Here is a 126,650-nt window from a genome sequence, read left to right as displayed (position 1 = left end):
ACCCCCCCACACCCAAGAGGACTGTGGAGCAGCAGCTTGCAAAGCTGAGGGCATTCACAGTGACAAAATCCTTATTAGCTGGAAATGCCTGGGGAAAGAGTAGTCATCAAATCCCAACTGGTTTATCTTAAACCAGTGCTGTCACTGCTACAAATTCAATTTTGAGTCTTCCCTGAGGACAGAGAGCAAAGCTGTTAGTGAGCCACCGTGTTAGCACTGAGGTACATCTGTAACATAAGCGAGCATAGGGGATGGAGCAGGAGCTGCAGACACAGGGTGGGAGGGAGGTGGTGTGAGCAGGGAGGTTGCTCAGAGGTACCCAAGACTCTTTTGGTCATGAATCACACCTGTGCCCAGGGCATTTTTTGAGTTATTTCATTTCTAGAAGTGAGAGCTTGGCAGTCACTCCCTGTGAGACCTAAAGGCAGCGACTTGACTTTCCTTGGGATCTGCTCCAAAGACCCCAAACAGATTAGGGGGTGGCTTCCTACCAGTTTACACAGATGCTCCACCAGTTTCCCTAAAGCTTCAGTGCTGCAATGGGAACAAGCTGCAACATCCAGACTTGGATCCCACCTGCACTACTTGCTCATATGAGCGTGCATCAAGGTCTAGGATTTTTGGACTCAGTAGTTCGTTTGGAGGCCAGTGTTTAAACAGATCTGAATTGTAGATTCATATTTAAACTGGGCAGTCACCACATGGCATCTTGTAGATATATTTCAGCTGGGGCATGTTCAAACCCCTCTTTGTTAGGAAAAAGAAAAAAAAAGGAAACAGGCCTGCTACTACATCTGCTGGCTCAACTAGGGAATGATGCAGAAGATAAAATATCCCCTTGAGGACTTTGTCCCCTTTACAGTCATCAAAGAGCACAGCAGGACTCTTGCCATCAAAGATCTACTCCAAAGAGAGACAGTGCATCATCCATGAAGACACTGGACAGCAGAGTGAGAGGGCTTTTGGGACATGAGAAGGAGAAGGGCACAGGAAAGCCAAAAACTTGCATGTTTGGATGGGCAGAGGCACCAGAGATTTACGAGCAATTTGTTCTGTTTAACCAGAGTAGGAGCTTTCAGGTACACTCTCCAGAGCTGCGTGGATGTACAGACACACACGAGCACACCATCTCCTGGGGATCTTCCTTCAGCTAAAAGGCTCTGTCGTGGATTTCAGAGCTCAGAGAAGTAGCAGGAAGGTTGTGTGGCCTGCCTTGACTCCTGGTTCCTCCAGATCTTTTGTCATGCAGAATTACATGTTGCTAGATCAAAATGTAACTCAAGGTCCATGCTAGTTTTCACCCTTCATTCACACTTGCCCACACAAACCCAATATTTTAACTGTCCTGAGCTGCAATTTCACTTTTGTCCCTTTCCTTATGAAAAGAGAAGCCCCATGTGAAGTCCTGTATTAGCAGACTTTTAAGGGCAAGAAGAATCACTGTAATCACCTCCTCTGGCTTCTTGCATGACAGATGCCACTGCACTTGATCCAGCAATTCCTGCCCCTAGTTTCTGGCTTCCACTTAAGATGTACCTTCTCATAAAATAGCATTGGAAAATCTACTACAAGCCCTGGGCAAGCTCCTCCCACAGTTAATTAACTTCACTGTGCTAATTTCTAGCCTGAAGTCACTTAGTTTCACTTTCAAGCCACTGGATGCTATAGCGCTTTTTTAAAATTTATTTTTTATTTTTAGTAGATGAAAGGGCTCTTTCCTACCAAACACACTTATCTGTAGATCTGATATATTCCTGGTGCGGTACAAAGAGAGCAGATGGCTCCAGTAAGAGCAAAGCCTCAGATTTTTATTTTGAATCATTCACACATGTGAAAAACACAGGCCAGCCACACTGAAGGTGTGATACAGCCCCCTGCCCCCAACACATTTACTTAGTGTCATCACCTTTCTCAGTGCTTCAAGTCATTTGGCCTTCTGGCATTTGTAACAACAGCTTAGAAAAAATAAGGATTTTTGCATCTCATTGTTTTAATTAAAAGCCCCACAAAAAAAAAAAAAAAAATCAGATGGAATTCAGAAATCACCCTCAACCAACAAGAAGAGGAAACATTCCCCTTGGGCTTGCATTTTTTAATACAATGGAAATAAATCTCATGTAATGTACCATAACATGACAAGGGAATGGCTTCTTCTTAACAAATACTCATTTGAAACTGTGCCCAGGCCCTATGCATGCTAAGATCTATTTCTTGCAACAGTGTTCTAGCAAAACTGATTACTAATTCTCAAACTCGAATTAAAACTAACAGAGCTTGAAGGCTGGGTCTGACATGCGTTCCCTCTCTTCTGACAGAGAACAAGAGTTTTTAGCATGTGTGTGTGTGTGTGTGTGTTTAATTGTGTTGTTTAACATATCCGGAATAAATTAGCAACCAGACTGAAGAAAATAATACACTTAACTACTTTTCCCTTGTAGGAATAACTTCATCAGCATTGTGTCTGGGGGCATACATGCACAGATACCTGCGCTCTGTGCCTCTGCGCAGGCAGGCCATGGGATCATGCACACCTCGCTAGCAGTGTGCTCTCTGCACCAGCATGCCCTGCCAGTCACCTCTTTTGAAGCCACATCCTGAACCCTGGCCACAGCTCTTTCCTGCTTGGCTCTCATGGATGCATCAGCAACAGCAAAGAACACAACAGCTTTTAAAGCATAATACTGCCTGCCTGGTTGGAGAGCTTCTTACTGTTACTGAACTCCGAGGCAGAAAGACTTTAAAGAGGACAAAGTTATAAGGCAGTGGGTCTCCGAGGTGTTGCCCTTGGACTGCTCCCTGCCAAGTGACATGGGGAGAGAGAGAGGGATTTCAAACACTCAGAAGAGCTGGTTCAGACATACTGTGAAACACTGGAGAAAAACAAGAGTCTGACTCTCAACTAAGGAAGGAAATTATTATTCAGAAGGGGTTAAACATACATTTACTTAGTCCTGGGATCTCTTCCAACACATTTACTTACCTGAAATGGAGAAAGAAATCACACTCAACTTTGCATCTACTACTCCTCTTTAGTCCCTCTTCCTTCTCAGCAGAGAGCAATCCTTCTTCTTGCTGTCAGTCTCAGAGGGAGGGTCAGATGACAAAGGGTGAGAGAGGGAAGGGGAACACTGGAAAAGCTACAGAGAAGGAGAAAAGTGTATCAGGTGCGACAGCTGGAAGATGTGGGGTGGAAAGGGGAGCCTCTGAGGATATCAGAGGAAAAGGGTTAGTGATCTCCACAGAAATAAACCAGGAAACCCCAAGCATCCACCATATTCTGCATTAAAAAGCTTAAAAGCCAGTGGCAAAGGGTGTGTCTCGTCTCCCTCCAGCACTCATTCATGAAAGATGCCAAGCAACTGTTATAATCAGGTGCTCAATGGTGGCAAATGATACTGACAGCTAATTACACTTTGCATAAAGATTTATGTCAGAGTACAAGCATAATTTCCTTCAGTGGCTCCTGATATTTTTCACTGAGTAGAAAGTGGAAACAGGCAATTAGAAACATGCGTCTACTTCATAGATGAACTATCCACCTTCTCCTCTCCACCAATTTTCTCAACACATTTCCACTACATGTTGGCTCAGCTGGGTTTCTGTACTTCAGGAAGAGCAGGTGAATTTTCTCAAACACTATAAAGAATACCAGAGAAGCCAAAAAGCCAGCAGCCTTTCTTCCCCCGTTTCCTCTCAAACACTCCAAACTATCAATGTACACTTTATCTTACCCATAATATTCAGCATATGCTGCAGTAATGTAAGCACTCTTTCCCTCTAAGACCCTGTCATTCATGTATTTGGAGCACTGTAAAAACTTCAGGGAGCCAGTTCCAGAATTGTCTTATAATGAAGGAAAGTGTGAGTTTATTAGCTCTCCTTGCATTCAGAGAAAAAAACAAATGAGAGAGTGCTGCTTTTCACCAGCTAGCCTGCAAACTTCTGAGACAGAGCAGAGACGTGAACTTGGGCATCGTAAACCCCAGGTGTTCAACAGCTCCTTGTACATACAATGTGTGAAAGCCTTGAGTACTTCAGAAAATCAAAACCAAAGCCAGACACTTCAGCGACCCTCCAGGAGATTACTTTCCCAGTGGCATCTTACATGACCTTCTGCTCCAAACAGTCTGTGAAATACTCCCTTCCAGCTATTTATTAAGTCAATTTTCTCCTTGCTTTGCATCCATAGCATAGGACAGCTCTAGATACCTTTTTTTCTACCTCATTTAACAGCAGCCTACAGTAACTACAGAGTCCTCCTCATCTTAGGATCTCCACTCCCACTTGATCCAATTACTTCTGACAACTTACCGTTTTACTATGAGGCTCTTTCTAGGACAGCAAATTCATCTTTTCGTTCCCTCCAGGTAACATTAAGGACAGGGACTCTAATTTATTCTGTCTCTCCAAGACAAGTCGCTCTCAATGTGTCTGTGCTGCTTTTCTAGCACTATTACTTGTATTTTACCTGCTTCATCCTGTACTAAGTAAAACAGCAAAGTGATGTTTTACCTGCAGTGCCTCCGGTGTAACTCTCCAGCCAACACCAACAGACTGTCAGATAGGCTGGCACTGTCCCCGTTCTCCTTTAGTGAGCAGATTTTGCCACGCCTTAAGTAAACATAACCAAGTTGAAGTGAAGTTCAAGGCCAAAAGCAAGCCGTCTGGCTTGGGCGTAATAGTTTCATACAGATACCACACTATGGAGATAAATATATAAATATATAAATATATATACACACACTTCCATCAGCCATCCGTAATGAATTGTCTATCAACCTATGTCAGTTGATAGTATCCCGTGACTAAACTGTGGCTTAAGTCACAGTTATTCATATAAGAAAGCAGGAACTGTCTGCATGTCCCGCACTTTCACACTATCTGTTTTCCTCCTCGCATCAACAGGAAATGCAGCAATAATCCTGGATCCAGGCACAGACTGGCAGGACTCACCACAAAACAGGTTATCAGCTCTGTGTGTCATTCTTTCTGCAGCAGTAAAAGCAAGCAGATTCTTTTAAGCCAACGCCTATTAGCATTTACGCTGGGCTCTTACTAAAATTCCACATCAGTTCACTCACTTGGGTATTTCATTTCCTCCAGGAGTAAGAGTTATCCATATATTTAGGAGACATAGGGGATGGCCTCTGTTATCCTAAAGCCCAAAGCCAAAGAATGAAAGAGCATCTAGCAGAAATACGGGAAGGAGGTTATTTCTTTTTTGGAAGGCCAAACTGAGATAACTTTAGGCCCAAAACTCAAGGAATGGGAACAGCACATTCTCAGGGTCACACTCTCTGGCAGCAATCCTAAGTGTATTCCTATAGCCTGTAAATGTGATTTTGAAAATAAAAGGCCCTTGGTGTCCTGGTGGACAGCAAGCTGAACAAGAGCCAACAACGCACCCTTTTAATATAGCAAACCATCCAGATCCTTCCCCTTTGCACAGCGCTTTCGAGACTGTATCTGTAGTACTATGTCCAGTCCTGGGCTGCCCAGTGTAAACTGGGCACTGAAAATGCAGCAAGTCTAGCAGAAACTCACCAGGATGGTCAGGGGGCTGGAGTACATGGCATGAGAGAAGAGGCAGAGAGAGCTTGTCTGCTCAGCCAGAAGAAGAAGAGAGACCTCATTGGAGTCTCCCACTATCCAAAAGGCAGTTACAGAGAAAGTGGAGCCAGACTCTTCCTGAAGGTGCACAGCATACAGGCAGAGGCAATAGGCACAAGCAGCAGCAAGAGAAATTACACATGGTTGTAGAGAAAAAAAAAAAAAAAAAAAAAGTCTTCAGGGTGTTTCAGCCCAGGAACAGGTGCCCAGGTAGACTGGAGCATCTCCACCCTTGGAGACATTCAGCTGGACAAGGCCATAAGCAACACCACCTAACTTGGAAGTCAACCTGCTGTGAGCTGGAGTGGAACTCAAAGACCTCCTGGGGTACTTTCTCCGGGAACTATCCCTCTGCTTCACTGTTTCTGGAGCTGCAGCTCATGCGGCAGCATCCAGGCTAGCTTCAGGCTGGCTGGGCCGCATGCCAGTGGGACACGGCAGTGGCAGCGCAGGAGTCCACAGTGATTGCAAAGGTCACCTGAAGACCTGCATGGTTAGTGCACTTAAAGCACCGTGTTAAGGCCCCAGTGCTGTCAATACCCAAGCTAGCACATGGGAAACCAGCTCAGGTTATGGCTGCATGCACACAGCAGGTTAGGTACTTAGCCCAAGGAAGTACCCCCTCTTTTTCAAGCTACCACAGTTTATTCATCAAAAGAAAAGTTACTCTGCAGTGAATGTTCATGCAGTTTAGCTTGGGGATTAATAGAAGAATTTACTAATGCACAATTCTTTCCTTAGCTGAAGTAACAAAATCACCTGGGCTCAGAAATTTCTTCAGAACAAGACTGTCTACTTGGACTGCAGTCTCTTTGAGGTGGGATGCTAGCAGTTCCCATAGTGGCTAGTCCCTAGGAGCTGGGGAGATGAGAACATAAAAGTGCTCGTGAAAAAGACAGTTCAGCTTCTTCATCAGTGTTTAGTTTAGTTCTGTGGGTATAAAAGCTGTGTACTGCATCCCGTCTACTCACATTTCAGGGCTTTCATTTCCTTGTGAGAGCTCAACATTTAGCAAACTCTAATAGGAAATGCGTCCATGTAAATTAGAGCAAAACCTGCCCCAGAGAGTAAAACAGGTGCAGTTTTCCTTTAAGAGTCGTTTTCCACAACCACTACATAAATAAAAGCTGATTGCACCAGAAGCAGGGAGCGAAGATTTCCTTCATTGCAGGAAAGGAGCTCTGGGGTGATAAATGCCAGTGCTGCTAGCTCATCTGACAGCACGCGTGCTGTTAATCGCCTCCTCTCTGGGGAAACGGCAGGTATATTCCCCTCCAGGTATGGTGATTCATTGTCTGGAACTGATATCTCTGCTTAAATGGTGGATTAACATGATTTAAGAAATATTCATTGCAAAGTTGATTAGAAAGCACCATCACCAACCTGGCAGGAGATTTCAGTTATTGCAGCATGACACCATTTTGAGATTGTCAGCTTTTCTGCAGAAGGCTGTATTGATGTGTCCATTTTCACAGTGGCTCTAGAGAAGGAAACCCAGAAGGCTGAAGGATTTATGTGTGGTAATGAGCCTTTAGTTTATTTGCTCTCCTAAGTATTTGTGGAATCCTGCAAGAAAAAAAAAAAAAAAAAAAAAAAAGCAGCATCTGACTGAAAAGCACAGGGCTGTGCACTGGGAAAGCAGGAGTGTTTTCTCCTAGTGGCACCCTGTGAGATTGTGGCAGATGCAGCATGGCCAGACTTGAGGTTTGCTTTTGCAGAGCAGGGACATTAATCCACCTCAAGGTAGCTGTGCAGTTTAATGCACTCGTGAGTAAAAGATGCTGAGGGATGACTGAAAACTCAAAACTCCTTCTCCGCTGTCAGCTACCACCTCAGGGTTCTTTAAAAGTACAAATAAAGGAGTGGCACTACGCTTAGGACCAACAGCTGTGGTGTGTTCCTTCCTCTGGTCCAGTGGGCACCGGCAGCAAAGGACAAATATCAGGAAGCGCTGTTGAACCCGTGTTTTCTGTGAAGTTAGCATGGCTTGCGAGGTCTCAACTGGCACCACAGAATTTCACATATTTTGGGATTTAATGAACCTTTATTCCTCTCTGCCCTGAAATAAAAATAGCCAAAAAGCGCGCATAAAACCACACCTTCTTTTAAAAGAGATTTTAATCTAAATATATTCACCTCCTCCCCACTTTGCACAGCTTTCCTGAGGGCAGACTGCTGTTCTGTGTAGCCAGCCACCTCTCTGAAGCAGCAAATTTTGTATTATCTTTTGGGGTTGGGGGGGAGTTGGGAAGAACAACATAGTTTTGCCCAAGTACTGGTAGAAGCTTTGGCATTAAGAAAGGCAACTCTCTTCACTCCACCCACAGAGCTTATGTGCTGAAGTATTAAGACTGCTATCTTTTGCAACATTTCAGACATATGTCTTCATTTCTTACTTCTGCTGCTTTTACCCCTGTGAAGCTCACACTCTTTTTAGCAGAAATACTCCCAATTTACACCATTGTAAATAAAAGAAACAGGCTGGGAATTTTTCCAGGGTAGAGAACACAACTATGTTTTGTGTAAAGGAAGAATCAACCTTCAATCACCTTCACATTTGCTGCAGTGATTGGGTGCCCCACTGCTTTTGCATTACAAGACTAATGGAAGAACTCTATCAAGCCGTTTCATTTCCTCTTTCATAATGTTGTATGTAGGTCAAGTGTTACCATTTATTTGCTTCTCTTAGACAAGATGCAGGGAGGCTATGAATAATATTATTCATAGACAATCTCCTTTGCTCTGTGTTCGTGCACTCATATTTCTGGCAGGACCTGCCCTTCTAAAGCACAAACTTTTATGACTGTATAAACTATCAGGCAAATAGCAAAGTCCTACTTCAACATCTGTTTTTACCCAGTCCTCACCCACGAGCTGCCCCTCAGTGAGAATTCACCATGAGCTGCAGCACTTTGCCATATTCACATATGAATCATTTTGCTCGTAAATGAAGTACAACTGCTGCTGGAGTGAAATGTGGCAGCTGCTTAACAGTACATAATGAATCTGCACAGCTAGATGCTACTGCCACTTGAGGGAGGGGGGATTTGGTGTGAAAAATATATCTCTCTGGAGCCTTATTTTCAGAAGAAATATCCACCGACTTCAGAACTACAGCAGGAATTCTTCAAGAATAAAAATAAATGAATAAAAAAAAAAAAACCCAACAGGCAGCCTGCTACCAACACCCATATTAGCACTAGAATTTCCCAGTGGAATATTTTCCTTCAGTAAAATGCCAATCTGTCAAACATGAAAGCCACTAGCAATGAATTTTTACCATGAGAAAGACACAATACTTTTGAATAATGCCACTAGGCTCCATTTTGATTTTGGAATAGTCTCATTTTTTGCTTATGAAAAAACATATCACTTCAGGATCCTCTCTGTGTTATCCAAAAGGTTTAGCATTGCAATGTAAAAAAGATTCCAAGTGTTATTGCAATAGCTCACTACATTCAGTCTGATGTTATTTTTCAGAATGTGGTTTCCCAGGAAATTTCAGACTTTGTTTTTCATTTGAATAAGGAATAGAATATGAAAGCTATTTGAATGTACTGAACCTCTACAAAACTGAAAGACCAGTTTGTCCCCACAGCAGCTATCACTGAAACTCTCAATTAGAATGAGTTTATCCCATCATCGTGAGTAACATCAAAGCATTTTTTAAACCTAGCTCTCATGACATTATCCTTTCCAGTGACACGGGTACCCTGTCATCTGGCTATAGTGCTGCTGTTTTGCTTTACCAAACTTTGCTAGTAACGGCTCAGGAATTTAAGTAAGTGTACTAAGTAAGTTAAGGAGCACTTCTGCCCTTCTCACCACAGTGTCTCTTATCTACCTCTTCATAACTGGGGTACTGGGTTCCATGAAATAGCAGGGGCTCCATTAGAGCCAGACTTTTGTGGAGGGTGCATCAAAATGGAGTTCTTGTTTTCATCGGCATATGAGCCCTTGTTTGGCATTTCTGCGTCCAGCCCTTGTTGAAGCCCTGTAGGCATGAGATAATTTATTTCACGCTTTTTGTTTTGTTTTTGTCTTGGTGTGAACAGATTGCAACAGTCTCACATTTGTTTGTTTTTCAGAAACGTTCCTGCCATCCTCTAATGAAGAATCCTTGGCCTGCAGATCATTCACAGACAGTTTACTAGAAACATTAGCAGTTCAGAGTCCTCGCCTCAGTCTTTGCAGATTAGTGGCATATATTGCACAGCTCAGCTTCTTCCTTACATCTTGTCATTTGTAAGGTGCCAACAAGGATGCACTGCTGATATTCCAGTCAGATAGGCAACTTGCTGTCCATTTTTCCACCTTGCTCCCACAAGACATCCAACACCTAGAGATACTAAAGGCTGCAATTTAAGACAAGCCAGGTAGCTGCTCTGGGTTCCATGTTCTTCAGTATATACTCAAAACCTGAAAATGGGTTTACTATCCAAATCAGGGCAGGGTGAGAAGAGGGATCTGAAGCTAATTATGGCAAACCCTAATACTCTCACAGTGGAATTAGGACCATGAGGTAGCTGGAAGTCATGGACATAACATCCTAGCCTTGGCCTGTAAGAAACCCTTGTGGAGCCTCTCCACCACAGAGTGTGTTTTATGCTGACAGTATTGGTCATTGTTTGACTATACTGGATCCATGAAATACAAATAATGAGAGAGAAGGAGAAACTGAATTAATTTCTCAGACTAACACTTCCATCAGCAAACTCCTAGAAATTTAAAAGATAAAAAACAATAAGCAGATAGTTTTGATGACTCTGGCTTCATCTTCTCTTCATCCAACAGAAGTGACCTCAACTGAAGCAATAATACCCAATAATGCATACTTGCAAGGTACCTAGCAGTTTAAAAAGCAAGTCTGTCTTGAAAATGGATGGAGAGCATGCCAAAACACAGAAACTTGCTTGCAATGTCTGAAAAAAGCATGTTCATCTCAGTTACCAGGTTAAGTATAATAGGCACGGGTCTTTCTGCCTCCAGGACAGGGCAGCAGGCAGTTCTCCTTGCTGCCCCAGTGAGCACGGGCATGAGGCTCCCAGGATCATGTTGTCTTTCCCTAGAATACACAGGGTGCCTAAACCGGGTGTTTTTAGTGTTTAAATAAATTCTGCATGTGCCCCACTGCAACCAGGAGTTACCATCCATTGCTCTCAATAACTGACACTCCACAGTTCCTCTCACATACACTGAGCCCAAAATCACTCCTATCCCAGAGCATCTCCTGCTCAGCAGAAGATGAATCTCAGCACAAGGTGGAGTGTGGCTTCTGTCATTGCCCTGCATTCAGCTGCTCCTAGAGCTTTCTGTGAAAAAAGCAGTCCACACAAGTGAAAAACAAAACACCACCCATAAAGAAGGCAGCTCAGTTTATAGGTCTTGAGACTATACCTGTGCAACACTGTTCAGTGGTGTTGCTTCAGCTCAAACCAAATGAGAATATGACCCCTTATTTGAAAGGCATAGGAAGGGTGGCAAAGCCATGGAGAAAAGCTCCAGTCAGGAGTGGGCTTCTCCAATAATCAAGACAGGTTTGCTACAGAGGGCTGCAGTCAAGAGAGGAGGAAAAAAGCAACAAGGTTTTATATAGAAAGAGCTTAGTGATTTATGTGGATGAACTTTTAATACCAGCACAGAGTTGGAAGGAAAGAGTATTTGTTCTTTTGCAGTATGCTCTGGTGGGTGCTCTAGTGCCTAGGACTCATGAGACTCAAGCCCATCTGAGCTCAAAGAGAAGCAAAGACCATCTGGTGGTGAAGGTCTAGACAACAAGTGGGGAATTTAAGGCACAGACCCAGTGGTGCCCTCCCAGGGGCAGTCACCTTGAGCAGCACGGCATCAGGGCTCAGCCTGGATTCAAATATAGAAGTGGCTAAATGCCTGATGGAGAAAACCATCCTCCTCAAATTCATCTTTCCAAGAACTGCGAGGGGCCAGCTGTGACCTGCATGAAGAAAATACATCAGCGCATGCCACTGCAGCACCCTTGAAAAGAATCCATTTGTTTGTTCTCATTTTCCAGCCTGTTGCCACATGCCTGTGGTACACTGGGCATGCTGGCTGGCACGCCGTTTCCCACGCTGGCCCTTTACTATAACCTCTTTCCCCACGCTGTGCTGGCAGCAGGCTCCCATTATGTGGATGAGCAGCTTCAGAGCAGCTCCAGCCCTGAGCTCTTTTGTCAGGATAACAGTCTCCTCTCAGAGCTGCACAACATGCATTGATAATGCAGGTCTGCTCTCTTGGCTCTGCTCTATCAGTATGCAGAACAATGAGGATTGGTACTGTATCTGAGGTATTAATTACATATCTTAAATAGATAGATTTAGCTAGGGCTCAGTGCAAGTAGGGAGAGCAAGATACCAGTACAGAGAACAGCATAGTGAACATTTTGACACTTTTTCTTGACATTTCAACTAATATTCTTCCCTGTATTGAGGAATGTATGTATTACGGAAGTGCATTATAGATTGCATGTAACTATTCCAGCCAAACTGCACTTTATTTCTGAACACCCTCTTCTTCCTGGGGGAGGAGGAAGGGGAAGACTAAACCCTAGAAAACTTCTGTGGTCAAGCACAGGAGGCTATGGGTAGCAATCACAAACAGGGATAGAAACAGGGCCAAAATATAGAATGTCAATAGAAGAGCGAAGTCTCAGGTATTTTACAGAGGATCACTTTTGTGAAAATGATTCCATACAGTAAAAAAATGTAAAATGCAAGGCAACACCTGAAAGAGAAGAGGGACACTGTAGGAGTGGACAAGGCTCAGCAAGTCTGGCCCCAGGGTGAGACAGACTTGGAAATGGTTGCTCCCCATTGAGGTGAGCAAAACTGGTACAATACCATGCTGGGAAGCACCCAAAAGAATCTGAAAATAGACTGGAAAACAACATGCTAGTGCGTCAATTCCTGGTGCATTTTTAGTTTCAATATTTTCTGGAACAGAATGCGTTAAATTTTACATTTGGTGAGCTTATTAGAAACTCCCAGACCAAATCAGTAATCTCATGATACTAGCACTAATACAAAAGAGAGTTTAAGACAGAACAAGAGCTGGATGAAAAGCTGTCACATCCCCCCAGCCCACCTGTTGAGAAGGGTCTCGTCCTTCTCCTAATCATCTAATTTTCTCCAGCTACTGATGAGCCATGAAGATGCAAAATTTGAGTGAGCATGGAGCAGAGCTCAGCAAAGCGGTTCTCCTGACTCACTAATGGAAAAGAAAATGCAACACCATTCTAGCAGCTCTCAAGAACAAATCAGGGACCTTGACTCTGCACAGTGAACCATCAAAAGTTCGTTCTCCAGAGCAAGATGATTTTGAACTTAAAAACAATCAGTGCTGGGACCTCTCTGTACTGCCACATTTTGCACACTGATGTGGGATAAGACTATGAGGCAATACTGAATCAAGTCCCTCATTTACTGCATCCAAGAGAAAACTCCGTATAAGCACACGTGTGTGTGCTGAAATGAAGACTAAGCTATTTCTCTCCTGCAGTCTGAATTTCAATTACTGTGCTTGTTGCAGTGTACTGAGACCAGACCTCGGTAGCCATTAGCTGGAGAATCAAACTATAATGTGTTTGACCCAATATATGTCCTAGTGAGTGACAGAGAATGGTATTGAGGAGGAAATACCGTGGGCTGTGATGGATCGGATTCCTGGAACAAAGAATTACTTTCCTCTTCTCCATTCCCTTTATATCCTCCTGCCAAATCACCAGGGATGGTGCTATTAACTATGGGCTACAGAGAGGACTGCAGCATCTTGCAAGGAAGTCACAAAGACAGGTTTCATACTAAATAACTGGACTGTCAGAGAGAGAGGAGAGGACACTGCATTGCTGTGAGAAAAAAATCTGAAAAACATGAAGTATAGATACCCCATCTTGCAGCTTTTTTGGGGCCACAGGCTGCTATTTATTATGTGTGTACAGTGCCTCATACAATAAAGACTTTGATCCCTGACTGGAGCTTGTAGGAGCTCTGTAATACAAACAGTAATAACAAACAATTACTCCATATCAGAATGATGAATGATTAAAACATTTTATTGTGTTTTAACAATTGGGTATATAAAAAACACAGGGAAGTTTCAGAACAGTTAATCTTTGTTTAGGTTTGGGGTTTTTTTTATTAACCAAACTGTCTTAATAAATCTCTGGGCATTTCGTTAATGAGCACAGTTACATGCTGTGGAAAAGCCAAGTGATTATCATAAAAATTATATTTTATGAAGATTTCTATGCCTTTGTTTTACTTGCTGTGTTGCCAGGCCTGCAACACAGGCCACAGAACCACAGTGCGGACATACAGTCACATTTTCACCTCTTACCTCCTTTCAAACACACACCCTCTGCCTTTTTTGCCACTACCACCAGTGGCAGTTTGGAGACAGGTTAGACCCTGTTACCTCCTTCAACACTGAGCAGTAAGTGGAGAGGAGAGTTCAACAGCTCCTCATTACTACTCATAGTGGACAACACTGAAGTCGGTGGCTGGGACTGCCAGGGCTGTGTCCCACCCTTTGTTACACAGTGCTGTAAGGAGTTTGAGGTGCGTGCTCTATACCCCTTTGTGTTTGCCAGAACTCCAGAGAGAAAATTTTACTGTCAGACATTCACAGAGAGACAATCTAACGTGAAATCAGAAAGCATTTAGTTGGAAAATGAATTCCCATTCAAGAGTGAACCTCAGAAACACACCTGAAATTCTTGTTTCTCTAACAGGCTCAAGGCCTGGATTTCCAAATAAAATGATGCACGGATGACTGCTGGCTTCAGGATCCAACCCAAAGGCCACCGACTTTGACAGAATGATTCAACAACTTCAGTGTACCTTGGAGAACATATTTTAGGACAAAGCAGCAGCACTCTAGCCCGGCTTGGAGTCAATGGCCACATCATGGACACTGAGCCTTTATCCCTACTGTTAAAGACAATGGGAGACACCAATGGCCTAAGTCTGTCCTTAAGGCCAAGTGGTGTGTGCCCATACCACAAAACTTGCTTTTTCCCCAAAAGAAGGAGCCTGATCCAGACTGGCAGGGGATTGGCATCTGCAAACTACCATCTTGTAAATAATAGTTGCCACTTTGCTAACCAGCAAAACCAAACTTTTTGGGTTCATTTCAAACCTGAAAAAAAGCCCACATGCCTGAACACTTCCCCGTTTCCTTTCATCTGCATCTATATCAATAGGTCTAACACAAGATGCTACATCTCCCTGCCAGCCTGCCCTTGCTCTTCATTTTCACCATTCCTGTGCAGTACTTCCCTAATGCTTACCCTCACACCTGCATTTGTGCAAAGTCATTTGTTAAAGCTTGTGTCAAAAATGCGTAAAAAGTAAATATTTGCAAAGACCAGCTCCATTGACTCTACTTGGGGTTGTGTTCCTCATGGACAGTGAGTCAGATGTCACCAAAGCACAAGAAAGTTGACTTGTGTTGCTGTCATCATCTGCAGTAGGTATTACAGCCTGAACTGTGGTGCCCAAAGAAGAATTATAGCTAATGCAACACCCAGAAGGCCATCAGCACCAAACCAAACACCGGGCTTCAGCCTGAGCTTGGATTTGACTCACACATGGATCTGTTTACCCTTGATTGAGTAAACCACTTACAAACACCTCCAACCAGCCCCATGGCCCAGAGAGCAGAGCAGAGCAGAGCAGAGCAGGGCTTGGCCACAGGGTGTCCTGCCCAAAAGTCACACCAGCACCTTCGATTTCACAGAAAGTTAACACCAGGTCTAAACTCCACCCTTGCACATAACCAGACATTTCCCACTGATTTCTCTATCTCTTCCTCCAGTGACCAAGAGGAGGCATTGCCAGATGAGAGGGCCTTTCATAATGGCAACAGCAGGGTAGTTTAGCAAGCTGTGGACATCCTAATCTGAAAGATAGATCAATGGGCTGGTATTCTGTGAAAGTGGTTTATAATCCCCCTGTTGTTTTTCTGAGGAATTATCTTTCCTCTTTTTCAAAGGTGGTGTTTTTTTCCAGGTTCCTGCTACTTTCATGTAGTGTTTCTACAAATGTGTTTCTAAATGATTTTACTAGCAAGAATATATTAAAAAAAGTGTTCTCAGCAAACCTTTCAGTAATGGAAAATAGATTGAGTGTTGTGTAGACTGAGTCACTGAAAATAGACAGAGTTTCTATCATTTGGATGAAAACACACAGAATTTCCCTATCAACTGACCAGTGTGGTGTGCAGTCTGTAACTAACACGATGCAGAAAGCTTTGCTAGGAACAGTCCTTATTAAAGGCAGCATTCATACCAGAACAAATCATCCCCTTCCACTTGGTTCTTTTTCTGGTAAAAGGGCAGAAAGAATATGTGACAGATGCTGATAACTTTGCTCAGAGTGCTTCTGCAAGACACTGAGATATGGCACGGCAATGCACAGATCAAAAAGTTATCCCTGTCAAAAGAAGCTGTAGGAAAGTCCACTACTATCATTTGTCAATAAGCAGCCCACAGCTGTCGCTTCCTAACTCTGGATCAAATTCTTAAGGCATAGGCCAACTACTAAGGATTTTAATGACTTACTATTTTTAATAGTACAAAACAATTTAAGGTCACACTCATTTTAGTCAGAAAATAGAAACATATCGAGTACCTTAATGCATTCAGACCAGCTAATCAACACATCAGCACAGCCAGGATTTTGAATCTCAAATACCTTACTTTGAGCTGCTCACGGACTGAAAAATTCATAAATCAGAAATGACTAATGGCCGTATTCAGCAAATAATTTCAGACATCAAATGCATTTGAGAAGCCCTCAATCTGTCCATAGGAAGACCAGAAATTATAAGAAGAGCTGACTTTGGCTGTCCTTCTCTGGGAAATGATTTACTCATAGGAAACCCCAGTTGTTTGGCTCCCAAGATGCTGGCCCAGGGGAGCTGGACAAGCCGGGATCCAGCTCAGGGCATGCTATTGACAGTAATAGCAGCTGCCCTATAGAAACCCTCAGGAAAATGTTTGCAGAAGCTATTTTTAAATAAAAATCTCTATCACTGTGTCTCCTGTGTTGGCTCAATCCATCAGGACAAGATACACCTGATCTTGCAGTGGCTGGCTGATTCTCTCCACTGAACCACATGCGTGGCAATAATAAAGCACGTGAGGTTTTAAAATGAAATTTGCTATGGGATTGAAATCGGGCAGATGTGCAGCAGTTGCTGTAAAGCCACATACGCCCAATTAACAGCCAGCCATCGATCGCGCAGTCGCAGCACAGGCACCTCAAGGTGACTCCAAACCCTCAGGCCCATTCCCTGACCACAGAAGCGCTCCCGTTTGGGTGTCTCCCAAGTCCTTCCCTAGACCCGGCTGGGGGCCAAGATTCAGGGCAGAAGCCATTCCAAGGCACTCAGGCTCAGGGGATCAGCTAGAGGATTTCACCTTTGGGATGACAGCACAGCTCCGAGGGACACTAGCCATGCGCAGGCTGAACAACACTGCTCCAAACACTCCTGCTCATCTTCCCGCTTCCCCAGGAGACCCGTGGGCAGCAGAGAGAGGAGTCAGAGCTCTCATCTCCCTCTAACCTGGGGGAGATCACTTTCTTCCGAAGTGTAGTCCGTGTAGCCTGTGCCTGGGGCAAGGTGCGGCTGGCAGGTGGCCACCACCCATGAGGAGAGGCCCCAGCCTAGCCCAGCCCCTCAGCCACCATGGTGGCACCTCAGGGAAAAACATGCTTAAGGAATGGAGAAATGCCATAAAGACAGAGGGAGGAAAAACGTGAGAGAAACGGTCCTTCAGAAAACAATCAGGGAAGGCAGTTCAGCACCTGGGAATCCTCCTCATAGCTTCACCCTCCGCTCAGGGCAGGGCTCCCTCGCAACAGCCCCAGCAAACTGCCACACACCATAGCCCTTTCTAGTGCAAGCAAGCAGCTTTTTGTTTGCCCACCCGTGTCTATCTCGCGTGTGAGAGACCACACAGGAGCTACAGCACAGGCGACTGCACACATTTAAATCCTATAGATACATGGAGCAAAGATGTGTCCCAGGAAACCCACCTCTTCGCATGAAGGACGCTGTGTGTGCAAGAACATAGGAGAGCCAAAAACATGTGTGCACACAGGGACCACAGCACAGTCACCAGTGCTGTATCTGAACACCTTATTCCGTGTCAAAAGCACATGCCAGATCTGCTCACTCTTTCCCCTCCTGCACAGATCTAATAAAAATGAAAAAAAGCTGCCACTTACAGCCGGTGGTGGATCAGCCCCAGCCAGCCATGCGGTTCCATGCCAGATATAGACTTTACTGTCAGATACTTTCTAATCAACTGAGCTGTTTTGCAGGGTGGGTTTTTGGTTTTTTTTTTTTATTTAACTTTTTGTGGTTGTTTTGTTCATGGCTTTGCTGTGCTGGCAAAGTTCTGCTGGGCTCCTGGGCATATCACTCACACCACAGTCCGTGCATGCCACAGAGGATTTCACTGGAGTTCAATGTAATTGCTACCATTTATCACTTTAATAGTCTAATGAAGGTGAGATGTAATTAGAAAGGTGTCAACTGGAATATGGAGTTTGTTTTACAATTATCTATACAGCGGGTAACTGCTGGCACAGAACAGCGCCTTTTAAAAAGCTGGTAATATGTGGCATAAATGTTCATCACTGAGTGACTTGAAGTGACCCAAAGCCACGTTCTGTAATTGCTGCCTTTCTTTATAAGTGCTTGAAAGCAAACACAAAAAGATTGAGCCCCTCCCAAGGTGGCTTTTCCAACCAATGAAGATGGTTTATGTCCATGCAACTGAGCCCATATAACTGTCACCTCAACTCCATTCCCACTTGCAGAGTGATCAGCAGTGATTTTGCTTGAGTGATTTTTGTCTGTGTAAGCAAACTCAAATGAATGTAACAATAATAAGAACTCCCAGCAGAGCCATTGCTATTGAAAAAAAAGTCTCCAGAAGCATGCACGTAGCCTTCTAATTGCACCCACCAAAAAAAAAAAAAAAAAGCCAAAACAAAAAACCTTAAAAAAAATCACTGAGAATTAAAAGCAGTTCAGGAAGTTGCATTTCTTTCTGTTTTACTCAAAAATAAATGTTTATAGGGTGAGTTTTATGCAGTTGGCAGGATGGCTGACCCTTATTTAAGGCAGAATGTCTAAAGGCACAAATAATGCTTCTCCTGGATAACGATCTCCTGCTGCTAAATAAATATCAGGGTTTGTTGCTTGATGGATATTGTGCAGTAAAGTAATGATGGCTGATGGTGCTGTTAGCAGATAGCTTAAAGCTGAGTGGGAGACCAGAGATTCAGACAGTCAGAAATCTCCTGAGCCCATCAACCACAGAACAAAGTATGACTCTCCTTAAAGAGCTAATTTTGTTTCTGAATAAAAGTGTAGTTTTAATTTGTATATTCTCTTGAGGGCTGGTCAAATTACTGGAAGAGCAATTATTTCAGAGAAACAAGCCCTTCCCTCTACAGAATGTAAGCATGGACTTTGGTACTTGGCTAGTATCAGGAGTGTACTCTAGTCCTGGTAGCTTTCTCCAGAATTTGTAGCTATAATATGATTGATGACCTGTTGTACTGACATCTTTCTGACATTATCTAAAATGGATTTTAATTTAGTGCATACAACTGACTAGAAGTAATGTTTAAGATTTTAGCTCAAAAAGTCAGAAATAGTGAAGATGTAGCCTGCAGCTCTAAGAACTTAGACTTTGCCTAGCCCTGCTCTGAGATGAAGGCAGGACTCATACCTGCCTCTGAGACACTTCCATTCAGTTCACCATGACAGGGTTCACCTGCGTCTTACAAACCCATAACTGGCTCTGTATAGAGCCTTCCCACTGCAGATGAGGCAGTGGGTTAGATGAGGGTAGATTCCTAAAGCACTTGCACATAACGCCACAAGTGTTGCTAGCTATTTATCAGATGATACTCCTGTCACTAGTCCACCATTTAACATTTTCACCGGGCAGTAGGAAGCACTCAAGTCTTCCTTAAGCATCATCCTAATAGCTATGAATTGAGCCCTTTTCTGCATTTTGTGACCAGCTCTAGTGCAGGTAGTATAGTATTTTGAAGACTGTGGTCACACTCTTAACCAAGTATCAGTCTGCCTTCTGGTACACTCCCAGCCTGGTCTTCATTTCCTAGCCTAAGTGACATGCACATCATTTCCAGGTGGCACTTACTGTCATGGTGACATAAAAATTGAGTTTATGAAGTTCCTTAAAATTAAGGCTGAGACCTGATTACAGCTTCCCTGTACTTTGTGTAGCCATCTGAAGATACACAAAGAGGACATGAAAAATGACCGTTTCAGAGAGGCACCATTTTGCACTCACCTTGCGGGGTTTTAGGTGCCTTCACAAAGAAGAGGTAGCAGCTCAGGTACTCTCTTCCTTTTGGTCAGTTGAACACACTTCTTTGATATTCTCAGAAGAAAGTCTTCCTGCTTACAGTTACATTGCAGCAGACAATCCGACTTGTCATTTGGGGATTGAGTATTTATTTTCTATATGGACATCCCATACATGAGAATCAGCACAGGTTGCTCCAACAGGTGGAAGCCTGCAGAAGTGAGAGCTTGCTACAATGTGGAGGCCATATGATGACAGTGATGGGTTAGAGAAAGTGATGCTGCTAATTGCAGCAATTAAACAGTAATGATATAATTAATGCAAAAATTATGCATGGCTCAAATCCAAGCTATTGGAGTGCAAGAGGTATTCATCACGCCTAGATGAAAATCATTCCTGTTGAGATGTTATCAAATCTGCTTTTATGACTTGATCGTGGATAATAGTTACAAGGAATTCAGGGAACAGTGATAGACTGTGTTCAGCAGTACAAGTAGCTGATGGGAATGGCAATGAAACACAAAAAGCCTTTAAATTTGATTGGACAAATTGAGCACTAAAGGTGAAGAGAACTGAAAAAGGCTTGCTATAGCAAGACCCTTCAGATCCATGTCCTAGACCAACAGCAGATATTATGCCCCACAGAGCCACATGCAAAGACTGGTTCAGTTGCCAATACACTCAAACGTACATCTGGTACGGCCCCTTCCAAATGCATGACAAGAAACAGGACCAGAAAAGTCAAATGATTCATTTTACTTACATACCTAATTTGAGAAATGAAGGAAATTAATTGCAAGTGACATTATGGAATTTTAAGGTGTGAATAATATTCCTTAAACTTCAGAAATTTGGTATTTTCAGATAGCTAGTAAAAAACAGTGAAAATTAAAAGTCATTTGTCGTGTTTGTTCCATGCCTGTCCCAGCTCTCAGCTCATTCTGCGGTTTGGCTTCTAAATTTTGAAGATCTACCCTGTCATATTTCAAGGTATCTATCTCCCATCAGGGCCGTTAGGAGGACATGTTAAAAATATGGCTGAGAGGGCCTCATAAATTGAAAGGAAAAGATTTTTTTATGATCAAAGCCAATTGTGGCAGCCTGTGAATGTAGACAGTCACATCAGTCAGATGGCTGTAACCAGTAACTCTCCCACATTTAGACCAAAAGACTACCACTGTGATTGCCATTTGATTGCGCAGCAGTAGCAGAACTGCGAAATGCTTAGAGTTGCTTGGCTGTGCTATGGGTTGAAAGTGTTGTATCTCTGTTGCTCTTACAGAAATGCTTTGGATTTGCAAAGCTGTACTGAAAACATGGCCACCCCAAAGCCTTTCCCACAAATTCAGCTTGAAATATTACCGCATTAAGTGATAGTTTACTGGAACTATACTATTTAGGCTTACATAGTGGGAATCTTAACGTAGCAATAAATAAAACTGTTTGCTGAATATTACCATACATTTTACTGATTGGTCTTCCTATGGACAAGGACAGAGGTCTCAAGGAAAAGGGAAGGACTCTGAGCAACCTCTAGGTTGAAAATGCACAGTGCATATCAGAGAGCAGTCTAGTTGCTAGCGCTGAGTTTTATTGTGTGGTTTTTTTGTACCATGGCCCACATGCAATCACTTTTAACCAGTCCCTCTGTGCTGAACCCAGATCCTCTGTCTGGTTTCTTAGCAAGTCACCAGGGAGTTCTGAGAGTCAAACTTAGCATACAGTGTACAGCTTTGTCCTCCAGTAGCTTAGAAGATTTTGGTTTATTTGTCTCTAGCTAAACATAGAAAGCCCTGAGGTCCAGTAAAGTGGACCTAGTTATTTGTGTTCATGCAAGCAATATATTGTCCATTTGGCTTTATGAACATACCTTGTTTGGCGTCTAAGGAGGAGTAATGGTTTTCCATTTAGACTGTGGAGTCTACTGCTTAATAATAAATACACTCCTGACATTGTTAAATGATAGCCTGCTTCTAATAAACCCCATGCTGATCCGTGTGTTGGTTAGAGTGGGTAATTCATCTTCCTGGGCTGTTAAAACTTTAGCTGGGATTATAGAGACAACATGAATCAGACACGATCAGTATGTTCCCTGCTGGTTTGCTCATTTTCTCCCCATAACAAAATACTGGCTAGTTTTCTCTTCATGTTGCAGATCGTGTTATTAGTTGATTTCATTATTAATCACTCCTAAGGCTTGGGAGGCCTTCTCAAGGCGTATACATAAGGGATCCACACGGACCACTATACTTTCATGCTCAGACTTCTCCCAGGCTACTTGGTATCAAGTTGTAATCCCTTTGTGTTACGGCATAAAGAGCCTGCAGCCACACTCTGACTCCACAAGAATGAACTGAGTGCTCCAATTTTTTCCTTGATTTGCTGCAGAAAGAAAGAAGGAGGGAAAAAAAGAGGAGGAAAAAAAAGGGAAAAGAATCATATTATCCTCAAATCTAATTATGGCCTCAATAGCTCCTGAGGATTTGGCTTTATCAAGTGGCTCATAAAAGCCTTCCTTGCCATCATGCCGGCTAATACCCTTTGGTCTCAGGCGCTGATAAGGGCTTGTTTGAGTCATTTTAAATTACCTGATAACATGCTGACAAGTAGGCTGCAGGACGCACCAGACAGCCAAGTGCCCCTGAAAGAGCAGCCTGCAAGGAACAACTTACAACTGCCTGAACAGACCCAGCTTCTCGCTCCATTGGGGTCTCACCAAAAGTAAATGGGCTCCCACTAGCTCTGCTGAGGTTAGCCTCAGTCCTGCCAGGACCAGGCATGTCATACCAGAAGGTATGCACAGCTCACCGCCAGTCAACCTCCACAAGCCATCACTGTAAGACTGCAGCGACAGGGCTCCTCAGGCCCCAGCACAGCCCTGCACACTTGAGCACACAGGACACGGGATTTACAAAGCAGAGCTTCTAACTCCCCACTGCCTTCACACACATCCACAGCCGCTACTATTATTATTTACCACAAAAAGTTGAAGTCAGGTTAAGGACATATTCTTTTTCTGACCCCAGTCCAGTTACTTCTTTCAAAATCCAGTTGAGGCACCATGAATTTTTCCTTTCCCTTCTGCATGCTTAGGGTCTCAGGCACCTTTTGATAACTACCATTAATTATTGTGATACATGAATATGGGACCTTACATTTCAACAACTGCATACAGGCAAGCCAACAGATCTGCTTTCTGCCACCAAAGGCAACCAGCTCAGCTATAACCCTGTCCCCTACAGAATGACCAATGCCTGCCCCAGGCCTGGTCAGCCAGGGTCTTTCTCCTGTTGTCTCAGGGATAACCCGAGTCGGCATCTATTGCAGGGAGTCCATCTGCTCCTGTCTGGGGATAACTCCTCAGTGTTCATGAGCCAACCTGACACTCCTGCCAAGGCAAGACGGCAATGCAGGACCCACAAAACATACCCAGTCTTGGCACAACTAGAGCCAGCAGCTTTGCACTGTGAGGGAAGAGAGAGGACAACTCCAGAAAGGAGTTGCTCTGCAAATGCACCTGTATCTCCAAAGCAGTGTCTCAAGCTCTGACACCTCTTAGATATCCTAAGATGATAGCATACATCAAGAAAACCTATTACAAAACACCAAGAGAGACAGAAAGGGAAAGGTGGTGGTTTTGTTGTCGGGTTTTGGGGTCTTTTTTTTCCTCATTGCTTTTCCTTTTAAGGCATGCTCTTTGCTTTGCTCTTTACTGGAGGCTGGCTGCCAGAGTACCTAAAGTCAGTCACCAGCTGAGAACCAGACTGGAAGGACAGAATCATCCAGAAGAGGGAGGAAGAAAGATATAAGACACTAAATCTATCCAGAGAGAAAAGCAAGCTGCATGTGTGACCTTCTAGACCACCACTTAGCAACTAGCAGCCCAGGTGGAACCTCACAGACCAGCTTGCTGCCTCCTGAGGGCAGTTGGAGCAGCCTGGCATCTTATTTGCAAGGCAAGACCCTCAAAGCCGACAGAGTTGCCACATATGCCCTGGTAATACACTCTGGGTTACACCACCAGGCCTCATGAGTCTCTGTAATATGACTGGGAAATATGGTACACCTGTCCTGAATTAGAGTAGATAGGTTTATCTCATTTCAGAGCCAACTCACGGATGGGTAGAGATCAGATCAGCTGTAAGAAATTCCTTTTATTGTGCAACTTGTTATTCACGGTAGGGTGAAAATGGCTTCAAAGGTGAGCCAGTGCACTCTGAGGGATATCTTCTTATATCTAATGTAGTTTATACAAACCAAATTGGTTTTTGCTTCAAACATCTCTCCGCAGAAGAAAATCAATTTCCAGATGCAATGGCTGTGATCTCTCAAGCTAAGGATCCATTGCAAACATACTAAGTGTTTGGCAACGCAAAGCTGCAAAGACACGACAAGTAATGCACATTATCAATGTATGCGCCGTGTTCAAGTCGAGGTTTCACTTCCAAGGCACTGAATAATCTGTTGCCATTCTAACAACAGTTCCACTAACAGAAGTGAAAACATGGTGTGACCAGATAAGCAAATTTCTTTCAACCCCTATAGCATTCTGGGGCAGTCATTTCAAGCCACTGGATCAGTTACCAGTCAAAATAAACCACCCTGAATGTGCAGGGTGCTGACCCGAGATCCACCCAGGCTTTCTCCACTCCTGGGAGCAGGCGTTTTCATGCTCAGTTGATTTGAAACATCCTCGGTTACTCCCCAGTCTCACCTGACCTGCCGCAGCAGCAGCAGCCTCACCTCCACAACTTATTTTGCATCCTGTGAACCTGCCTTGCCCTCTGTCAGCTCTTGTGTCAGGCAGACTACCTGTCCATGCTTTCCACCACTGCCAAACCTCCAGGAAAACCCTTCGCTTGTGCGCAACCCTCCTCAGATCAGCTCCCCAAGGATTAGTAAGGAGGTGAAAGCAGCCTCAGGATAAGGATTAGGAGCACGGTCTACCAACACTGCATGCTCTTTTGCTTCTTGTGAAATGATCAGTGCTGCAAGTGTCCTTGTCAGCGGCCCTGGGCAGCTAAAGTCCAGTAAAACTTGTAATAGCTATCTAAATTGTGTTGGCTTAGCCCAAGAGGGTCACAGCTAATGTTAGTAATACCCTTGGATCACGTTGTGACTGCATGTAGACTTTGGGTCTAACTCTGCATTTAGAGAAAATAAGCTGGGTGCCCATGGGGGTGATCCAGGAACTGTCAGCAGGATCAGAACTCATGAAAACTTGACAAAGTGCTTCTAACACCAATTCATCTAAAAATATTTCAAATGCAAGAACAGAGTTACAGTTCCAAGATGCTGACCTCCATTAAAATAGGCTCAGGCAACCTCCCCAAAGCTGAGAGGAGGCATGGCATTGTATCTGTCTGCTGCAGAGACACACAGACATGTGGATCATTCTGTGTCCCCATGGTCAGTTAGTTGGGACCATGTCACGCATGTTTAATACCTGATAAGAGCACAGGAGCTCAGAAGGACCACGGGAACACTGCAGAGTCACATGCTCTTTTCAGCAAGAAAACCGAGGATTGGGGAGATGTTGCTCTGGTGCTGTGTTACAAAGGGGACCCCATGGTGTAGCTCTGAGTCACTGGGGCTGAACTTGCGCTCACAAGCACAGCCACTCCAGCCCACAGCCAGGAGATCATGCTGACAGTTCGCAGAGGGTCCTGCTGCAGCATCAAGGTGCCTCATGCGCATCCTGGCAAAGGACTCCCTGCTGCAGTCCCTGCAGGACTCGCCTACAGGGAAAGCAACCCTCTCCGTGACATAGGGAAATTTTAAGACTAGGAAGACTTGATTCAATTTGACCTTTAGATGGGAGTTTGCTTCTTCCGACTTCTCTCAGTTTAAATGGTGGGAACAGGCTAGCCAGAACACTTCTGTCTGTAGTCAGCTCACAGGCCGAGGTACGAAAGCTTGGATTGCAGAGACTACAGGAAAAGTATGTTTACAACTGGTAAATTTATTTACACTTAAGATCTCTTTTCTCCACCCTTCTCTTAAAAATAACCCTAAACACATTCCTACTGACTTGCAGAGTCCAAAACCTTTCAGCCTTGGGAACAGGCAGTATCTTTCTTTTATTACATTCAAGCGTTCAATGATACTTTTCGGTTTTTTCCTCCTGTTTGGTTGGTTGGTTGGTTTTACAACTGAATTTAACCCTGTACAATAGCAATGTCTTGCCTGGACACTTCTTTCACATAAATTACAGGAAAATGGGAGACATCACTCATTGTGATAGACAATCAATAGATAATTCCTAGATGAGCACTTATGCAAAACCCAACCTTGAAACTAAGTCATATTTTCTTTTCTACATCACACACAACCAGCTTGGATTTTCTCTGTGCCTAACTAATACCAGAGAAAGAAAAACAGCCCTCTATACCACAAAAGCAGCATCTTACCTGCAAATTTATGTGTTGCTTTTTGTCAGCTCTAAGCTAAAACGCAACTCAATTTGAAACTTAATTAGACTCAGTTGGAGAGGCAGTAGCTTGTAACAGGTTTTTATTCTTACAGGGTTCTGAAGGCACTTCCAGTGAGTAACAGAACAGTGGACATACGTAAAACATCCATAAATCTGGAATAATTCCACTGGATTTCAGCCCTTAAATCTCAGTGTAAGCTGGACATCCATACCAGTCTTCCTTAAACTCTTACGCCATCTAAAGCAGCTGCATAATATTAAAACTGACCTGGACTGATCATTAAAAATTAATTTAGCCAGAACATTAATGAACTCCAGTTTCTCATGCTGCTTGCATGTAATCTGCTTGATTTTTCTTCTTTTACCATTCTACAAACAATTCTATCCCACAGCTTTTCACCAAAGCTTCTAAGATCTGAAATTTGAGCAGTGCAGATCCTATTGCACATTTGTGATCAGAGTCCAAGCCATGAAGAGTACCTACCTGCTATACCCTGGTTTGCTTAGGGCAGTGTGGCGGTTTCACTCTGGCTGGCAGCTAAACCCCTACCCAATCATTCACTCACTCCCTCCCTCCCTCCCTGCCAAGTGGGATGGGAGAAAGCATCAGCAGGGTAAAAGTGAGAAATACTTGAGTCAAGGTGAAGACAGTTTAATAACTGAAGGAAATGAAGAACAACCCAACCAAGTGATGCAAAGGCATTCACTCACCACCTACAGACTGATGACCAGCCAGTCTCTGAGCAACACCTGCTCTGGAAAAACTCCCCCCTTCCCAGTTTTATTATTTAATGTGACATTGTATGAGATACCTCTTGGGTCACTTTGGGTCAGCCGTCCCGGCTGTGTTCCCCCCCAACCTCTCACCCAACCCTAGCCTACTCGCTGGGGCAGCAGAGATGGAGGAAGCCTTGAGACAGTGCAAGTACGGCAATAACTAAAATAGTGTTTTGTGTTATCAACACTGCTTTGGTCACCAGTCTAAAACATAGCACCATACAGACTGCTATGAGGAAAATTAACTCCATCTGAACCAGACCCTGTATAGGCAGATAATAAGGGTCCACGCAGGTAACTCCAAAGACTGCCAGTCCATTGCCAGTCCAGTACTGTGGTATTGCATGCAACAAAAATTCATACTTGGCTTCCTCTCTGTTCAAAACATTCAGTCTTCACTAAAAGTTTACAAAACTGAGGCTGGGAAATGACGTAAGCTATCACAAGTCACTCCTAGCAGCAGCAGAAGGGATTTGCACGCAGGGCTGGCGCTTGTTTTGAACCACACTCCTCCAGTCTCCATCCACCAGCCCCATTTTCCTATTGCATCACTGGATAATCAAAAAATATTTTAATTCAGTTTTCATCTCTTTACTACTAAATTACTACATTGGTATGTTTTAAGCTGCATGCATTGATGCTTTATGTTGTTATCTTCTGGCACTGCACTGGTACAGAGAAAGGATGAGCACAAAATACCTGGAAATCACATAAGCCACAAGGCAGGGACTGTAAGACTTCCCAAGCCCAACTAAAACCAGATAGATTTGTTCTCACAGGAACACAGATCTCCTTCAGGAGGGAAGGGGAAAGCTAAGGTGCTTTTTGTTTTGGGGTTTAGTTTTTTTGGTTTTTGTTTGTTTTTTTTTTTTTTTTTTTTTTTTTTTGCATAGCCTTGGTTGGCTCTTTAAAAGGCAGTAGTAGTTCTAGACCTGAGTTTCCTGCTCTGAATCAAATTTTTTCCCAAGGCACAAGAAGTGACTTACCTGGAGATCATAAAGGCTGTCACAAAGCTCAACAGCCAGGATTAGAGCCGTATTTTCTATTTGATTGTCTGTTTCTTTAAGTCAGTGCAAAATGTTACCAAAAAGCATTACTACCAAATGCCATTATGGTTTAAGAAGTACAAGCATAGGAGCCCACCTAGATACACCTATCAGTGTCATGTATATCTGTTCCCAGCATGATAATAAATGTCTAGGCAAGTTACAAATGCAAAGCAAAAATGGTTCATCTGTCTCCAGTGTATTTTAATAAGTGAAATAAAACTAAAGGTACGAGTTGGATTTCAGCACCAGTTGACCTTTCCTCCTACACAATGCAAGGTCTCTGCAGGATGCTAAGCAGAAGATTTGCTAAATGCCACACTGGGGCTAACTCAGGAGACTGACAGCCCATTGCCTGCTTATATAAAGCTTCCCAGGAGTCAGGCTGATATCCTCACCCTTCTCTGAAAACACTGCTGATCCATAGGGATAACCTAATTTCCTGGACCGTGAAATAAGCTGTAGTCTAAGGTTTACAACTGATAGATGCATGAGACACAATCACCAGTTTGCCGCACGGGTGCTGCTCCCCAGGTCTGTTAGGTACTTGGTGGCTTCTGGGTTTGCAAGAGATTTAGCTGAATGATGCTACTCTCTGGTAGGGGACACCACACCTGTCATCTTCCCCACTGCCTGCCTTCCACTGCCTCCAAACAAGTTCACAGGGATCACCTTGGTGCGTGTTTTGGAATAGGAGGAGTTTGGTGTAGCATTTGGGTTTCACAAAAAAGTAGAGAGCTGAAAAGCTGGTCGAACAACTACTCCCTGGAATGCATTCCTACAGGTCCCATGGGTCTGCGTGCTCAAGCACACACATGTGTAGTGAGGTAGCTGTTTCTGCTAAGGCAAAGAGCATTACCTGTTTAGAGAGCTTTGGCTGTCAGCAGAATGGGTATTTTTGGCTTTGGTGGAAAATAATAAAGCTAGGTAGGTCTGAGGTCCTGCTCCGAGTGTACCCACCAGGTGTTGGACTTCAAAACTGATGCTAAGTTGTTCATCTCTGAATTTTCAGAATCGAAGTGCCAGCAGCTGGGCAGTCCTGGGCTGCAGGCACAGTACAGGTGTGAACATTTAAGCTTCAAGCTCTTGGGAGCTGCTTTCCCTTGTAAGCACTAGACAGGGAATTACTACCACTTGCCTGTCATCACCAGTGTGAAAATTAGGTGTGATATTTCCTGGTTCAATTAAATAGAAGGAGCCAAAGGTCACTAGCTTGCTTTGTGAAATGAGTCTATTCCATTTTAAGTGCTTCCCTTTGTTTCCTGCAAAGTGGTGACATGGAAACAATACCATCTCCCACGATCAAATGACAGCTTGCTCCAGCCCTTTCATAACAGAAGCCCTTGAGGTTTGCACCAAGGGAGCTTGATGAGGTTAGTAATCACTGCAGCACACAGAAAGCATTTATACACTTTGACCCTTTGTAAATAAAGAGTTATACTGGTTTTGTCACTAAAGCTGGGGAGATTTATACATACAGCTTTCTCCCAGCACTGAGGAAGGAGAAACTGAGGCAATAAAATCCCAAAAGCCATCAAATTATTCAAGAAGGGATGCTGAGAGCCCTCGGAAGGCTCAAAGCTTATGCTATTTTACCTATAGTTTGCAGCACAGGAAACAAAGGATAGGATTTTCATCAAACCCTAGCATTTTGAGAGACACAAACTGTATTTTTCTTTCAAGTCACATTCACAGTCCTGTGAAAGTTCTCTTCAAGAGCTGTCACTACACAGGAGTAGCAATGATCTTAGCGATTCATTGCCTGTCACCTGTTGCTGTAGTGGGAGTTTCTCTGAAAGAGGCTGGAAAGGACCTTCCGGTCTTCTAAGACCTGTTCTGAGGTCTCCTTTGGCAGTCACCTCACTCCCACATAGTTACAGCACCTGACATGACCTCTGGTTAATGCCTTATCTCCAAAAGCTGAAGAAATAATTTCTGCCAGGTCTGCCTATGCTAAATGACTTTGAGAGAGAGGTACTATGTGACCCAGGGTTCCCTGTTCACAGGTGGGACTGGGAGAATCCCAAGACTTTTCTTCAGTACTTCATATCTTGCGCTACAAGATACCTGAGAAGCAAAACCAGGTAATATCCCTTTTCCTTTCTCAGAGCAGTATCTACTTTTAATTACCTCTTCAGTTCCTTTGGTAGCAGCATTTCATGGCAGTCCCCTCTCCTGTACTTGGAAAATTGGAAAACAGAAATATGACACAATTACTTTCAATTACCAAAAATATTACTTTTATGGAAGAAAAGTGAAAATTTGACTTATTTCAGATCTGAAGCAGCGAGAGACACGTTATAGGGGAGATTATAGGGGAATTTTCAGTGTCCGAGGCTCACCCATGGCCTTCAGAGAGGAAAAATAATCATGTTACTGCCTTTCCTCCCAGTTTAACAGCAGTTTATATCCTTTAATCTCACACACTGAAACCTGTGTTTGCTTGGGCTTTGGAGATTCAACAACCCCCATGTGTAGCACAGAGCAGGATTCCCCCTTTACTGGCTGGTTTGATCCTGGCCACAGCCATAAATGACTGCCCTGCCTCTGTATACACAACACATACGTGGATCAGGTACAAATTTGAACATGCAACATGGCTCCACCTGTGCCATCTGCAGAAGACATACTCATCCACAGCAAATGACAAGTGCAAAGATAATTCAGTGTTTTCCACTTGATCGCAGGCAATGTTTCTTAGCATCCCTTGGCATATTCCTCTTACATACCTGTCTCACCCCCCAAAAGCTATTGAGATTCTTGTTTTGCTGAGTCCAAGTCTCCTTTTGGTCTCCAAGGCTGTTCTACCTGTGTTTCCAGAGAGATTAATCAATGCTGTGCACACTGAACTTCTGTAGGCCCCACTGAAGGAGCCCGGTATCCCTCTAAAACATTTCAAGTTTGTTTCTTTGCCACCCCTTCTCTTTGAATGTATGACTGCCAACAGGCCAATACCACCTGCATGTCTTGCAGACAACATCCGTTGTTTAACCCGGAGCGCCACATCCTTATTTTTATTTGAATTATTCTTCTCCTGTTCCCTAGTACACAAGGACCCCCAGTGGTTTTGCATTTGAGCTCCGTCTGGTGCATCTTGGCAGTACGTAGCAATGTCTCAGTGCACATCCCCATTGTGTAAGTCCTCCAGCAGGTCAAGACATCACCATGTCCCAGCGCTGACTCATGGCTGTGCTCTCACACGGGTTGATGACAAGCTCCTTGGTACTCTCATTTGTGTCCCCAATCGTCTCAGTGTCCAAACAGAAGCGTGAAGCTATGTGTTCAATGTGTGATCCAACTTTACTCCATCGCTGAGAAGAAATACACATGAGAGGAGAAATAGGGGTCAACAAGCTTCCTCCTCATTATGCTTTTACTACACTGTGCCAGCATCAAGACGACAGTCGTCACTAAGCCTCTGTGCCTGATGCTGGGAAGTACAGGGTCCCCAAACCCATACCAAGCAGAGCACACACTGAGCATTTCTCCCATTAAAAGCACACTTATTTAAACTCAGCCTCTGCCTGGCTTCAGGGAGATAATATATTACTAACAGCTTTTTCCCCAGGTCACTGGTTCAAATGCCAGCTCGATGATTAACTGCAGAGAAATGTTAGCATCTGCTGGCTGACTGGCAGCCTGTGTAAACTAAATTGCCAGTTCTGGTTTGACTTTTGCAGATAAGTATCCAGATCACCACCCGCACTAATAGACATCCTTATCAACACGCTCATTTAAGAGGCAAAGGGCTGAACGGGCCAGTCTGTAGACTCCCAGACAGACTGTGCTTCCCAGATGAAGTCACAGCACACGGGCAATTTGATGTGCAGTAATACTATGCTGAAAGAAAGGGAACTTCAAAGAAAATAGGGGATCAACAACAGGGCTCACCTGCTTGTTGTCACCTTCTTTGCAAGGTGACAGCAGCACCTGGGAACCAGGGAAGAGGGTGTACACAGACAAGCAGAGCTGCTGCTGGTGGACTTGGTGGTTGTATGTGTATGTCCATTCCTGCAAAGAGGAGAAAAAGAATGGAGATGAGAGATCAGGGTTGATTATTAGTATTCTTCTACCTGGAAAGCAACCACTTTGACTTGGATCCTGCCCCCTCTGAAACCAAACACAAAATTCACTGACTTCAAAAGGCACTAGGACAGGTCACTAGGATGTCCGAAGCCTCCCCAAAACAGCAGCTGTCACTGGGGGACTGAATGTGCCAAAGAAAATGTGTACAAAATCTGCTGGAAGAAAATGGTTCACAAGGCAAAGGATTTCATAGCCAGAACTGAGCTGTGGTTGGGGAACAGGGGGATGGAAAAATGACAAGAGAGAGGCAGAAATACTATGCACAATGTGCAATCCTCTTTGCAAGTGGCAGTAGGAAAGTGATATATAGCAAATGGTTGCAATTCCCAGGATTCTTCCCAAATATGCAAAAATCAGGGATAAAGCTCCCTGTTTTATCAAACGAGTGGGACCAAACTCCAAATGTTTGCTGTACTGGTTTGCTATGACCACTGCTATTCTAGCTCCCCTGGGCTGTCTTGGAGTTTTTTTCCTCACGCTGCTTTTCAAGTTCACTGGGTCTTTATCAGCTCCTCAGCCCAAGAAATAATATTTGGGGGAGCAGAGACTCTTTGTCCTGTATAAAGCTTACCATACAGCAGGGGCTCTCTGGGATCATCCCCTTTTTCACCCATGGAAATTTTCCTTGGGAGAAAAAGAAAAGCAGCTGATAGCTTGACAAAGATTTCAAGATGTGCTAGCCAAAGCATCATGCAGGTACAGATACACTGCTTAGCACAGGAGCGTTTCACGGAAGTTTACTCGCAACGTTTATTCCAGTTGAACATTTTCCATTATTTACCTGCACTCATATTACCCAAGAGCAGCTCCTGTGGGTCTGAGACTGTCCAGGCAGGGATGTCTCCCTGCTCTTTGTGTGCGTACACAAGCAGACAAGAGCTGCTTTGGCTTATGAGAAACCACAAACCATGCTTTTATATAACCCTGGAGAGTGACTTCAGGAACAAGTTTTTTGCTTAGAACTTTGTGTATTAACTTTAAAATTAGGGCTGGAAGGGGTTTCTGAGGGTGCCCAGCCAGAGTGCAAAGCAGGATCCACTCCTGCAGTCAGTGTAAATGGCTCTGCGATAGCAGTCAGGTAAGCAGCAGTGGGAGCAAACGGAAAGCAGGTTCCAAGCTGTGACCAGGCAGGTGAGCAGGACTGGAGGACAAACAGCAGACTGGCTTCACTAGCAGAGGGCAATAATTGCACTGGAGAGAGCAAGGCCAGGGAGCAAGAGGGTTTCCACAATAGGCCCCAAGAGCCAAGGCAAACGATTTGACAGGGTACAGGCTATGAGAACTAGGAAAGCTGCTGTGAAAGAAAAGGTGAAGAGAGAAAGAAAAACAGTAGGGAGCTCAGATATGGAAGAGTCAGAGCTCCAGGAGGAGTGAGGCAAGCAGGGGCGTTGGTAGTGGAGGGGAAGGCAGCGCTCAGATGTATGGCAGTTAGGCTGGGTCTGGAAAAATGAAGGGCAAAAGGTGTTCCTGGGAGACTGCAACCCTTTCTGAGTGCTGGCAGGTGAAGTGAAGAATCGCTGCCCTGATCTCAGAGCTGAGAACGCCTGCAGCTCCCCCTGACTTTGAATGGTGGAGGCTTTGGGTTGCATTAGCATGACTTATTAGAGCAGGGAAATGCTTCCACCCCTTTGGTATTTGTCACCGTCAGCAGCTCTAACTCCTCTCCCTGACTTCAAAACAGACAGCTACAGGCATTTAATTCCTGGGAATATAAATCTCACTTCATTCAGGTTCTTAGCCACCTGGAAGGGAAAACATGCTTTTGCACAACAGACCCAGATCCACAAGGACTTCACACTGTGATCCTCACACCCCACGATTCTTAGTCTGCTGCTCCCCACCAGCTAATGGAAATCAAACCTGGCTTTCTGAACAGTCTGTTCACAGGCTTCTCAGCGAGAGCTGCCCAGGATTTCAGCACATAACAAGCATTCATTTTCAAAGCTGTAGTCTGCACCCAAAGGGCCTTCTGGCAACTACTCCTTTGTCAGATGGATCAGAGTTTACCTGATCCTACCGCGAACACGTTCCAGACATCCCAACCATGCATGCTGTCAGCTGCTGTGTAAACCACCAGCCTGGGAAATCAGGTGCCAAATTAGTCCTGCATCTGTGAAGAATGAAGCCCTACGGGGCAAGCTCCAACACCTGTTCTTGGCTACGGCATTACTACAAGCTGCTCTGAAAACCTGCTTTACGTTTTTAACCAATTGTTCACCATTTTAGCTCAGGGCGGGGCTGGAGCTGCACCCATGAGGATCCTCAACAGCACCAGTTAATTCTGCAACTCATGTTGAATCCCTCAACTAACTCGAACTAACTCAGGCCCTGGGACTTCTTTTTTTTTTGCTTTGACCTCTTAACCTTCTTGCCTCACTGAGGCACCTCATGGAGGACTGCTCCTCCCAGAGATTCTCCATGCTTTTTTTCAAGGCCAGGTTCTGTTCAAGCCTTCCCAATATTCACATTCTCTCAAGGCAGGACCATCCTCTCATTCAGCAAAGCACCAAGGGATAGACAGGGCGGTGGTAACCTTCTCTTCTAAGCTATTGTTCATCATAAGAAGTGAGTCCTTCAGGGCTAGATATATGCGTCAGATGGACAGCTGACATTGGATCCTCCCCTCTTGCCCTCAGGCTGTCCTGCTACTGTATCTAAACTGACAGATTTTCACACAGCTCTTCCATTTTGGCAGAATGGCTTTTTATGGAAGCCAGTCCTGCTGAAAATGTTTTATCCAGTTCTAATCATGTCTTGTCTCTTTTCAGCCCTAGATGAAAGCCAGAGAAAATGATGCAGAAAATGTAGAAATTTGGGAGGAGCAGAGAAAGTCACTTGAACACCACAGAATCCATTAAAAGCTTTAAGTTAAAATACAGGCAAATGGCCATGCAAATTTTTATCTTACCCCATCTCTTCTCTGATTTATATAAGCTGGGATGAAAATTCCTGCTTTTTTTCACCATAAGAAACTACTTTATCTTCTAAACCCGGGCACACTGAGCACTCCCATGGCCAGCACAACCGTAACACCAGCACAGCAGTAACAACAGCAGAGCATCGCACCCTGGAGGCTGTGGTGGATGGGGCAGCCCAGGGTACTCCTAAGAAGAGAGACCTCCAAGGTTCAAGCTAACATGGCTTCAGGACTGCAGACTGGCCTGAAGAGATGCCAGTGGGGTTTACAGCTGACCCTGACACCAAGGAAAAACAGACATACAATGTGAAACTGAGATCAGGATTTCCAGCCATTTCAAAGATGAAGATGAAGTGGTGGTGGAGCAAAGAGGAAGAGCGTGGACTGGGAAAGCAGAACTACCAGCAGCACACCACAAACAACAATCCCCTTCCTCCAAAGCCTCAGATAACACTAACCCCCATCTAAGGCTTCTGACCATTTTTCAAAGCTTTAGCATCATTTGAGCAGGCACCTGTCACTGTTATTCAGGAGCACTGTGAATTGAGGAAATTATTTTAAAATGTGACCTTTGGCTTGGAGTAGCCTGGCTGGCAGAAGGAGAAAGGAGCCCCTCAGCCTAGCAAGGAGTAGCCCCATAGGAGCCTGGTGTTACATGACAAAGCTGTATAGGCTCTGCCGCTGAGCAAGAGGTCAGCCATACCCTAAAGCTGGGGTAGCAGCTAGAGAAAAATGTTTCTGAAGAAGCCAGGAACAACCTCAGCCCTCAATTATCTTTTTTAAATCACAGGGAAAGATTTCCCAAGGCACGCGACTGAATGGGACACCAAAGGATACGAAAGTGCTTCCCTCATCAAAAGGTCCTGGGATGCAATTAGCACTTACTTACACACATCTGGGGAAAGGGAAAGCAAAGTACAAAAGGTGCCCATGGCAGCCTGGGTGCAGAGGTGATACTGCTGCCAGCCCTGCTCTGCTGGCTCAGCTTGGCTCCTGCAGCTCCAACCAGCCTATAGCTGGGGCAGGATGTGCCCACGGAGGAGAACAACAAAGACTTTTGAGGGGAGGAAGGTCAGAAGAGAATTTTTAGGGTTGAGATGTCTCAGGATGGACACTGTCACGTTAGTTTGGATAGATGCTAAATGTTCACCAAAGAAAGTTCAGATCTAGTCAGCCCATAGAGGTCCTCAAGCCAACTGGGGTAATCTTCAGTACCACATCAGGCTGATTATCACATTGCATATCCTTCACAATGAAGGTCAAGGACATGCCACCCTAATGCAATGGCAGCCAGTCAGCTCCAAGGCACAGATATTTTGGGGTACAGGACAGGGAAATGAATGCTGCAGCCTTCCACTCTTTCCTCACTTATCTACGAGATGACTAACTTTACACTCATCTTGCGGCTACCATTTACATGTGTTGTGAGTATCCTGGCTGAAGTGTCTTCTGCTTTTTTACTTGAAGGATGTCAGGTTTCATGCAACTGCTAATGATTAATGGTTTATTAAATAAATCCCAGAGTCAGGTGTCTATTTCAAAGATGTATGTACTAATATCAACTGACACTTAGTTTTAAAAGAAAAGCAATCGTTTGCATCTTCATCAGATAGATCAGGGCAAAATTATGATCAATTATTTTCCCTCAGATGCATTTCTCTTGTGAAAAACTAAACCAATCAGCTCATTTAGCAAATGAGGCACAACAAGACATGAAGTACCAAGGCTCCAGTGGGCAGGAGCACAAGGCAGAGCCTGCTGTCTCCTGGGAATGGGCAGCATTGTATAAAGATCTCTGCCAGTCACTATCTTTAGTGCGGGTCCCTCTGAGAGCCACCTCAAGGGACAGAGCCTGCCCTGACTGCTACCAGACCTTTTGGAGAGGGAAGGACCAAGTGGATCCCAGGGATAAGAAGGTAGAGGTATCCTACACACAGATGAGGGGTCTTCTTGTGCCTCAGTACCCCTTTTAGTAATTCAGGACTAACACCAGACACCACCAGGGAGGGTTTGTGAGAACTGCTAGGAGTGTAAATCTTATTTCACTGCAGTCAGAATATTAGTCTCAATTTACCCATGCTATGGATGTGGCCAGAGGGCTCACAACATCCTTCCCCTGCCCTACAGATAGAAAAAAATAAAATAAAGAGCAATTGATTGTCATCTGACAGCTCCTGTAACTCTCTCCTCAAACCATGATGATCTATGACAGCTCAGATCTTCTCATACCTGGTCCCATGACTTAATGCATATAATGCTGGTAAAGGGCTTGAGGAGCCTTGTAGGGAGACAGCTACAGAAGGGCAATCAAGCAACCAAATTAATGCTGCTAACACTGATAATAAATGATGTGGATGGCCAGGATATTTTCATAGTACTTATTGAATGCCAGAAAAGCACAGCTTTGATTTAGCTAAGCCCGTTTTTCAAATAATGAAGCTTAGGGTAAACAAGATGTGACTTCAGTATGTTAAAAGTCAGGATTATTACTCTATTCTGGTATACCAAATATGAAACTAAGTAGCATTCAGGACTGCAGCATCATCTATCGTACACAGCCTGGTGATCATAACCCCCCATGTCATCCACAAGTTCAGGTGGTCTTGTAACAGTATGTAATTAAAATTCAAATTTCTATTCACAATGAAAATTTAAATATCCTGTTTTAATCTGAAATATTCTCCATGGGTACAAGTAGCAGAGAACTAACCTAGAAAGACAGAGAAAGATAAAAGGAAAAGGTTTCTCTCTATTCTTGCCTGTGTATTGAGTATGTATTCAGCAATCTGTTTGTAGTGCATTTTTCTGTTCCCCTGCAGAGTTAGTCCTGGATGTGCACAACAAATGGACTTGCCATCCAGTGGGAAGTGTTGACCTATCACATACTTCTGCAAAATCAAAATGGAAAGATGAAAAGTTTGTGGCATGGAAAATTAAAAATATTTACTCCACAGAAATGTCAAAACAAGATGTGCTTGATGGGAATGAAACAATCCAACTTGTTGGCATGACATTTCTTATTTTAAAATATCACATCAAATTGATATTTCAGAAAGACCAATGTTATTTCATTTTGAAACGCTAGCTTGCAGCAGCATTCTCCATTCTGATTTTCCCAAATTTTTTTAAAGACATCCAATCCACTGAAAATTGCAATTGTCAGTAAAACTATTTTTTTTCCTTCAGCAGAGTTGACCCTGCAAAACACAATGTTCTAATCTCAGATCACTTGTCTTGCTGTTTGTGTAAAAAGTCCATGTAGCAGTGGAAGAAAGAAAAAGAATCCTAAATCCGGGAAACCAGTTAAACCATAAAAACTTCAACTATTCAGTACTTGCCGTTATATTCACTATATCTTCTGAACTGCCTAAAATTCAAGCGGTCATTGTTGGTTTTACCAGACTGTGAAGCAGATATAATTTTTCTGACTAAAGGCAGGCACACAACTGCCTGCAAAGGAGATGCACATAATGACATGCTTCATTTACACATACAAAGTAGGGACATTGTCAGCAGTGTCTCCAGGCTGGGCCTTTTATATGTATAGCTACCTGGTTTGAACGTGCAACCATGAGGGTTAAGGATGTACACTGAAGTGTAAGCAAGCACGCCATTGCCTATTAAATTATTTCAGGGCACCCCAAAGAAGCAAGTGATTGTTATCCTCCTTGTTTTATAGATGAGAACAGTGAGAGAACTGACATGCCCAAAATCATAAAGGGAGCCTGAAGCAAAGGCAGGTTTCGAAGCTGTGTCTTCAGGGTCTTGCTCCAGTGACTCTGCTGCAAGGCACATGTGCCTGTTCTTGGCTCTAACATTTCAAAGAATATGCTTTTGAGAACACTGATTCATATGTTTTTTTTCTTGTCTCAGTGAGACTGAAAAAAACAAGATCATCTTCATTAAACTCTCACTAGTTTAATAGGCAATCTAATATTGAGAGAATGCACACTATGAAGTTATAAATACCATCGCGATTCAGTGCGTTTTGAAAGAAATAAGGCTGAAAGATGAGAGGAAATTATAGTTCTCCGTCTTTCTCTGATCTCTGCAGATGAACAGTGCGTGGCGTTCCTGAGGAGCAGTAAGCACTCAGCGCAGGCTAGCACAGAGGTAAGTGGTTCACCCTGTACTGTGGCTCCTGCACTAGTCCTTGCTGCTGCCCAGGGCCTCCATCAAGGTAAGGAGGACTTACCAGGGTTTAACTACGTGCTACCTTAAGAAAGGGGCTGGCAGAACGGGTAATTCTCCAACAGAGCTTTAGCAAACTTGGGAAATCACCTTAAACCTGCATGGGAGCCTTCTCTCCAGCAGGCATCATGGGATAAGGCAACACATCTTACCTGTGCCGTTGCTGCCGTGCCTTTGCTGCTAATGCAAGGATTTAAGCTTAGGACAGGGAACTCTTGGGCTTCAGACTTGTGCGACTCCAGACAGCTCTGCCTTTGCCTGATCATCCCAGTCTGATAAAGAGATTCCTCTGGAATCCTGTGGGAAAAGTGTGAAAACAACATCCCTATTCCCCCAGGCACACAGAGTACTCAAAGGGAGGCTCACTAGGGTAAGGAGGGTGCAGCCACACCATTTCACCTTCAGAAAATGAGAGTGGCAAGATCTATTACAATACTGAACCACTGAGAGCAGTACATGGACAGGGATGCTGCAGAAGCAGCACCAGAGATGGATGGATGGCATTTATAAGAGGAAAAAAATAAATAACACTGCACAAGGCAAACATAAGAGCAAGGAATAGACTGTGAGCAGGCTGAAGGTCAGCCTTCAGCTTACAGGAGTGGGTAACTTTATAACAAACCAACACAGAGCTCTGGCATTCCCTGTGAATGCTACTGTGCAATGCCACACATGGCAAAAAAGCAAGAAAACAGGTATAAATAATTTTCACACTGTGATTCTGCATTTGGCCATTGCACCAGCAGGTCTCTGGAGATATCTCCAAAACTTTTGCATCCTTCTTGAGGATGGCTCCTAATGGTGACTGGGGGAATGGATGCAATGCTTTCTGGAGTAATTTTGGTGACTAAAAGGCATCTGTGCAAAAGCAACTCTGGCAGTGCATATTAAGTACAAAGCATTAGGCTAGGAGTGAGGCAGAGCCACCTTAATACAGGTCATAAACTACTAGAGTGGATGGTTACACAACAGAGGAGTCTTGAGTATCACAGAACAGTGTGAAAGGACTGGAAATTACATGCTTGTTTTGTAAGCAAGAGTCATTAAGTACTGAAACAACCCACCAGAGGCTATGGTGGATTTTCCACCTCGGGATACTTTTGTAAGGAAAACTGACTATTTCTGTATACCACCTGTCTCACAGCAAGGGAAGGAGGATACCCGTGGAAGCCCCAAGAGCTAAATAACTGGTGCTTTGCCCCTCACCACCCCTGTAGCAAAGAGCCATGGAGTGCAGGATCACAGAAGAACCATGTCACACTGTGAGCAAGCTGTTTAAAGCCAGAACAAAATTCTCTGTGCCCTTCTGTGAAGCTCAAGGGAGGGGCTGCCTGTGTCCCTGGGGCAGTGTGGGCACTGGAGGTGCAGAGGAAGGCTCTGTGGGGCAGGAGGGATGGAGCATTCCTCTGGCCTGTTAGAGACAGGGGGGGATCGTACATCCATACCGAAGTTCGGGATAAACGTTTTCCAGGTACCACTTGAAGCTGTGGCATTTCAACCTCTTCCGCAGCTCCACTCTGCTCTGGACACTGTGGGAAGAAAATATCATAGAGATACAATGGAAATCATGAAGGTGAGACCCAATGCACCAGAAAGGGAGGCTGAGAGAAACCCAACAGATATGCACAGACAGCAAACACAAGAGCATCATCAGCTCTATTCAGGTCTCTTCTGCTCTGATCTCTCTCTGATCAAAAAGTCATTTTTAATCTTTGTATCTTTGGAGGTCTCACTCGGTAAAATGGCATGATGATATGTTGCCATTTTATCAAGGGGCCTGGGGTTTGGTGGATGAAAGGTTCCTGGAAAAGTACAGTCATTTAAAAATGATTAGTAAAAAAAGGTATGCTATCTACTATATGCAATAAAGAAATTAATATACGCTATATTAAGTTACTCTTAGTTTACAGGACTACAGAAGGCCTCGATATCCAAGAGTACCTAAGCACACCTTTAAGTCAGCAGAAGTTAATCACACGGTGAAACAGTCCTTTCTTTTCTGGTTAAGGTTAAGCAAAATTTCTGCTGAAGGATCATGCTGTAGTGACATATTCTGAACTCCAGCTCCTCCCTGGGCCAGCCTCCACTCATGGAGCTGTTATAAGCTGGCATTTACAGAGCAGTAGGAAGCCTCCAGTACCTTCTCTTCACATAGGCTATCTTCTCCACACCCTCATATATTTAGCAGGACAGAGATGTTACTTCATTTGGATGGGAAGAGGATATGAATTCAGTGGAAACAGGTTAGTTAGCAGGACTTCAATTTATTTATCCTGGAAATTGAAGAGTAGCCACAAGGAATTTGGGTTTGGATTTGGAAACCCCTGCAGTTCAAAGAAAACTTTCTAAGGAAAGGAAGAGCATATGAAAATGGGAAATTAACCAATACCGACAGTCTTCCTGACAGGGATGCGTTTCTGATTGTTCACAGAATGAATGGCAAACTGCCTGCATACAAAACACTTGCTCCTTTCCAATAAAGCCTTAGTGGGCCCAAAATCTGATTATTTTCCTGCCCCCCAGCTGCCAGCGAAAACTCTGGACTCTCCATGCCAAACTGTGCTCTGGGACCAGAAGTACTTGTACTTAATACCAAGGGCAGAAGATAGACGGAAGGGGTTTTCCCCCCACCTTGATTTGGTTCACTCACTGGCATAAAACTAGCACAGCATATAAACTAGCTGCTTATATGTTTCATTGCTGTGCTTATAGCATCTGCCTACCATTAGCATTTAATTGAGCGTTACTACAGAAACAACGCAGGCGGGTTTCCACAGCAGGGCGATGTCACTGTGAACACCCACTGCAGCAGGCAGGGCACAGGCAGGGCACAGGCAGCAGAGAATGACACTTACTTTCCATAAGGCCTCCCCTGGGCTGCAGGACGAGCTGCATAGTAGTACTGCTTGAATTCGTCCATCCACACCTCTGCGGTGCGCTTGGTGTTTCTGAAGGAGGAAATGACAGATGAAACCAAGAAAGCCTTCAAGGTGATACTTTCTAAAATGCATTGACTAATCCATCCTGCTCTCCTCCCATCCTCAGCTTGGTCTTTGGCTCCCCTCAAACCACCTTTGAGCCAGCCCACCCTTCACTACTAGAGAAGGTACTCCTCCCCATAACTCCAGGGACCAAACATAACAGGCCAAAGCATGGGTGAAGATTCACCATTTCGAACTCGTCTGGGTGCTCTGCATCTACCAGACTCAGAACTGAAGCTTCTCTTAAGCATCATCTCCCAGGAAGGCATGGCTGGGGTTTTATTTAGTGGCTGCAATGGTGCTCTGAAAAGTGATATAAAATTTACCAAAGATTGAAGGCAAGTATTTCCTTTGCATCCATTCTCTATGGACTCTCCTGCTTTGCACTCCTGATTTCACCGAAGGAAATCTCAGCATTCAAAATTTAAGAGAAACCACCCTAGCCACAGTGCTGTAGCATAAATGTCAGTCTTCCACATCAGCCAGGTGTCTGCAGAAGGAATGAATCTCAGGAAATCTTCTGTTGACTTCAGACGGCTCTAACTCTCCTTGTAAGTGGCTCTGTGGCTCCATGCCTACTTGCCTATCCCTGCCCAGGTCAGGGGAGTCCTCCAAGCTCCAGCTCCAAGGCAGGCCAGTGCCTCTGAGCTACTGCTACCACACCACTAATTACACGTGCCACAGGGCAGGCTGTGGATCCTGCCAAGTCCCACACAAAGAAGCACAACACTGGAGCTGAGCTGTCTCTTGCACTGAAGTAGACACTGTGTGTAAAAAAAAAATCAATACCTGGCAGAAAGGTGGAGATATTTTTTGCTAACATCTCTGTTTAAACAGAGGTACCACATAGCATCAAGTTGCCAGAAAGCTGCTTCTCCTCTCAGTCTATATACTGTAACATTAAGTTTAAGGCTGATAGATATCATAAGGTTAATAAAATCTCAGCTCTAATGCCTATGTTTGGAGATATGTTTCTCCAGACCACTTCAGTCCCTTGCTGATTCATGGTGCTTCTTCCTCTCTCTAAGGCCACTGCAATTGCCTAAGTGATCTTGGTCAGGAGATGCCTAAGTAAGTCACAGTGTCTAGACCTCTACCTAACATCCTCAAAGTGCAGGTTTTTTTGTCTGGCTTCCTGATCTCATTCAGGTTTATAAGAAACACGGGAATAAATGCTGAGGCTCACACCTCAGCACTGATTCAGACCTCTCCAAAGTCCCCAGATGCCTGTGCCTGAGGTGCAGCCAGAAGGGTACAGCAAGCTCCCCTTGCTCCTCCTGCAGATGATGCAACACAGATGCTACCTTTTCACTTGGGTTTGCAGTGACAGTGGAGGCTTTGCCACATCACAGCCACTTCTGTAGGAGTCTTGTTTCACTACTAAAAGCAAGAGCCCTCCTCATGACTCTCAAATTTGTGTCCTCATCCTTGATACCCTGTGCCCCTCACCACCATCTTTTTGAAGCCAGGTGACACTGTCCCCTTCCTGCCCCACCCGCTGCGTGGCTGGAAATCACATAATAGATAAACCCAAGAGATGTAATTTGCACCCCCCCAGTTTGTGGTCTCATGCAAAGCATGGGGAAGCTGCAGAAAGCCCGGGTCAGCGGTAACACCGCTGCAGGCGGCTGGGTCTTCACAAATACTGCCAGCTCTTTATAACACTGGGAAAGCCACACTAAAAGGAATGCCTGGTGTGTAAACACACACAAATGCAGTTTAACTGAGAAACAACCCTGCATTAAGTGTAAGTGCCTCTGGTGTTTTTCTTTGTTATTTACTTAATGCACAACCTTCAACCTCATGCTCTAAAAGAGGAGGAAATTCTTCACTAGCTGCTCCCATCATTTTTCCAATGCTGATTCCCACTTCTGGACTACCTCCTTCCTTGCCTGCTGTTTCCAGGATCTTGGCCCATTTCAGCCAGACGTTTCAGTAACTGATTTAGTCTCCGTTCCTGCATGTGAGGACAGATTCCCTTCAGCTGGGATGCCCTGGCAGCTCACTCAGTGCACCCACCAGTGAGGTGCAGCCCATTGCTGCCCCTGCTTGAGAGGCAGCACCAGCCTGGATGCAAAGCTGCCCACTTCAGCATGCTCCTTGGCTCCTCTCTCTGCGAGGCATTGGGAACCAAATTTTCTGGCTCAGCTGAGCCACGCTCAGCCCTCAGCTAAGGTCACTGGGAGCTGACAGACATTTCTGGCAGCCTGATTTCAGGCCATTGTAAATGTGTTCTGACGATGTTAGGGTCTAAATCATTTGCTGTTATGGTAGCTAGTGCTCAGGGAGATGCTGGGGTCATTCCACCCTTTTCGTGCTGATGAAAGGTACCATGAAGTGTCCTATTTCTGTCATATTCTTGACACTGTAGAAATCCTAAGGGAGAGTTGTACTGACTTGCATTTTCTTCGGCTCAGGAGATTCTCACCCAGGGATATTTCAGTGTTTTCCAAACAAAATCTACTCCCCATCTTCTCTGCTTCCCGCCCCCAAAAGGCAGCACCTTATTCCACTTCACAAGAACTAAGCAAACACAAAGCACCTACTTAATGTATGTATTGGCGTTTCCCTCTGGAAAGACGTACGGATGTTTCTTCCGGAAGACATGTCCAACGCGGCTGCAGGGGATGATTTCCAGGCTCCCTCCACACATCCACACACGGAAAGAGATTTCTACAAGAAAAGCAGCTTCAGCGTTTTGTCTTTCTGTCCAACAGCAGGCTGGATTCTGGTGTTACCTCTTACTTTATCCTCTGCTACATTAAACTGGGGTAAATCAAGTACCAGAGGGGCTTTCCTAGGCACAACTCCCTTAAAAGCACATTTCAAAGCTTCTTGTGATCTGTTTGAAGTCAGTGCACTTGAAACCTGCCTATAGCACAGCAGGTGCTATCACAATGGCAAGAGCGAGATGGTAAGTAGGTCCCTTTTCATGCAGACCCGCTTACATTGCAGAATCATCTTGCCAGTTTTGTGCTCCTGTAATTACTTCTGCACTGCCTATTTCAGAGTCAATTCCCTCCATAGGGCTGTCAAGTTCACCAGGAAAGGCCATGAATTCTACTTATTAATGACTACAACCGTCATTATCTTTGTGAATCCACCATTGATTCTGCAAAGTGAACAGAGCTGTGCATCCATCACCTGTCCCAAAATGGACAGGAGCTTACCCTGCCCAGCACAATCTCTGGGCTGTGAGTGCCAACATTGCAGTCCAACAAGGCACCCACCTTCACACAAGCAAAGGTTAGTGGTGGATTATCCCAAAAAAACCCTGGAAAAGCTGTCAGTACAGAAAAATATCTCCTAGTTGCCCCCAGCTGCTCTCTGGCTGGTCCATGGGGCCTTTCTGGAGGAAAACGAGCCTGTGGTACAATTGACACCAGAAGTTACGGGGCTCTTGGCAGGGAGCTGGATGAAATCCTAGCTGGCAAGGTAGGAGGGGTTGAGCAGAATGGCTGATCTAATGGGTCCATCTGGTCCCAATGCCTGTGAAGCTATGAATCTGCAGCTATATTGTCAGAAAGACACGCTTAGACAGAACCAGCACAGAAAAGAAATTAAATTAAAAAGAAAAGGCTTCTGTAGTTCTTTGCATCCTATTTTATAATCTGTTGACAGTATAGAGCTGCATGTAGCATGTATGTACTCCAAAACTATAAATTCCTTTTCACTCCCCCTGCTACCTTTAACTACAGAAGTCAGACAGGAGGCCACCCATCGTCTTTGCCAGCTCATGCTCCCCGCAGTCCCCTCACACGTGCCAGTGCAAGGATGACTTGTCCCCAGGTTGGATGTTGGCAAGACAAGTGCCTGTCGCAGGCAGACTGTTTGGTCAGTATGGACAGGAGTCCTCCTCCTCCTCCTCCTCCTCCACTGCCAGCCCACAAAGCTGCCATCCCTCCAAAACCAACTCACAGCTTCAAAGAGCAAAGGAGAATTGGAGCCCAGACCTCCAAAGCCACCTACTCTCAACACACACAGCTCAGCCACAAGGTGCACGTTGCTGCAGAGGTGGGAGCCACCTTCACGTCGCTCCTATCCCTGCTCCCAGCACACCCACAAAGCCCTATTGCCTCGATGCCCGGGTCCGAAATTCAAGGCTTAAGCCCATCCCCAACAGCTGTCCCTGGTACCAGGGGCCAGCAAAGGCTGGGCTGGGAAAGCACAGCAGGGAGAAGTACTTTTTTCCAGAAATCCCCTTCCCTTCCCTGCTATGTTTACAGGCAAGAGCTGCAACAGCAGCTGGAGCCTCACCACTTTCTCCAGCACTGGGTATTAACAGGCCAATAAAACATGCCCTTGCGCCGTGTCCTGGTGCTATATTGGGAGCAACAGCTGCAGGGAAATGAGATTATGGCAGGATGCGGCCGCTCTAAACTGCTGTGCTCGGTTCCCCTCACACGTGGCTGTCGCTCTCATTTGCCTGTGTGTCACAGCGCCGGCTGCACCGCCAGCACTACTGTGTAAATCAGAAGGGCGTCTGATAACGGGGGACAATCAGCTGAGCAGCTGTGAACAACAGTGTGGCTGCTGTATCGTGCCTTGCCCTCCTCTGGTCCTTCTGCTCAGCCTGGGAGAAGAGCAGCTCCCTGAAGCGCTACAAGGGAAAGACTTGCACCGTTCAGTTCTTGACTGCTATTAATTTAAAGCCTAATGAAGAGGTGATCTCTGTGCACTGCGAACTGGAATGAGAACACAGTGCTGGGGAGGCAGGAGTCTGAGTTCTCTGCTTCAGATATGTTCCACCCTGTAAAGCCTGCTCCAGTCCCAGCAGAAGCAATTAAAGCACAGGTTTTGGCAGGTAGGGATGACCCACAGAGCCATCCCTGGCAGCTAACAAACAAGGTCTCCAGCCAGGCAGCCAAGAGCTAAATGCTTCAGGAGGAGGTAAACTGAGGCACTAGCAAAGGCATGGCATGAGGCCAGCTCAGAGAAGCCAGGGGAGCAGGAACCAACAGCGTGTTTCACTTGACCCTCGAGAGATGTCTCCAGTGTGGGTCACCCCTCAGAGTGACACCCAGGAGAGATGTGAGCAGTATGTGCTGGGGTGCTCTGGGCTTGGCCTTAGCTTGGCCTTTAGTGCTTCTTGCTGGTCTGCCAGTCCTTCTCCCACCAATTCATCTACAGGGGATTAAGAAAATTTAAGAAATAAAACATCTACAATGTCCTCCTCCTAACCCAAGCACACTTGCTTTTGTTTTGCCTGAAGTCTCCAGCCCCTTCTAGCTACCCAGTCAATAACATTAAAGGCAGCAGTGATGCTCCCCAGGACCAGTCTTGGATCCTCTCAGGACTAAGCTACCACAAAAAGCATGGTTCACTGCAAGTGCCCAAAATGAGGAGCCACTCAGTCAGCTCCTGCTCTCTGTCATCTGCCCAGAAATGACTGGGACCAGCAGGGCCACAGCTGCCCTTGCCTGCGTACAAAGGAGAGGTGAGACATGCTGCCCTCGACTTCTGCACCTGCAGGAGATGCAGCTTTGAGTTGGGTACACTTCTGTTGTCAGGGTGATGAGCAAGATGGAATCTGCCCTGCTGCTCTGCAGACCTGCACTTTTTTGTTGCAGTGTTAACCTGCCTGGCTTCCCGCTGTCACGCTGATGCTCTGAGGCAGCATTACACCCTGCAGCACAGCCAGCACGTGGTCGGTTGGGACCAGCCTCCCAGGGCATAGCACCAGTAAGGGAAACATCATGCTCCGTAGGATGGGCAAGGAGCACAACACCCATTGCAGGGCATTGGACAAGCTGCCAGGATGGAGCTTCCCCAGAGGGCAGGCTGCCCCGTCACTATTCTCCCAAGAGCAGCTCAGGCTGGCTGCCATCAAAGATGAGTGACAAGCAGAGATGGACAACGGGTCAGGCACAGTAGGGCAGTCCCTCTCCTCCTGTCTTAGCTCCCTTCTTGAATGCTTTGTTTGGGCCACTGATCAAGGTGGGGAGGTGGGAGGGCTGCCACTCCTGTCCTAGGTTTCCTCAGAGCCACCCCACTCAGAGGAGCAGATGATTTGGGTCAGTCTGGTGGCAAGACACCCACCCACAGAGAGAAAGCACAAAGGAAGCGAGATCCTACTGCATAACAAGATATAAATAAATAAAATATGCTAGAGGAAAAAGGCATGTGAAGGAAACAACAGTGCCAGGCAGCGGATGGGTTACTGCAAGGCAGCAGCATCTGTTCCCTTGGATGACTGACAGCATCACCGTATGTGTTCAGACATGAGATCCTTCCTTCCTTGCTAGCCATCCTCCCCAGAGGTGTGAGCTATTAAAGCCAGGTTCTGATCTGTCTCCCTGACATTGAGTGCCTCCCCCTTCTTTCATGGATACAGTCTATTGCTCTGATCTGCAGCACTGCTACGGCTTCAAAAAGAGAAAACAGCCCAGCCCAATCCAGCTCTGCTTGACAATGGGGGACAAGGGACAGGCTGTTACCTCTTTCATGTGCCCTCTCAAGTGTGCATGCAGGAGATTTCTTAATGCCCATCCTGCCTCATGATAACGGACAGAGGTGACTGAATTTAGGTCAGCTCTTAACCTCTTTTTTTCCATGCAAGAAAAATAATAGTGTCAAGGAGAGCCTGGCAGCGGTCAGCAATCTAGTGATACAGAAATGGATAAGCAGACATGTTACTTAGCCACCTGCTTGCAGCATGACAACAGAGCTACTATTTCAGGGAGGCACTGATGCCTGAGTTCATAGCTTTGAAAGGCCGTCATCAGACAATGGAGTAAGAAAGTTTTTTGCTTTATTAATGAGAATATAAGATCAGGAAAGGATAGAAGAGTGCATATGGTGTTCTTTCATCTATCGGTAACACCAAAGCTGAAAACTGTGGTTTAGGGTATTTACCTATAGAAAATCAAAGCAGCGTGGAAGGCAGGGAGTCCCGAGTACCAACAATTCTCATGTCTCATCATTCATGGATTGTTGTATCCCTTACTCACCTGAGACCATAACCTATGAATGTAAGTGATAGAAACTATGCAGAGCCCTCAAAGCAAAGTCCAAAATGACCTTGTATCCATGTGGCATGACTCAGGAAGAGAAGCCAACACAGCAAGGCATAGGAGGAAGAAGAGTGACTCACCGAAGTTCTCCCCGCCCCAGATGTCCATAGCACTGTCATACTTCCCCAAGTGGTTGAACCAGGATTTGTCGATCACAAACAGGCCCCCAGCAATGATGGGAGTCCTGCAGAATTGGCAAGAGAAAAAGGGACATGGTCTCAAACACTGCTGCAGCACCTGGATGCACAGAAGCAGCCCTTCCCTTTGCCTCCTCTTCCATGGTCAGGACACTACCTATGTATCTCTTTCTCACCGAATGAGGACAACCTCAAAAAGCATCTGAGCCTTTCTTTCAGTTGCCTTGGTATTTTGCTGTCAATCATAAATTGCCTGGCACTTAATGACTGGCTAATGCACCTGTCAGCACAACTCCTACAAGCCCGAAGTTCACAGCCCTGATTGTAGGCTTCAGCATCAAAAATGCACTTAGCGCTCAGGGGGGGTTATTCACTCAGACGGGCTTTTTGCCCAGAGCCAGCCTATTAAGAGCACCATTCCACTGGGGAGGGGAAGGCAGAGCCAATTCAGAAGGGCTTTTTAAAAGCCATCACTAGCTGTGTGATCTTTATTTCAAAACAGGGTTATTTTCCATTCTTTGGATTAGCTAAGAAAACTGCACAGAGAAGGTCTGTGGAGGAGGGGAGGACAGACCCAGAAGATAGCTTGAGGAGACTTACCATTTGCTGGCACAAGTCCTGTCTCCACTCAATTACAGACTGTGGATGCCTTAGTGTAGGCTTGGGAGGATCTGGGGTGACTGCTGTGCCCAGCCCTACATGGCAGGACAACGAGGAATGCAAGGCGACCCTTTGGGAAGCCAGCAAGAGCCCCTGTTAACAGCATCCTAGGCAGCAGCAGTGTTCTCCCCTACAAACTTTCTGAGGCCCTGAACTTCCCCCAAAACTTAGTCTCCTTCATGCCGCACATCCCAGCACTTCATTGCTAGGGATGCAAATACTAGGCTTGCTGCCAGGAGATTTTCAGCAGAAAGAAGGATTCCCTTCATCCCACAGCATGAGGACAGATGGCATCTCTACCATTTAGTTTCGCTCTCTCTCCTGAGAGAGCACATCCTGCATTTCTAAGGAGCCTCCAGCGAGGTCCAGAAGAGCAGTGCTGACCTGGAAAGGCTGAACTAGACATTTTTATCAAGTATGCTGAGGACACTGCCTTATTTTTAAGCGATAGCTGAGCTGAGAAAAGCAGGAGTCTAGAGCACTGGGCTTTTCCTCTAACCATATTCAGCCTCCTTAGCACTACCAAAACACAAATAACCATAAATATACCACTTCTACCCTTGTAGCACCCTCAGGCTTCAGTGTTGGGAGGTGAAGCTGTACTGCAAAATCCAAGCTAGCCAGGAGCTCGCTAAAGGTGTTAGAAGTTAGAGATGTCCTGGAAGGGATATCACACTGCTATGGTGTATGGTGACGCACATGAGGTCAGATGAGATGCCTGTCCTGCCCCATGTTCCTCAGGTGCCTCCTTCCTCCTCTTGACTTACTTAATGGGTTCAGTGGGATCAAGTCGTTTGGCTTTCTGCTCCGGGGAAAGCTGCTCCCATTTGAAATGCAGACTCCAGTCAAAACCTAAAACAAAATTAGAGAAGTACCATAAGGAAATTAGAAATGGGTATGGATTAGGAGGCAATTCAGGCTGCAGAAGCTGTGTTTCATGGAATATTTTCACAGAATTATAGAATGGCTTGGGCTGGAAAGGACCTTAAAGATTATCTAGTCCAACCCCCCTGCCATAGGCAGGGACACCTTCCACTAGACCAGGTTGCTCAAAGCACTGTCCAACCTGGCCTTGAACACTGCCAGGGAGGGAGCAGCCACAGCTTCTCTGGGAAACCTGTTCAGTTTCTCACCTCCCTCACTATGAATTTCTTCCTTATATCTAATCTACATCCACCCTCTTTCAGTTTAAAACCATTACCCCTCATCTTACCACTACACTCCCTGATAAAGTGTCCTCCCCAGCTTTCCTGTAGCCCCCTTTAAGTACTGGAAGGCTGATATAAGGTCTCTCTGGAGCCTTCTCTTCTCCAGGCTGAACAACTCCAACTCTCTCAGTCTGTCCTCATCAGGAAGGTGCTCCAGCCCCTGATCATCTTTGTGCCCTCCTCTGGACCCACTCCAACAGGTCCATGTCCTTCTTACGCTGGGGGCCCCCAAGCTGGACACAGCACTGCAGGTGGGGTCTCACCAGAGCAGAGGGGGAGAATCCCCTCCCTTGACCTGCTGCCACACTTCTCTTGATGCAGCCCAAGGGTACAAGTGGTTTTCTGGGCTGTGAGTGCACGTTGCTGGCTCATAGTAAGTTTTCCATCCACTAATACCCCCAAGTCCTTCCTCTCAGGGCTGCTCTCAATCCACTTCTCACCCAGCCTGTATTTGTGCTTGGGATTGCCCCGACCCATGTGCAGGACCTTGCACTTGGCCTTGTTGAACTTCATGAGGTTTGCACGGTCCCACCTCTCCAGCCTGTCCAGGTCCCTCTGGATGGCATATCCCCTCCCTCCAGCGTGTCAGCCGCACCACACAGCTTGGTGTCATCAGCAAACGTGCTGAGGGTGCACTCAATCCCACTGTCCATGTCACCAACAAAGATGTTAAACAGCACCAGTCCCAACACCGACCCCTGAGGAGCACCACTCGTCACTGCTCTCCACTTGGACATTGAGCTGTTGACCACAGCTCTTTGAGTGTGACCATCCAGACAATTCCTTATCCACCGAGTGGTCCATCCAATATAGAGAAGGAAGTTGTGAAGGACAGTGTCAAATGCTTTGCACAAGTCCAGGTAGATGACATCGGTTGCTCTTCCCTTATCCACCAATGCTGTAACCACACTGCAGAAGACCACCAGATTTGTCAGGGATGATCTACCCTCAGTGAAGCCATGCTGGCTGTCACCAATCACCTCCTTATTTTCCATGTGCTTTAGCATATTCTCCAGGAGGATTCACTCCATGATCTTGCTGGGCACAGAGGTGAGACTGGCTGGCCTGTAGTTCCCTGGGTCCTCTTCATTTCCTTTTATAAAAATGCAGATTAAGTTTCCCCTTTTCCAGTCAGCAGAAACTTCACCAGACTGCCACGGCTTCTCAAATACAATGGATAGTGGCTTAGCCACTTCATCCACCAGTTCCCTCAGGACTCACGGACGCATCTCATCAGGTCCCATGGACTTGTGCACCTTCAGATGCACAATGGTCTTGAACCTGATCTTCTTCTACAGGGTGGACAGTTCTTCTTTCTCCCAGTCCCCACCTTTACCTCCTGTATCTTGGATGGTGTGGCTGGAGCCCTTGCTGGTGAAGACTGAAGCAAAAAGGTCACTGAGTACCTCAGCTTTCTCCATATCCCAGGTGACTAAGTCTCCCTTTTCCTTCCAGAGAGGGCCCATATCTTCCCCACTTTCAAATAACTAAAGCCATGGAGATGCAACTCTTGGTAGAAGGGTCCAATGACTAACATATTTTACTAGTGCATATGAACAAGAAACAACATACTTCATTACAATTGCAAAGTCAAGCACTGCAAAGGCAGAAAAAGTCAGATTAAAGCTACTGCTGAAACCTCACTGTCCCCTTGTGCACACAGACACACGCTCTAATGGATATTGCGTGCTACAAATAGCACAGGCATACTAATAAGCACTACAGTCGCATCCTCCATTTGTTGCCTAGACATCCCCCATCTCCTCTTGTCGGCACCCCAGCTTTCAGTGCTGCCAAGGGTGGCTTCAACATGATCCTTATTTTCTGCTTGACCTCCTCATCCACGTTAGCAAACACCATTCCTCACACCATGCTTACCTGGCTCTAAAACAGCCAGCAGGGAGCACTGAACAGTGCTAATGTGCTTTTTGCAAGATAGCAGGAGCCAGAGGTGTGGTGCAGAGCCACCAGCTCCTCCAGCCAGTGCATGTTCTCACCATGGGATGGACATGCACAGGGCATGCACGTGGATTGGACTTACCTCCTCTGAGATCCGAGGAAGCTGCCACATAGGCAAAAGTGTCCAAGTTGATGATGTCAATAACAGGGCTGACCACTCTGGTGGAATCCTGGAAAGCAGAAGTGAAATGACTCATGACTTCAGATCACATTGCTCAAACTGGTCAAGGGCTGCTCTAAACTCCTGGAGACACCAGGCTGCTGAAAATCTTGGTGTCGTTCAGGTTTGTCAGGGACAAGTGCCCATCACTGCCTTCTCCTCCTCAGCCATCACATCAGTTCAACCAAGGAATTAATGGCAGCAGCACCAAGCAGCAGAGGTATTGCTGGGAACCACAGACACACCAGCAAGAGATGCTGAGAAGCCAGGCACTGTCTCTCCTGGGAAAGAGGACTGCGTGCTGCTGGGCCACTGAGCTGGCTTCTCTCACCAGCTTTGGCTTCACCTGCAGGTGTGCGTGTATTTGGTGCCTAACCTGGCTGGATGCAAAGCTCTGTCTGTCTTTGCAAATTCACCAATTTTACGTCCCCTAAATACTTTTTACTGGAGCTCAGAAGTCAGGCAAACAAACAAGCAGTTGAAATGCCAGAGGAAAACCACAGACAGTCAAGCAGCTTAAATACAGGTATTTTTTAAATGTACAAACTATGGGGTCAGAGTTTTGCTAAAGGTGTGAAAGGGTTAAAAAAGATCTGAATTATTTTAAATAATTGGTAGTGATTTAATTAACATTTTGTTATGGGCAAAGAGATTATACAAACAGTTATGAACAAAAATATCTACGGGAGGAAGAGGCTCTGACAGCTTTGACTTGTTTCTTATCTCCCTTTTTCTTTTCAAAAATCCCAAACTCCAATTATAGCTCAAACTTCAAGCTTTTACCCTCACCAGATCAAACAGTTTTTCACAGCCATGCAAAGGAAAGCATCTGAGTGCGCACAGGCTTGCTCTCTCCCAGAAAAGATTTTGGTTTAGAAATTAGTCCTAACAAAGAAGTATTCAAATGCAGCTGTAAGAAGCAGCAACCAAAGTCCATGAGCTGGGAGTTGGACTAGAGCTCAGGTTTTCCAAATGAGCATGACAAATACTTGGTATTTTCATAACTACATCAAGTCAGGAGTCTTAATATGACTTTCTGTGAGCCAAACATCCCACTGAAGGGGCAAAGTCTGCTGTACCTACATACCACATGGAGAAACTGAAGCCACGTTCTAGCGTGATGAGCCTTTCAGACCCATCATAGCTGCTGCACAGTTCCACCAACTGTCACAGCTCAATAGACCCAAGCATCCTTTAGTTGCCTGAGGGTAGGGGAAAGGTTTTAAGCAAAGCACCTGCTCTGTGTGCCAAACACTGAAGAGAAGCGATAGCATCTAGCCATTTAAAACTTGCCCGTCAAGCATCTTACTGGTGATGCTAATCAACTTCTGATCACCTGACACTCATCCCCGGTTTCAATTTCACTCCGACTTGTTACACGGCACAACTTCTTGCAAGAAAATCCCCTTTACATCTTGTTTGAGGGCATTACCGTAAAATGCTAGCCTTTCAGAAGTGCAACCTTCTCAATGCCTCACTTTCCCTCCCATGCCATGGGAACATTTATATTTACTCAGCTTTCATGAAGGTCCCTCTGGCCCTTGAAAGAAAAGAATGGTATGCTCAAGAGCACAGCACTATTGATATGATTTATTTTGGGCTGAGCACCAGATCTTATTACAGGCAGCTTCAGCATTCTGTTTTTTTGATACCCTCCCATGCTAGGGCATGTTAATAACACACAAATCTTCAATCTTCTTTTACATGAAATCCTCAAAAACCTGAGAATGCATTTCTCTGATACACTTCTCAAACATACCAAATTATGAAACATCAACAGAAAAAAACCTCAGAAAATGGTCCTGAAGACAACAGATAGATTTCAACCTTGGAAAAGGACCTTGATTCCAGCTTGTCTCCCAGCCTCTACATCATGACCTTGTAATGGACAACAAAAAGGGCCAGTTTCTCCTCTGGCCCCAGAGCAGCAGCAGGCAAGGCCAGAGGGCCAGGCTGCCCCTCACCTGCCTCCCTCTGCCCCAGAAGAACTTCAAACTGGGGGGGATGCTTGAGCTGAAAGTGGGGAGACACCATCTACTAGTTCATCCCAATGCCATCTGCAAATTGAGGTTTGGGGAGAGCTCGTTGAGTCATATTGTAAAAACGCCTTGGGCTGGATAATTACATTTTTAGAAAAGTTATTCAGTCGAGATGCACCGTTAATGGCTTTAGAGACATTTGTTCTGTAAGTAAAAACAAGAGCCTGTGCCCACGCGCTCACAGTCATAGGCTTGCAAACGCTCCGGTGCAAAACACCCACTGTCGCTGCCACTCCCTGGGATATGCACCCTCCTAGGCACAGGTCTGAGACCCCCCCGGACACCCTCTCTTCCCCCCACACCTCTTCACTCGCTCTTAGACTTGCTAGTGCTGCTTGTTTCCAAATCCACATGCTGGGCAGGCCCTGCCCACACCTGAAAGTGAGCGTGGGCCTGGGGAGAGGTGCCATCAGCTGCTGGGAAAGCTCGATGTGGGGCTTGAGGGGCACCTTCATGCAGATGCATGGTGGCACATGTGGGCTCTGGCATTTCCCACCTCAGAAAGCTGCAGGAATAGCTGCTCTGGCTGAGAAAATAAAAGAGAAGTGATGCACGGAGTGGCTGGTGGTGGCAAAAGTGCTCGGTGTGCTTTGAGGCACTCACTGCTCTTTTGGTTGAAACTTGTATCACATTAGCTCAAAGCAGACTGTTCCTAAGAATAACACGGTAAGAAAACGCTCTTTCTAGGTAGCTAATCCTCAAGGCAGCGGTCGCACAGGGAAGCCATCTCTTTAGCACAGCCTGAAGGTGGCAGCAGTAACATTTCATACACTTCATTGATCAATATTTTAACCCTGATGGAAAGGATTGGTATGGTGGGGAGAAGGAAACCGAGCAGACTCTGCCCTTATCCTGCAGCTTTTGCGAGCAGTTAAAAAGCAAGCAAGGAGGACTCCACTTGCTTTGCAAGTCCCTCAACACTCGACATAGTAAGTGTCCCTTGCCACCTGGGCTGCAAGACCTGGGCAGTGCAAGAGAAGCATGAGCAGCAGTGCAAGCTTATAGGCTGTCTTACTTCCAGCCAGAGAAAGATTTAACCCAGAAGAAAAAATAAAAATAAGGTCATGGAGACGACATGCGCATTTGATGCTATATTCCGACCATGATGCAGTGAAACTCCTACGGCGATGCTGCATGTGACATCCACATTCACCTACCCCACAGGCACCAAATGTGAGGCACAGTCATAGAGCTGTGCAAGAAAGCAGCTTTGCCTGCCCCCTTCCTGCTGCCACTGCTGCCCTACTCCTGCCAAAACACATCAAAAACTCTGCCTGAGAAAGAGGCAATTGCTCTGGATATTCCTTACCTAAATACAGCAGGGTTTCAGCAGAAAACGAGGAATGCCTGCCTTAAATCAGCTCAGAGGAACAACTGATGCAGTAAAGTTTAGTGGTGAATCCCACCCTGGGGCAGGGGCTCAAGGGAGCTATGAGGCTTGAGTGTGATATCATAGCACATGTTCTCGTAATTCCACCGGAGCTGCAATTGATAATATGAAAATGCCATTTTCATTATATTACCATTTATCAACAGCACTATGGCACGTGCAGCAAACTGAGGTTGGGACCTCTTCAGTGCTGGCTGCGCTATGAGCACCAGCAGCACTGGCTGCCCTTGCCCACCACAGAGAGACCTGACCTGGTGCTGTGCCCTGCTTCCCCATGTCATTGCTGCTGCACACAGGGGACATGCAGCCCAGCCAGCACAGCTATCAGGTATGGAGGTGTGAAAGGTTGGATTCTCAGGATGAGGGGCACCATGAACATCAGCTGAGCAGGTTTCTCCATAACCTGTCTCGGCTTCCCTTTGCTCCTCAGCTGCCTTTATTTCAACATAATTCAGTAGTTTTAAAATTACCAAGTAATAAATACTAGCAATCAGGAGCCAGAGGTGTAGCAAGGGTGGAGGAACAAGGCATAGCAAAGGGAAAGGACCATGCCTCCGTGCCAGAGCTAAGAGCTTCATCCCCTGCACCGTGTCAGGAGGTCACCAGCACCGAGCTCCCTCTGACTCAAGTGACAAGACGCCAGGAGCCTCTGTGCACACGTCTGGTGAGAGAGTCGCCGCTGGCGAAAGGCGAATGTCATTGTCTGCTCTGAAATCAGCAGAATTTAAATCCTATTAAATCAATTTATTAGCACTTAATTTGCATGAAATTAAATTCGGCCCCTATTCAAAGAGCCGTCACTCCCTTAAATCATCAGCACTGAGCATTTTACATGAGCCTAATTAAAAACTCTGCTGGAGCACTGCCCACATATTCCCCTTTCACCACTCAACCTGTGCTTACTGGTTAGAGCCCCACTGCCCCGGGACACACCTTGTCCCACCTATCTACATGCTCTCTCAGTGACGGAGACAACCCCACCTGGCTGTTGTGCAGATGAAGACCAGCAAAGGCCACTTTACACCCCAAAAGCCCACTGCTTTCTTACTCAGATGCCTGCATGCATTTGGTTACAGTTGGGTGGGTGGTCATGCCCACTGAGAGGGAAGAAGAGGTGGACATGGGCAACGCAACCCCTGAGGGTGGCCCTGGTCCCTCAGGAGCACTCACCTCTTTGATCCTCTGCAGCAGAGGGAGCAGCCAGTCCTTATTCACCTCACAGTGACTGTCGAGGAAGGTCAGGACTCCTGCTTGGGCCACATCTGCCCCTCGGATTCGGGACCGGATCAGACCTGTTCAGGGACACACCATGTCAGCTGCCACCCGGATGGCTAGGAAACATCCCCGGGCTCCTCCAGCATGGTCTTCTGCATTCAGGCATCTCCTGGGTTTTGACCCATCTAAATCCCATTCAGATAAAACATGGCTCGGGTTCATTGCCTCCTTCCCGGTGGCATTTATGCTGATCCTTAATCTGTGCAATTATTTCTACTGTCACCTTCTGGGGCAAAACATGACTCAAAATGCTTTCATAACCCCCTGGGTAATAAATCCAACATATATACAAGTCAGTGGGGAATGGGCTGGGGGAGTCGAAGATGGGATCACCTCATGCCAGGCTTTTCTTAGACTGCTGACTTTACCCTGCTGTGCCCCTTTCTGTGTCTCAGTGACACTCAGATCTCTCTCCCACCCTGGGGGTACTGCTGATGTGGAGATCAATGGAACACATTTTCCACCAAGGAAAGAGGTTCAGCTCTCAAGGTGCTAAGAGCCCACTTGGCTCATCAGGGCCCTGATGGTGAATTTAGAGCCCTTCAGAGTTGGAAATAGATGGCTGCATGTGTTTGTGACAGAGAAAAATGAACAAAGAGGGAGGTCATGGAAAACAGCTACACACATGAATTTCACACTGGACTCTTTGGCAAGATCACTGCTCTTAAAGATGCTCTGTTCTTATTTATACAGGAGTCAACTGGCTTTCCAACACTCCTCCTGCCTGCTGCTGATGCTCAAGTGAACCGCAGCGTAAGAAAGGAGATGGCCCACTGGCAAACAAGAGGACACACAGGTTGCTCAAGGGGAGCAGAGCTTCTTGATCAAGGAGAAGCAGTGGTGATATGAGGGGAGATAGGGGCAGATAAATAGAGACAGAAGGGTTTCAGGGAGCAGCCACACATCAGGTCCATGCAGAAGGTCACTGACTTTCATATTAAAATTCCCTGGAAGAAGGGGGTCAAGGAACAGCCTCTGAGCAGGAGGGAGAGGGACAGGATAACAAAACCTCGAGGATTCCAGCATTTGCCAAGGTCAGCTCCTGCAAAGCAAGTTGTCCCTATATATCCCTCTGCAACTTCTAAGATCTTGTGGGTAGGCACTGTGTGCTGTATCCACCCCAGTCCTCCCCAAATCCTGGCAGGTCCTGAGGGACACAGCTTCAGTGATGTCTTAAGTGAACTAAGCCCTCCAGGCTGGGTTCCCAAATCCTGACTGCTTTATAGAGCACCAATACTTGCAGGTCCATCCAGTGCTGGCAGCAAGCACATAGATACCGCATAACACAGGAGATAAAGGTGAGGAAGTGCAGGTCTATGGAGACCTTCCCTATCCTCCTGCCAAAGCAGGTACATCTCTTACACCCATGGTGGAGATCATGCCACCCTGCCACCAGATGTGCAGAGCTGAAACCTCCTGCAGAAAGAATCCACAGACAAACCCTCTCTGCTCCTCAGTCTTCCAACCCGACACACACCTGGACTCCTACCTTTGATTTTCAGCGTGATAAAACTTTCTCATTTTTTGTTTTGCTAATGCTGCAAAGCAAGACTTAAAAACACCCATTCAGACTATGGGGAACTGGAAAATGTCTCAAACGGTTGCCAGCACCAGTCCAGTAGGACATACATTCATCTTCCATATAGCCCCTCTTAATCTTTCAAATATAATTAATTATTAAAAAAAAAAAAATCCCACAGAAGCAGCAGGAGCAGATCTCTTCTCTTTCATTAGAGCAAACATCTTTAAAAATAAGACCTGGGGCTTTGTTTTGCCTGTTCTAATTTTCTGGCTAATAGGCTACAGCTGAGCCTCACTGGATATCTTAATAGTCCTATCTTTTTCAGAGAGGGGGGGGAATCTATTTCAAATTCCAGCCCTTTATCACATCTCCTTTTATCAGGGCTCCCTATCCCCAGAAGCCCCTGACCTCCCTTGCCACACACTTCATGGAGGTCATCCCCTCCTGTCTCCATCACTCTCACACCTCCCCAAATTTGGGTTTCCTACCTGGGCTGTGGGCAGGCAGCTCTTACCTTCTCGCCGTCCATTCCGCAAGCACTTCATCTTGGGGAGCTTGCCCAACAAGCGGCAGTCATCAGCTTGGGAAACACAAAGGGAGGACATGTCACCCTCAGCCCTCATGGTGGCTCTGGCAGCAGAAATGGTCCTAGGGAAGATTTGGAGCAGGGAGAGGACCCCATCCTGGACTGGTTGATAGCTTGTTAGTGTGATGGCACTGCTGGGGCACAACAGTCTTACCCCTCAGCTCACGCAGCCTAAATCATGACTGGCAGAGCAGCAGTTTTCATAAAACTAGTGTAATCCCATCAGATTTACACCAAGAACAGCTGAATTAAAGTCAGTGTAGAAGAGCCATGACTGGGGTCAGAGTTTTTGCACATTAATGGTAGTACTGGTTTTGGTAGTTGCAAAGCAACACAAGCCATTTGATATACGTTTGCATGGCTGGGCAGGAGCCTCCCAGCACAGGCTGGGCCTGTGACCCTTAAGCAAGGAGAAAGGATGGTCAAAGAGAGCCCTGTGGAGCATCCGAGGGCTCCTCATGCCTGGGGCAGCAGGTCCATGAGTCAGAGAGGCCCCACAGCTTCCCACACCCGAGCTGGGGAGGTCCTGCAATCCCAAGTGCAGTTGCTGCCACTGCTGTTGCCCCAGTGCTGCCTGCAGCCCCAGCATCCCTCCTCACCTGGATTTCTCCCAGCAAGAGCAAGTGCAGCCATCACAACTCCCTGTACCTCCACACACACACACGCCATGACCTCCGCAACCCCTCTGTGCCTCTTGCCACTTCTCTGCATCTTCTTTCTCAGCACTATAAACACATGCATGTGTCCCATTCCCGCCATCCACCCCGTGTGCCCACACGGACCTCTGAGTGTTTTCATCCCCTCCAGCAATCTCTGCTGACAAGAGACATCGCTGTATTGGCATCCCTAAAAATTCGGCTACAGAGCTGCGTTTGCTGCTCTGCTCACGCCAGGGGAGCTGAAGTGGCAGGGGTGGGCTATGGACCTACAATGGAAATTTCCTAGGAAGATCAGGAATCCATGTGCAGGACAACTTCCTCCCCACAAATGAAAGGTCAATGGACAGAGAGAAGTGAGAAATAAGACACAACTAGGCATGAGATTAAAGCACCAATTGCTTGGGGTCCATTGCAGGGAAAAAACCTGACCATGCGTGTATAGCGTATTATACAAATAGATGTATTTCATGTAAATGCATGCAGACTAGATGCCAGAAGGCTCAGACTATCACAGGAAAGGAGATGTAAGAGAGCTGAGAAGCGCTTATTTCTAGTAGTGAAAAGGCTGCTCTAAGTTAGTTGGGAGATAGGCTCCCCCCTGGTACCCCAGGAACAACAGGAGTTTAAACCCAGACCTGCTCCTTGTCCAAGGCTCACGCCATCAGGTGTGCTGTGACAGGGAAACTGCATTTCTACAAATCTTTCTCCTTTCAGGAAGGCAAGCACTTTGTCTCTTTAGTCAAATACCTGGCATTTACTTCCTCCACCCCTCAAAAAGCCTGCTCTGCTGTACACCAGGGCAGCTTGAGTCCTTGCAGCAACTCTTTTTCTCCATCACAGCCGCTCTGCCAGTCCCCAGGCTTGCCTAGCCTGGCCTCCCATACACTGGAGTTGCTCCAAAGCTCACTGTAATCACTGCAACCCTTCCCCTGGCTTTGGCAGCTCCCCAGGGAGGCACCAATGCTGAGAAGTGGGTCTCGTGTGAAATCTGTCCCTAATGCTCTCTGAGGCAGTGCGTATTTGTAACATCCAAGAGCAACATGTAGTTGTTTGGGGTTTTTTTAAACCTCTCTGGCTTTGTTTTCACATTTCCTACATTTTGCAGCTCCTTGAAATATAAGTGCCATGGACTAGGTATATTTTATCATCCTTTTTATGCCTGAGAGTTTTTTTGAGCACTTACTCTCAGCACCTGGATCTTCCACTCACCCACCTCCCTGGGCAGGGTCTTTAGCTAAGGTGGTTCCCAGGGAGCCCCTAGGGCTTCAGCTACCAACTTCTGCTGGAGATCAGACCTATTGATTTCACTTGAGTCATGCTATTAACTGGGGGAAATGGCAGGAGGACATGGGCTGTCCATGGCATACAGCACTATTATGGTGCATCTCAGAAATGTGCAACCCAAGAAGGAAGTCCTCTTCAGATGGGTTTAAAAAAAAAAAAAAAAAAAATCAATCAAGAGTTGCTGGCCACCTACATAAGTGTATGCAGAACATATGCATACATCAAGAGAGTCACACTATCATTATCCTGTACAATTCCAGTGGTGTCAACCCAGAATTGCTCCTGGCTACAGCTGAAAGCCAGATCAAACACACCATGGCTGTGGCAGGATACAATAGGGTAAGGATTGGATTAATGTCTACCAGGCATAAAAATGATATGCCATATGCTTTTCTTGTATTACTTTCCTGAAAAGAGGTTTGATCACTTGGAATTTGCATTCTCCATGTGGCGATGCAAACCTGGCACAGCGGGGTTTGCTATCCATGCCTATGGAGCTTTAAATTTCCTTCCACTTCAACAACCTATCTCCCCTCTCTGCATAAATCCTGGTCTCTCTCAGTCTCTTTTGGATTGGCCCCTCACTTTTAACATAGAAAGGGTCACTTACGATCATCACTGAAGTCATCCACTAGTATGATTTCATGGACGAGGTGCACTGGGGTGCGGTTCAGCACGCTAAAGAATGAAGAGAGAAAATCCATGACAGTGCTTGACCATCTCAACAACCCAGCAAATGGGGTGGAAAAGCCTAGGAACTGATCCATGCCAAAGCACAGAAGACCAGGCTTGGATTTCCAGAAAGGATAAACTGGATAAGACCCAGAAACCACCCACAACCCCCAGTGACCTACAGTGCCCAGCTATCAGCTCCCTCTAGCCTGATGTAAGAGCCCAGCACCTGGTATTCCTGGGAATAGCCAAGATTCACCCTTTCCAACTCTGTGATCAAAAGCAGAGCACCATATAAAGCCAGGAAACAGGCTTTTCAGCAACATGCATGTTGCACCAAGTTCCCTAACAGGGCTTTCAGCAAAGCTGCTGTCACCCCACCACCTCTCCCAGGGCTAATGATATGGTGTCCACTGACAGCAGGGCCAACACAGAGAAAATTACCCAGCTCAAATCCATCTTTACAGAGCTCACAGCCGTGGCAGGACAATTCCTGCTTTTATCCATGAGCTGATTGTGTTTCAGAGACTGCTGAGAGGATAAGAGCAGGGTTAGAGCCCGCCTGTTTAATGAAAGAGCGAAGCTGGAGGATGTGGTTCACAGCTCCCTCCAGGTGGACAGACACTACAAAACATGGCTGAAAGCTACAATCTTCCCTTAATTATGCCATCAAGGTTTTTATTTTTTAATTATTACTATCATTTTTATTATTAGAAAGTCTAGACATGTTCTTCCCCTTTTTCTCATGGTGCAGAGATCAGCAGAATTACACCTGCTTAAAATCCTGCCCCAGCAAAAGGTCACGGCTGACTTCTTGAAGCAGAAACCCCAGGGTATCCCAGATATCTCCTAAGTGCTTGACTTGGCCTTTGATAATGCCAGTTGGGTTGTATGGGCTTTTCCAGCATTTCAACTCTTTTGCCTTCATCCTAAGCATGGATCCTTTTTCACACAGGATTTAAAATCCCCCCAGATTTCACATCTGCCTTCTGGTCTGTTTAAGAAACAGCCTTTAAACTTCCCAATAGCATAAGGCGGCAGACACCCCATGGGCTAACAACCTTGAAGCCCCTGATATCTCCAGATCCTTATTGACAGGTTTCCCTGGTCTCTCAGGCTCCCAAAGCTCTGGCAGAAAACCACATCCCTGGCCCAGACCCCAGTCAAAAAGTCTCCAAATGGCAGGAACCCCAGGGGACTTGGGTGCTCAGGAGCCACCAGCCCTGCTGGCAAGAAGACAGAAGATTTTCACGGCATCACCCCTGGATATATGAGGACATTCAGCCAAAGGGCTGCGTTCCTCTGATGAAACCTTCTTGATGAAAAACCGCAAGCCCACCCTACCCAGGAGGGCTTGGAGCAGCTAAGCCGATTGCCAGGTGCCTGCTGCCTGTGCTGGTGTACCCCCACCCACTAGGTGCTGGAATTACAACGCTCTAGAGAGAAATAATTGAGTCGGATTTTTACTGAAGGAAAACAGGACATCCTAAGGTAGAGGCTTGAAATGGATCCTTCCTCCATGGGTTGGATTTTTTGTGTTTTGTGGTTGGTTTTTCTTTTTTTCCCCAGCAGAAATCCTCAAAAAAAAAAAAAAGGAGTTTCATCTCAGACCACAGTGGGTAAGGCTGGCACCTCCCGTTTGAAGCTCCTCAAAATCACTTCCAAGAATTATTTTTCCTGGAAACACAATCCCTGCCTCCTCTAATTTCAGCATCTTAGCAAAAGCCATGATTTTCCCCCTATTTCAGATGCCTTGCATGTTAAGGGTGGGGTGGGGATGAAGATAAAGCCTCTGTTCCCTAAGCAACAATCATGGTGGAAGCCCTAACATCCAGGGGCTGCTGTGGCCACCCTGGCATCACTAAGGCTTGCACCAAGCAGGGTTAGACAACACGGCCTTGCCAACGCCCACAGCCTGTACAAAGTATTGGCTGAATGCCCTTCCTCCTGCTGGGGCGCACAGAGCAATTTAGATATGCTGTTCCCACCTGTCAAGTGTTTTTTAATTATTATTATTAATAGGTTTGTTATTTTTAAAAAATCCCCATATGTGAGAGCTGAGTTCAGCAAATTACCGCAGCTGAGCGTCAGTACAGAGAGACAGGAGAGCAATATCATGCTCAGTGGAATATTTAACAAGCGCTGATTGCCTGGAAACCTAACTTGGTGAAACCTGCAGGAAAGAAGCAGACTTGTAAAAAAGCCAGCAAAATAAATAAATAACCTGCCTAGAGCAGGAGTTGGGGAGGTAGCGGGCAACTTGAGCATTCAAAGTTGCCTCCACTCGGTCTCCCCTATAGATTCAGCTGCCAGAAGTGCAGTGCAGGGCTTAACTCTACAGGAAGGTGGTCAGTCACAAATAAGGCTGATTCTGATTTTGCCAGTACCAGCAAGAGTAACTCGACCAAAACTGCTGCACTGGGCTGTAGACTGAGACCTGGGCTCTAAGTGGTATTCAGTGCCTTGGAAGAATTCCCCCCAGGGCACCTCTTAAGGAAGAAAACCCAACATGGACTGTTTTCAAGGATGCTGGGCTGGGGAGGCATGCATTCCAGTTTCAGCCTAGCTGCAGGCTCACACTGTTTCCAGGTCAAGCCCTTTGCTGCCATCTGCAGCAGGTTGCTACCCCATAAATCAGGGATGGTGTCCCCTGAATGCCTGTGATGGCCATCCATGGGATGCAGAGGGTTGACCAGAGCCAAGGGCAGAGAAGTCAGCATGCAGACTGATGAGGGAGGAACCTCCCCAAGGCTTGCCCCAGGTCCACAAGCCATCATCCTTCCATGGGGTTAATGACACCACCGTGGGTGACACAGCATCCCCCAGCACTGTGAGCTACCTCAACCCATGTCACTGCAGCCATCTCCAAACACGTCCCTTGTGGGACTCACCCACCATGTGACACTTACCCAAATCTCGAGTGAAAAAAAGCCTTGGTGAGGGTGGTCCAAAAGTTGGGTCTACCATGGCTCCAGGGGACCTGATGTCCACTGATTTCAGTTATTGCCCTTGCAAATCTGTGCACAGGCACCTGCACACCCCGAAACTGCCACTAAGCTAAGGGCCACGATGCAGGCACAAAGAGATCCACAGCAAAGGCTGCAGTGCCACGACCGCAGCGCGCTTCCCATTGCAGCTGACAGCAAGCATTTGGCTGGCTTTTCAGTAAAGCCAAATTCACATCTCCAGTGCGTTTCCTACCTGTGCTCTACTAATCACATGACAACACACCCATGCTGCTGGAAACACAGGAGATTATAAACACCCTCCTGCAGTGCTCCTCAGGGAGGATGGGAAAAAGAGGCACCAAATGCGGCACGTTTTCAATGTTACAGGGATTTGATTTTTTTTTTCAGATAAACTATAAAAGCACTTTTAAAAATTCAAAGACAGCTTTTCTATTACTTGTGCCTTTGCTCAGCTTTGATTTCTTTTTAATACTTTATTTTCTTTCTTTATGTGTGTGCATGGCTTTTTTTGCTTTTATATGGGTAAAATCAGAAGAAAATTAAAATTATAGTGCTTTGAAGTCCTTCTGTTATTTATAGAATTTTTTCCCCTGAAATCAAACATAGGTAGATATACTGCAGTGATGGGCATAATTTAACAAATCAAAACAGCTTTTAAGTTCTGTTGAGCCAGAGATCACTCCACTTTCTCCCTTAAATTGTCAAAAGACCTGTTACCATTAGAATGTAAACTCATGCCTCTAGTCCAGGAAGTGCTTACGCTCATTCAACCCCATAAAACCAGATTTGCCACTGAATTATCTTGAAAAGTTAATGCTGAAATTTTCTTTGTTTCAATGGATTTAGCAGATGTTACGCAGATGTAACCATGGAGAATTTTACCTTAAATTTTCATCATGAGGTCCTTCTTTCATCCTCCTCAACAATTTGTTGGGATACTTTTCTACCTACCCAAAAGTAAGCATTGGATTCAACCATTTCATCTCCAAATAAATACCAGTGTGAAAGTCACTCTGACGTATAAGACATGGAAAATGCTCTGCGGGGAGAAGTGCAGCTCTTCTGATCATAGGTCAGTATGTTTTTGGTCATCACCCAGAATACTAGTTGCTTTAGAGAGCTGACCGTGTACATCGATCCTCAGGAACTCGTGAACCCACTAATTCTGTCCATGGCAACATACTGGGACTTGTTAGGGGAAAAAAGCCCCCAACCTTTGGGAGTATAATAAAGTGTTAAAAGGGCCAAGGGTCACAATTATCAAAATCAGACTGAGAGTGTGGAGAAAAAGTGCCCACCAAAATGAACTGCTTCAACAACCCAAAATGGCTAATTATGTAGGAAGAGAGACATCACACCAGGAATAACCATAATGAGCTTTGATTACACTGCGGCTTTCGCATTTTATTCTTTCAAATACCCACCAAGCTCTTTGAAATTCAAGAGTTCTCTTATGTTAACATCAAAAGGTAAAAGCACATGGAGGGCTGTGTACTTAGTCACCGTGAGAGATGATTAGCAAATTAAGAAAAAAAAGTCCAGGGTTTAAGCAAAAAGAAAAAATACTCAGCACAAAGTGCTAATTATACAGTTTCTGCGCAACACCTGGCTTGTTTTGCTTCTCTAATCAGACCCATTTCAGTTATGGCGCAGACTCTATAGGGTGCTGCCGCTACCTAAGGAAGAGGCGGCACCTCTGTGTCAGATGTGTTTGGATGCAGACAAGATAGAGGCATGAGGGGAAGATGAGAGGTGCTGGCTGTGCAGGACATCACTTCTCTTACTCACGAGCACTGGAAAATTAAAGGCGTGATATTCCCCCTGCTAATTAATAATCTAAATATTTGATGTGGTATTCACAGCACTTGCATCAGGACTTTTGCCAAAGGATGTGGTTTGGTTTGTCAGTGAGAGGTAAATAATTAAGTTTCCCTATTCCTGTTCTGAGCACACCAGCTGCATGTTTGAAGAATAAATAAATAAAGACCACTCAGCAGAGTAAATGGGACTGGCTCACCCTTTGCCCAGCAGGTCACCAGCATGACAGCCTCCTACACTCCTTTTCTGTCCAGCCTGCGCCAGCTCTGACTGGCCATCAAGCTCCCAAAATTGCCTTGCTAGAGAAAGTCACAGCATGGTGGTCATCAATGGTGCAGGAGCAGAGCATCACCCCAGGCTGCCTGCAGCTCTGCCTCCCTCAGCCCTGCTGCCAGGGCAAGCAGCTTTTCTCTCCCCACTGCTCCCAGGGATGCTCCCAGGGATGGGGCAGGCACCAAGCCTTGCTCCCTGTGGACCTCAGCATGGGATGCCACACTGCATTAAGCCCTGAAAGCACAACTGGTCCTCTAGCAGTGGCTGCATGTTGGCACATGAGCATGCCGATACCTGCAGAGAAGGGACAGCAAAGGAAAAGGGATGAAATTCTCATAAGCAAGCCATGGAGTAGATCCCCCTAACCACACAGGGTTACAAGATGGGGAGGCAGTATCACCCATCGCTGTCAAGGGTCCCAGCACCCAGACCAGCCCCAGGTGACGAGAAGTATGTGCTTTCCTGGCCACGGTGCTCCTTCTCCTCTAGTGACTGCTATGGCCTTGGGGACATCCTTAAACTCTCCCCCTGGAGGAGCCGGGCAGCTATTTCTGGACAGTGTGCTGGATTCCCTTCCTAAATCCAGGCTAGCATAGGATGGAAAGAGGGGAAAGAAGAACTTGTAATTTTTTAAAAAATGGCTCTGTATTGCTTATTCTCTCCCTTGCTTCTGCCTTCCCTCTTTGGATTTACTTAACATGGTCTCACTCCTGTACTGTTGGAGACTCTCACCACCTTTAATGCACTGAGCCTTGGAGCTTGAAATATGAGATACTGAACTGTGGGTGATAAGAAATTTGCCCAGGGTTATTTGAAAAGTGGGTGGCTGAAACAATAACCCAAGGGTAGCTTCTTCACTCTCTGCACTAAAAAAAACCACCCAAAAAAACCAAACCAAAACCACAAACGAAATACAAAACTCTCAAGAGCTACTTTGCTATTCACCATTTCCTCCTTTCTGGCCTCTTCTCCCCTTTTCTATTTCCTTTTCTCATGACACCCATCCCCTACTACCTAGACACTTGTATTATTCACAAGCATAGTTACATACTCATTTATAAATGCTGACTACACCATTTGCAGAGTTTGGGTCATTCGATTAATTTAGCTTTTCTTTTTTTTCTCCTCATTTTCTTCCAGCTGGCAAATGGTCAGAGAAAAGATCATGAAACTTTTAAATTAATACATTATTCAACACAGTCCACTAGCTTTTCTCAATAGCTCTGACAATGCAAATTGTTCATAAATGAGCTGTCCCAAACACTTGCAACGTGACTTGCCTAAGGGGTGCTCTGGAGGCCACTTGTTGATGCCTCTGTTTCACGGGTCTGAGCACGTACATCCTCATCAAGAGCCACATGCAACAGACAGAGCCTGCGATACAGCTCATCCTCAGTACTCCTTGAGTATTAAAGCTCTCGGGCACCTAGGAAGAGCATAGGAATAGCAAAATCCCTCCTGCTCACCATGTATGTGGTCCCTTCTGGGAGAGCTGATTTCCTCCCCTGCTAGAGGGTGCCATCACCAGCAATTCCCTCTGCCACTCCTCCACATTTACATAGGCTCCTGTAAGAAGTGCTCCCTTTAGGTGGTTGGTGGCCCATCACCCAAGGCTTTGGACAAGCCCAACAGTGTCCCTTTGCCCTGTTTCTTGCTCCTGCCACAGTGGTTAACTGAGAACATTCATTTTGCAATGAGGCTGGAAAATCCAGCTTGATGGAACTCAGGAAACAAGGTTTGCAACCCAAAATCTTCCACCAGCCACAGACAAATCACCTCTGTTCTTCAGTATGTCCACCTGTCCCCTGGGTTATATACCAAGAGCTCACCATGGAGATGTGCTAGTGAGAACAGGGTCAAAGAGGTGCCCATTTTATTCACTGCTGTGCTCAAAGTGCTTGGAGACACTTGGCCACAGACTGCTCCAAAAGGCACAAAGTAGTGTCAGGAGGACAGAGTTTGTTTTGTCTGGCCATGGAAAATGATCCATGTTGTTACAGCCACCATGGGATGGAGTTATCTGGAAGATCTAATTAAGTCAAGCATTTGCGAAGTGAGTAGGGGAAAGCCAGAGCAGTCAGAAGGCACAGCAAATTAACCTACAGAGGCTGAAGAGGCAGATGAGCTCTCAGCTGGGTCCAAAACCAGGCAGGGAGATGGCAATATAATGCACAATCATGGCTGGAGAGGAGCAGGGCAGGAGTCATGTCACCAGCATGACTTGCCACCAAGGGCTAGTTGGATCAAAGCAAGCTTCCAAGTGCTGTGTCCGGGAGGAAAATGGTGAACCCTGATCCCAGGAGGCCACTTCCAAACCATGGGGACCAGAAGAAGGAGAGTCAGCTCAGGAGAGCTCGCTCAGGATATCAGCGCAGAGAGAGGCAGGGAAGATGGGGACTGAAGTTGTCCCAATCAACCAATTGGTTCCTCACTGCCTGGGTGTGCCTCTGAGGTGCAGGTCAGTGGGATGCTCCACAGGGCTCTGGATCCATTTGGAGATCACTCTCCAGGGAAAAGTGCTCAGAAGCATCCCCAGCACTGGGGAAAACTTCCCCACAGGCAAAACACAAGTGCCAGGGCAGTTGGGAAGAGCAATGCACAGTGGGGAAGCTGTGGTAGAAATCACACAAAACTAGGTAAAGAAGGCCGTAAAGCCAACTAATTAAGTCAAACAAAGAAAACAAGAGGAACAAAGAAGAAAGCCTTTTTATAGCTGGTAATCAGAAATTCCAGAGGACAATATCCTGGAGGAAGAAGGAAAAATTCAAGCTACCTGTATTTCTGCCCATACTATCATTGCAATGGACACTTCTCTAATGAACCCAGATATGAGGGAACCAGGCATCAGAGCTGTATCATGGGTCTAACATCTCTTGTGTGACAACATCACTCACGATTATACCTGCCAGGATAGTCAAGTGCTGAGTTATGGGGAGAAATGCGATTAAAGTCCATCTCTGCACTTTACATGTTATAAACATTCTATATCTCAGGGGCTAGAGGACACTTGGCTTTGCCTTGCCACCTCTGTTACAATGGGTTCTGGAGGATGGCAAACCCAGGCAAGACACTGTAAAGATAAAAGAGAAGGCCCAGGATCAAGGAACTGGTACACAGCACTAAGTGTCAGTGCTATGACACCCAAAATCCACACACCCTAGAGAGAGAAAGCGGTGATAGATTATTAAGTGTGAAGTGAAGGAGATGGGATTGGGCATGAAACCATAAAGCAAAGCAGAAATTCAATTTCAGGACTGTCAGACTCACTTGTGGCACTAGGTGCATTAACCTGAGGAAGGATGCTGTTTGCAGAAAAGAGCCCAATGAGAACGTGACAGTGAACGGGGCACAGCTGAAGTCTCCCCCCCAGCCAGCAAACCCAGTCCAACCAGTACTGACAATGGCAAGAGGTCCCTGGGGATGCCAGGCTCTAACTGACAAGGTTTGCAGCAGTACACAAACCTTCACTATTGTGGGCATGAAACACCTGCAAAACACTTACTACTGGCACAGAGCAGAGCACACCTAAGCTTGCTACAGAGAAACCCACCAGCTGAGACCTGGAGATAGACCCCTTGAAGGCCACTAAATCTTCATACAATGGAACCTGCAGATTCAAGGCACACATTGGGATTAGATGCTGATTTCAAAAACCTGTGATGAAAATGAAACCTTTAGTCTATCCACTACAGCAAAACATAGCCAAGAACAAATGAAGGAATGGCCACATGCCCAGAGCGCTCTACCGTGTATCCAGAGGAGCACAGAAACTGCCTTTGAAAATCTAGTCTGTGTGTGCACCATTAGGACTTTTCAATTAGCAAGCCTTTCTGGCACTCGATGGGTCACCGGAGAAGCTCAAACAGCAGTACCAGAGCAGACATATGCAGAATAGCTGTCTCTAGAGCACTGGGACAACATACAGCTGAGCACTGCTACCCAGCTGGGTATAAAACCTCTTATCCCAGACTCTGTCTAATCTGCCACTCCCCCAAAAGCACGCCATGCTAGACCCTGCAAAGTGAGCACAGCTACTTACTTTCCTGAGCATCCCACTGTAAAACCTACTTCTCAGAGACCAGCTTTCACACTAATTTCTCCCATAATAATTTGAGACCATAGCTGGAAGGTCCACTCCTGTTGCTGCAGTGAGTGCAAACAGATTCTGCCTTTATCCACAATAACCTCTAGCCCACTCACCCTTTTTTAAGAGCATTTATAAATAAGAGCATTTCCAGCCAACTAGGTGGTCTTACCTCCGAATTGTCCTTAGCAGGGTTGACCTGGCCTCATTGTGGAAGGTGATGATGACGCTGGTTGGCGGGAGGTCCTGTCGATAGTGCAAAGTTGTACACCTGGGGAGGGAGAAAGAGGAAAAGGTCACTCAGGTGCTGAAATTCAAAGTGGGAACTCAAGTCATTAATGCAGGCAACAAAGTCCATCAGTAGATGGTCCTCCAGCCACTATTAAAAAAAAAAAAAAAAGGTTTTCTGCATGAATCCTTTTTGAAGGAGTCCTGAAACTGCCAAGTCAGTCACTGAGGATTAAAGCAGCAAAAAGAGCTTAACTGTCATTAATAGGAAGGGATAAGAAAGGAGGCACCCAGCTTGCAGCCTTTCTCTCTAACCATTGCTTCCCAGCTATCACACCCTCCTGGTGCCATCTGCCTCACGCACCAACAGGTAGTGGGAAGAGTGCCTTTTGTATACCAGCTAGGGCTACGCCACATTCAGCGAAGATGCTCCTTGCCGATGTTAGTATGACAGGATCAGAAACAAGTCCTTCATGCCAAAGGTAAGGCACAGGTGAGGGGCTTGCAGAAGGCCAGCTGCAAGTCTTATGCTGCCTCAGTGTCTTTGTGGGCTTCATGGGGCTTTTGGTGTCATCCCAGAACTACTGGGTTATTGTCATAAGGTTTTCACTTTCTTAAACTGAGGCAGGAGCCTAAGCACTCTCACACCCACCCAGCTGGGGGCACTGGCAGAGCATCATTGCAGATCCAGCTCCAAGCTGCCTCACTGCCACCTCCCAAGGCAGCAACTTCCACCAGCCGGCTGCAAGGTAAGCCAAGTTCTGTTTCTAAATTGATTGTTTCCTTATTCATTCTGCCTTAATGGCATAACCTGACTTCAGGGGAGATTGGGATTTAAAACTTTCCAAGCCAGCCTGCAGAAGGTAAAAAACCACAACTGCAACCACAGCCCCTGCTGCCTTCTTCCCAGGAGGAAATGTTGTAGACTCTGTAATTACTTTGACCTTTAGGTGATGAAATATGTGGCTTTTATAGACTGACGCCACCAACATATTCCTAACCCAGGAAATCCACATACACCTCTTACATCCGTGCTGCTCTTTCCAGGTCCCTGTTGGACCCTGTGATGACCTTAAGATGACACACCAGTGGCAGGAGGGCACCCACAGTCAGACTGAGGAGCTCCCCATCACGGCTGTCATGCCCCTTCCCATCCACACACCACTCGCCTGCTCTTGTGTCACTGCCCCAGGTACTACTGCTACCATCCTCAAATGAAGCAGGAAAGAAAGACTTGAGCAACAACTTTTTCAAGAAACCAACAGCTTGCTTCCCCCAAAGCTCTGGAGCACAGTATCTGCAAATTGAAGTAAAACAGACGGTTTCTGAATTACTAAACAGCACTGGGTCATGCCCTGAGCTGCTTGTCTGGGTTACTGTGGCCCCTTGCATCATCCGGTAACCAACTTCAGCTGAGCTTTCCAACCTGATATGATGAGAAAGAAGCTGCTGCTGTTGCTTGGTGCCTTTTTTGCTAGGCCCAGGCTCAGCTCTCACTTGCTTTGTGAAGCTTCAGGGACAGATTATGACAACTGCGCTCTCTGTGCTATTTATACACCATTATCTCCTAACCATTCCCAGATGCATGCCCCTCCACCCACTTCCAGCATGGCATCAGGAGGGGTGCTGTGGAGCAAACAAGGGAAGCTATTTCTGGAAAAGAAAGAAAGAGCGTGAAAAATACAGTCATCAATACTTTACTTATGTTTCTACAATAGTTAAGGAGCTAATAAATAAAGCTGCAGTGGCTGTGTGCTGTATCACCCACCGGTGGGAGTGCCGGGGATACTGCACACTGGCTGAGCCTGCCAGTGGTATGATGAAGGCTCCTTGTGTGTGACAAGGACTTGTTTTTAAAACTCCAAACGTCTATGCACCAGATCAGTCTAACAAGACAAAGTGCATGCGGGAAACACTGAAATGTCATATTACAAGCACCTTCAGAGCTTGGTCACTGACTGGCTCTGTGACTCACCCCTGACTTCTGCCTAACGAAGCCTGTTGCATCCCAAAGATGGGAACAATGACTGTGCTGCTGCGGAGCAGACAGGGACTTGGCAGCACCCCCAGCCTCACTTTCCCCTCTCTTACCAGCACTGCAACGCAGGTCAGACTCACCTCCCCAGAAACAAGCCCCAGAAGGGACAGGCTGAGCTGCTGCATCTGCCAGGGCTCCTCTGTGGTCCCTATGCAACCCTGCCTCTGCCCTTGCCCAGGATTTTACCTCTGGGCCATTCTTTCAGGAGCCCTCACAAAGTTTCCTCCAGTTGGTCCCTTATTTTTTTTTTCCCCCTTCCTCCCCCAGTGTAACTGCAGCTAAACATCCTGGCTCCCCAGAAGGCAGATTTCAGTTTAAGTTGTTGACTACAAGTGGGTTTTTGGCACTTGCTTAGGTAATAAAAACCACAGCTTGGAAAAGCATTAAATCCAGCACGTCCAGAATTATTTTGTGTGACAATTACATCTGGGGTAATTTCAATTTAATACCTCACTGCAAGTGAAAATTGCAGCATGCAGCCCTAAAATTGCTATAATAATGAAAATAAACCCACTAAGAGCTGCCTGTGCTACCTCAGGCTGTCACTGGATAAACGTTTTGTGCTGCTTATGGTATTTCATAGGTCACCCAATTGCCAACAAGAAAAAAACCAAAAACACCACCCACAACATTTTCAGGAAACCAGTGAAAGTTTGAGTTGTTTGGGGTTTTTTTTTTTTTAAGAATGTTAAAAAAAAAGTAAAAAATAGTAATAACTGCATTGCTTATATTTGCAGTCTGCTGAAACTCACTGGTTGAAGTCATTTAAAGTTTCATGCTTTGAAAACTTGCAGCAGGACTGGGGACCAATCTTAGCACAGCAAGTGCTAGCAGGAATGCTGCCAGGCTGAACTGCCTGCAACGTGGGCTGCTTCACCAGCTCACAGCACCTGGGGGGCCAAAAGAAGACAGAAGCTAGGCTGGCCTGCCCTAAAAACCCCAGAGAGCAGCCAGCCATAGAAACAATTATTATTTCCTCCTGCAAATACAGAAGTCAAACTTCAATTTGACGGGAAGTTTCTCTTTGCTGTTTTAAGGTTATTTCCCATCTAAATTTGAAATATTTCAGAATCAGAAAGTTATGAAAGGAGTATTCTGGATGCAGACATCTTAAAGATTACCCTTGGAAAATCCCAGCCTGGGCTGGCTGCTCTCCAGGGTGGAAGGAGCAGCACATCTCATCTCCATGTTCCCAATATGCTGTTAACAGCTCAGGAATAAATTACGGTGTACCCATTTGTGGGGACAGGGAGCAGACAGCTGGAGACCTGCACTCATTGCAGGAATTGCAAAGCCCTCCTGCAAAGTCACAAACTCCAGTGTTCCTCACAGGCCTCCGAAGTCCCTCACTCTGAAGACATTTTCTCAAGTTCTTTCAACCCTTGTGCTCATGGTGAGCAATGGGATATCACAGCCTGATGGCCTCTACACACAGCTGCCCCTGCATCCCTAGAGGTCCTTCCGATGAGGCAACGAATGCGCATTCCCATGGTATTTCAACCTGTTTTATATTTAAAATGGCAGACTAAACTCACAGTGCTCCTCACCAAACCAAACCCCACCTTGGAAACACCACTATGCAGCACAATGGTAAAGACTGATGGTGTGAACAGGGATAGACCCTCTTCCTCAACCCCTCCTGGTATACGCCAGGGCTCATCCAAAGCATGTTTTCTCCTTGACATCTGCCATCAGATGCCCACAGAGCTGCACCATGTCTCCCAAAACCCACCTTTCATGCTCACCCTCTCCTGTGCCTTGTTAACTTCCTTCAAGAGATGATTATCCTCATCCCGCTCCCCCAGCTTCCCCTGCCAGGCTTCTGCTCATTTCTCTTTTCTGCTTCGACAGTCATCACTTGCCAACAGCTCTGCTTTGAATTTTTAACGTTTTCCATGAAGTCCAAACTCTCTCACTACACAGCTCACCAATTCCAAAGCTCTCTCTGCATATTTATTTTGAACAGCCAGCCACATCAGACAGAGCTACAGCACCTTTGAACTCCCTCCTTGCTCCTCTCTTCTTCTTGGAAACACGTGGGAGAGCAGCCTCATCACCACATATTCATACCACAAGTATTTGGGTTTGTCTCCACACTGTGCACTCACAGGGCTCTCCCTCTCACATCAACCCAGAGGACAGGGATGTGTCATCAGAAACAGTATGGGTTCACACCACCTGATGGACAAACCTATAAGCACTGTGGGTTTCAGATGACATTCATAGAATGACAGAATCGTCTAGGTTGGAAAAGACCTTGAAGATCATCCAGTCCAACCATCAATCCAACATTAACAGTTCCCAACTACACCATATCCCTCAGCGCTATGTCAACCCAATTCTTAAACACCTCCAGGGTTGGGGACTCCACCATCTCCCTGGGCAGCCCATTCCAACGCCTAACAACCCATTCTGGAAAGAAATGCTTCCTAATATCCAGTCTAAACCTTCCCTGGTGCAACTTACTTGAGGCCAATCCCTCTTGTCCTATCACTTATTACTTGGTTAAAGAGCTTCATCCCCAGCTCTCTGCAACCTCCTTTCAGGGAGCTGTAGAGGGCGATGAGGTCTCCCCTCAGCCTCCTCTTCTCCAGACTAAACACCCCCAGTTCCCTCAGCCGCTCCCCGTACGACCTGTGCTCCAGACCCTGCACCAGCTCTGTTGCCCTTCTCTGGACACGCTCGAGTCATTCAATGTCCTTTTTGGAGTGAGGGGCCCAAAACTGAACACAGGAATCGAGGTGCAGCCTCACCAGTGCCGAGTACAGGGGTGAGACCCTTTCCCTGTCCCTGCTGGCCACGCTATTGCTGACACAAGCCAGGATGCCATTGGCCTTCTTGGCCACCTGGGCACACTGATGGCTCCTGTTCAGCCAGCTGTCAATCAACACCCCAGGTCCCTCTCTGACTGGCAGCTCTCCAGCCACTCCTCCCCAAGCTTGTAGTGCTGCTGGGGGTTGTTGTGGCCCAAGGGCAGCCCCCGGCATTTGGCCTTATGGAAACTCCTCCAGATGGCCTCAGCCCATGGCTCCAGCCTGTCCAGGTCTCTCTGCAGAGCCTCCCCACCCTCGAGCAGATCAACACTCCCACCCAACTGGGTGTCAGCTGCAAACTGACTGAGGGTGCACTCCATCCCCTTGTCTAGATCAGCAATAAACAGGAGTGGCCCCAAAACCCAGCCCTGGGGGACACCACTCATGACTGGCCGCCAGCTGGACTTAACTCTGTTCACCACAACTCTTTGGGCCCAGCCATCCAGACAGTTTTTTACCCAGCAAAGCGTGTGCCCATCCAAGCCCTGAGCAGCCAGTTTTGCCAGGAGAATGCTGTGGGCAACTGTGTCAAAGCCCTTACTGAAGTCAAGGTAAACAACACCCACAGCCTTTCCCTCATCCAATAAGCAGGTCGCCCTGTCGTAGAAGGAGATCAGGTTTGTCAGGCAGGACCTGCCTTTCATAACCCCATGCTGGCTGGGCCTGAGCATCTGGTTGTCCCATATGTGTTGTGTGATGGTACTCAGGGTGAGCTGCTCCATCAGCCTCCTGGGCACTGAAGTCAAGCTGACAGGCCTGTAATTTCCCGGATCATCCTTCCAACCCTTCTTATAGATGGGCGTCACATTGGCCAATTTCCAATCTGTCGGGACCTCCCCGGTCAGCCAGCACTGCTGGTAAATGATGGAAAGTGGCCTGGCGAGCACCCCAGCCAGCTCCTTCAGCACTCTCGGGTGTGTCCCTTCTGGTCCCATAGACTGGTGTGATGCAGCAGGTCACTGACTATCTCCTCCTGGAATGCAGGGGTTTGTTCTCTCAGTCTCTGTCCTCTGGCTGAGGAGGCTGGATTCTCTCAATACAGCTGATTCCTTGAGTCTGACTAGATCTCCAAGCGTCATGGCTGTCTTGAGTGAAAACACAGGCAAGAGTCATGTCACAGCAGTGCAACTACCATGAGCTGCATGTTATAGATGGGGACGCTCCACCAGAAGCAGAAAAGAACTTGGTGGAGAAAGGGGAAAACCATAAAAAGTCCTTTTAGTTCACAGAAAAAGTGCACTCAATTACAAAAATGTCCATTGCAACTTCAAAGAATAATGTCAAAGCTCTCAGCTCACACCCACACCAGAAGAAACCTTGCTAGCCTGGTGCACACCTCCAAAGGGACTCACTCAGTCAGGATCAGAGCAAGCCTCTGCTCCAGCCTGGCCTTGGGCTGGACCAAGTCATCCATGCCTGGGAGAAGCTTCTACAGCTTTGTTCAGGCTACACACCAGTCAGTCAATGACTACCTTGCAGGGACCGTGCTGTCACACCACACCCATCCAGAGAGACAGAGCAGCAGGGGAAGTTCAGGAGAAAGACCAGAGATTCTAAGAACATGTCTACCTTAACAAATGGACAGAAGCCAGTCTGCTTCTGGAAACGGGTGGCAGTCCAGGAAAAAATAAAAGAGCTTTCTTTGATCATTTTTCTTTCTTATCATGAAAACCAGCTCAGCCCTCTCTGGTTTTTGCTGCTCCACCTAACTACTGCAGCTGGGTGCCCTTGGTGTAATCACTGCAATTCCTCCCTGCAGAACCCCAGAGGAAACTGGAGCAAGTTTTGACAACCAACCCAGTATGAAAAATTATTCCCTCAGAGGAAAATGAAAATTTCTGCCCTAGGGAGCGAGGAAGCCATCCACTGTATGCAAGCAAATAGTTGCCAGTAGGAAGGAAGAGATTAGAACTCCAGCTGCCTTGCCCTGGCCAGCAGCGAACGTGTCCAGGTTTTGCACACCTGCAGGAACAGCAGGAGATGCAGGCACCTTGGTCATACCTCTCACGACAATCTCTCAGCGTGGCATAGCTCCCAGCCCGTGGGAGATCATTGTGCCCAAAGCCTGTGTTCGATCTGAAGCAAAATTACAGGTGACTTCCATGAAAATGCTCTAAAAACAGGGACCCTGGACATGTTGTAATTTAGAGCTATATAGCAATGTACGTGCCAACTCGCATGGAATTTAATGAGTTCATATAGCTTACCACTGGACAGGACCATGCACTGTCTCACCTGACCTCTGGGTAACACAGTCTCTGTCATTTTTCCCAGTTATTTGTGCATTTTTCAGTTATCCATGCATTAAGCTCAATGACTTGTGTCTGACTGCAGAGTACCTTTCAAAAAATCATTACTTCATGCCCTCCAGAGATGGAAAATCCAAGAAGCACTGTTCAAATTAAAGTCAATGTGTCAGTCTCACACTCCAGTATAAATGGGATACAGCAATTCATTATTTGCATAACCACATAGAGGGATCAGTGGCGTTTTTCATGACATTCCTTTCCCATCACCATTCTCAGTTCTTCTTGATTCTCCCCCAGCCATCCTTCCTGCACGTTACCTCAAAATATTTTCTCACTCAGCTTTGAGGGGCCTTCAAAATCCTAGTTTGTCTTCTCAAGATATGCCAGTACCTCATCATCTTCCTGTGGGTATGCTTTGCACCCCCTCTATCAGGATGAGGCTGCCAAACAGAGGGCTGACCACAGTCTGCCTTGCTGCACACCTCCAGCACCACGAAGCACCACATGCACTGGCTAGCACTTGGGGTCATGCCAGGGGACAGCTGCTAGCAGCAAGCAGGCTGTTTGCAAATCCTGCACTTGAGCTCTGGTCTGAGACACAGACCTATTGAGAAAGCTCTAGGGTTTTCTCCATAATGCCAAGAGCTTTGATGCTGACCACATCACAATCTGAGCATGAACATTGCTGCTCAGAGCACATATGTGGCCTTTGTAGCACAATAGGAAGAGTGAGGATTGCCACCAGCTACAGACCCTCTTGCATCTACCCTGGTCCTGCAGATCCACCTTGGGCTGGCCATGACTGCGGGCAGGTTGGGGCTACTGAAACACCAAAAGGCCTAGAGCAAAAAGAGGCTAAAAAAACAAGTGGAAGGTGGAGGACTCTGGAAAGCAGCCATGCCAAAAGGAAAAAAGAAAGGACAAGGAGTCAGATGTCAGCTGGCAATACCACATGATTGCCTAGAATGCCAGCTCAAGTTTGGCTTGACAAATTGAAAAAATACCCTTTAGAAAGGTAGGTAGGATTTCGCTGTGCTGGACTGGCATGAGCCTCAGGTTTGCATTCCCAAAAAGGGACTGAAAAATCCACAGGATGGCATGCACCAGCCTCAGGGGCTGCTAGGGCTGGGAGAAACTGAGGCAATCCAAAGGGAAGAATCCTCAACTGAGCAGACAACTTGGGGGTGTGCAAAGGTTTGAGCAAGAGTGAAGAGGGACATCTGCAACAAATACTGAATGGTTGTTAGCATCAGAGCTGACAAGGAATTATTTTGCAGGATTTAACTAGATGTAATTGGATAAGACTGTAAGGAAGACCATCAGAAAAACACTGCCAGTGTGCTGAACCAGTTCTGGCTGCAGATTAGACTCCCAGAGGAAGCCGTCCAAGTCCCCGCCTCTCCCCTCCCCAGCACATGCTACCACAAAAATACTAGAAAACAGGTAAAAGAAGAACCATCCAGAAGGCAGGAGAGAATGCAGCCACTGATGAAACAGGACTTTTCAGCTTCTGTGTTCTTCTGAAGTCAGTGTGCTGCCATGAATGTGATGGTCACAGCTAGTGCTTGCCTGAAGGCAAGCAGCTCCAAGCCTTGGTAGGGGACCACCACTACACACACTGCTCACCAGGGCAGGGACCTGCAAACAAGAACCCAGGTTCAACTGAACTGCAGGTTGACCTGAGAAGGTGTTTTGCCAGTTATCAGGCCTAGCATAAAGGACACAGCCAGCATAAAGATGAACCAATAACCAAATTGTATTTGCTACAAAAGGGTCAGTACATGGGTGAGCACTGGGGGTACAAACAAGTCAGTCAGATTATACATAATCAACATCAATCCCACTGACCCCAACAACACCACACAACCAACAATGGGTGGAATAAATGGCAAAATACAGTTTTCCATAGAAGGGATGGGAGACAACCGAGTCAACAAGCCAAACACGTAAGACGAAGGAAGCCACATATAGCATCTCTACACAGCTCACATTTACAAAAGCCAGACCTGACTGGAACCCAGCTCCAGGGAGGCAGGAGGTCCTTCCCCAACAAGGAACTCTGCACAGTGCATCCACCTCACAGACAAACACTGCCCCTTCCTGCAAGTGGTCCCAGCTTTTAACCCTCAGTGGGACACCTGACCCTTGTTTACTTAATGCAGACACCTGGGGCTCCTTTACCTCATGGCTCTCCCTGCAAGGCTGGCCGCACCCTGGAGGGAAGCTTAAAGGTAAACTCACCCCCCTTTGTGAAGGGCTGTGGGAATCACCCATATGTCAACCTTAATTTGGGGCTTGGGGTTGAAACCCCAGCATTTCAGAAGGTCAGCCTTCTTGGGTTGACCAAGAAGGACGTTTTTCTACACATCTTCTGGAAATTTAAACAGTGCTATATGTGACTAGTGCACAATTAGTATTTCCACTAACTCACTGCCTCTTTTGGTCTCTTTCTTTTCCCTGCAAGATAGATATCTAAAAAATTAATCAAACGGCTAAATTTGAAGAAAGGGAGAAATGCAAGAAGGCAAAAATAACCTTCTGTGCACATGACGTGCTGCTGCCTGAAAACCTCAAAACTGATGAGATGATGCATTTATAATTTATTAAAAATTTGCTGGATTGTGGTCTTTGGAAAAGGGGAGATGAAAAAAAAAAGAGAACCTACTAAAAAGGAAGGAGAGAATAGCACGGCTGCATTTAAAAACAAGTTAAACCAGATTGTGTGTCTTGATTTTCAAAGCAGCTCATGAATAATTCAGACTTCTAGGGCCCTCCACACAGACTCTGGGTCTGTCTTGCTTCTTGACTTCCCCCACCCTTCCTTTCTCAGAAAATAGGCAAAAAGTAAAAATAGAGAACAAAAGTGAAAAAAAGAAAACAAAAAAGAACCTTCTTTGTTTTCAGTAGAATTTTAAATCATGGCCAAATTTCTGATGCCAGTTTTACTGAAATACGAGACATGACATCAAAGGTTTTCACCTGGTGAAAGTAAAAGCAAAATCTGGCACCTTGCAGCTTCCTGGAAATCCACCAATCCCTTATTAAAGATATTTAGAAGCCAGGTCAACCTGAAATTACATTTCAGAGGGTCAGAACCATGAATGTAAAGTTCAGTAGTGAGGACGCTTTCTGACCAGAACTTCCTGGCACCACGTGGCAAATCAAAGCCGAGAAAGCCCCCATCCCCACAACGCATGCTTAGTCATAACTGAAGAAGCACAAACCCAGCTCCATGCTGTGATAGCTTAAAAACCACTTTAAGCATGCAGGGAATCTGCAGTGCTTACAGCAAAAATCTACCCAAATGGCCCTGAAACGTTGCCTGTGATTGCCCTTTTGCTACAGTTGATGGAGTAGGACTTTAAGGCACTGGGTAGCTGAAAAAACAAACAAGAGTTTGATGTAAGAAACTGTCTCATGGCCTTAATTATCAATAGTAGCGAGCCTCAGAGAATTAGTTCCATCGCTTACTAATACTCAACTTCGATTTCAGCCTGCACAAACATATTGGGTCAATAGAAATACCAAGACAAGCACGAAAGTTAAACAAACAACTTCATTCTGTCAGAATTACTTGGAGCAAGTTATCAAAGTAATCGATAGCATGTAATAACTATAAGACAAGTGGTCAATACGTTATAGCAGTCAAAGGCAGAGGATGGCTCTAGCAAAGAGTGATCAATGACACCCTGGGAATGCTGAAGCACTTGGTGATGAAGCGATGTCCATCATGAAGTCACCAGCTGGCCTCAGTACAGCTCAGGTGGGCGCTGCATCGCTCCCTACAAAGGACACCAAGACAAGGCTTTTCTCTTTCCTATAAAACCCCCAGGATCCTCTTTATAGGTCCATGTCAGGGAAGAAGGCATATGGAGTTTAAAAAGGTGACCCCATGCCTCCATGGATTGACCAGTGGTGACACACCCACCCTAGGGGCCATGGCCAGGGTTGCAGTCGATCCTGGTCTTTCAGAGACCCCCATCCCCCCCTCCAGTGGGAAGAAGCCCTCTCCCTGGCACAGTGACTGCCACAGCAATGTCCTCCCACCAGTGGTTCCTGCAGCTGCCGACGCACGTCGCGGCATCACTTCCACTCCAGCACATTGTTTGTTCCAGACGAGTGCAATGTGTACTTTTTATCTGATACTCAAAATCACTTGTTTTTAAATACAGCCTGTCATTTTTAGATGACTAGAAATGTCAAAAACATTTGAGATCTAAATGAAATTTCTTCTTTTTCAGGAGGAGAAAAACAGATCCCTTAGGCCTTAAGTTTTCCTGTATTTTTACTTTTAGATTCACTGACAGCTTTGCTTTTGGTTTGTCCTAAAATTGCCATCTCCTGGCTTTTCTTTTTCTTAAGTAACCAAAGAACCAAAACACAGTTACTCACTCAGCTCTGCTGAGCCCTGTCCACCCGCATAGCCCCCTGATTCAGGCTCCAGAGATGGGGCACTGACAACACAGACATATTCCAGATGTGGGGAGCAGACTGAATCCCACCACCCTCTGTTTCCATTTCTGGCTTCAGCCTCTCAAACAAAAGCAGCAGTGCCAGTGCCTGGATGTCCCTCACCTTGAAATGGAGCAGTTCGTCCTCAGAGCACAGTGACTGGCAGGTCACTGTCTTTTATTAATTTCCCAGCTCTCCCCTCTCCCCGGCCCCCATCGTGACAGGGACTCACAGAAAGATCACTGCGCCACAGACAGATATCTGGGGAACGAGCTTTTATCTCTGGGTGAATGTGTCGCAAAAGTGGAGCTAATTAACTGGGGCTCTGTTTTTGAAAAAGGTTAATATTTTATCACATGTCTTCTGTCTTGAGGAATAATTAGCCCTGGCACTACTAGCTCTGCTGCTTCCCAAGGGACTGAGAAAGAGACTGGAGGCTGGAGAGAGACACGTGGTATTGATGGATAGACAGAATCTCAACTCTGGGCTAACAGTACATCCAACCAGCAGTTACTTCTCAACACAAACTAGCCTTCTGTAGAATATTAACAGAAGCAAAAACCTGCTCCAAAGGCTGTATATGTACTACTTGTCCTATTCTATGCCCTTAGGTACAAGGGATGCTTTGAACCAAGCACTGTGACTCAGCCAAGAACTTCACAGCTCTGGCACCGGTGCACAGCACTGCCATCAGTGCCAGCTCTGAGGCAGGCTCTTCCCTTGTTGCTCCAGTGCCCCAGTTTACACAATGAGAGGGAAATCCCAGGGATTATCCTAACCCTTCCATCCCAACAACAAACCTGTTCTCATGCAGGGTACCAACGGTTGAACCACTAAAACAAACTCCCATGGGGACTGTGGAGAAAAAGATCCCTCCAGTACTGGCAGAGCAGTCCTCATTGGGGAGTACAGGACACAGCATCTCGCCACAGGGCTGCTACAGACAGGGCTGCGATGCAAGCAGGGTAAATGGAGGAACTGGAAAAGGATGAGGGAAGGGTCACTTCAGATTGACCAGAATTATTTTGTGCATGCATTTTTCTTGGCAAAATGTAATGGTCGAGGTAAGTGGGGAATTTCCAAAATGAAATCAGAACTGTCTCATGGGAAAACAAAACCAAAATAACTTAGGTGAAGGAAAGCTATCACTTGGGGAGGGGGGAGAAACTGTTTCAAGCTTTTCTTCTCTCTGAAACACCAATTTTTGGCAAGCAAAAGGTGAGTCCAACCAAAATAAAGGTGTTCTCCAGGGAAGGGACAGCTGGAATGGAGGCTGTGCTTGCTCGAGTGAGATCCTTCAACTCTTTTTGGAAAGATGCCTGTCCCGTGCAGATGCTCTTCCTACCCACTGAGGCACTGTGAGGCTGGAGCAAAGGACAACTTGGAGAAACAGAACACAGCAGGAAGAAATTTAGTATTATACCATGGTGTTTGCTGAAAGAGTCCAGAGTCACCCCCACAGCCAAGAGCCAGGCTCCGAGACACCAAGGTCCTACAGGCTCCCCCACTACCAACGCTGCTGATCCCCTTTGCGCTGCAGACACCTTTCAGCTGAGAACACAGCTCAGCAATCATTTCTGCTCATTGTGCAGACAGGTGTTTTAACTCACACTCCCTAGCACAGCTCTTTCAGATACAACTAGCTTTGCCCTCCAGAAAAAAATGAGTAACACAGCCACTTAACTGACACATCCTCCTTCATTCAAAACACCCGCCTATACATTTCCATCAGCTCCTCACATAGTCTAGCTCACTCCTAAATTCCTTCCCAAGAGTTGCCCTCATCCTTCTCACTCAAGACAGAGAAAAGGAGGCGGGAGGAATAGCACTACAAAGCCACTGCTGCAGAATAATCACTGTCACATTTGCCATTTCCCTACAGCATCCATGACTGAGACACAAACAACTCTGCTCCCGAAGAAACATCAGCCTCCCTGTGCCCCTGCCCCATCATCCCTTCCAGCACCATTTTTAATTAAAGCCCCTCAGCCTGCCTTTTCTGTAGACAGCCCCTTGTGATACAAAACTGCAGCATTTCACAGCACTTCAAATCCTGCTCCTTTGGTGACTGCAACATCTAGCACCAGGGCCTGTGACTCCAGGGCCTGATTCACAACCTGGGATCAAGGTGAACTGCAGTCCAAAACCTGAGCAGAGCCACTGTGCTACCAGGGTGAAGAAGATATAGCACCTCCAAAACCAGTGGGGTGGCAGTGCTTTCGCTCTGATGCAGCTACCCTCCGTCTCTGCCAAGGAGGCGATGTTGACTGACTTGAGCCACCACCTCCAGCTCCAGGGAGCGATTAGGCACAGTTTGGAGGGCAGAGCAGCATCACAGGCTGCCTCAGACATCAGAGCAAAATCCGGAGCTGGGTTAGTATCTCAGCACTTGGAAGTCTTTCTCCTCCCCAGGGAGGTCTGCACAAGTCATGCAGGGCAGTTCAGATGTCGCTGAGGCCCAGGGAACACACTAACTCCTGGGACAAGCAATGGCAGAGACAACACAGACCGTGACAGAAGCCCTGTCACATCTGAGGAGGGAAGAATGGTTTCTTCAGGACAAGTGGATGCTGGCATGATGGTCTGGCCAGCAGCACTGGCCAAGGATAGCCCACAGCTCAGACACAGGCAGCCATCTCAGGGAAGATGCAACTTCTCTCAGTGCTGAAGCTTACCATAATCCCATTTCATGCAGATCCTCCTCATCAACTCTTCCTTCCCTCCACCCCATTAAAAAAAAAAACTCCAAAAGCTTCAAAAGAGGACATTACATAGAAAGGTATTTGAAAAGGATCACCACATTCGTCAACTTCTGTTCCCTGAAGGCACCAGCCCCCGTCTCAGGAGCCATCAGGTCTAGCTGGCCTGCTTCTCAAGCCCTCCATCTTCTGGCTGGCTGCCCCATGGGCCACCAGACAATAAACATGGGGCAGCAAATGTCACAGACGCTCTCACACACTGGGGTGGCCACAGCCATTCCCAGTATGAGGACTTGGACATGCACCAGCTGTTTCCCAGAACCATGCATTTCCAGTTCACAGCCAGTGAGTCCCCAGAGAGATCAATTATGCTTCTTGTGTGAGCTCTCCAGAAGCAGTAGGTGCAGTTATCAGAAAGAGGCACCTTACCAAGATCTTACCAGGTGTCCCTACATCTGTGCAAGATGTCAACTCCAGCATAAGCAGGAGAACATGGAACACTGTTTTTCTGCAGTGTTAAAATGGTCCCATTAATATTTTTTTCCACGGTCAGGCAACATCACAGAGTGGAGACTCAGTGAGATTTTTGTCTCCGACTGAGTTTCCACAAGTCTTAGGAAAGAGAAAAGTTTAAGAGTTCAGTTCCAGCTTGAAACGAGGAATCAGGGTCACTTATTTTTTCTCAATTTTTTCCCCAATGTTCTCTGACCAGAGGTCTGGATAGATCACAGCCCTGCAGTCTAGGCAAAATTTAGCCAGGACCTTCTTCTCTTCTGTGAGGAATGTCAAAACAGATGGTCATGGTCAGTCCTCCAGTGAGTTTAGGCATCCCTAGCAGTAAACACTTCAAATCATGGGTCCTATTCTCTCAGAGAAATGCACATAAACCAAGAAACTCTCTACTGGAAGAAGTGAAGCAGTTTTGGATTTACACAAATGTAAAGGGAAAAAAATGTGGAGTTCTATGTGCACAGCATATTCTGAAACACCACAGACTAAGAAGTGCATGGAAACAGGGAAAATACAAGGTGCTGCCTAAAGCCCAGCAATTAAGGCTTTCTCCTTTGCTGATGTGGACTGTAAGTCTGGCCAGCTGACATGAGGGGACTCCATCTTTACAGCAGTCTTGGATGGATGCAGTGCTAAGGCCACCACATCTGCACACTAGATGCACTGCAGAGGATGCACGATGAAAAGCAGGGCATGAAAACAGCTGCAGAGCCTCAGCAGCATGAAAAATTGATACTGAAATGTGGTGGGGACTGTGCTGCCATCTAAGCAACCCAACCATTGTCAAAGCCTTCCAATGTCAAGCCAAAAAAGATACCTGGTAGTTAAGTGCAACAATCTTAGGAGGTGATGAATCCCAGAAAAGGAGATGAAGGAACTCCCCTCACTGCTGTCCCACCAAGAATGGGAGGTCACCAAGCAGCAGCACAAACTCTTGCTTATTAATCACATGGATAAAGGTCTCAGCAGTCCTCCAACAAGATGACCACACAGTGGCGTACAGATCTGAAACACAGATTTGCTACTGACATAATGATCAATCCTAGAAAACATGGCAGGCAGCAAGGACAAGGAGGGTTTAGCAAGCATGCTTCAATGTGCACCTACCCCTCCTCCCATTTAAATGCACTTGCTATGAGTGACTGGAGAATTGGGCCCACAGTGTCTGCAAAACGGGAAAGATACGGGTAACGCAAGTGCTACGAGGACTGCTACTCAAGCAACTTCAAAGCTTGTTATACAAACACAGGCAGCTGGGGAAGAACTACAAATTACATGTGCTGCAATCAAGGTTTGTAAATTATGTCAGGTCTTACAAAACGCTGGGCCAAGCCTGAGATGCAGGAGCCCCAGAGGGCTCAGTCATTTCTGCAATGAGAGAGAAACCTGGTCTGATTTCATAGATGACCCTGCTTTGAGCAGGAGGCAGGATCAGAGACCTCGCGTAGTCTCTTTCAGCCTGAATTATTCTATGATCTTATGAAGCGCCTGTTTCTGACTAATAGCTGTCTTGCTTTCCCTGCTTAACTGCCAACAATTGCAAATCCCAATACTCCTTGTTCTTTGTGCTACCTGCAAACAATCCCTCTGGGTTTTGATCACATACTTGTTCCTCAAACCTCCTTGGAGTTTCAAGTTCAAATTCACCCAGAAGACCAAGTGCAAAATGCCACTATGTGTGGTAAGCACTCCAGATGGAACAAATCTATGAAGTGCGGAACTGAGCTTTTCTGAGTGAAAGACTCAGGTTTTAGCCCACCTATAGTCATAGGTGGGTCAGGTTTAGCCAACAGGCACATGAAAGCCAGTGTTGGCCCAGGAGCAATAGGCAACAGACTGGACATCACAAACATCAGATGCTAGTATAGCTGTCTGACAGGGGCTGTGAGACCAAAATAACTAGTACATGCTAGTTTGGGGGACACAGTGCACATCCTTACTCAAATTATACCAGGCAAGACCGCCCTGGTTTGCATCCTCTACAATTGCACTTTGGGTTTCATACTTCAGTTCATTCAAAAGCCTCATCTCTCCAGCAACACATAGGTCCAAACTGTGAGTGACAGCTGGTATAAACTAGCACAAAGCTACAGATCGTGGGTTTTGATACGGGGAGCTCCATACTGGGTCTTTAGTTAGCAGACAACAAATTTTCCCAGCTAGGGGAACTGACTGTGCTAGTAACTTAACTGTGTAGCAAAGGTCTGAATTCTTGGAGGGCTGAAGAGCCTGAAAACAGGATAACTACGATGAGAAGAGATAATTACGACAGTTCCCTAAAAAATAAAATAAATCTCAGCATCACATGATGATTCCCTCTTACACAGATGGTACAGCTGGATCTCAAATAGTTGATCAGTCGTTGGTGATAGTGCATGGAGAGCGACCTGGCTCCCCAAAGCTGTCTCTGACTTTCAGCCGCCCAACTGCATTAATAGAAGCTACAGAACATATTAAGATATTTCCTTTCACGTTGATAACCTGTGCTAGCTAAGCAAAGGGTTACCAAGCTGCACAGCAGAGGCATGAGCAAATCTCTCTCTGAAGACACTGCCCAGCCCATGAAAGTTTCAAATTTAGGTCACAAAAGCCAGCTGATTGACAGCAAAAACAAAACGTTGGCCAATACAGGCAGTTCTAGTTTATCCCCAAGACATACACCAGCCCCTGCTCTATTTGATGGACTGTTCTCCTATCTTCATCCCCAGAGATCTCAGCCTAAGGAGGTGATGGAAAAACACAGTGTCAAGCACTAACCTCTTGGGGTCTGGTGTCCAAGAGATGAAAGCAATCAGGCTGTTTCCTAATAGAGACACTTTAAATGTGTTTTCCACCACTCATTTGTATAACTGCTTGCCCGCAGGGTCATGGCTGTGCTCTTGCCTGTCATTAGAAATAAGGGGACCAAGACCAAAGGCAGGGGGATCCCAAATGTTCTCTTACTCAGCTAATTCAGCCTCAGAATATGCTCTGCAGGCAAGAGATATAGGGACAAACCTTGTGCATACAGGACTTTGCCCAAATGTGATATATCTTATTTTGTAATGAAATCACAAAAACCTTGGCTCCGCCCAGAGAACAGTGTAACAGCTGGAATAACAAATCAAGGGACAGAAAAACTCTTTGGGATACTGCTGGCAGTCACACAGCAGCTAATAACGAACCCCAAAATCAAGAGACCCATACCCTCTTGCATCCAGCCTCCCCCAGCCCACACAAGGTGTTGCCAGCCTGCTCTCCCCAGGGTGTCACGCACTTCTCATGGGGGAGCACCCACACAGGGACCCCCCAGCCCACACAAGAGGGTGCAGGACAGAGCAAGGCCAGCAGCACACACATGTGGCCGCATGATGACACCTCCTCCAGCTTTCTTTATCACTGACTTTCAGCTGCTTTATTAGAAGCTACAGAAGATAGCAAGTTCTGAGTCCAGAGATGTGGCAGCATTTGAGCACTCCCTCTCCCCCACCTTCCTCACCTGGCTCCTTCCTTCACATCTTAGACTGTACAGCTCCATCCATCCTCGTGGACAGAGGTTCCCCCACCCCCACTGCACTCAGGGCACCTCTGCTCAGACATGCCCCGCTCCCTGCTGTCCCACCACCCCTCTGCCCCAAGCAGATGCACCCAGCAGAATCAGGTGCAGGGAGACCACGTGCACACACACCTGTACCCGCACCACTTCTTGCCCTGGTCTGCAAGACAGGGCATCCAGAGTCAGCAACCCGCAAGACACTGCCTGAGTAAGCAAATTTTAAAAATAACAGAATCCCTCAGGACCTTGTCTGCATTACAGAGGAAACTGGATTAGCTCAGCTACAATCCAGACGCCACAGTGAGGAACGTATGGAGTCAGCAAAGGGAAAGGCAGCAACAGACCAGGAAAACCTCTAGGTTCGGTTCTGCTCCCAACTGTACAAGGTCCATTTGGGTAACATCCTGCAAACCTTCCCTCGAATTCAAAGCGGGTCTGGCCACCTGCTTAGGTACCTACCTGCTTCTGCAGGTCTGATGTTCGGGTACCACTGAGGATGGCAGAGCAGAGCAGAGACCCACCTCTGTCCTGCCTGTGGACTAAGATGGGCTTTTCCACATATGTCATTCTCCAGACATTAAGTTTGAGGACTCAGAAGAAACTAGGCAAGAAAAATAAGATGTCTGAATCCCTGTGTGGGGTTTTATGCATTTCTAGCTGCTGAGACTTAGTGTTCATCTTGATTTATCTCAAAGTGGCTTGGTCTAGTGGGCAAGGAAGTTAAAGGAGGACAAGGCAATGCAAGAAGTCCAAGGGGATCATAAACATGCAAAGCCAAAGGCAGTGCTGTCAAAATCTACTTTTCTCCTCTTCAACTCTTCACTTCTAAGAAGATATTACAATATTTTCAGTGCACTTGACTGCTTGCTACTCCTGGGATACAGTCATCAAGCCAGCCAAAAGCAGAGCCACTTCAAAAGCTGCATGAGCTACATCTGCCCTCACGCAATCTGCACGTGGACATCTACACCCACTTTCACGTGCCGTGCACCAAATGTGTTTGCATGGGACACAGGGACACATGGAAGGTGTGCAGAGGCAGAGATGCACGCACAGCCACACGAGCCCGTGTACACAGGTACCGCACCTGGTCCAGACAGGACCACCCTGGGGACAGTGTGTTCCTCCAAGTCATCCCCATGCACAGCACAGTGAGGTATTTTCAACTACCCCAACTAGAGCTGCTCCAACATAATGCTGAACGTGCAGCCTCTGCACCCTTGGGATGTGCACTGCAATTAATGTGTCAAAATAACGCTGCAATGTGTAGTGCTTCAGGGCTGAAATCCTGGCTTTTCTGGACCTTGAGAACTCAAAACAGCAGCTCTCTGCCACAGGGTAATATCACACCCATCACCTCTTCCCATGCCTACAAGCAGAGCCACCAACCAGCCCTGGGCAGCTCTCCCACCCAACAGACGCTCTGCAGCTGGCACCACACTGCAGTTTGAGTGAGGAAACCTGGAGGAAGTCTTATGGTGTGTGTTGTTCCTCACAAAGGGAACAGGACAGACTGTGAGGGCAGAGCTTTTCTAGAGGGCACAGGTTGGCACGACCAGGCCGCTGGGCTGCCAGAATGCTCTCATCTTCACCAGACAATGCAGTGTCTGATCTTCCTATCTGCCAGTATCCCTGCCAGACTCGCATTTCAATCACAACTTGATTTTAGCAGCTGCTTTCTCTCTCTCAGACATGCACATACGCACACAAATGCACCCCCTCAAGCAGCTGTAAAATTCAAGCTTAGCTGGGTAGGTAGGGCCTCTTGTAAAGCACTTGGGACTCAGGGAGGGAGGGAGCTTCAAAAATTCAGAGGATTATTGCCTTAGGCCAGGATTTGAGAGGGCTCCCTCCTTGGCCTTCCTGCTCTACCAGCTCTTGAGACAGCACTTCTAAACACATATTGGTGCTGTGGAGGAAAAAAGCAAGACAAATAGAGGAAAACAGGCAGCAGGGGATGCCTGAGGCTGGCTGGCATGATTTGAAATAGCTAGAGAACTCTGATGTAGGCTCTTACCTCTCCTCCAGTCATTACTCTCATCTACTCTACTATTTCACCTCTTCTTTGCCACCGTCAGCGAGCACAAATCCCAGCTCAGGTTGGTGCTGGCCACGACTCGTGGTCCCAGCCTAGCCTGGCAGCCACAACAGCACCTGCACATCTATTAAACCTAACGGAGCGTTTGAGAGGCGGAGGTCAGCCTAAGCAGCATATGGAGCAACCGCGTGGTGAATACCGGCCTCCCTGGGAGCTGTCTGCCACAGATGGAAAAAGCCCAGGAGCCATCACGATGAAATCTTCTGGCTGGGGGTGACGCATCCTCCCTGTCGGCTTTCCAAGCCGCTGAGCAATACTGGAAACCTCAGCTCCTCTCCCCCTGTGTGTGCGCCTGGCACTGACTCACTTGCTGACGTTTTGGTCCTGCGGTTTGCCGGTGGGAGTTGCAGAAGGTGGGATGTGGCAATGAAGTAATCCCAATGGCATGTGGCTACCACAGTGGAGGCAGACTAGCCACCCACTCCAGAGGCATGAGCTGGCTGCACATGATGTGGACATGCCCACTGGATCTGGATCCAGCCTGCTGCTGTGGTCACAGGGATTTTTTAACCTTGACTCTTGGACGGGATGGAATACAACTACCATGGGACAGTACATGGTCTTCTCCTGGAGAAAGACATCCCTTCACATGGTCCAAGAGCTTAGTCGGTTGTGCAACCAGGAACACAGTTAATGGCAGGGAAATGCAGGCAGGTCACCAGGAGCAATGCTCCAGCTGTGAGATCTCCCAGGCCAAGGGACATGACGTGGCCCATGGAAGCCATGGCATTTCCCCAGCTGAAATCACCCACAAACCAAGCACAGGCTTTCAGCCCTGCACTGGCTGGAGGCAGGCAAGGGGAACCACCACGGTTTCTCCAGCTCTGATCCCTTGCAGCACTGTGATTCCTCTCCATCTGAAACTATTCCACTGGCTGCAATTTAAAAACAAAATCAATCCAACAAATATTGCTAAGCAACTGTCTTTCAGTGCCACATCCCACCCCGCCAAAAATATTTGCCCTCTCCGTGACCTTCTGGCAAGGAGCTTGCTGCTCAGCCCTTGCCAGATTTTGTGCATTCAGCTGTTGCTGGCAAATCCATATACTTGTCTGGATTAGCAAAGAAAACTCCAGGAAATCTGCAAACATCCTGGTGAAAAACACCCCACAGAGAGGCTCTAAGGAGCAGCAGTCCCACATCCCAGGTACTAGGATCAGGACAACAAGGTGCTGGTCTTAGGGCATTAGGTGGTCTGCAGGTCTGTGAGTCTCAGTGCTGCCATGCATCATACAGAGGGGATAAAAGATGGAGAGCAAACACACTGAAAACCTGGTTGCAGAGCAGAGCAAGCTGCTTCAGGCAACAACATTCAGCTGAGAGGCTGAAGGAGAACATGCTTACCCATAGGGAAGAGCTGCAGAGGTGGCAAGACCCTCTCCAAAGCCTCCTAACCCCTTGTGCGAGCTGGGCAGAAGCCCCTTGTCATGGCAGTGCCCCTTGGTGTGGGGCCCACGATAGGATGTACCTTCCCCCAAGGTCAGCTGGAACAGAATTGAGGTTCAACTCTTTGGGTTCACTCTCAAACAAGACAGTCTGAGCACTTCCAGTCTGGCTCACACAAAGCAGCCTAAGCCAGGTTTGCCATCAAAACCAAGACTTTAAGCACAGCCTCCAGCAGGGCACGCAGCATGAGCCCTGGGGTTTCCCATCTCTCATGATAGCCCAGTCCATGGTACTCTGCTCTCTGCTTCACAGCAGCGACCTCTCCCAGTCAACCCCATGCTGGACTCTCCTTACACATTCTTGCACACCCATCAGCAATTTCTCCCTGATCCAAGAGAAGGCCATGCTCATCCATGCTCTCCTACCCAGCTCTGCTGGGCAATTCAAGACCCACTCCCAAGTTGCACAGCTGTGCCTGAACATCGCCTGTGGCAGCTCTTGGAACACCTGTGCCGTGAGCAAGGATTATCTTTCCAGATAGGGCTTAGCTCTGCACCCTTCTCTCCCCTTCAACCACCATGTCAAGACCCTTCTCCCTCCCCCATCCCCCTCATCAGCTCCCCCAGGTCTCCCAGCAGCCCCATTTCCTCCGTGGCCACTCTAATGCTCGGCTAATGGTGCATCATCCGCAGCATTGTTCAGACATATTCAATAAATCAGAATCCAATTACCGGGTTAAGGAAATTGGAAGCAAATGCAATTAGCCCCAGCCCCTCCCACGTGCTGTGCCCTCGCTTCCTCCTTAATGAGAACTTTTCTTTCACAGGAGCACTCAGGCCCGCATCTGCCCGCCCAGGAACAAGGTGGCTGCCACCATGCAGCAGGGGTACAGCGAGGGGGCAACCAAGTCAATCTTCCCTTTTAATAGGGCAGATGGTTAATATGCCTGGCATTAATTCTCTCCAGGAATAGTACACTCACTCTCTGCTCAGTTATAACAGGCGTCCGTCAGGGCTGACAGCTTCTCTCCAGAGAAAGGAGCATCTGGTCCTTACTACGAAAAGGAGCTAAAACAATAAATAAATAAATAAATAAGCAGACTGCTTGCTAAAGGGCTGGAAAACTGGTGCTGTTTCAGCATTTCAGCCTAAGTGCTGCATTCGAACTGGAATATGGAAAATTCAGGGTTGGGTCAGGTGCCAGGAGCAAGGTGCAGCCTGGGCAGTGTGGGCAGCAAGGTGCCATGGCTGGGGCCAGCACAGAGCTCCCATCAGAATAGGACTTCCCCCCAAAGGGCTCCCAGGACAAAGCAGTAGAAGACAGCTACTGCCAGCAGGCTGGGACATAATGCCAGGCACAGCTCCTTGGGAAGGGCCTGCACCAGCTGTGGGCTGGGGACCTCCAGTGGGGGCCAGGCATACGCTGTGCCCTTGGAGGACAAGGAGGAAAACTGCATCGAGGGAACCTTGGGAGCATTTCCTACACCAGCTGGACACTCTGGAATCACTTTGTCCAGCAGACTAACAATTAACCCCATCGACCATCAGCAATCTGCAGCTGCAAAGGGCAGCTCTTCCCCAATGAGTTTAGAGAGGTGACTGGAGGGAGGCTACAGCTGCACTCATGGTAAGCGAGGGTACACCAAAACTCCCACCCTGCCCTCCTCATGCTGACAGCAGCAAGGGAATGTAGGTCCCACAAGGCAACCCTTGATATAATCCTCCCTGCCTCTCCCAAGAGTTCCTTTGGGTGTCGAGGATATCCTTGACCTCCATGGTACTGGAGCAGATAGTACCCCAACAAGTTCTTATCTTCCTCTCCCCCTCACTCAGCAGTAGTCCCTTATTTCACACATTAACTTCTCTCTGCAGAGCAAAGTGTTCAACAGTTATTTTATCCCCCTTCCGACAGCTCATTTCATCCTCTGGAGAGCAAGAGTTCCCAGCACCAGTGAAGACTTTGCCTGTCGTGCAGATGTGCTCTCGCACACCCATTACTTTTCTGAAGGAAAAAAGGATTTTCCTTTCTTTTCCTATGGTCCTGGAGTAATTTATACAGGTTTTAGTTAACAGGTTTGGGACTGCCAGACATGCCAAGAAATCAAGTAAAGTGAAAGACTCAATCCTAAAAATACAACTCAGGCATAGCCAATCCCAAGTGCACCCACTGGGTGTGGGTGAAGGGCCCAGACCCACCTAGCATCCTAAAACCATGGCCCTGAAGAGGAATGGGACTATCCACCCATATAACGAAGTTTTGTGAGGAAGATCAGGAGAAACCATGGGGGAGGCAGAACCTGTGATGGCGTGTGTCCCGGACGGCACGGTCACTGGGGATCCTCTCGCTCTCCCGCTGGTTAAAGGCATGGAGCCGGTACGGGTCCTCTCCACCCTTCCACCTCCGGGCGCTCAGGTACCTCCGCTCTTCAAACTGATCCCAAAGGTCGTCCCAGTCCACGTCCGAGCCCTGCGCGCACAAAGTCAGCCCCGTTAGACAGAGGAGAGACCAGAGGACATCTGACCCCGCTCTGGAGGTCGGTCAGCCCCACGGTGCAGACAAGCATCGCAAGAGCAGGCTAACAAGGAACCTCATTAGGTTTTCTTTTTTTTTTTTTTTTTTTTTTTTTTCCTTAGGTCTTGAAACAGCACGTCAAAGAGAGCCTGCCAATTTGAATTTAAAATGACTAATTTGAAACCAAAATCATGTCTCTGGTGGATCTCTCTCTCAAACAGCACAGTTTCAAGAAATATAAAAGCACAAAGATATTGTTAGGGTTTTAATTTCTCTCCAGCTAAAAAACAAAGGTATTTTACACCACATGCCCATCACCCCTGTAACCCTTCAGGCAGGAAAGGGCCAGACAGAAGCAGTTTCATCAAGCACAATCCCACGTTTCCACAGCTGTACCCTGCCCCCAGGGCTGGCTCCAGCAACTGGACCCTGAAAGAAGGGGGCCGTTGTCCTCCCAGCCCAATTTCGGTCCATCTTTGCTACAAGTCTCCCACCGAGGACTTCAGCCCTAATGCAGGGAGAAGAGCCGGCAAGCATGGGCCTGTGCTGTATCCCCCGTCCAAAAGGATGAAGGAGCTGCTTTTTGGGGTTACCTGACAGCTCCGACAGCCATCAGGGGGTTTAAGCATCCCTTGGCAGCTTGGTGCCATCAGGGGGTTTAAGCATCCCTCAGCAACATGATGCTGTCAAGGGGTTTAAGCATTCCCTGGCGGCAGGATGCCTGAGCCAGCCAGCACAATGCAGCACTGATAAGATCTCATCCTTACAGCAGCACAACCTCTTTGATCTCAGCCCACGTGTAACACAGAGAGATGCAAACATTTACAGACATCTCAGCCCTAAAGAAAATTGTGATCTTATCCAATAATTGATCTTTTCTTCTTCTTTCCTTTTTTTTCCCCCTCCTCAGTTCACACCATCTCAAAGCCGATTTTGCCTGCTAATAGTGCAAAATGAAGCTTTTGAAACGGGTGATTTTTATCCTGTAATTGATTTTACTCGCATCTGGCAGTGCGTTTTCTCTAGTCATAGGAAGGGGAGGAGGGAGCACTGGCTCCTGCAAGTGAACCACAGCAAGACCAAGCCGGACACCTCCAGCCACATGATGCCCCACACTGCCCTGGGTCACAAGGACACCCCCAACAAGCCAACAGAGCCCAGGGATGCAGGGGTTTCCAGATACAGGGTCGTATTCATCCTCCTCCAGTGTGACCCCACGGCCTTCTCAGGAGCTCCTCCAGCACTTACCCTAGTGCAGGGCAGACCAGAAGAAACCCCCAGGCCACGAGCCATATTGGGAGAAAGTTTTTCAGGAATAGGAGAAAATTATTCAAGGCTGGGAGAAAGTTATGAAACCAGTAAGGCCACCGCAGGAGGTTTACAAGGAGGATGTACATAACCTGTCTGTGGGCTTTTGCGAGGACCAACATACACTGGGTGATAAATATTCTTTATGGTTTTTTCTAAGGCATCTTGCAAAACATGATTTACTGCCACAGTAAAAGATCAGGGAAAAGTGAGCCGATTGCATCGCAGAGCCACCGGCAGTCTGACGTTTATAAGATTTCATGATGACCCTGGGGGGGCCTGGCACTGTTAAAACAACCACTGTAGAGTTGCAGTCCCTAAATTTTAATGCTGTGAAGAAAAGTAAAAGTTGAGTTTATCAAACTTAATGAGAAATTACTTTTAAAAGCGGCCATATAACACTTAAAGCTGTTGGATGTATATGTTTTTTTTGTTGTTTTTTTTTGGGGGGGGGTTATGTCAGTTAAACCCAATAGCCTGGAATCAGCTAGAAAGGTGCAGATGGGCAAGCATCCAACAGCTCTAGTGGGAGGGCTGGCAGATTCCCATGGGCAGCCACAGCTCCATGAAAACAGGAACTTTTGCACATGCTGCAGGGCAGCAAGGCTCTGGCCAGGCCAGCATAAGCAGGGGGTCAGCACACAGGAGGGTCCTGGCACCTGCTTTGAGGTCTGGGATGGCATTTCCCCAGCATTCAACTAATCTCACTACCATGCTGTTACTGGGGGGTCCCAAATGGATACATGGACATGGCATTTGCTTCTTATCCTGCTCTGGATATATCTTGCATCCAAGGATTACATTCTTGGTCATAACACAGTGAATAACTAATATTGCTGTGAAATCTCCACCTGAAAGACATCAGCCCACTTTGATTCACACAGGCTCTCCTTTTTGGGTCAGGAAAGGTATCAGTAGGATGCTTCCTAAATATCAAAAGCAAATAGATGTCAAATAGAGATTAAAGAGTTATTTTAACCACTATATGGCCACAAAACAAACCCAGGGATTGGGTTAACTTTCTCAGCCAGAAGTAGATATCCAGGTTTTGTCATTTGCTTTCAGTCCTCATCTCCTGTCCAAATCTTCTGGGTGTTCTTCAGCTTTCTATCCCAAGCTTCCTGCAAGGTTAACCAAAATCAGAGCAAGATGCTCTGACACATGCATACACCAGCCTCTGCAAAAAACTAACTGTGCAAAGCAGTGGTCTCGGATGAAAAGCTCCTAGCTATGCAAGCAGTGGGAAACAGGAGACCTCCCCAACCACACACAGGGGCTTGTCTGTTTCTTGGCACTGGATCAGGGATGGGGAAAGCAAGTTAAAGCGTAAGGAGAAATCCCCTTCACTCATCACCCAGGGACAGCACATCAGATACGGGTTACTGGGTAAGGTCTTCATTATAATATTTCCACCATGTATTATCACCTCTTCCTCACACTAGAATTCTGTCTTGAGAGTTAAATAACTGATGTGCAGAAATCTAAATTTAATTTATTATGATCTAACTCACTTTAAAAGCCAAATTACCCTGCACTAGAAAAGGATCAAGTCAATACTCAACTTGCCTTTCTATTTATCTTCTACAGGGCTCTTCTCTCCAAGTTTCATATTCATTTTCTCTCATGTACTAGTAATAAATTTTCATTTTTTTTCTTAGAATTAGGTAATTTTTCTTTCAACATTGCAGTTTAATGGCTGGTATTAATTATAGGAAACACTGTCAGTGCTTAAAAGAGTTTGAGAGACTCAACGAGTCTGCAGGAAAAAAGATGAAAAAAATATCCAAAGGTAGTTGGCCACTCTTGGCAAACAAGTGCCACCCCTTCCGACACCACATTGCGGGGGTCCCCAGTAGGCTCAATGAGAGGGGGCCCCCAGGCAAAGAGACATGGACAAAACTCATTGCAGAGAGGAGCTCTCGTCTCACCCCAGTGTGCAGCCAAGAGCAGGGTTTGCTGAGAACTTTCTCCTTCACTAACCTGCTAAAAGCACCTCCCCAAAACACCTGCCAAAAGCATCCCCAAATCTGCCTGCTAAAGGCACCCCCGCAAGAGCAAACAGCAAACTCCCAGAGCAAGCACAGAGGCAGCTTTTCAGTGCAACTGTACATTAAAGATCGAAAGCCTCTCGGTACAAAGACGTAATTCGTCATCTGCCTCTTAAATCACAGCTCAGAATCAAAAAAAAAAGGGAAAAAATAATATTAAAAGAAAAAGGAGTGGTGCTGCAGGGGGGAGAGCAGGTCATTAGCAGTAAAACTACAATTTTCTGGCAACTGCTAATGCCTTGTTTATGTGGATTTCTGCGAATATGACATTTTAATGGCATGATAATTGTGTGATTACAGTACAGTGGGGATTGCTGGAGTGGGAAGGAGGAACGCACGACCCAGCCGGTTGCTGCTGCAGGCCCACAGCATCCCCACTGGATGCTCTGCTCCCTCCTGCCTGCACCCGCAGGCAGCCCCTGGCACCCCCTGCCAGCAGAGGAGGCCAGAGCAGGCTGGACACCAGGCAGGGGGCCGGTGCACTGTGGCAGCACCTTGGCCACAGTGAAGTGGTCCAGCGAGGAAAGGGTGTTTCAGGTGAAAAGTCTGGCCCAAGCAGAGCCAGTAGTGACTGGGGATGGGCAAGTCGCACTGGTCCCCAGGGTCAGCCTCCAGCTGCCCAGGAAGAAAAGGAGTGGGCGGCACAAGCCAAAAGCGGAGTCTGATTCACTTTCTTCTTTCATGACACTGTTTTAAAATAGAGGACATAAGCCTTTGCTAAAATAAAAGCCATTTTCCCTTTGGGGCTGCTGAGTGTTGCCATTAGACTGAGCTGAACCAGACCTGCACCATGCACATCCTTTCAGGAGGCAGCAAACCCAAACCAGCCTAGCAGGCGGGCAGAGCTGACAGGGTTTGCCAGGGAGCCCAAATCTTTGGCCAGGCAAAGGGGGTTTGCTTGTGCAGGTGCAATGATGGACCCAAGTGGGTCTGGTAGCAGCCAGATGTGCCTCTACCTCAGCACCCCTCACTCCCATCTTTCCCTGGATAACCTCCCCCCTACATAATCCCTGATCAAGCACTTGTTCACTGAGCCTCTGTCCTACCTTCCTAATGGGGACTCACCCATTAAAAAAAAAAAGAGGATGGGAGAGGGAAATAAAAAAATTACATCAGCCTAGCAATAGCTCCAATAAACAAGCGAAAACTCTAGAAACTCAGATGCTGCACAGCCTGTTACTGCGTGGCTGCACTCAGTTGCTCCTCTGCCTGCGGATGGTTTGACCACATGTGCATGTTCAGCACAGCCCAGGGGCACTGGAGGCAGAGGGCAATCTTTCAGCAGGAATTGCAACTAGGCATTATACAAATGAGATTTAAACATCTCACTGAAGCGCAGGGCCCCTGCAAGTAGGAGGTTCAATTATAGAGCTGTTACTGGCCGAGGTGCTAATACCATCTGAAAGGATTATAATACTTCAAACAGCGTAGGGCTCATCCCTCCTCAACAGTTGGTGCCAGCACATACACTAAGAGGGTCAGCAGCCCCAGAGAAGAAAGAAGTGGGGCAGCATCACACTGCCTCCGTCCTCTTCCCCGTCTTCCCAAACAGCCCAGACGCAACATGAGGTCTAAATCAGGAGGTCTACAGCCCAACTGGAAATTAATCTGGCTTCAGCTAGCAAGGACAACAAGAAATGTTTCTATAAGTATGTCAACACCAAAAGAAATACCAGGGAGAGCCTCCATCCCCTGCTAGACACAGGAAGAAACATGGTAACAAGTGATGAGGAGAAGGCTGAGATGCTTAATGCCTTCTTTGCCTCAGTCTTTAATAACAAGACTAGTTGTATTGAGGGAATCCAGCCTCCTCAGCCAGAAGACAGAGACCAGGAGAACAAGCCCCCTCATTCCAGGAGGAGATAGTCAGTGACCTACTGCACAAGTCCATGGGACCAGACGGGATACACCCGAGGGTGCTGAAGGGGCTGGCTGGGGTGCTTGCCAAGCTGCTTTCCATCATTTACCAGCAGTGCTGGCTGACCGGGGAGGTCCCGACAGATTGGAAATTGGCCAATGTGACGCCCATCTATAAGAAGGGTCAAGAAGGATGATCCGGGAAATTACAGGCCTGTCAGCTTGACTTCGGTGCCCAGGAAGCTGATGGAGCAGCTCACCCTGAGTACCATCACACAACACATGTGGGACAACCAGATGCTCAGGCCCAGCCAGCATGGGGTTATGAAAGGCAGGTCCTGCCTGACAAACCTGATCTCCTTCTACGACAGGGTGACTTACTGCTTACCGGATGAGGGAAAGGCTGTGGATGTTGTTTACCTTGACTTCAGTAAGGACTTTGACAGTTTCCCACAGCGTTCTCCTGGTGAAACTGGCTGCTCAAGGCTTGGATGGGCACACGCTTTGCTGGGTAAAAAACTGTCTGGATGGCCAGACCCAAAGAGTTGTGCTGAACAGAGTTAAATCCAGCTGGCGGCCAGTCATGAGTGGTGTCCCCCAGGGCTGGGTTTTGGGGCCACTCCTGTTTATTGCTGATCTAGACAAGGGGATGGAGTGCACCCTCAGTCAGTTTGCAGATGACACCCAGTTGGGTGGGAGTGTTGATCTGCTCGAGGGTAGGGAGGCTCTGCAGAGAGACCTGGACAGGCTGGAGCCATGGGCTGAGCCCAACTGGAGGAGTTTCCATAAGGGCAAATGCCGGGGACTGCCCTTGGGCCACAACAACCCCCAGCAGCACTACAAGCTTGGGGAGGAGTGGCTGGAGAGCTGCCAGTCAGAGAGGGACCTGGGGTGTTGATTGACAGCTGGCTGAACAGGAGCCATCAGTGTGCCCGGGTGGCCAAGAAGGCCAATGGCATCCTGGCTTGTGTCAGCAATAGCGTGGCCAGCAGGGACAGGGAAGGGATCTGACCCCTGTACTCGGCACTGGTGAGGCCGCCCCTCGATTCTTGTGTTCAGTTTTGGGCCCCTCACTCCAAAAAGGACATTGAATGACTCGAGCGTGTCCAGAGAAGGGCAACGGAGCTGGTGCAGGGTCTGGAGCACAGGTCGTACGGGGAGCGGCTGAGGGAACTGGGGGGGTTTAGTCTGGAGAAGAGGAGGCTGAGGGGAGACCTCATCGCCCTCTACAGCTCCCTGAAAGGAGGGTGCAGAGAGCTGGGGATGAGTCTCTTTAACCAAGTAACAAGGGATAGGACAAGAGGGAATGGCCTCAAGTTGCCCCAGGGAAGGTTTAGACTAGATATCAGGAAGCATTTCTTTCCAGAAGGGGTTGTTAGGTGTTGGAATGGGCTGCACAGGGAGGTGGTGGAGTCCCCATCCCTGGAGGTGTTTGAAAGTCAGGTTGACATAGTGCTGAGGGATATGGTGTAGTTGGGAACTGTCAGTGTTAGGTTAATGGCTGGACTAGATAATCTTCAGTGTCCTTTCCAACCTAGATTATTCTGTGATTCTGAGGTACAAGATTGTTCAGTCAAGCTTTGGTGTAGTTTTCCTGACACGAGAGCCCAGCTTGGCTGAGCCCCATATGCACAGTGCTGTGCATCCTGATGGCTTCATCCCCAAGATACAAGGGGTATACAGAGCACCACGGCCATGCTCTTTGTCCCATTCAGACCAGGCTGTGGGTCTCTGGAGAACAGGCTTCATATCCATCCTGCAGCACGTCCTCCAGTGCATCGGGTAGTGCTCAGCAGCAAACCAACATGGACCCTGGAAGGGTTATGTCCCACACCTCCTTCCTCTTATCCCCCTTCCACAAACTGCACAGTTCCCAAGCCAATCAAGCTCTTAAATACAAACTTAAGTGACTCCAGGCATTTGGAGGAGCCCACAGGATCCTCCTGTTTAAGTGCTTGAAGTTATGTACTTGTTTAACTGCTTCACTGACTCAGTGCCATCTTCCCCAGCTCTGTGCTGACACCAACTGCACACTGGAAACAGAGGTAGCTCTGGTCCCCGGCTATCATCTGCCCTTAAATAGACTTCTGCCCCATGGCGATTTTAGCTCCAGTTCCTTTACTTGAGGGAGGTGAAGCTCCTCTTCCTCTTGCACCAGTATGTAGGCACAACACCCAGGTGGACCTTGGTGGCAGCATCTCCAGGACCCCACAGGGATGGGCAGCATACTCATGTCTGCCAGGATCCCGCCCTGCTCCAAGGGAGGACTGGCATCTCCCACTGCTTGGAGGCGATTTACTGCCTGTCAAGGGAGACCTGAAGATCTGAGTCTGTTCCAACCCCACTTGCTGGGGGAAGAAAGAACAACAACAAAAAAAAATCAAATAAAATATTAATACAGATACCTAATTAAAAGCAAACCATCTCTCCAGCAAAGTCTGTCCTGCAGCTGAGGTCCCTGGAGAAGCTCTCAGCATTTACCATTAAGCTTCTCACTGCCGCTGACCTTTCCTTGCTCACGTACATCCACAGGCATGCTGCTCCATCTTCAAAGGATGGAGCATCACCCTCTCCTCTGCTAGCTCTGCAGGGAACACGAGTCCTTGAGGACCTTCCAGTAAGTGTCCCACTTTCTCACTTGGCCCTGAGGCCAAGGACATGCTATCACCACCTTTGCTGCCCTTCCTGCCTACTGCCCAGTTTCCTTTACCTGTCTCACCTCTAACACCCACTCCTGCATGGGCAGCGTCTGGCTCTCTCCTGTGGTGCATGCACATGTTTATACCATCAAGACACCTGCTGCATCAGGCAACAGGACTGACAAAGGCTGGAAAGTGGCCATGGCAGAAGACTTGACCTCAGGAACTAAAAGAAGACTTGACCTTCAAGAACTACAGCTGCAACCACTGCCTGGATGGAAACATCCCCATTCAGACTCTGAAGGCGGCTCTTCAGTGTCTTCCTCTCATCACCCCCACACTCAACTACCACCAGCACAGGCTGTTTTCCACTGATTCAGTGCAAGGAGCTGACCCAAGGCTAGGACAGCTGCGCCATCGTTAAGTCAGTCATGGCTAGAAACAGCTCATTGTGTATCTTCTTGTCTGTATCTGTGGTAAACGATACACACAGTCTTAAACACCCTCCAGAGGCTTAAATCTGCTAAAGTCTCTAGCCAAATGCAACGGCATGAAAAGCCACCAGGGAATTATTGATGCTTTTTTCCAGTAAGGGCACCAAAGCTTTCATTTTAAAATGGATGGCCAGGGAAGCCACTAAAATGGGGAATTCATTTGCAAATCAGGAGCAGGGGACTCAGAGTTGCAAGGAGGGGAAGATGACAGATTCATTGCTTTGATGAAAGGCCAAATTTGTTTCCAGGGCTTCCCTTAGGAGAAAGTCAGCTCAGAGTTCACACCACACTTATCAGCAAGCACTCACCACACCGGCAGCAGTGCCAGGTTAAATATACCCCCACCTCTAGCAGGCAGCCTGGGCCTGAGCTTCACGTGTGGACAGTGGTCCTATACGCCAGCTGGCCACTGTCCTGCCTCTATGAGGGGAGAGGCAATGCATGCTGCTGGCCAGCATCACGCACCCCAGCCAGATCCCAAGGAATCCCCATGGTGACCCCTATCATCTCCAACACATTGAGGAACCTCCTGCCTCCCTGTGACGATGGAGAGAAGCACAGGATCCAGGACACTGACCTCTAGAAACAACATCCAGCTACAAAATTCCCCCTGTTCCCACTTGGAAAGATGCTTTTCCTTCTCAGACCCCCCAAACCAGCTGCGTACAGAAGGGTAGCGCTGCATAAAGAACACAGACTTTAATTCTTTAAAATAATAAATTAGCCTGTAGGATAGCCTGACACATAAAGACAAATCCTGTATAATTAAAAGGGAAAGGAAGCCGATTATATCCTCCTGGCGAATATTGCTGCCTGCTTCTGTTTTATTTATACGTTACAGTGTATAATGAGCTGAATATTTAGGAGGTCAGCACAAACCAAGCTGCTGACTGGAGAAAAGAGAAGACCCAGCTCTGTCTGTGCTGGGAGCCAAGCAGGAGGACAGAGAGGATTTTTGGTCATTTCCTCCTCCCCCTGCCCACAGCTCCCCTGAGATGCTGTGGGACTGCTTGGTTCAATTGCTCACTCTCAACTGCTAGTGCTTAGGCTGCATCAGTCTTCTCAAGCCTCCATCAAAAAAGGTCTTCTGGACTCCCTCATGGTCCCCTAAGAAAGGATGAGCAAGGCCAGCCTAAGACCGTTGGCACCTATGAACTCTTCTAATGGGTCTGCAAACAGTAATTCTGGACTGCAAACAAGACCAAATAGGTTTTAAGAGTATGCAAAAGAGTCTCTGTTTCTACTAAGAATATTTATATTTTTTTTAATTTCAGGTTTAAAAAAAACAAAAAAGTTGGAAAACCTCTGCTCTGGTTCATGGTGAGCCCCCTGGGTTGATGGCAACAGTCCCTCACCGGTGCCCCCACTGCCGGCCCCATCAGGGGCTCCCCCAAGCCCTCTCCATCCTTTTTCACTGATGCCAGATCCCCCAGGCGCCTTTGACCCCTGCCAGGGAGAGTCCCCTTGGCACATCCCCACTCGCTGGGGCATCGGGAGATGGCAGAGAACATCTTTGCAGCCATTGTGCCACATTAACCAGAGCACCACGGGCAGCCCCTCCACAGCCCATCGCCACCACTCAGTGCCACGATCCTCTTGCAGCACAGCGTGCGCAAACCTGAGAGCTGTTCCCGAAAGGCCAGCAGCAACTGCACGGGGCACTAACTGGGAAAGAAATGAAGGCAGCATCCCGTGTTCCCCCTGTGCCAGCCAGCTTCAGGTCACCCCCAGGATGATCAGAGGTCAAACACATCTGGGAAGAGCCCAGACCCATGGCAGATAAATAGAGGGGCAAGAGGGAGCTCCTGCATGGACAGACAGTGTTTTGTTTTCCTTCTGTGACTTTTCAGGATGGACATGAGCTGCCTCCCAGCCATGAAGGTCAAACCACCCTTCCCAGGCTTCAGCAGGAGCAGCAGATGATTTAGTACTTAGGAGTCCATAGCTGCACTTGGTCTCCTGCTGAGCTTTGCTTGTCCTTCTGCGTAAAAGCCAAAGCTGCTACCAAAGCACAAAGCCTGAGCATCTCGGGGGTCAGAGGAGGTCTCCTCCTTCCTCACAGAGCTGGGGGTCCAACGTGCCAGAGCACAGCCTGGGCACATCATGGGGAAAGGGAGGGAGAAAAGGTGAGCAGGGAGGGAAGGGTAACAGAGTCAGCAGCTGGAGTCCTGCTCTCACCCCAGCCCTTTAAAAATCAGGCGGCTAATCCGAACCACACCTCCCGAGCAAGGAAGAGATCGTGCTGTTAATACACTTGGCATCCTCGACCCGACACGGCCTTTTCGCAGCAGCAAAGCCAGGGGTAATCCATCTGGTAATTGCTTTCATGGGGATCTTTACACTGCTTTAGAAACTAATGCTACTATCCGTCCCTGAGCAGCCGCCCTTCCAAACTGAGCAGCAACAAGGAGCAATGGATAACAGCCGCGTATTAATGTGAAGGGAAAAGTGTCTCCAAGGGAAGGAAAGCTCAGCCTTTATTTTACCTTGGTTTATTCTAATAGGGGCAAAAACCCCCTAGAGATTAGAAAAATAGACTTTCAAGCAAAATAAAAAAAATTGCAAATACACAAAAGCAGTTATATGCATGGCTTTAGCTGTCTTCAGGAAGCCACCAGCCTGCCTTTCTCCTTCCCTCGGCCAGCTAACTGCTTTTGAGGAGGAGAGCTTTACCAAATGGGCACCAAGGCACAACCTGCTGCAAGGAAGGAGCTCACCAAGGAGAACAAATGCCGTCAGTCAAAACTCCCCACTCCTGCACTTGATTTCCAGCTCTGGAAAAGCCCCGCACTCCCTCCCAGCCATGCCTCAGTTTCCCTGCTCCTACAATTAACTCACAAGGCTCCCGCTTGGTGGGAGGCTCCCCAGGGAGCATCACCTGCGCTGAGCAGCTCTAGCACAAAGGCTTCTTTTCCCATCTCTCACTCTTTGCAGAGTGGGAAGAGGTAAGAAAACCTTTGCTGGTGATTAATCAAAATGGCCCAAACCCTCTCGGAGGGCTTTCCTGGCGCATGCATGCCATGCAGTGACGTGCTGCGGGCCAGGCCAGCCCAAACCACGCCAAGCAGCTACCATGGTACCAGTGGGAAAATTCTTGGTCAGAGCACAGCCTCTCCAATACATTTAAAAGCACCACCAGAAACATGTGGGCCGCCCTACCCCACACTGATAAGATGCAGGAGCCAGGGGCAGGTTTTCTGCAGCCTGCAGGGGCAGCATGGGCTGTGGAGTACCAACCCATGGGGTGTTCTGCAAACCTTCAGTGCACAGCCAGAGACTGGAACCCACCAGTGCCCACCTGTCAGATACCATCTCACCATCAAAAAGTACTGGTGACCCATCTCCTCATCTCACACACACACCTTTTGCAGAGAGGCAGGCGTTTCTGTAACCTCAAGCTGGTTCTCAACATGCAGGCGGAAGGAGATGAAGCTCAGGTCACGGCAACAATGCTCTAGGATACATGTACTATCCAGCTGGCAGCCCATCCTCCCCACAACTCTCCTCAAGGAGAAATTAGATATAAAACATTTGTGACAGCAAGAACTGATCTAAACCTTTGATCCTCAGGTACCTGCTGTTGGAGTGTCTGCAAGATCCCAGGCCTGGGAGCAACATGACTGACAGCACCGGAGATACAGCAGCATAATTTAGAGCATATGTGTCAGCCCAACCTTCTCCTATCTCAGCTCAGTAATAGGAATAAAAAAACCCCAAATCCTGGCTAGTTAGAAATGCACTGTAGAAAGGTACGGTGACTTAGAAAATAAATAAGCCTGTTGAGAGGAAGGACTGCAGGTCCCTGCCAGATGCCAGCACAGGCACTGCGGAAGCCTCAAAAAAGTGCTGCGCCATGGGATGATGTGGGTTTAGCTGGGAATGGGGACAGGGGAGATCAGAGGCAGGGCACAGCTAGTGTGGCTTGGCCAGGCAGATCACAGGCAGACCTCTAGGGCCTGGCCACCTTCCCGCAGCACAGCCCTGCTGCTCACGCGAGCAAAGCCTGAGCAGAGCTAAAGCTGGGTCTGGGAGCCAGGGCATGGAACGTGAAAGGTCTATGAAGCAAGGACAGCCTGAGGATGACATGAGCCTAAGCTTGTATCAAGGCCTGAGCAATATTTTAGGGTAAATTTGCCCCAAAAATCATCCCCACAAGGAGAGAAGAGAACATGCTGGGAAAGAATCACAGCTTCTTCTGGGGCAAAGACCCCCTTCTGCCAGCGCAAAAGCCACCTGCTTCTCTTGAGGGACAGGCTGCTTCAAAAAGTAGGCAAATGAGCCTGAACACACACCCCACCATCCCCTCCCGCTGTGCTCATGCAAAGGTACAAGTACAGCTCCCAACATTGCTAGGAAGATGAGAGATGCAAAAGGAAAACAGAAGCAAGGGGAAACAAAACAATAAAACAACAAAATCTGTAATTGGGCTTGTAGCAAACAACATCTGTAATTTGGAGGACAACTGTGTTACCGCCAAGGGCCCATCACTAGAGGTGTCACACCCAGGAGGACAGCTGGTTCAAAAAGCACTGCTATGTCACAGCCCAGAGACACAGGACAACCTTCCCTTCCCCCTTTCCCTAATACACTGGCAACATCTGATCAATATTTCTGCACATCTCTAGGAAACAAAACCAACCAAACAAAAAGAATGGGAAAAAACCCCATTCAAAATAAAAACAAAAACAAACCTACTGCTAAGTCACCTGATGCAGCAAATTCAAAACATATCCCAAGAGCATGCGGGTCTGGATGGAAACCAGCAACCAGGCACTGAGCTTTGGTGTTATTATCAGAAAAAAAGAGAAAATCTGCATTTGGCATTGATTCTCTCTCACACATACATACAAGCTTCACTGCAATAAGGAAAAAGAATTTTTGGAGTCATCAGTCATGAAAACAGATGAAAGTCTTGATGGGCAGCTCCTGCTTGGGCATGCACCAGCCCCTTTGCCTGACGCAGGAAGATGTTTTCTCCACCGTGGCAAGGCCATACGGCTAACAGCTCCCAGCACACTCCTGCTCGGCTCCACCATGACCAACCCATGTCTGGAGGCAGCAAGCCTTGCCACATACCTCAATGTGTCCAACCCCAAAACCTTGTCCTCTTCAATGCAGACATCAAAGTGCTCCCATAGATGGCATTTTGTACTAGTGCCCAATGTGAGGAGGCACCATGCATGTGGGCAAGCAGAGCAAGGGTGATACAAGCCAGTGGCAGGGTTCCAATCAAGGCAGAAATAAGCCCACCCCCTCCTAAATCTGTTGGCTCTTGATGCTTTGGCAGCATTGGGCTTTGAGGGGGTTGTAGCTGTGGGCATGGTACAGCTTCTTGCAGCCCTGTTGGGTAGCAAGTCAAAACATGCTCCATTCATTGGGCATAGCAGCATGGAGGTATCACCACACAAGGCTTGCCCACCCATCTACCAGAAACAAGTTGATAGGCAACACCTCCAGGACCTCCAAACTCAAAGAGCCAGCACCAAAGCAGCCTGATGCTCTCTTCAACAAAGAGCATTTTGCACCGGATAGACACTTTAGCTCCACCAGAAGCTGCACAATATCTACTGAAGGTAAAGGTCCCTGTTCTCATCAAGCCAAGGGGGGAGAGGTGAAGCACCCCACACAATGCAAGGAGTGGAGAGCAGAGGCTGGACCCACTTTCAGGCAGCCCCACCACCCAGCTGGGCCGTGGCTCATCCTGCACGCCTCTGATCCCCCTTGCTCCTGCAGCGACACGCTCCCCTTGCCAGCAGCACTGCATTAAGGATTAGGTGGGATCAGAAGCGGGATAATACAAATGAGGTCGTGTTTGCTGCTGACAGTAGCTGCAAAGAAATGAGGAGCCAGTCTTCCCAGCCAGAGGGAAATGAGATGCTGTTAAACTCTGGCCAGACAGGAGAGGAAAGGAGGGGTATGGCTGAGTCTGGGCTAATGCAGCTTCTCTGCCTACAGGTTTGGATATACCACTGCAGCACCTGATGGCCCACAGCTAGAGGGGGAAGGGAATCTCCTTGCAGAGGAGCTCCAGTCAGTTCCTGGTGAAAACCAGGGGAGGTGGGGAGTGGAAGCAGTAGGGAGGCCCTCCGCCACCGCAGGGAGATGTCTTGCATCACCTCTGCATGGGTCTGCATAACTGGAGATGAAACAAAACCCTTTTGTGGTCTGGATGGTCCTGAAAGCATGAGTCAAGCCCCAGACTGGTGATGCTGTTTCCCTTAATGCTGGGCATCCACTGGCTTATTTCTCCTCCTCGGTCTTGCCGAAGCAAGCAAAAGCCACAACACCTCATGGCAGGAAGAGGGGGGACAGAAACCCTGTGGATGGAGAAGATCTGCAGAGGAGCAGACATACTACTCCACAGACATTTCCCCAAAACACAGCAGTCAGTGCAGAGGCCCTACCAGCTGCAGGGCCGTCTGGCTTGAGCATCTCAACCAGCACTGGTCCTGACAGCTCTAAAACAACCCCACCTGACTGCTTTTATATTCGATTTACTGCTTGTAAAGGCATCTCCAGATCGTAAGCTCCAGCTGAGCATTTTCATGCTCTTTTTGCCCTCGGAGCCCAGAAGAGAGAAAATTCTCATAAGACATGCTCTGGACACACAACCGCAGGCTCCCAGCTCTGAGTGGGATGACCTGCCACCAGCTCATGCACGGCCCCAGGAAAGGCAGGGACACAGAGCCCCAGGTGCAACACCCGCTGAAGCTCCAGCAAGCCTGCACACAGATGGCAATGGGACCTATCCCTCCACAGCCGGCAGCATATGCTGCTGCTGCTGCCCACATCGACGCAGACGCCTGAGGAGACACACCAGAAATAACTGGTTACACAAGCCAAGGCTTTCTCCTATGCAGGCAAAGAGAGCTTTAATCCCAAACTACCATGTACAGCTCAGCATCTGAATGCATCTATCCTTCTTGCAGCAGGAGGAACAACATCTCAAGGGCAACAAAATGGACCTAAAAAAGTCCTTAATAAAAGATGGTCAGAGGGAGGTACCAGTGGCTTGTGACAGCTAGGCTGGTGAACCTCTGTATGGCAGATAGCTTCTGCTCTTGGTCTGCCAGCAACCTTTATGTCTGCTCTAAAACAGGGGCAATAATGCTCACTTAAGAGTCTCATGCTGAATTAATCGTTGCAAAGTGCTCTATGGTTCAGCAACAAGAGATAGGAAGGCAGCACTAAGTACAATCATAGCTGTACTCAGCAAGACTAATGGTCTGTGCTGTGCTATGGTCCCTGTAAGCCGTCTCTAACACTGCTTAATGCTTCAGAGCAGGATGTGCGGCTGTGCCGTTGGCAGGGGTGCACCCTCCGCCCTGCTCTGGACAGGGACCAGTACCACCTGTCCAGGTCCCCATGTCAGCAGGGCGTCTCGTCTCAAGTCAGGCACAGCCACTGAGGTTGTACCCAATTGTACCACCTGGCTCTAAAACTGCTGAGCAGAGGAATGTCGTGTTCGGAGGAGAAGAGAAAAAAATTAAATCTGGTGAAGCTAAAGGAAACAAGTTATTTTAAAAGGCTTCTTCCTCTCTGACAACTCCAGACCTGTTCCTGGGCTCTCCACCCAGCAAGCAGCATCAACCAGGCAGAGTGAGGTGAGGCAGGGCACACATGGCAGCACCTGTCCAGGGGGTCAGCACCACGTAACGCAGCCAGCAGAGGGGTGCAGAGCAGCAGGGGGAGGGATGAGGGTTTCGGTCCCCATCTGGCAGCAGAGCAGACTTCCCTCCGCACCCCAGGTGGAAAGGACCTGTGTGCCCACAGCTCCCTCTCTACCAAGCTGCTTGTTTCCACAGCCAGTCCCAGATTTCCACAGCCCAGTTTCCTTACAGGGATGTGGTAAATTAAATATATCAGTGTATATTCATATATATGCATGCATATTTCCTGCTCATTTACACACCCTTCTCTGCAAAGAGCCTCCAAGCTGAACTGACAGAGCTGCCCTGAAGATGTGCTGGGGGCATGGAGAGGGAAATCTGACCCCCAGGGAAGCAGGGTGACAGTTACACACAAGAGGGTTGCTCAGAAAGGCAGCAGGGCTGGGTCACATCTGCGTAAATACTCCATTTCCGATGTGAGTCTTGGCAGAAAAGACCTGGGGAAAACTACAGGCAAGTGAGCACAGTGACATCTCTTCTGAGCACCCTCCCATCTTCTCGTTTAACACCTGCACAGCCCTTTTTTCCCCTGCATCTCTCCAGTCACCGCTGAACCCACACAGGCTTTCAGCAGCCAGAAGATGCTGTTGCAGAAGTATCCTGCATCCATCCACACTGAACCAGTCCCTGACAGCTTCCTTTGATGATCCCAGTCTGGAAGAGATGGAAGCACTTCTATCCACCCTTTCTCTGCCATCAATGATCTTCCAGATCTCCAACACAACCCACCTCATCCATCCCAGGCTAAGCAGCTCAAGCCTACTTCTCGCAGAGAAGCCATCCCAAAGCCTTGATCACCCTATGTCCCACCTCCGCACCGTTTCCACCTCTCTGAGATGGCTGGGAACAAACAGCAGGTAGGATTTGCTAGAGATTCGTTCAGCAGTACCCTGCTTGCTCTTGCCCCTTGACCACCATGGTTCTCCAGCAAGGCAACCAACCTGCCCACCACACTCCAGCCCTTGGTGCTTGCTACGGGGCCAGCTGCGGTCCCTGAGCACCACCCACCTCCACCAGCAGCACTGTAAAACCCAAGTACAAGTCACCCAGGAGAGGCTGTTCAACAGTCCTGTCCTCTGCCTTGCTCCTTAAATGTGACTTAAAAAAGACAAGCAGGACAAGTCTCATTATTTGAAAATACAAGTTCAGGCTGCTAAAAGGGACCAGGGTCCTGGTACACAAGGACAAGATGTTCTTCCCCTCCACAAGGCATTTGGCAGGGGCTCTGCTATCTCCAGTACCACAGCTGAGCTCCAGCAGGCTTGCTGTGGCTTATTCCACAAGCCCTGCCTGGCACCAGTGATGCCAAATGGGAATGGGCAATGCAAATGGGAATGGGCAGTCCATGCTGCCAGAGCATTGGTGAACACAGGAAGAAGTGGTGAACACAGGAAATAAAATAAAAACTCTTCTTTGTGTTTCAATTTAATATTTTATCTATACTGGAAGCAGCAGGGAAAATATGGGAAATGTGAAGCAAGTAACCACTCTGGCTCAATAGCAGGAGAAGCCAGAAGAAACACTAGGGCATCTAGGGCGAGCTCTGCAAGGCTTATTTTAAAATGTTCCCTCCGCCAACACAGATAAATATTTGAGCAAAAATATTACACAAAAAATCAGTTGACTCACGAAGAGCAAGCACGTTAAATATAGAAAATAAATTAAATAATTAAAGGGCAAAAGAAAAGTGATTTTAGCCATGTTTTGAGCATAATTTTCATTACAGCCTTACATGGGGAGCTACCAAGCTGCTTTTAATCGTCAGGGTGGGTGAAGCAGGTAGCAAAGCAAGCTTTTGCATGCTCCCAGGCCATACCTGCCCCCGTTGGGAAGAGCAGAGCTGTGCGGCTGCTATGGGGAGCTCCCCTCAGCCACTGCCCTGTGCCCCTGGGGCACAGCACAGCTTCACTCGGGGCTCCCCATCCCTTCTCCTCATCCTGGTGGGGCAGCTAAAGTGCAGGGACAGTGACTGCTTTGCCCACAGTGGCCCAGAAACTCTCTGTGGGATGTAAATCCACCAGGAATGTGCCATAAGCTGTTAGCCCAACCACTGGGCTCTCCCACAGCTGCAGATATACATGGCAGCTCTTCGAGTACAGTCCAACATAAGCTTTAAAAAAAAAAAAAAATTAAAAATGCAATCCTATATATAACTTTCGTATCATTTTGCCTTTTCTAAAAAGTCCACTAAAGCATCATGGATTCGCTTTTCCCAAGCGGGAGACTGACATGCCTGTGGCTAAGCAGTGTCCCCTGCTCACCGTGCCACACTGACCCCCGTCTTGAGCCCCAAGCACCTTCTATTCTCTACCAGTGCTGCTGGAAGTAGCAGAAAAGAGGACTAAATCACTATGGCAAACTAATTTAAACAGAACAGAAATCTTCCTAATCTTTGTCAGGCCACCCTCTTTGTATTTTTCTTGACATCAGCTCTACAGGGATAGAAGAGAGAAGTACACGCCATGGGCTGCTGGGCCACAAAAGGTGCAGTCCAAGCAGCAGGAACAAATTCAAGCAGTGAATAAGAGTTGTGGTTAATGGTTCGCAAATGTTTTATGAATGCGCTTTGCGTCTTCCTTGGTCATGAGTGATGCCTGTTGCTCACAATGGGCTGTGCATCCCTATTGCAGCCACCAGTGCTACTGATGTCCCCTTCAATATGTCCATAATGTCCTTGCAGCAGGACCATGGGGAAGAGGAGGTGATGCGGGGTGGCATCATTCAGTCCCCTCTGGGGTGGTGCAAAGCATCAGGATGCCACTTTGCACCCCAAGGCATAGTGGCTGCTGCAGGTGCCCCCTCAGCTCCCGGGGTAGCCATATTCAATCTGAAACATCAAATTTGCCCACTCTTCCCAGGCTATAGAGCGACCCTTAGAAAACCTAGTAATACTGAGCCTGCTGCTTTTCCTGCCTCACTTCAATGTGTGTGGCTCAATTCTGGTTTTAATTGCAAAGTCCCCATATTCTGCAAACCAAATGTAGCTGAAATTGAAAAGTAAAACCATCTACCAACAAAAATCAAAGCACTACACTGCAAAAACTGAGATGGACAAAGCAGGGAGCTTAAATAGGGAGGGGGAAAAATGGCAATTACATTAATAGCATATTTTCATTCGTAATAATCTGAGAAACACTGGTAATGTCACTGGAAGGTGAGCTATCCTCAGCCCAAGGAGACGTGGCTATTTATGAAACCATCTGGCTGTCAGCTGCTCAAACACGGCGCGAAGGTGAAGTGTAAACGGCCCCTGCATCACACCGCCGTGCTAGCTGCGGTCAGGCTACAGCCAGGCTGGCAGCAGCCCTCTGGGCAGAGAGAGGATGCTCCGTCCTCCACCTTGCAGGGGGGGAGGTGAAAAAAAAATCCAGAAATCATCTGCATTATGGAGAGGAATAGCAGTCTGCAATGTATAGGGGTATTTTTTCATTGTATGTAACTTGTTTATTTAGGAAGAGGTTTATAAATCATTGCTTTCTCAAAAGTAGGCATGAAGTAATGGCTACAGGAGAGTATTTCTTTGCTTTTAAGCCAGCAGCGCACAAAAATAATCAGATCTATTTAATGGGCTGTTGAAACAGTGTAATGCCAGTCTCTTATGTTATCCTGGTTCCTAACGATTTTGTTAACCAAAGAGCTGGAAGGAGATTGACTGGGCACTCCTGGTCTCTGCAGTTATATTCTGCTCAGACGCAAGCAGGAACTGTATCTGAACAGCAACAGGTAGGATGACATCTAATGCCCACCCCCATACCTCAACATTGTCTGGTTTGAAATAGAGTCCTTGTGCCATTTACTGGCAGTAAAACTAATCGGATTCTGTAAAAAACAATCCATAAATGCACAGACTCCAAAATGAATGGCTTCCTTTCTGTTCCATTTATGGGAGGGCTCTTTTATGGATATCTATATGCTGGCGTAAAAATTTCAGGGACAACTTTTCTAAGTCTTCATTAAATTCAAGGGTATTTTTGTAGAGAAGACAGCTTCAAAAGAAACTGCTATTTCACATCACAGCTCGTTATTACCCACACACCTAAAAGAGTGACGCTCACCCATGAGGGCTGCCCCGACCATGCCATGTTCCCCATGGGCACACCGAAGCCGCAGGGGGGGAAACCAAGGTCAAGGTTAGGACGAGACACCAAGCCCCAAACTCAACGCAGGGAAACAACAGGCCATCGTCCACCAGCATCCCCATCCCTTTGAGAGCGGCCACCACACCCAACAAAGAACATTGCCAATGGCAAAACGCTGCCCAGGCGCGACCTCGGGACCCCAATAAAGCTGTAGTACAGGGGTGTGCCCTGCTAGCAGGGGGACTGCTGTCAGTGGAGGGTTTCCAGAGGGGACAAATAAATTCATTAACTGAAACCGAGCGCTTTTGGGCAGACCCCAAGGTGAATGTTTCTTGACTAAATACTTAATGAAATTGAAAGAAAAAAAAGAAATATTTCTTCCTCACCCTACCCACTGTGTTAATATCAGGGGATGGGGGTGGGAGGTTTGGGGCTTAGGGGTTTTTTTTGGAGGAAGCAAAAAGACTGTATGATCTGTTTCTCACTTCTGAAAACAAAAGTTTATCACAGCAGTCTGCAAACTGAGAGATTATTCAGATTTCTGTCTCCACAAGGATATTTCTTCCAAGACCACTTTCCTGAAAACGCTGCAATAATTCCTGCCCCAGAAGCAAGGTAGGGATGCTGGGCAACCCCCTGCATTGCTCACCGAACCAGCTCTGCATCCCCTTCTCACCTCCCAGCAGCGCAGGCTCTGGAGATAGCCTTAAGTTCCACTTTGTGGTCCCCAGCCCCCCTGCTGCAGTCAGGGATGCTGCCACACGCCTTCCCCTGGCATCAGTCCATCTGACTCTGATTTCATCGGTACTGCTCAGATGCAATGACTGCCAGCTCCAAGAGCTGAAAATAGATGGGCGGATAAAAGACAGGTCAGATACGCACGGTCCACAAAACTAGGTGTCCCTGGTCCCTCCTGATCCACAGCTCTCCAGCCTTCTTCAGAGATGGTGACCCCCACAGACCAGCTTCACTGCTACTGGCCAGTAACACTGACAACCCTTGGTTAGTCCGCTGGGACTGCCTTTGGAAAAAGCCAAAAGGCAGAAAACCACAAGCACATCACCAGATCCTCTACCAGGAATAATTTTCCATGGGGCTTACAACTATCTCGAACATAAATTGGGATCAAGGGAAAAATGTACAACTGAGCCCTTTGTACATCTGCAATGATCCCTCTTGTCTCTGGCAGCTTAACATCTCCAGAAAGATGTAGCTCTGCTGTAGGAAAAATAGCTCCTAAGTGCTCCCAGTCATGACAGATCCCAAGGCACATAGCAGATCACCACAGCCTCCTGGCCAACGGCCAGGCTCACAGAATTGAATTTCATCTTACCCTCTTTCACCTCTTTCTTCAGCCACAGAGGCTTTTCTTCATCTCTCCTTCCTCACATTTCACTTCCAAGGACACAAGACTACAACAGCATTGTTTTTTCTCCATACTCAACCTCAGAAAACAAATCGTTCCCAAACTGTTTGACCAGACACCTTGTCTCAAACACTAGCCAGGAAGATGCAAACCTCCCCACGCTGGTTAGCTACATGCAACTCCCTTACAAATGATGCATTTCCCCAATTTTTTGCCAGCAAGAGACTGTCCTGAGTCACAAGACTTTTTTATTTGTCCTCTCTTTTTCCTCCTCTTATAAAACTGTTGCTGAGGATGGCCATGAAGGTATCAGATCCTTCTGCTGCCAGCCATCAAGTGCTCAACCTCACAGGAGCTTGGCAGCAGTGAGTTCCACTGATGAAATCCCAGCCTCTCCCTGCAGATAACTTTCCATCATTCACCTTAACTTCTTCCAATCCAGGATCCCTCCCAGTGAGATGCCCAAAACTCAGCAGCACACTCAAGGCAGGGGCATGCTCCTGAACTACCGACCAGTGTTACAACTTCATCAGCATGACTAACTCTTCACTTTCCCCTTGGATTTCTGCTTTTTCCCCATCAAGAATGACAATTCTCCAATGATTTTAGCTAAATTTAACTCAGTTTTAGCTAATTTGGCTAAGATTTTGCTAAATTTAGCTAAGTAGCTAATTCTACAAAGCATTCCCCCATTAAATCTTCCTATGCCTCAAAGTCCCCATCTATAAAAAGAGAATCATTATCACCGATTTGTCTCCAGATGACAGAGGCTTTAAATCACTGCCACCCAACATCTGGTTTGCAGCCCACAGGGAGCTGCCGGGCACCATTCAGCTCCGAGTGGATAATTACCCACCAGTGGAGATGACATCAACTCTGCTCCAAACACCTTCTTATCCCCAAAGCATGAGCCGGGGTTGAGGGACACAGTCTGGGCAGTCCAGGGACCCAGAAACTGCTGCTGCCTGCAGAAATCAGTAGAACACTTAAGCCTTGGAGGCTGCCAGCCTCTTGCCAGCAGGGAAGTGCTTCAAAATTATTTTAAAAAAGGCAGCTAAGGCAGGCAGAAAATGGAGAGGTTACAACCTTAAGAGCTGCAGAGACATTCAAACAATACTATCTCGGCTCAAACCTTCCCTGCAGCTGTAGACAGTGAGACTATAAATTGGTCTGTGATTTAGCTCCATTTGGTGTCCTCTATTCAGTCCTGTGCCTCGGCCTATGCTGCGATACCAGCTTTCACCCTTACCTACACCATTCATTAGCTGCTTTCAGAAAGTGAAGAGGGGAAAGTGGGGTGCCAGCACAGCTCTGCACACACGGGAACCCCCTTTTCCTTCCCCAGCAGGTCCCACTGCAGCACCTTGAGTCATCACTTGGACCACAGTGCCATGCCAAGGGGCCCTGGTCAAGATAGATATTTCATTTCATAGCCCATCCATTGTTGCGCAGGCTATTTTCTTACCAATTTTTCCTTTTTTTTTCTTTTTCTTTTTTTTTTTTTTATCTGCTCCCCCTCAGTTCACATTACAGCCATCATTTATCTCCACAGCACCAGCAAGCTGATTTACTGCCTCAATCAGCACAGCTCCAGCATGAGCTGCGTGAAAAAGGGGCGCATCAAGCCCAACATACAACAGGGACCTGGTCATGGGAGCCTGGCAGGACAACAGGGAGGGACACGGCAGAAAATCACCCCATAAACCAAGAGCACCAACAGTGCAATTTTCTTCACTCTCTCTCATTGCGGCAAACCTGCGAGGATGGGGCAATGCCAGGACAGATAGACAGATGCCCTTGAAGCTGAGTGCTTCAGGAGTAGAGGAGATTTGGGCACGAAGATTTTTTTTTCCTCCCTAACCAGGCAGTGGAGAAACCTGCTCCACCAGGATCGACTTGGAGCATTTCTGCTAAGCACCTAGTTAACTCTCCCTCTCCTAATGAACAGCATGACAAGCTCAAAAATCAATGGAGGCTCGTCGAACCCTGAGTAAAGGCTCCTGCCGGCACCCAGCCAGGCCTCCCTGCTGTGCTGCTCTCCCTAACTGAAACCGACGGGGAGCGATTAACCGACAGGTTTGTTAATGGCCACCCAGTCAGGACTGTTATCACTGAGACCCCATGAAAGCAACCCATGGAAACGAGTCATTTGTGGAGGTGCCAGCCTTCTCCCTGGCAATACCAGTGCAGAGAAGAAGGGCTGCTGAGACCACTGTGGTGCCTCCAGGAACTGGCCTTGCAAAAGCCCCCACAAACAAGGCTGTTTGGCTCAGCACCCCTCTCCAAGACACCCACAGCCCCTGGCCCCACAAGCTAAATCCAAGTCTTTATGGCCAGACACCACACATTTTGGAGCCCTGGGATACCTCCAAGACCAGCCACCCGCTTACAATACATACAGTTGAGCGGGGAAGCAGGCAGGGGAGAGAGGACACAGGGAACTGCGTGGGATGGGGACCAGCCAAACAAGTGAAGGAGGGTACCAAGGAACTGCTTTTGACTCTTCCCTAAAATACCTGGCAGGCTGAAGTCCCCGCTGCAGCATCTGGGGCTGCATGCAAGGAACGAGGCTTTGGTGGGGAAACAGCTGTGTCCCAGCGCCAGCCAAGGAAACCCAGGAGCTGAGATAATGACACCAGCATGGCAGGTAACGGACGCTCCCCAAATCCAACTCCAACCAACCCGAAGAGGAAAAACCAACAGGGTGCAGCTTCCTCCCAGCATCCAGAGAGGTTAGGGTAGACTGGGGCCCTTGCACAATGAGCAGCTGCTCGCTTCAGCTCCAAAAGCCTTCCCACACCTCTGCCACAACACTCCCCGCCACTCTCCCATTTGCTGCACTATCAAGTATATATCAGTATATATATATATATATACATACCCACACATAAATATACCTATCTTACCCAGCACACTGCTTTTCCCATCCACATTTGAACAGAGTACGAGGAGAAGCAGCATGTACAGCAGTGCTGCATCACACGTGTCCCCAAAGCCCTGACCCCAGGGCTCCTTTCCCTCACAGAACCCGTGCCCTGTTCTCTTAACTTCTCCACATGGGGCTCGTTTCCCATCTTATTTCATGGCTCTGAATCATTCCCTCTGTGTTTTGTTTGCTTAAAAAGAATGTCGTTACTTAAGAGATGGAAAAAAAAAAAAGGAGGCGGGGCAAACGGGGGGGATTTAACTCTGCCTTTGAATCTCCTGGCTGGAGGGGCTTCACACACGATTCAGTGTGGCACCGGTGATTTAATCATCGGTGCGATGCTACCGCAACAGCACAGACAGCAGCGCCTGCAGGAGGAACGTTCTCTCTAACAGCATGAATATTAAGGCATTTAACAGCCCTTGTAATCACACTGTGGGTCCTTGCAAGAGCACAGCCAGGCAGCACGAGGGAAGGCACTAAACCACGCTGCTGGGTTATCAAACTTTGTCATGCTCCTTTCGGCATCTGAAATCAGCCCCACTTACAGAAAAGCGAGCGTTGGCTTCCCAGTACGTTCTCTCAAAACAGAATCTCATGCAGCAAAAGCCCTTAAGCATGTGTTGGGATGAAATGGGTGGCTTTAAAGCCCCTTTCAGTCAAAGCTGGCCCTCTCTGGAATTTGGGTCCCTGTAAGATGGAGCAAACATTAAGACCTTCAGCAAATTAATCTCCTGTACCTGTGTTTGAGGCACTAGGAAAGGATTATTGAGAGAGGAAAAGCAATCCTGAGCATGGCATGAATTTAGCTGCACCTCGGAAACAGAGATGTATCACACTTTTCAGGTCAAGTGTTAGTCCATTCTCAATGGAAAAAGATCCCCAGCTTTTACACTCCAAAAGCATTTACTTTTTCATTGGCTTAATATCATTAAAAAAAAAAATCCTGTGATTTCAACGCAGAAACAGTTATCTATTGCAACATACTGTAATGACATGCCTGCAAAATACAGCCACTCCTGCCCTATGGACTTGAAACACAATTTCTGCAAATTAGGGAGAAAAGTAGGAGTTCATCTGCTTTATCTTTCTGATACAATAATGGCTGCTAGTTCTGCCTGAAGATGGGGAGAACATCTTGAGCCCCAAGCTTGTGTTCAGAAAGCAAAATGCTGGCTTGCCCAAAGCCATATGCACAGCTGGTGCTAATGCCCAAACCAGTGTTAATACCAGGAGATCTGCATCAAAAATTAGTTGATTCCAGATGACATTTACATATAGAAGCACAGAATTGTTTGGCTGAGATGGTGCAGGCAGGTTTTGGCTGGACTAACACTCACATTGCTGGGTGCTCCCACCTCCCTGGTTATCTCAGCACAGCCAGTGCCCCAGAGGGAAGGGAAACAACCACCTGGCCTTTCATTCACACCTTTAATTATTCAGCTTATATTGATATAAAATTAATTGAAGTGGAATAAACTTTTATCTCAAATACAGGTGTCTGCACACAGGCATCACTGAGATTCAAAGGTGCAAATTACACTTTATTTAATGAGCTCATTTCCAGCTATTGCATGGGCAAACCCCTGTGCTGGACCTGCACGTGTTGCTCCACCTGCAGCAAGTGCCTTTATACCAGCTTCTGCTCCAGTTTTACAATTGCAGTCTAAGTACAATGCTCTAGTTACATAGCAGATGTACAAGAGTTTGGTCAAATAGCAGGAATGTTCTTCACTTATGGGATGCATCCAGTGTCAGGATTTGGCCACGATGCCAGCAGTGAGACCTGACCTCCAAAGGATGCATAACACACTGAGCGCAAAGAAATCCTGTTTTGCAGAACACCAGTCGTGCCTGTTGGGGAAGGCTGACCACACTTCACGTCCCAGCAGCTGGTGCCCTTGATGCTGACACATTTTCCTCCTGCCTCACACACACTAGCGGAGCTTCTGCTTGCAAAGGCCAAATTGGAGCTGACTTTCCTTCGCTGACATTGCCTCCAGAAGGCAAGGTGTCCTCACCTCCCCAAGCCCCATGGTGCCTCAGGTGAAGAAAAACATCTGGACGACTTTCCCCAGCATTTGGATGCCTGCTGGAGCTTGCTCTCACCTCACAAGTTAGACTGTGTTTATATTTTACGTCTGGTTTGGGAAATATCATGTTTCTTGAGTGCACGGGTGCATCTGGGAGCTCCATGTTGAGGAGACACATCCATATCTGTGTGCAGTAATGCAGGCCGTAACACCAGCCAACAACACTTTTCTCATCATACGATTCTCTTCCTTGCCACTTGCAAGTCTAACTTCAAATTTCAGGTATTTCACTTGAAGATGTCCTGGTGACCTCTGTTTTGAGACGTCCTTCCTTCTCCAAGCTCTAGGGCTGGGACTTCAAATTGGGCAGATGACAGCCTCTCTAATGGGCTCAGATATTTCACTCTCCCCCTGCAAATGACACTAAACCAGGCAAAGTGAGAGGCTTTTGCAAAGCCTAATTTTGCACAAATACCTGACCACAGCAGCTGAAGTCTCAGCAGATTTCAGGCGGTTTGTAGGCTTGATCTTCTCACCATTTCTAGTGCTGACCACATCCGTCACATATCACCTCTGCAAGAGGGACATACATCCTTATTTATCCAGGATCTGTGCAAATACAATTATTACTGCCTGTGAAGCCCTTGGCTGCCAGAGCACTGAGCATGACAGAAAAGTCTGTGTGGAAGTGCATAATGTTGTCCTCCATCTATGGGCTTGGGTTCAGCAGGGAGCAGTAAGAAATAAAACAAAATAGTTGCTTGAAAAGGGAGCAAGACCATACAGCATCCTGGGTGTGTACTCTTGTACATGATCACATTGGGGAAGATTAAAACTACACCTATTTCAAGGGGCTAATTAAAGTGGTGATGGATACGGCAGCACAATCCACTTTAAAAATCTCAGTCCTGGTCCTCAAACACCCAGAACAATATTTTTGTGGGTAGTTAATTATATGGTAAAAAATGTCAGAACTTAAGAAAAAAAGGCAAACTGATTTTCCTTCTTGCTTCCCAAATATCAACCCCACAGCACAATCACTGCTAACAGCTTGCCAAGACATGTGCCATCTCTCTGCTGCAGCAAACTGTCCGTCCGTCCATCCACCCCTCCCCTGCTCCATGCCATGGCAGTGGGGCTGAGAGAGCTGGTGCTGGCCAGCCCCAGGCAACACTTGTCATCTCCTCCACCACAAAATTGGCTCCTCCCGCACCTCTTCCAGCAGACAGGACTACTGGGGCACTGCTGGGCAGAACACCCATCCCCAGGGGCTGCATGGTGGTTGGTTCTTTCTTTTCTTAAGAGACCTAAACAAGAGATCTTCCTGCAGGATGGGAGGGCTTCTCGCAAAGCGTTTCACAATACCGCAAGGAGCACACCGCATGCAGTCTACACACTGTACACGGTTTTAACTCCGAGTGTTATACGGATATTCATCCATTTTGATCTCAGTTGCAGGAGCAGATGGCTGGTTAATGCATGTTTGAGTCTCTCTCTCTCCAAATTACACCATATTATCATGCTGAGAAAATGCAACGGGCATTATAAACACCACAATTCTTTCCTGCTCCCTCCCTGTCCAGCTCCGCTCTTGCCAAAACGCAGGACTGTGCAACACAACAGCTTCCCTCCCAGCTCGGCTCCCAAACACTTGCTCCAGCAGTCCCCATGCATCTTCCCACTGCGCACAACTGCTGGAAAAAACACCCGCCTTTCCCAAACAGACCCTGAGTTTCATATTTCAGCTTGGAGAGGCCAAAGCACAAAGGGGCTGCATCCCAAACATCCCCCTTGGGAGATCTCAAAGAATATTAGATGATGTAACTCCATCCTGAAGGATCCTGAATCAACCCATTGGGTGGAGCAGATTACCCTGACTCAGAAGAAAAAACCTCTTAAAAAAAAAAAAAAAAGTTTAATAAAAAGAACTGACCCAAGCCATTGAAAATGAGACTGCTCACACCTGTAACTCCTCCCTTCCATCTTTTCTCTGCTTCATGTAATGACAAGCAACTAAAAATTCAATCCACAAAAAAGAAAATATGTGCATGAACTCCCCCCAGCCTGGGGGTGGCTGCAACTGAGGCCCACGCTACTGAACATATTCATGTCTTATTTGCAAGCCATGTGCCTCCATAATGTGTTATGAGGTGTGTTTGTAACTGGCGGATGCCGACAGTGGTCCTTGAGGAGGAAATGGTGTGTGTCTAAATGCAGGCAAAGCTATTTAGAAAGCCAAGACAAAGCAGCCTTGCTCTCCTTGCTTGGGCCAAATTACATCCTTTGGACTTATTCCGTGAGCGGCTTCAAAAAAAAAAAAAATCCATCTCAATTTCCTTGGCCCTGCAAATCCTGTTTAGAGAATAGAAGGTGATTTCAGAGCTTGTTTGGTTTTGCACCGCACGAACCCTGGTCTCCTCGTATCACTTTCCAGTCAGGTTTACTGCTGGCATTTCCAGTAGACAACCAAGGAGGGAAAGGCCAAAACCCTCAGTCACACTTGAGACTGAGGGGAAAAAATAAAATTTAAAAAAAAAAAAAAGAATAATAATCATCTATCTTTCCCTTGTCTTTCAGCCTGATCTGAAAATGAACCAGTTTTGCTTCTGAATCAATTCTCTTCTGGCACCGCACTTACCGTGTTCCTTTCTGAGACAAGATGCAATCATTAGCTCACCTTCTCCTCCAAATAATATCACAAAGACGGAGCTCGAGCTGCTTTGCAGTAAATCATCACTACCTTCTCCCTACGTGCAGCAAGGCAGGGTTTGCAGGAGACACAAGGCCCCCCTAGCCCCACAGGTGCTACCACCAATGACTCTGCATCCCTTCTGACTGGGGACAGTCCCCAACACAGCATGTGTCCCCCCCCTGGAGAACTGAAACCAGCACACTGCCCCTTCCTGAAATGTTTCTCTGACATGCTGAGGACCACCACACCTCTCTTGCTCCCTCAGGGATGCACTAAATATTAATTAAGGCTCATAAGGAGATTCCAAACAGCAGGATTGAAGGCAAACTATTAGTACTACTAATGCCACCTCCATAAACAAAGCAGTGAACTCCTGCTGAACCTGTCACCACTGATCATTTTCCAAAGGCAGGCATTAACGATGAGAAATACTCCTCCTCCCAGCACTGCCACGCCACAGGCACCCAGAGCCCCAGCCCCCCCCAAACACCAAACACCCATCTCACGGCAGGCGGCTTCTCTACAGACTACTCTATAGACTGATCCAGCTCAACTGAGGGCTGCCCTCCCCACCACAGCAGCAACTATATGGGAAAATCTTTATGTAGGCAGCCCACCTTCCCAGGCTCCTATGGAAATACATAGGAAGAGCGGAGCAATACTAATTTAGACAAGCAGAAGCCGGGGCCCCAAGATCTCCTCCTTGGCTCACGCTTCCCGTAATGCTGACTCCTGCTGAGATTTTGGAACCAAAAAGGGGAAAGAGGGTGGGAAATCAATTTAATTGCAGCTTAGTAAGCAACCGTGCTAAGTGTTGCTGGCAAAATCTGAACATTTCACTGTGAGAGAAAGGGAGGGGAAAATGGCTTTTTCATTGCATGGGAAAGTGGATTAAGAGCAAA

The 126,650-nt window shown here is 47.1% G+C and overlaps 2 protein-coding genes across 2 annotated transcripts in view; both read right to left on the bottom strand.

The window, feature by feature from the left end:
- LOC113478402 (calpain-13-like) overlaps positions 1–3,077 on the bottom strand; it is a 49,096-nt gene extending 46,019 nt beyond the window's left edge. The window contains exon 1 of the mRNA XM_026845597.1: positions 2,981–3,077. The gene's annotated coding sequence lies outside the window, so the exon portion shown is untranslated. The remainder of the gene's footprint in view (positions 1–2,980) is intronic.
- A 27,380-nt stretch (positions 3,078–30,457) lies between these two features.
- GALNT14 (polypeptide N-acetylgalactosaminyltransferase 14) lies at positions 30,458–97,249 on the bottom strand. Its single transcript, XM_026844653.1, has 15 exons — positions 97,230–97,249; positions 96,422–96,652; positions 72,290–72,388; positions 62,912–62,979; positions 60,287–60,352; positions 58,146–58,267; positions 53,469–53,556; positions 50,987–51,071; positions 49,503–49,606; positions 44,956–45,082; positions 42,284–42,376; positions 40,874–40,957; positions 39,581–39,725; positions 32,126–32,245; positions 30,458–31,545 (listed from the first exon to the last, which is right to left on the bottom strand). The coding sequence occupies exons 1-15, from the start codon at positions 97,247–97,249 to the stop codon at positions 31,387–31,389; spliced, it is 1,611 nt and encodes a 536-aa protein (XP_026700454.1). The 3' UTR covers positions 30,458–31,386.
- Between the last annotated feature and the right edge of the window lie 29,401 nt (positions 97,250–126,650).

This window comes from Athene cunicularia, assembly GCF_003259725.1.
Source record: "Athene cunicularia isolate RWA chromosome 3 unlocalized genomic scaffold, athCun1 chr3_part1, whole genome shotgun sequence".
Lineage (NCBI taxonomy): Eukaryota > Metazoa > Chordata > Aves > Strigiformes > Strigidae > Athene > Athene cunicularia.
This window is presented reverse-complemented; position numbering and strand designations above follow the sequence as displayed.

Bases quoted from the DNA above. Each gene is read 5' to 3' on its own strand.
- GALNT14 (XM_026844653.1), bottom strand. From the start codon at position 97,249: ATGGCTGTCGGAGCTGTCAG. The intron at 96,653-97,229 runs GTAACCCCAAAA...ACCGACCTCCAG, and splicing joins ATGGCTGTCGGAGCTGTCAG to AGCGGGGTCAGATGTCCTCT. The intron at 42,377-44,955 runs GTAGGTGCTTTG...TTCCTCCTTCAG, and splicing joins AACGCCAATACATACATTAA to AAACACCAAGCGCACCGCAG.